The 110,623-nt window shown below is 56.7% G+C and overlaps 5 protein-coding genes across 18 annotated transcripts; 4 read left to right on the top strand and 1 right to left on the bottom strand.

Annotated features, from left to right (window-relative positions):
- Nucleotides 1–13,262: 13,262 nt before the first annotated feature.
- Nucleotides 13,263–67,345, top strand: DCHS1 (dachsous cadherin-related 1). Of its 4 annotated transcripts, none has more exons than XM_054813862.1 (21): nucleotides 13,263–13,557; nucleotides 17,930–19,740; nucleotides 39,591–39,779; nucleotides 39,893–40,007; nucleotides 41,150–41,386; nucleotides 41,763–42,782; nucleotides 42,990–43,177; nucleotides 48,060–48,156; nucleotides 48,335–48,492; nucleotides 50,573–51,407; nucleotides 51,716–51,955; nucleotides 52,424–52,549; nucleotides 52,846–53,055; nucleotides 53,621–54,484; nucleotides 54,975–55,088; nucleotides 58,124–58,335; nucleotides 58,517–58,671; nucleotides 59,967–60,097; nucleotides 60,600–60,886; nucleotides 61,755–61,893; nucleotides 62,161–67,345. In XM_054813862.1, the coding sequence occupies exons 2-21, from the start codon at nucleotides 17,989–17,991 to the stop codon at nucleotides 64,773–64,775; spliced, it is 9,684 nt and encodes a 3,227-aa protein (XP_054669837.1). In that variant the 5' UTR covers nucleotides 13,263–13,557; nucleotides 17,930–17,988; the 3' UTR covers nucleotides 64,776–67,345. The 4 variants fall into 4 exon arrangements, with proteins under 4 accessions (XP_054669837.1, XP_054669835.1, XP_054669838.1 ...); XM_054813860.1 differs by having other exon boundaries at nucleotides 39,893–40,124; XM_054813863.1 differs by lacking the exon at nucleotides 17,930–19,740 and having other exon boundaries at nucleotides 39,893–40,124.
- A 5,488-nt stretch (nucleotides 67,346–72,833) lies between these two features.
- TPP1 (tripeptidyl peptidase 1) lies at nucleotides 72,834–79,199 on the top strand. Its single transcript, XM_054813890.1, has 13 exons — nucleotides 72,834–72,903; nucleotides 73,049–73,138; nucleotides 73,208–73,347; nucleotides 73,431–73,581; nucleotides 74,184–74,305; nucleotides 75,092–75,291; nucleotides 75,526–75,724; nucleotides 76,977–77,165; nucleotides 77,401–77,473; nucleotides 77,787–77,907; nucleotides 78,108–78,266; nucleotides 78,337–78,474; nucleotides 79,006–79,199. Exons 1-13 carry the CDS (start codon nucleotides 72,893–72,895, stop codon nucleotides 79,144–79,146), a joined length of 1,734 nt encoding a protein of 577 aa, XP_054669865.1. The 5' UTR covers nucleotides 72,834–72,892; the 3' UTR covers nucleotides 79,147–79,199.
- A 60-nt stretch (nucleotides 79,200–79,259) lies between these two features.
- On the top strand, nucleotides 79,260–81,207 carry TAF10 (TATA-box binding protein associated factor 10). Its single transcript, XM_054813939.1, has 5 exons — nucleotides 79,260–79,506; nucleotides 79,828–79,985; nucleotides 80,073–80,137; nucleotides 80,266–80,380; nucleotides 81,035–81,207. The coding sequence occupies exons 1-5, from the start codon at nucleotides 79,308–79,310 to the stop codon at nucleotides 81,122–81,124; spliced, it is 627 nt and encodes a 208-aa protein (XP_054669914.1). The 5' UTR covers nucleotides 79,260–79,307; the 3' UTR covers nucleotides 81,125–81,207.
- Nucleotides 81,208–81,717: 510 nt separating this feature from the next.
- Nucleotides 81,718–89,078, bottom strand: ILK (integrin linked kinase). Of its 3 annotated transcripts, none has more exons than XM_054813900.1 (13): nucleotides 88,827–89,078; nucleotides 86,894–86,993; nucleotides 85,418–85,583; nucleotides 84,973–85,068; nucleotides 84,714–84,810; nucleotides 84,517–84,600; nucleotides 84,189–84,274; nucleotides 83,743–83,852; nucleotides 83,383–83,510; nucleotides 83,002–83,123; nucleotides 82,810–82,909; nucleotides 82,590–82,720; nucleotides 81,718–82,397 (listed from the first exon to the last, which is right to left on the bottom strand). In XM_054813900.1, exons 2-13 carry the CDS (start codon nucleotides 86,980–86,982, stop codon nucleotides 82,248–82,250), a joined length of 1,359 nt encoding a protein of 452 aa, XP_054669875.1. In that variant the 5' UTR covers nucleotides 86,983–86,993; nucleotides 88,827–89,078; the 3' UTR covers nucleotides 81,718–82,247. The 3 variants fall into 3 exon arrangements, with proteins under 3 accessions (XP_054669875.1, XP_054669877.1, XP_054669876.1); XM_054813902.1 differs by lacking the exon at nucleotides 88,827–89,078 and adding an exon at nucleotides 88,688–88,709; XM_054813901.1 differs by lacking the exon at nucleotides 88,827–89,078 and adding an exon at nucleotides 87,214–87,717.
- Nucleotides 89,079–89,228: 150 nt separating this feature from the next.
- Nucleotides 89,229–106,459, top strand: RRP8 (ribosomal RNA processing 8). Of its 9 annotated transcripts, XM_054813868.1 has the most exons (18): nucleotides 89,229–89,474; nucleotides 89,558–89,774; nucleotides 89,895–90,315; nucleotides 90,424–90,553; nucleotides 90,907–91,037; nucleotides 91,200–91,296; nucleotides 94,224–94,394; nucleotides 98,249–98,554; nucleotides 99,864–99,946; nucleotides 100,616–100,754; nucleotides 101,247–101,381; nucleotides 101,477–101,600; nucleotides 101,756–101,892; nucleotides 103,497–103,610; nucleotides 104,126–104,307; nucleotides 104,602–104,827; nucleotides 105,179–105,389; nucleotides 105,559–106,440. In XM_054813868.1, the coding sequence occupies exons 1-18, from the start codon at nucleotides 89,382–89,384 to the stop codon at nucleotides 105,825–105,827; spliced, it is 3,186 nt and encodes a 1,061-aa protein (XP_054669843.1). In that variant the 5' UTR covers nucleotides 89,229–89,381; the 3' UTR covers nucleotides 105,828–106,440. The 9 variants fall into 9 exon arrangements, with proteins under 9 accessions (XP_054669843.1, XP_054669841.1, XP_054669839.1 ...); XM_054813866.1 differs by having other exon boundaries at nucleotides 89,558–90,315; nucleotides 94,224–94,349; nucleotides 105,559–106,446; XM_054813864.1 differs by having other exon boundaries at nucleotides 89,558–90,315; nucleotides 105,559–106,444.
- Nucleotides 106,460–110,623: the final 4,164 nt, after the last annotated feature.

Genomic DNA, 110,623 nt, shown 5'->3' with positions numbered 1-110,623 from the left:
TTCCTTGGCGGGGGGGCTGAGAGAGAGAGTCGGGATATATGTGCGTTTGTGTGTCATCCTCTCTAGTTTAAGAACCACAGCTTCCTGTGTCTATTTGTGGCAGGTATATTTAGTGCAGTTCAGCTCTTATGTATGCATGCAATGTATTTAGCATGGACTGTTTGGTCAGTGTGCACATTGTTGCCGATTTCCCTGCTGGCATGTACAGGAGTATAGTATATTTGTAGGATATCTTCTTGTATCCCAGTGTGCATTAGTTATGGATGATAAACTTAATTTTTCAAAGGCAAAAAGAAGCCCAGAGCATCTGCATTTTTCGTTTTCCTGGAGGAATCGTCAGATCTTACTTCAGAATCTGCCCCTCTGTGACAGACCAGAGCTTGAACCCAAGCTCTTGAGTGAAGAGAACTCAGGTATAGATGGGTGATTCCTGGACAGTCACATCACCCCTGCAGACTCCTCCCAGTTCCTCTCTTCTGCTGCTAGGCAGAAGAGTCCAATGGAGTCAACAGCATGTGGGTGAGACTTGACTCTGCTGATCTCAGAGCCTTTCCTTCCTGAACAAACATTTTCCATTCTGAAATAATCACCTCACTATATATAGAAAGCTCCTCCAAAGCAAAAGCCATGTTTTTTGGGAAGGGTTATTCCTCAGATTGTTTTCTTACTTTTACAAAACGCCAGCAGGACCTTTGCCATCAGGCTTGTATCTGTTTGTGAACACTGTTGATCAAAGGCACGTGTTCACCTCACATGAAAATAATCTGGATTCCCCATGCAGCTCCGGTGCTACCCACCCCCACCCCATGGATTCTGAGACTATGTCTGTAATCACAATCCACAGCATTTCGGAAACCACCTCCCCATCTCACTTCCTCCCAGCTGATTTTCAGGGGAACAGAAGGAGACTTGTTTGCTACCAGGGAGGAAGTCCAGGCCTTAGTGAGCAGCTTTCTAAGAGGCACCTATGAGAATGGTGTGCTTTAGTCAGCGTATGCTTGCAGAGGCTCCTGCCAAATGAGGTCACCCTGCTGCAGAAACGTGGATGAAGAGATTCCAGAAGAGGAGGATGGAAGAAGCCAGGACAGGAAGTAGAGCAGTCAGTAGCACAGGGCTCAGCACAGTCAACTCCCCTCTCTGGAAATGTTGATTTCAGTTTTGTCTTGGCTCACAGACTAAAATGTATTAGACGGTTTCCTTCTCTCATTCCCTTTTCTCATCATAAAAATTATTCCTTGGTTTGACACAGTTCAGCCATCTCTTTGAGAATTGTTTAATGGGGCAAGCTGCACACAGTTCAGATACGAGGACTAGGTGACACTGTTCATGACTTTTGGGAATCACAAAGCTCACAGAACCTCAGGGAGAGCCTCCTCTTTCAAACCCTGAAACTTTTGATGAGCTAGCACATCTCTTGAGAAAATTCATAGAATCATAGCATACCAGGTTGGAAGGGACCACAAGGATCACCTGGTCCAACCTTTCTTGGCAAAAAGCACGGTCTAGACAAAATGGCCCAACCGAAGATGGACAACCTTGACTGCTAGGAATTTGTTATGTCTTTTTCTTAGTTATTCTAGTGATTAATTCCTCCTTCCATTTGACTGTTGCTCTTTACTTTTAGTTTTTATAACTACAGTTCCACCCCACTGCTCCTGTTCTGCCTTCATTTGCTAGATTGAAACATTATCCACAATTACAAAATTTCTTTCTTACAGATCTTTAGAAGTCACCCATTTTTTTAATCTCTCTGAAGCTCTCCATGTGGAAACATTCTACAGATCTTGACTCACTCTTACGATTCCGATCGCTTTGAGTTTGCTAGTCTTTATTAAAAATTGAACATTAAATTTACATCACTAAAGCTGCAGTAATATAATTTCCCTATCATTCTGTGTGCTTCTGTTTAGTCAGTCTATACCTCCTTGCAGATTATTAAGATACTAAACAACATTGATAGAAATATTAAATTTATTATTATTCCTTGGTTGGAACATTATCTGCTTGGTAGGAGTAATAAACTGTATAGAGACTGAGAAAAAACAGTCTATATAGGTGCTCTCTGTGTTTAGTTTATAGTGGCCTGTAGGTTGAATACAAATCAGTTGAGGGCATGTTGTTGCAAAACCAAAATAACATCATATGAGATGGTATAAACAGGAATATCACTTGCAGGATGCATGAAGTAACATTTCTAGCTCTGCTTTGCTGTGATAAGGCCCTTAGCCACAGTACTGTGCCCAATCTTAGTGCACTTCAGCAAATGTAGACAAATCTCAGAAAGCCCAGAGGAGCTGATTAGAGATTGAGAAAATGCAATATGGAAAGATTAAATGCTCTGGGGCAGTTTAGCGTAAAGAAGAGTGAGAAGATACGATAACTGCCTTGATTTGTAAAAGACGGTTCCAAAGAGAACAATCTGTTTCCAGTGTTCATGACAGCTAGTACGAGAAGTAATGGGTTTAAATAATAGCAAAGAAAATTTAGCATTGAATAGATTGACTGGCAGGTTTATGAAGTCTTCATTATGGCACAACTTTAAGAACTAGTTAGGTACACATCTGCTGAGCATGACAGGGGCTTCTGGGTTCAATAGAACCCTCTTTGAGGTATGGGAATGAAGCAGCTGACAGCCCTAGATTTTTTTTCTACTATTTAAAATCTGCCTATGCTATGCTGTTTAGAAAGCACCTGCAAAGAATATCACTGCTATCTCACTTGTAGCCTTATCCTTCCATGCTCTTTGTTTTATCTACCTACTTCTCTTCACTTTTGACTATTTCGTCTTCTGGGCATGAATTGTCTTATTGCTGCACTCGAAGTCTTAACCTTTAGATGCTGCTACAACTTTAATTAAAAAATTAGCTGTTTGAGAAGTCCCAAGCTGAACTACAAGGGAGCTGCTAGTTGGGAATGCAAGGAACTAGCAAAATTAAGAACAAGTCCAGGGCTGGGACAGATGAAATGATGAGCAGTTGGACTCCCAGCCTGCAAGATGCATGGTATAATGCAGGGTCAAGACAAGGAGATAGCAAGGAGCAACATTTTAAGCCCAACTATTTCACAGGTTTTGCTGTGCTAAAGAATTTCTCTAAAAAAGGAGGCAAGGTTGAAAATCAAGTGTTCAGAGCATTTAGGACTGTGCTAGATTTCCAGACCCCTGGAAAATAGACTATGGGATTCCTTACCCAGGCTACCATGAGAGTGATGGGAAGCAAGGGGATGTGATTGCTGGGCATCCTTACTTCAAGCATGATGTAGCATGTGTGTGATGTTAAGACCACTGCTCAGTTCATCTGCTTCCAACACTGACAGAGCTTCACCAAATTTCCAAGATTGTCAACATTCTCATAAACAAATTAACAGAAGCCATGAACTCTACCTGCTCTACCCTAAAACCATCCATCACATGCAGCCTAGGGAGAGGACCTTACATTCAGGGCTCCAGGCTGCTCATGAACAAACCCTATGGCACAGAAATATGCCTGTTATAAGAACTTTATGTGACAGGAGCTTTGTGTCCATCTAGACAAGCAGGAGAGGCGGAAGAACTCTTCCACTGTATAGCTCAAAGCTACCTAGTCAGGTTACATCCAACAGCAGTGCACTAGCAGCATTTCCTTTGGACCAGGCTGTGAGTATAGAGCTGCAAAGCTGAGGTACCAGCTCTGCTATGTGAAATGATCTTGCAATTTCAAGAGCATTCCAAATGGCAGAGGCAAACTTGGGATCTCACCTGAGAAAACTTACTCTTGTCTTAGGGAGAGCTGGCCCCTCACTTCTTCTCCCCCTCCAGCCCCAGCCATGTATACTTTTAGCAGGTGCCTGCCTTCTTTTATTTTTAACCTCCATTCTGAATGCAGGAAACCTTTGCTTGCTGTGAACATCCGGGAATCAGTGCCTAAGCACATCCTAGAAGGATTTCCTGTTTGGGACTTTTGAGCCAGACTCCAACTTGCAAGAGTGGGAGACTCTGAGCAACTTAGTCTTGCTGGGCTACCTGCCAGATTGCTCCTATCCATTTCAGGAGCAAGATGCCATCTAGCAGGAAGGTGCTAAACTGCCAGACCACTTCCCACCTGCTATGGATGGGGATGTGTGGTGGGTTGACCCTGGCTGAAGGCCAGGTGCCCACCAGAGCTGCTCTCTCACTCCCTTCATTCACCAAACAGGGGAGAAAAAGGCATAACGAAATGCTTGTAGGTCGAGATAAGGACAGGGAGAGATCACTCACCAATTGTTGTCACGAGCAAAACAGACCGAACTTAGAGAGGGAATTCATCTAATTTATTACTAGGCAAAACAGAGTAGAGGAATGAGAAAATAAAATCAACTCTTAAAACACTTCCCCCCACCCCTCCCATCTTCCCGGGCTCAACTTCACTCCCGGCTACAACCTTCCCCCCCCTCAGCGGCACAGGGGGACGGGGAATGGGGGTTACGGTCAGTTCATCTCACGGTGTTTCTGCCGCTTCTTCATCCTCAGGGGGGGGACTCCTCTCATCGTTCCCCTGCTCCAGCATGGAGTCCCTCTCACGGGGTGCAGACCTTCAGGAGCAAACTGCTCCAGCGTGGGTCCCCCACGGGGTCACAAGTCCTGCCAGCAAACCTGCCCTGGCGTGGGCTCCCCCCTTCACGGGTCCACCGGTCCTGCCAGGAGCTTGCTCCAGCATGGGCTTCCCATGGGATCATAGTCTCCTTCAGGTGCCTCCACCTGCTCCGGCGTGGGGTCCTCCACGGGCTGCAGGTGGGATCTCTACACCCCCTCATCCTTCCTCCATGGGCTGCAGGAGGACAGCCTGCTTCACCATGGTCTTCACCACGGGCTGCAGGGGGATCTCTGCTCCGGCGCCTGGAGCTCCTCCTCCCCCTCCATCTGCACTGACCTTGGTGTCTGCAGAGTTTCTTACATCTTCTCACTCCTCTCTCCGGCTGCAAAAGCTCTCTCTCTCTAAGTGTTTTTCTTCTTCTTAAATATGTTATCACAGAGGCGCTGATTGGCTTGGCCTTGGCCAGCGGTGGGCCCGTCTTAGAGCCGGCTGGCATTGGCTCTGTCAGACACAGGGGAAGCTTCTAGCAGCTTCTCACAGAAGTCACCCCTGTAGCCCCCCCCCGCTACCAAAACCCTGCCACGCAAACCCAACACAGGATGGGAACATGGAAAGTCCAGTCTGGGTGGGGATGTGCACGACTCCAGGACCAGGGTCACTGTGGTGGCAGAATAGCAATGAGATAGCACGACATCCCATTCCATTGCAGTATTTGTCTGTAGATCTAAGGAAACACAAAGCACACAAAGAACATGTTTTCTGTGCTGCCTTCCAGCTATGCTTTGGTCACTACTGACTCCAGTTTGCCATTTTTCACCAGCTCCTACGTTATTTCAATTTCTGAAGTTCACCAAAGCACTGATTAATCCAAAGAACTGAGTCATCTTCAAATTTTGCTCCCTTCTCCATACTCTGGTCTCTATATCATTAATAATTCTCTCAAAAGGCACAACACAGTGGAAGCCTTGAAGTCCTGTCCCAACTTTTACTACTACCAGTAACCTTCTGCCCTGAATATTTGAATAGCATATTTCTGCTCTTGTTTCTGTGTCTTAGTTGCTCTTTCAAGGCATAGCTCGACTTACATTTGTCTAGCAGTCCAATACAGCTCCAAAGATACTTGCATGTCAGAAAGACTGTCCAAGATCTCTCTGAATGTCCAAGCACATTATATGGATCTGTTCTCCCCTCTCTTGCCAAGAATATATAGTAAATTAGAATTTACTAGGACACCAAAAGGAATCCACTAATTTCCATCTCCAAGTAGAGGAAGCACTTGTGTACAAATTGCAAGTCTGAGAGGAGAGTTGTTTAATGATCTGGGGCAATGCCATGGGGCTGAAGAATAACATACAACACAGATACTGAAGAAAGGAGGACTGAAGTGAATGACCTAGGAAAATGCAGATTGCTTGCAGTAATATAAAGGATTCAAAGCAGATTTTAAAGGGAAATGATAACTTGAAAACATGACAATAAATGGCAAATGTGATCAAATGCAGTGTTTGTCAAATCATGCCAGACTAGCACATTAGAAAACTTTCTTTGTAAGTGAATTTTTTGGGGCCAGGAAAAAAGATTGTTCAGACTATCTGAACTGCAGTGCTACAGTAACACATGAGAAATTATTTATTCAAATGCAGAATACAGTAACTAATATGAAAACTGTAAGATGTGGAAGACTGGCAAAAAAAAGGATTACCAGTAAATCAGAAGTTTTATGCTTGAGAAACCGCACAATCTTTTCAAGGATCAGTTTTGGAGCTCATCAATTTAATTTTTTTCAGTAAAGATCTCAGGGGGAAAAAAATATACTGATAAGGTAGATCAGTTACACAAAGAGACATTGTGAGTATAGAGGGTGTCGTGGTTTAATCTGGCTGGCAGCTAAAACAGCTACACAGCCCTTTGCTCACTCCCCCCTCCCAGTGGGATGGGTTAGGGTTGAATTGAAAATGGAAACAAAAAGTAAAACTTGTGTGTTGAGATAAAGACAGTTTAATAGGACAGAAAAGGAAGATGATGATGATGATGATGATGATGATAATAATAATAATAATATACAAAACAAGTGATGAAAAGCACAATTTCTCACCATCTGAAGTCAATGCTCAGCAAGACCCCGAGCTGCCCCGCCTCCCAGACAACGCCCCACTTAGATACAAAACATGACATCATATGGTATGGAATATCCCTTTGGTCAGTTTGGGTCAGCTGTCCTGCCTGTGTCCCCTCCCAGCTTCTTGGGTGCCCCCTGCCTTCTCATTCGCAGGGCAGTGTGAGAGGCTTGACTGCTTGGCAACAGCTAAAAACATCAGTGTGTTATCAACATTATTCTCATCTTAAATCCAAAACACAGCACTGTACTAGCTGCTAGGAAGAAAATTAACTCTATCCCTGCCAAAACCAGGACAGAGGATGACCAGAACATCATAAAAGGAAAAAGCTATTATTAAGGACTAGCATAACAGAAATGGAATTAAATTCATAGTTTCATAGTAGACAGCCCTTCACAGTTAAAAGGGGTGTCCAGAGATGCATAGTGCAACCTCTCATGTGAAGACAGTCAACAATACTAGGTCAGATCAGCCTTGAAAACTTGCAAGGGCCTGAGATTCACAATCTCTGCGAGTAGTTTCTTCCAGTGCTACGCTACTCTCTTCATGAAAAAAACTTTCCCTAATGTTCACTCTGAATCTCCCAAACTGTAATTGTGGCCATTGTTATTGTTCTGTTGCCTGCTACTACAAAGCAGCGTTTGGTTCCATCATCTTTTCAACTTGTCCTTCAAGTAGCAGTAGGATGCCATTAAAAAGGCCCTTAGCCTACTCATTATCAGACTGAGCAAGCCCAACTTCTTCAGTCTCTATAAATTGATCGTGTGTGCCAGGCTCCTACCTGTCTCCTATAGTTTTTCCATATCCTTCATGCACAGGGGGAGCCAAAAATGTACATAGGATTCCAGGTGTGGCTTCACCACCTCCCAAGTCAAGTGGGATAATTATTTCCCTTGATCTGCTGCTTACCCTTCTCCTAATGCAGTGCAGTAAGTTGTTTGCCTTATTTGCAATGAGAGCATACTATTGACTCTTAATTCAGTGCCCACCTCTGCCTCCATGTTCTTTTCAGCAGGATTGCAACTCAGCCAGTTGATTCCCAACGTGTACCAATTATGGGGTTATTCTGCCTCAGGTGCAGACCTTTGTACTTCTCCTTATTGAACTTCATGAAGTTTCTGCTGATCCAGTTTCTAGACATCTCTCTGGACCAAAGTTCTGCCATGCAACATATCAGCCACCCCTCCTAGTATCATCTGCAAACTTGCTCTCTGTGTCATCATAGAACATTAATGAAGATACTGAACAATATTGGCTCCCAAATCAATGCTTGGTGTACTTTGTTGGCTGCCAGGCACCAACCCCATATTGAGTCATTGATCACTGCCCTTTAAGCCCAGAGGTGCAGACAGTTTTCAGCCCACCTAATGCTCCATTCATTCAGCCCATACTTCCTCAGGTTATAAATGGAAATTCCGTGGGAGACGCTGTCCAGATTGTCAAGGCACTTTGCATCCACTGCTTTCCATTCATCCATGTAGCCTGTCATTTTGTCAAAAAGGTAATTAGGCTGGTCAAGCATGATTTGTGCTTGCTAAATCTATGCTGACTGTTCCTGATTGCATCCTTATTCTCCATATGTTGGGAGACTGATTCTGAGAGAATGTGGTCCATGAGTTTTCTGGGCACAGAGATGACCCTGACAAACTGGTGGTTCTCTGAGTTCCTCCTTGCCCTTCTTAAAGGTGAGTGTAATGTTAGAATCATAGAATCATGGAATGGTTTGGATTGGAAGGGACCTTTAAAGGTCACCTAGTCTGCCCTCCCTGCAATGAGCAGCAACATCTTCAACTAGATCAGGTTGCTCAGAGCCCCGTCCAACCTGACCTTGAATGTATCCAGGGATGGGGCATCTACAACCCCTCCCGGCAACCTGTGCCAGCATTTCACCACCCTCATTGTAAAAAATTTCTTCCTTATATCTAGTCTGAATCTACTCCCCTTTAGTTTAAAGCCATAACCCCTTGTCCTATTACTACAAGCCCTACTAAAAAGTCTGTCCCCATCTTTCTTATAAGCCCCCTTTAAGTACTGAAAGGCTGCAATAAGGTCTCCCCGGAGCCTTTTCTTCTCCAGGCTAAACAACTGCAATTCTCTCTCAGCCTGTCCTCATAGGAGAGGTGTTCCAAAACTCTGATCATTTTTGTGGCCCTCCTCTGGACCCACTCCAACAGGTCCATGTCTTTCTCATACTGGGGACACCAGAGCTGGATGCAGTGCTCCATATGGGGTCTCACCAGAGCAGAGTAGAGGGATAGAATCACCCACCTCGATCTGGTGACCACGCTTCTTTTTATGCAGCCTAGAATACAGTTGGCTTTCTGGGCTGTGAGTGCACATTGCCAGCCCATGTCCAGTTTTTCATCCACCAGCACCCCCAAGTCCTTCTCCACAGGACTGCTGCTCTCAATCCCTGCCTCCCGCAACCAGAGCTTGCCCTAGCCCAGGTGCAGGACCTTGCACTTGGCCTTGTTGAACTTCATGAAGTTCAAATGGGCCCAGTTCTTGAGCTTGTCCAGGTCCCTCTGAATGGCATTCTGTCACTCAGGTGTGTGAACTGTAAATTTTCTGAGGGTGCACTCAACACTATGTCATTGATCATAGAATCTTACAATCATAGAACCATAGATGGAATAGTTTTGGTTGGAAAAGACCCTTAAGATCATCAAGTCCAACCGTTAGCTTAGCACTGCCAAGTCAAACCACTAAACCACGTCCCTAAGCACCACATCTACATGTCTTTTAAATACCTCCAGCGATGGTGACTCCACCACTTCCCTGGGCAGACTGTTCCAGTACTTGACAACCCCTTTGCTGAAGAAGTTTTTCCTGGCACAACTTGAGGCTATTTCCTCTTGTCCTATCACTTGTTACTTGGGAGAAGAGACCCACGCCCACCTGGCTACAACCTCCTTTCAGGGAGTTGTAGAGAGCAATCAGCCTCCTTTTCTCCAGGCTAAACAACCCCAGTTCCCTCAGCCGCTCCTCATAAGACCTGCTCTCTAGACCCTTCACCAGCTTTGTTGCCCTTCTCTGGACAAGCTCCAGCACCTCAATGTCCTTCTTGTAGTGAGGGGCCCGAAACTGAACACAGCACTCGAGGTGCAGCCTCACCACTGCCAAGCACAGGAGGACGATCACATCCCTGGTCCTGTTGGCCATGCTGTTTACGATACAAGCTGGGGTGCTGTTGGCCTTCTTGGCCACCTGGGCACACTGCTGGCTCATATTCAGCCAGCTGTTGACCAACACCCCCAGGTCCTTTTCTGCCAGGCAGCTTTCCAGCCACTTTTCCCCAAGCCTGTAGCATTGCCTGGGGTTGTTGTGAACCAAGTGCAGGACTCAGCATTTAGCCTTGTTGAACCTCATACTGTTGGCCTCGGCCCATCGTTCCAGCCTGTTCAGATCCCTCTGTAGAGTCTTCCTGCCCTCAAGCAGATCAACTCTCCCACCCAGCTTGGTATTGTCTGCAACAGACTGAGTACCTCAGCCTTCTCCTTGTCCATTGTTACCAGTTTGCCAGTTGTGTTCATCAGGGGGGGTACACTTTCTTTGACCTTCCTTTTCTGGCTGACTTACCTATTGAAGCCTTTCTTATTATTCTTTGCATTCCTTTCCAAGTTCAGCTCCAGCTGCGCCTTGGCCTTCCTGACCCTATCCCTACATAACTGGGCAAGGTCCCTATACTCTTCCCAGGATACGTCTCCCTGCTTCCACTGCCTTCTTGCCCTTTAGTTTGACCAGCATGTCTTTACTCAGCGAAGCTGGTCTCTTGCCTTCCTTTCCTGATTTCTTACACCTAGGGATCAAGAGCTCTTGTGCTCTATGGAAAGTGTCATTAAAGATCTGCCAGCTCTATTACCTTATTTCCAGTCATCAAAGACCTCTCCAAAGGCACATTTTTTTAATATATGATGGACATCAGCCTTGTTATCACATCAACGTCTTTCCGCACCATCAGCCCCATATATTTGATTAATCTATCAAAAAGTAAAAGTTAATGCATTTGAACCCATATGAATAAAGGCGGTGCCACAAATACCAAGGTATTAGAAAACGTGGAGAGTATATGCTTAAATCACATTGTGGATCTTGGTCTTAGCAATGTGTTAGAAAATATTTGGTGAGAAGCTGGAAATGACCCTAGTTATAAACCACAGAACAGGAAGAATACCTGTGTGTGAGTTCAATGTAAGACAGTAAGATGATGCAACTATGAAAAAGCAAATGTCATCCCTAAGTACAGCAAGCAAGACGTTTCCAGTACAGAAAGGACGCCTTCCCTTAAATGCTTTTCTATAAGGTGCAGATGACATTTCTTCAGAACACAGTGGGAATTTTGATCTGCTATATTAAAGAGACATTCATTTAAACTAGAAGACATACATATGGAAGAGCAACTAGGATAACAGTAATGGATAGCTGATCATAAGATAAAAGCATGCGGTTTTTTTCTCATTTAGAAGAAGCTGAATGATAAGCTTACTGCTGTTTCTGAAAATATCTAGGAGACAATAAGGTAATGTAAGAAAAAACAATTGTAGATAAAATTAAAGAATTAAAGAGAAATAAAGACATGATAGCTAAATCAAGGCTGAAATGTCGTTGTTAAAACTGGAACAAACACAAGATTGTAAGGACCATCTCACTGGGAGTCAGCTCAAGATTCCCTCTAGCCCAGGCTCAGGCTCCAGCAGTGGCTATGAGTGGATGCACAGGAAGGTGTGGAAGAACAGGAGAAGCATATGCAATATTTCACCTAAGTACACCTCCAGACCCAACTCTTGTGACTCACAGAATCACAGAACAGTAAGGGTTGGTAGGAACCTCTGGAGATCATCTAGTCCATCTAGTTAGCCTCATTTCATGCCTCTTGATGAAATGGGGAAGAGGACAATGAAATCATAAGTGGTGTATGGAGGATGATTTTGTTCAACTCTGTAGAGCTGATTTTGTTCACTGTGTCTTTCAATATAAAAGAGGCATGAAATGAGGCTAACAGAAGCCAAGATCAAAACAAACAAAAGAAGATGGTAATTCATGTTGAGAGGCTGCAGACCTGGGAAACTTCTTGCCATGCAATGCTGTGGATGCTCAAAATTTACATTGGCCCAAGAGGTGCCTGGGTTAGTTCACAGAAGAGAAATCCTTTGAGGGTTCCTGAATAGAGGAAACCACCTCCAGCTCATGAAGTCATGTGAGTCCCCAGTACAAGAAAGACAAGGAACTACAGGAAAGAGTCCAGCGGAGGGCTGCAAGGATGATTAGGGGACAGGAGCATCTCTCTTAGGAGAAAAGGCTGAGAGAGCTGGGGCTGTTTAGTCTGGAGAAGACTGAGGGGGGATCTCATCAACGCTTACCGATATCTAAAGGGCGGGTGGCAAGAGGATCGGGCCAGACTCTTTTCAGTGGTGCCCAGCAACAGGACAAGGGGCAACAGGCACAAAGTGGAACACAGGAAGTTCCGTTTGAACATGAGGAAAAACTTCTTCCCTCTGCGGGTGACCGAGCACTGGGACAGGCTGCCCAGAGAGGTTGTGGAGTCTCCTTCTCTGGAGAGATTCAAAACCCGCCTGGATGCCATCCTGTGCAACCTGCTCTAGGTGAACCTGCTTTAGCAGGTGGGATGGACTGGATGATCTCCAGAGGTCCCTTCCAACCCCTACCATTCTGTGATTCTGTGAAGGGTTCCGTCTCTATGAAATTAGTCTGGTGGTCCATATTTTCTATTTGAATTGATTGTCACTGATGAAAGAACCTAGGCATTTTCCTGATGAAGCAGACTGACCTGTGGCCTTTATAGCACATGATCTTAGCAATGGACTGTCACAGCCAGTAGTCAATGGCAGTTTCTCTACTAAGAAATAAAAGAAGGCCCAGTAGTTATTATTGGCCTGGAGGCTGAGTGGCCCCCAACAGACACACGAATACCGCTGTGTCTCGGCCTGTGTGAAGCAGAGAAAAACAGCCTGAGTGGCCAAGCTGAGCCAGGGAGCCAGCCACTGATGGAGAAGCCTAGACAGTCACTTGCTGGAGTCTTGGTTTGTCTCTTAGTATAGACTGGTGGGGCCCCAAACACTTGCAATGCAGGCACTACAGATGACTATCTTCCAGCATGGACATTAGAAGCCCTGATGTGAGTCAAGGTGTTGGCAGGTTACTGGACTCTGGGCTCAGTGCTTAGGAAGGAACTGCGGTAGATAGCAGAGAATGGGCTGTGCCTCTGCAATCACGTCCCCACATGTCCCCAGTGTCACCCACAGCCTCCTTCCATCTCCTGCCCAGCCCTTTCCTTGCCCTGTCCCGTCCCACCGCTGCCCTGCCTCTTGCTCCTGCCTACCCCTTCCCATTTCCCCGGGCTCCCAGCGCCCGTTGCTTCCTCCTCATCCCTCTTTACCCCTGCTGCAGCCCTTCCTCCGCCTCCGTGCCGGCCTTCTCCCCGACGTTGCTCCCTGGTCCCTTCGCGCCCCGTACCCCGCCACGCCGCTCCATCGCCCCGGACCCCTGTCCGGGGCCGCTCCGGGGCCGCGCTCTGCCGGCGCGCTCCGGTGGCGGGGCGGGGATGGGGGCGGTGGGGGGAGCGGGGGGCTGAGGGCGGCGCTGGGTCGGGTTTCAGCAGGAGCCTCCGCGCCGAGCCAGCGCCGACCCGCCGCCTGCCGCCGAGCACTCCGCGGGGCGACCGCGGCACCGGGGTGGCCGCGGCACCGGGAGGCCGACACACCGAAGTACCGAGGCGGCCGCGGCACAGGAGGGCACCGGAGCGCTGGGGGTACCGGAGCGGCCAGCGGTACCGAAGCGACCGCGGCACCGGGGTACCGGAGCGGCTGCGGGACGTCTTGGCGGGGCCGGATCCTGCGGGATGTGATCGCCGCCAGCGCGGGACGCACGGTGTAAGTGCCAGCGCTGGGGACCGACCCGCTCCTGCTGCCCCTCCGCCCTCGCCCGGTGCTCCGCACGTCGGCATCGCCGCACGGAGGGCAAGGCAGGGCAGGGCAGGGCCGGGCCGGGCCGAGCGGGACCGGAACCCGGACCCGGACCCGCACCCGCACCGGGACCGGGATCGGGACCGGGACCGGGACCGGGCGCTTTGTTCTGCCTCCGCTAGGCAGACAATGGGGCTGGGGGGGGGAGGGGGGGCGCTGGGGAGGGGGGGCGCGCCCGCGGCGGCGCAGCACCACGGATCCGCGGCCGGACCGGCCTCGCCCGCGTCGCGACGGCAGTGGGGCCGGCGCTGGCAGCGGACGAGCGGGACGGTGCGGGCGCGGAACCGCTGCCGCGGGTGTCCCGGCAGGGGCAGACCCGCCGCGGGGCGGGCGCTCAGCGGTCGCGGCAGAGAAGCTGCGGAGACGCCGGGCGGGGGCTACGGGCCCGAGTGGAGCGGGGACCGGGACTGGCAGAGCTCCGGCACAGGGACTGCGCTGTGCCGGACGCCCGGGAGCGCCCGGGGACGGGGCTGTGTGCACGGGGACACGGAGCACCAGCAGGCGGTGGGCCCGACGGAAGCCCCAGGACGGGCGGGGAGCCCAAAGAGCCGGGGGCTCGGGCTGCCCAGGAGCTCTGAGGGAGAGAGAACCCTGGCAGCCTGGGGGCACCAGTGGACAGGAAGCAAACAAGGCCCTGCAGCACCTCTGTGATGGGCATGCAGTATGGCAGGGGCCAGTCGTTTCTGAGATGCATGGGCAGGGATTGTGGGAACTGGCTAATGCATGAGGAAATTTTATTAGAGCTTCCTTTGTGGGAGAAGTGTTTTCAGAGACAGGAGAGCCTGCAGGAAGCTCTGGTGTGGCACAGAAATGGGATGCACAAGGATGCATTGGAGCTTGACTGCATCCTCATGAGAGGATGGTCATCACCGCTGGCCACTGCTCAGAGCTGCTGTCAAAGGGAAATGAGGCCGTGTGGTTGGGCTGGGAGTAAGCAATAGGGTGCTGATCCTGAAGGGCCAGGTGGGAGGTGGTAGGAGGTCCAGGAGGCATGGAGATGACTAGGTAGTGGCAGACTAAGTAGAGGTTGAAAGTGAGTTGCTAGCCTGAGGCTGAACTGTGGGCAAGCCGGGGCTGTGTCTGGTTCTGAGGGCAGATAATCTGAAACTCTTGAGAGAGAGATCTGTGTGAATGTGGAAGAGAAAAGCATATTCCAGGTCAGTGACTGGTGCTCAGCAAAGATTAAATGGGCTTCTGAATCCTTTCTCATCTGGACTGGAGTCTCAAAAACATCATGACATGAGTCACGGCCTCTCATGTGAGACTTTGGGTATGGCATCAGCAGCATCTGCAGCTTTGATGGAGCTTTTGCACAGCAAGCACTCTGACATCTGTTTGTGGCATGCACAGTGGGTGCCGTCTTTCCAGCTTCTCTGCTGGGGCCGCTGTGGGTCTGCTTCCCCTTCCTCATGGCTGACATGAGATGCGAGGTGCCACTGGCAGGCAGACAGGGATGCATGCAGTGGTCCCTCTGTAATTCTGTATCTGTTTTGTTGTTTTTTTTTTCTAAATGTGACTTATGTACTAAGTGTAGGCTGGGCTTTCCTGGTGCCCTGGCCTATCAGCCCTAGGCTTGGAGATGCTTATGTGTATTGCAGCTCACTCCATTTTAGCTGCCCTTCCTGTCAACCTCCTTACTATGGCTCTGGACCCCAAATACCTCTCTGGACAGATTCTCAGTTTTCTTCAGAGGCTTCTGCTGCCGTTTTTTTACTAAGGAACTCAGTGCCCGATGGTGGGAGGGACGGAGAAGGAGCAGGGCAGTCTGTCTCACATTACACAGGCTGGGCCTGGACCAGTCAAGCCAGCCCCTAGCGCTCAGCTATCTGTTAATTGGAAGCAGCTGTTCAGATTTGGTGACTCTGCATCCACTGAGGTCACTGCTGTCTTCCTCTATGACCCAAGCCTGCAAACTTCATAGGAACAGAGTGGTGCTAGTACCATGGATGGCCTTCTGCCCATCCTGGATTGCTGCAATCTGGCAACCTGGCAGTTGCATCTCTTACTCAAAAAGTATCTAGACTCTCAGACTACCCACTTGTGTCCAGGGATGATGGAAAAGAAGAATTTTACACAGACTTTCATCACCGGTTCCCCACCCCACGCACCCTCATTTCTGTTCCCTGGTTGCCCCAGTGCTCTCAGCTGTTCTTCACACTCCCTGGATTCGTTTTTCAAGTTTCTTTCCTCCTCGCCAGCAGCACTCCCTTCTGCTTCTCAAGAGACATATCACTAATCAAACCAGGTGGGTTTTTTTCCCCCCATATCTGTGCCCTGATCTGTTCCAGGCACGGCCCAAAACCTTTCAGCCTCATCCTGTCCTCAGCCACTGAGGTTCCCCCCTCTCTATCTTTTTTTTCTACTGTCCTTTTAATTTAGTTTTTGTCTAACCTCCTGCCAAGGCTTTAAACCCTCTGCTCTGTACCTTCCCATGACCTGAGCAGCTGGGTCACAGTTAGGATGGTGCTGTTTTGTCACAGAACCACACTTGGACCCCATTCCCCAGCACTGCATGTTCTAGATGTGTGCAGTTAACCCCTCCAGCTGGGGAAATTTAACTAGCTCCAACAGAGAGAGAGAGATTGACCTGTCTAGGACCACTGAGTTAGTGCAGATCCCCAGTAGCAGCCCACAGGGATAAAAGTAACTTCTTTTGACTTCTGCTGCTGAGAGATAATGAGGATTCATACTTGCTAGGTGCAGGAAGAGTGTGTGGATTTACTTGCCGTAGACCTCAGACACTGGATGCCCACTGAAGTAAACAAACACTTCCTTGTGTGTAGAAAACACTTTTTAATATTTTCCTTTCTGTCGCTAACCCAGAATTTCCACAGGGAAAACCAATCTAAACAGCCAACCCGATGTGGAAAGAGGACTCAGGAATAATCATCCTATGTCCCCTGGAAAGGGTTAACACTGCTATAGGGTTCTTTAGATCAAGGGCTGACATTCTTAGTCCCCAAACTAGGCAAAGTCAGCCACCTCCATCCCCCAAGACAGGGAGGTTCCTGCCGTCCTACGTCTGACATGAGTGGCTCCTGAGTGTGGTTATGGGACCAGCAGCAAATGCTTTCAAGAGAGTCCAAGTGTGAGCTCATGCTGCCGCCATCCCTGCAGACCACTAAGCCTCGTTTACCGGGGGCTGAAAGCAGCACTGGGGCTGGTGTTCTTCACAAGCTCCTTGACTGCTGAGTTTCTCTGGCTATTTGCAGGGAGGGTGGGCAGAGCCCTGGGGGGCTGACAGCCTTTGGGCACTGGGAGCATGTCCAGCATGTCCAGTAGTGGTGTTGCTGCAGGGAGCTGCTCCTCCCTGCTAGTCCCTCCCCCACTGCTGCAGTGAAATGAAGCTACGGCAGGGGGAAATGGAGTGAAGGAGCCAGAACGAGCAAGGAGCAGTGAGAAGGAGACAAAGGAGGAGAGTGAGCAGTGGAGGGTGTGGGACCGGGAAGGAGCCAGAGCAGCTGGCAGTTCAGAGGGAGTTGCTGCGTTCCTACTCTACTGCCACCACCCTCCATGGTACCAGCTTGGGGCATCCACAGATCTCTGTGCCAGGCCAAACAATGGGCCCTCTCTGATTTTATCCTAGGCATTCCCAGTTGTGGGTACATCCTTTGCAATACAGACATTCTGATTTATTGTTCACTGGATGTAAGCCCGCTCCAGTTCTGCTGCTCCCTCCCAGGGACACCAGATTTGCACTTCATGGTTTTTTTGGCACCTATATGCCTGTGGTCCTGAAAGGCATGCTACTGGGGGGGGGTCGGGGGGGGGGGGGGGTGTCTCAACACAGTCACTTGTTGAGCTCTCTCTCCCAATTTGAGACCAGCTTTTTTCAGGATGGAGAGGTGCTGGGCTGCTGTTTGTCCAAAAAATCTCTGTTGTCTTGCAGTCTCTCTCAGCCTCACAGGGAGCATTCAGCTGTTAAAGGCACAGGAACACTTTGCTCTAGGGCAGCTGGCTCCAGTGTTGCCAGGAGGGCAGGTGGTTGGGACGAATGCTTGACTATGTAGGAAATAGCTTATGTGATAGAGTACTAGCTGCTAACCTCAGTGCACTGTCAGGTGTGACCTGCTTGGCTGACTTTAGGTGCTGTCCCAGGCCTTCATTCTGGGCACCCTCTGCTCTGACACATTTTCACCTTCACTCCTTGTGAGGGAGAGGTGATACAGAACAAACGGGCAGCAGGTACGTGGCAGGCCTTCCCTCTCCATGTTTTTTTTTCTGTCCTTCCTTTGCTGCTCCCTCTTAACCAGCATCCTCTGGTCTGCATTCCATGCAGGATTAAAGCGCACACTGCAAAGGAGATCGAGCCACCCTCTGCTCTGCAAGTCACTAGCAATGGAGCAGATGAAGGGGTCAGCCATGCTTCTGCTGGAGCTGCTAATTCTTGGGGGCCTGAGAGCAGGGAAGGGCTCTGCCGTCCTGGGCACCCTGGATCTACAAATAGATGAGGAGCAGCCAGCTGGCACCATCATTGGGGACATCAGTGCTGGCCTGCCCCCTGGAACTAGTGCCTACATGTATTTCATCTCAGCACAGGAGGGCAGCGGTGTTACCACTGACTTGGGGATAGATGAGAACACAGGTATCATCAAAACAGCTCGTGTCCTGGACCGAGAGACTCGGGATCGCTACAGCTTCATTGCTGTTACCCCAGAGGGCATCACAGTAGAAGTGAACATCCAAGTGAATGATATCAATGACCATGCTCCAGCTTTTCCCAAACAACATAGCACCTTCCAGATCCCAGAACACACACCCATTGGCAGTAGATTTCCCTTGGATCCAGCCTTTGATGCTGACAGTGGCCTACTCAATACCCAAGGCTATGTGATTAAGGGAGAGAATGTGGGGCAGGCCTTCCGCCTGGAAACACGTCGAGGACCCAATGGGGTCCTGTATTTGGACCTGGTGGTCAGCAACGTCTTGGATCGGGAGAACCGTTCATCATACTCGCTGCTGTTGGAAGCCTATGATGGTGGCTCTCCTCCCCGCAGTACCCAGATGACATTGGATGTGTCCATCCAGGACATCAATGACAATGCTCCTAGCTTCAACCAGAGCCGCTATCATACTCTCATCTCAGAGAATTTGAAACCTGGCAGCAGCATCCTGCAGGTCTTTGCCTCTGATGCAGATGAAGGTGACAATGGCGATGTGATTTATGAGATCAACCGGCGGCAGAGTGATCCTGACCAGTACTTCACCATTGACTCCCGGACTGGAGTCATCAAGCTCAACAAGGGTCTGGACTATGAAGTAAGGAAGGTGCATGAGCTGGTGGTGCAGGCAAGGGATAAGGCTGTCCATCCTGAGGTCACCACAGCCTTTGTCACTATTCATGTGCATGACTACAATGACAACCAGCCCACCATGACTATCATCTTCCTGAGTGAAGATGGCTCCCCTCAGATCTCTGAGGGAGCCCAGCCCGGCCAGTATGTGGCACGCATCTCTGTTTCCGACCCAGACTACGGTGAGTACTCCAATGTCAATGTCACACTGGAAGGAGGGGATGGCAAGTTTGCCCTCACTACCAAGGACAACATCATCTACCTGATATGTGTGGACCAGCTTCTGGATCGGGAAGAAAGAGACTCCTATGATTTGCGGGTGACAGCTACTGACTCAGGAACACCCCCACTGCGGGCAGAATCAGCCTTTGTGCTGCAAGTGATGGATATCAATGACAACCCTCCACTCTTTGACCAGCAGGAGTACAAACAAAGCATCCCTGAGGTTGTGTACCCAGGCAGCTTTGTCCTGCAGGTGACAGCTCGTGACAAGGACCAGGGTCCCAACGGGGAGGTGCAGTACAGTATTGTGCATGGCCATGACACCCACTCCAGCTGGTTTGCCATTGACCCCGCCACAGGTATCATCACCACCGCTGCCCCACTGGATTATGAGAAGGATCCTCAGCCTCAGCTGACTGTGCTGGCCACGGACAGAGGAACCCCTGCCCTCTCTTCTTCAGCTGTGGTGCATGTGGCCCTGCAGGATGTCAATGACAATGAACCAGTATTCAGGAGTAATTTCTACAATGTGTCCCTGAAGGAGAACACCCCTGTTGGGACCTGCTTCTTACAGGTAAGTACAACTGTCAGGAGCTGAGCTTGAGGAGGGCATGGCCAGGGCTGTGAGAGGGTTGGGATGGGAGACCTGCCACTGAAGGCTGTTTGGTGCAGTTCTCATGGCTTAATGGGCAACGGTTGCAGCAGGAATGCTAGAACAGAGATCCCCACAATCAGTGTGAGATGGAAATGGGGCAGAGCACTGTTACACCCTTTTTGCATGTGAGTACTGGGTGATATCACTGATACGGTGGGCACACCTTGAGGATGTCCTTTGTGCAAAGCACAGTGGTGACCTCAGTTAAGGTTGGGGCCAACCATGCCAGGCTTTCCTTGCGCAAGTGTGGAGCTGCCTTGCAGGCCAGGCCATTGAAAATGATGCTCAGGAGCATGGGTAAGACCTCTAGGAAGCTCCTTGTAGCCAAGCTGCTAACTTCTCTCTCCCCATGTGAGGTCATTAGCCTAAGTTCATCAGTGTTTGTAAGGCTGGTTGTGAACATTAGCATTAATAATGCACAACTGGTATTGTTATATTACCTTGGAAACAGCACCTGTGGGATTTGAGCTGAGACACATGTGCTGCATCAGCCTTCATGTAGTGAGAGGTCACAGGTGAGGCCTGGAGAGGTGCTGCCCCTCTGACAGGTTCTGTGGACCCCAAGATGTGCCAGTGATGCCATTCATTTTTTTTATATATTTTGTGTTCCCTGCACTTGCTGCTTCGATCACAGCTCAGGCTCTGGAGCCCTGGTTGCTGGAGACAGGTGATACAGCCCATCTGAGCCAGGATGGGGAGATGTGGGGCTTGGAGATGACAGCGGGAAATGGCGTGGTAGTGCAGCAAGGCACTGCCAACCAAGGCAACGTCCAGACTGTCCCTCAGGACAAGCATCTGTGAAGTTTGGGGCACTTCTTTGCTGGAGTCGTAGGGCGTGAGGGGAGCAGTGCCCATGGGGCCAGGAGGAGGGTGTGAGGAGAGCAGGAATTCTGGGGCCCATGAGACAAGGCAGGAGGAGGTCCTGCAACCTGGCCAGGGAAAAAGGCTTCCAAATGGGCCCGGAGGAGGACGTGGAGCTGGCAAGAAACACTGGTCTATGGGTGTGCTGGGGTGCACTGCTGGGGCATGGCGGGGTATGGGTGTGTGGGCCATGTAGGGTGTGTGAATGCAGAGGACTGACGGTATGGGATGGGAGTGCTGGAGAGGGGCTTGTGGGGTGGGGGAGTGCAGGGCACGTGGGGTAGGAGTGGGGGGAGGGGGGGGGAGGAGGAATTGGGTGGGAGCAAGGGCCAGGTGCAGAATAGAGAAGGGACATGGGGCAGGGGTAAGTTTAGGATGGGGCAGATCTGGGGGGGGTAGGAGATGGGTCACGGTGGGATTGGGGGGTAAGTCTGGGCAGAAGAAGTGGATGGGAGATGAGGAGGAAGATTTTGGAGGGAGAAGATTTGGGTTTGGTCTGTGCAGGGCAATGCTCCACACTCTCCCAGGTGGGTGACAGGGGCAGGACCAGGGCTGGGGACATAGATGGGAAAGGGGTTAAGGGTGGGGGTGGGTTCAGGGACAGGGTGGGAGTGGAGGAGCCATGTGTCCCTGGGTGAGGATGGAGGCCCCAGGCGTGTGCAGGGATGTCTCGGCTGCGGCAGCCCCCGAAGGGAGGGCCCCTCTCTCTCCTTCTCCGTGCCTTCCTGCTCAGTGCCGCTTGCCGTGTGGGAAGGCGTTCTGGAAATGCAATTGGAGATGGCGGCTGGGTTCGTCACTGTAAGTGCAGGGACAGGCAGGAGGGAGAGCAGGACCTGTGGAGGAGCTGGGGCAGTGCGGGACCATGGGGATGCCACAGAGAAGCTGGTCCAGCTGCCTGGCCATGGTGAGGCCGGTGTAGCGCAGGGGCCAGCCCAGCTCCACACTGCGCAGGGGAAGGTGCTGGCCCAGCGGCCGGCAGCGACTGAGGATTTGGCCAGATTTTGATGGTCTTGGCTCAGCCCTCATGTTTCGTTTGGAAACGGCGCGTCTGGGCTGAGCACAGGTAACTCCCGCGTGGCCTCGGCACAAAGCAAACAGCTCACACATCTGCTGCTGCTTCCTCTGAGCCGGGAAACGTGAGAGGATGGGAAAGGAGGCTGGCCAGGCTGCCGGCTCGGCACTGGGCCGCAGCAGGAGCGAGCCAGGTCGGGGAGCCGGGTAGAGCCGGGGCAGGGAGCCCAGGTCTCAGAGCACAGCTGCCCGGTGTGCACCCCTCAGCCACGGCAACCCTATTGCTCCGAACAGGAGGGCTTCAGAAGTGCTGTCAGAGTCTTCGATGGCCAACAGCCGGCACTGTGTCCCACAGGGTTGCCCATATCAGGTGTGCTGCCCCACAGCCCCTGTGTGCAATTGCTCCCGCTTGACTCCATCTGTCTGTGGCTTCTAGGCATCAGGGCTCATTCTATCTCAGGAGGTTAAAGGGTCTCTGTCAAGGTCTGGATCTGGCCTAGATCCACATAATGGTCACGAGTGCTTAGGCCACGAGCAGGCCCTGCCACCATGATGTGCAGGACACAGGACAGCCTCCAAGGTCAGCACAGAACTGAGTGGGTTCGATTCTCCATCAGACTGCTATGTTTCTAAGCAAAAAACCCTGGGAGGACCAGGTCTATTTTCAGACAGTGACGTCTGCTCTCCATAGGCAGACAGAACGATGGGGAAGTGGGGAGTCCATGTGAGTGACCAGAAGAGAGTCGAAGAACGGCTGCAGGTCTCCTGCTCCCTTGCACACCCCATCCTCTCTGCCAGGTCGGTCTTTGTGTTTGGTGTACAAACAGAGATGAGCAGAGCAGGTTGCTGGCCTGAGCTCCTGAGAAAGAAAAAGGATCTCATAACATCTTCTTTATTTATTACTTGTGTTTATCATGGGCCAGGTCCCACAGTAGCAGACTTTGGATGAGCACTAAGCAAAGGAAATAGCAAACTCGCAGTTCAAGTCTGAGATGAGAGAGAGAAACGCCAGGGAATCAGTGAACACAACACCAGCAGAAAGCAGAGCAAGGGATCACTGACTGGTTGTCTCTGTTTCTCTCTGTGGCCATGAGTTGATAATATAGAAGCTTTAGGGCTCATCGGACTACATTCAAATGCTATGGTTACATGATGTGAAGCACTGTTCTGGTATAAATTCACCCTGCTCGCTTAAATTTGTTTTAAACATTTGACTTTGTACCAGCAAGCTGCATGCATGGTCAGATATTGTCTTTCTGGGCCTTTCTAACTTTTCATGCTAAATCAAGTATTGTCTGTCCTCTGGCAGCCAGCATAAAGCACAGAGAGCTGTTGTAAGCACAGACTGATTTGACAGAAATGTGAATGAGATCAGATGAGATGGTGCATATCATTGATTCTTGCATAGATCCAATATTAATGATTTTGGAACCAGGGTTTACATATTTCCTTTGCGTTCGTACACACAATTGTTAGGGAACAAGAACATCAGAAATCAAAAGCTGACCAGTAACACACCTAACATAGTCTTATCTTGCCATTTTGAGGACAAGTCTGATGAGTTCTGAAGTTTGAGTACTGATTTGTGATTCTGTGGGACTGGCTGTACTGCATGCACAGCACCGGGACAGCCTCTTGGGCTTTGCCCCAGATAGGAAGACCTGCATGAAGTGCTGTACGCTACACCAGGCCACATATACGATATTACTAAAAGAGAGTCTTGAAGGATAATCCTAATGCATCAGTCATGCTATTGAAGGGGGCAGCTGTGAGAGGACACGGGGAGTAGCCATGCATGGGGACTGGAACAGCAAGAGCACTAATGCTCACTGACTTTGCTGCCAAAGAGAGTGGCAGGAGGTGGGGAGGACATTACTACATGCATTCGTTTTCTTGGGACAAGAGATTTAGCATTAACCTATTTTCAGACCTTTGCACGACATAAACCAGGCCTCCCACTCCTCAGAAACAAGAAGGCAAGGTTCCTGAGGCAAGATGAGGAGATGCCTGTGAGCTTGCTGGGGAGCAGTGGGAGGGGAGGGAGTGCATCATGCATACAGGAGAGCAGGCTGTACTGTGGGAGTCTGGGGGTGCACAAGGAGTGGGGACATGGGGGAGATGCTGGTACATGGGGAGGTTGTGGGGGAGGTGAGTGCTGTTGTTACCGCCAGAAGAGCTGCATTTGTTCCAAATTCCTGTGAAAGTTATTTCCTTGCACTGCCAGCAGCCTCCTCCTGGGCTTGGCACAGCAGCCAGCGCCATGATTAATTCAAGTAGCATTTCCCCTGGAGCTGCAGCAGCTTTTCCACTGCAGCCGAGAGGCCCCAGCCCCTCGCGCTGCTCTCCCCCCATGCTCTGCTCCTCCCCCAGCCCCTCACACAGCTCCCTCCTTCCTCTAGGCCGATCCCCAGCCCCCTCACAGCTGCCCCTTTTCCCTCACCTCTGCTTCAGCCCCAGGTCCCTTATAACTCCTCTTCCTCCCACAGTCCTTGCTCGCACCCTCCCTCCTCCATGCCCCCCCCCCCACAGCCCCACACCTGTGTATGCTGCCCTCCAAAGTGCCAGTCCCTGTGGCCCCCCTCCTGGAGCCCCAGCCTGCCAGCATGGTCCCCTCAGTCTCTGCTCCCTCTTGTTCTTTCCACACCCTTTGGTTGCTGCCAGCTGCCGTTGCCTGCTCCCCCCAGGTATCCTTGCTGTTTTGCCCCCAGGGCAGCTCTCGCTGTCAATGCTCTCCCTCACCTGCATGGCCCTTGGGACACTCCAGCCTCTTCCTGCTCCCCATCCCTGCCTTGTTCTCCAGGGTCACCCTGCTCGGCGTACACCGTCTCGTGCTGCCCTGAGCCCCAATCTCACCCGCATGTCTTGCCCAGCCGTGCCCCATCTCACTGTGTAGACCTGTTCTGTGAACACTCCCTGCCTGAGCACAGCTAAATTCCAGCCCAGCACCCTGGTGTGGAGTCCTTCTTGACATCAGTGCTCCCAAGGAGGCCATGACCAGACCCTGTTACTTCCCACCCTGCCCTGTTGCTGCCCCACTTGAGCCCCCAACCTTGAGTACTCTTCTTTTGCAGAGGCCCAGCTTACCTGCCCTGCTCAGCTCCTGAACTCCTGCATGCTCTGCTGGGGCTCCCAGTGCCTTGTAGCTCCCTGCTGCAGCTCCCGTTTCACCTCCCTTCTGCTCCACCAGAGAGGACACCTGGGTGCCCATGTGCGAGCCTTGCTCCTTGTCTTTCTGTGCCTTACTCTGCCCCTGCGCTCAGAGGCATCCGGACTCCCAGAAGGGCAGTGTTCACCCCCAGGCTCCTGCAGCCTGTTGCCCAGCCTCACCCTCCACCTACCTCCCTGCCAATGTCTGTGATTAAACTGTTTCCCCTCCTCCTCAAAACTGAGGGCTTTACCCCATCCCAGAGCAGTGCTGGAGGCCACAGGCTGCCCCTGTTCTCCATACCTTGCTGTGTATGGCTGTGGCAGCCCTGCACCTGTCTACGCCTAAGGCTGTGGGACCACCAGCCGGAGCCCTTGCCCATGTCCTGTAGCTGCTGGCCTGCAGAGAGCCAGCAGTGCAGGCAGTGCCTGCAGCTGTGCAGAGGGCTCCCCCCGGACGTGGTACTCCCTGCAGCCTCAGGGTCTGACCCTCGCCTCGGCCACGTGTGCTGGACAATCGCTGGGGCCGAACCCTGACCCCGCTTACTCCCCCGAGGCCTGAGCATGCTGGAGGCTGAGACGCAGCCCGGGAGCCAGAGACGGCTCCTGAAATAGCAGCCGTGGCCGCTCCCTGGCTGCTTTTAACTGGTCAGCTGCTGTGCCAGGGCTGGGGAGGGCAGGACGCCTGGCACACACTCAGGCAAAGGGAGCCGTGCGTGGGATCGTTGACCACACTGGCGCCAGCCTCCCCTCCTCTCCCACCAAGAGCCGTCACTCTGAGGGGCGGGAGCCCAGAGCCAGATGTTTGCCAAAGCCACAGCGTAACATGTGCGTAGCAGAGATCCAGCCAGGGCAGTGCTCCAGATGAGCTCCCTGCCTGCTGACTGTGCTCGCTGGAGATGAGGAGGACAGCCAGAGAATGGAGGCCGAAGCTGCTGAAAAGCACTTCGTCCTCTCCAGCACTGTGGACTGTGTAGGGGGGTACATGGGCCTGCAGTAAGGCTGGGAGGGCAAGGGATGGCTGTATTTGAGGGGCTCTGATGTTGCCCTCTAGATGGGTCTGTGGGAAGGAGACACCTTGACTCCTACAGGTGATGCAGCTGAGGACCCCAGTGTAGGGCTGTGCTTCTCCATCCATCCTTGACTCTGGGGAGCATAAGAACTTTGTGGTGCCTTGGCTCCACTCTTCCCTCCTGTCTTGCTAGGGAACTAGGAGGAGGGTGTGAAGTAACAAGGCCTCAATGCCAATCTTTGTCCTCCCAATTCTCCATGCAGAGAGACACACCTGCCCAGCACCTGCCCTCCTTCCCTCACAGCAGTCATAGCTCCCTAAGAGTGGTGCTCCAGTTTCTTTCTGCCTAACATTAAGCCATCTTGCTGTTCTTTGTCATCCACTTCTGCTCTACTTTGGACACAGCACTCCCATGAGGTATTCTTCTGCCCAGCTGCAGTAGCCGCAGGGCGCACAAGCAAAGTCTTCTCACCAAACCTGCAGGGAAGAAGAGGCAGGTAGCAGATGCTGCTGCACAATGCTGTCAGGGCTGTGGTGCAGGGCTGGTGGAGCAGATCAGTGCTCTCAGAAGGACTGGAGCTGAATGGGGAACTGGGAGGTTCAGGAGGGCCTTTGGCTGGAAATCACAGAACGGTTGAGTTTGGAAGAGACCTCTTGAGATAATCTAGTACAACTTCCCCTGCTCAAGCAGGGCCATCCAGAGTTGGTTCCCCAGGACCATGTCCGGATGGCTTTTCAATACATCCAAGTATGGAGACTCCACCACCTCCCTGGGCAACCTGTGCCAGAGCTTGGTCACCCTCACAGTGAAAAAGTGCTTCCTTTTCAGGAAGGAACCTCCTGTGTTTCAGTTGGTGCCCATTGCCTCTGGTCCTGGCACTGGGCACCACTGGGAAGAGCCTGGCTCTGTCCTCCTTGTGTCCTCTTTCATGTATGGATGATATCCTCTCAGAGCCTCCTCCAGGCTGAACAGTCCCAGCTCTCTCAGCCTTTCCTCACAGGACAGATGCTTCAGTCCCTTCACCATCTTCGTGGCCCTTCATTGGACTCTCTCCAGTATGTCCATCTCTCTTCTGTACTGGGGAGCCCAGCACTGGACCCAGCACTCCAGCTGTGGCCTCACTGGTGCTGAGCAGGGGGGCAGGGTCACCTCCGTCAACCTGTTGGCAACGCTCCCCCTGATGCAGCCCAGGATACCATTTGCCTTCTTTGCAGCAAGGGCACATTGCTCTCTCATCTTCAACTTGGTGTCCACCAGGACCCTCAGGTCCTTTTCTGCCAGGCTGCTTTCCAGCTGGGTGGCCCCTAGCATATAGTCTTGCGCGGGGTTGTTCCTCCCAGGTGTAGGACTTTGCACTTCCCCTTGTTGAACTTTATGAAGTTCCTGTTGGCGCAATTCTCCGGCCTGTCAAGGTCCCTCTGGATGGCAGCACAACTCTCTGAAGTATCATCCACTCCTTCCAATTTGGTGTGGTCGGCAAACATGCTGAGGGTACACTCTGCCTCATCATCCAGATCATTAATGAAGATGTTAAACAGGACTGGACTAAGTATTGACTCCTGGGGTACACCGCTAGTTACCATCTTCCAGGTAGACTTTGGGCCACTGATCACCACTCTCTGTGCGGAGCTATACAGCCAGTTTTCAGTCCTCCTCACTGTCTGCTCATCCAGCCTGTTCATCAACAGCTTGTCTATGAGGATTTTGTGGGAGACAGTGTCAAAGGCCTTACTGAAGTCCAGGTAGACAATGTCCACTGCTTTTCCTACATCTATCAGGCCAGTCATTTATCAAGTTGGTCAAGCATGATTTCCTCTTGGGTGAAGCCATGCTGACTACTACTAATGGTTTTCTTGTCTTTCATGTGCATAGAAATGGTTTCCAGGATTAGCTGCTCCATCACCTTCCCAGGGATGAAGGTGAAGCTGACTGGTCTGTAGTTACCTGGGTCCTCGTGCTTACCCTTCTTGAAGACAGGAGTGACATTTACTTTCCTGCAGTCTTTAGACACTTCTCCGAAACACTATGATTGAGTAAAGATTCCTGAGAGTGGCCTCACAATGACTGCCAGCTCCCTTAGCATTCATGGGTGCATCCCAGCAGGACCTATATGTCCAGTTTCCTTAAGAATTCACTGACCTGATCCTCTTCAGCCAAGGGTATATCTTCCTGCTCCAGCCTTCACCCCAGTCTCTGGGACTTGGGATTCCTGAAGATCAGTCTTACTAGTAAAGACTAAGCCAAAGAAGACATTAAGTACCCCGGTACATGTCCTGTGTCACCAGGGCCCCTCTCTCCAGGCCTACATTTAGCTCCAGGCCTACATTTTCCCTAGCCTGCCTTTTGTTACCTGTGCACTTATAGAAGCCCTTCTTCTTGACTTTGACATCCCTTGCCAGATTCAAATCCACTTGGGAATTGAATGCAAACAGCTACATTTTCATGTAATTACAATGATTAGTTAGTGATTTCAGCAGAAGATGCCCCAGATGTATTCCCTGAGCCCTTCTGTGGTAGGGGGCTCTTCTATACCTATCCAAGAAAAGTCTTCAAAACACAGCATCAGGTTCATCCCCTGGGTTCCCTAACACATTCTTGGCTCACAAGGGGCACATGCCATGTCATTTGCATCCATTATGTCAAAGGAATAATATATTTTGATGGTCACTTTCAACCAGTTTCTTTTCCTGACTTGACATCAGCAACCTGATCTAGTTGAAGATGTCCCTGCTCATTGCAGAATGGTTGGACCTTTAAAGGTCCTCTCCAACCCAAATTATTCTATGATTTTTAATGCAAAACCAACAGTACCATTTCCCAGTCTTATGCTACCACTATGCTGTGCAGTTCCTTTTGCATTTACTGTCCTATCCCTTTTCCCCCTGCCTCTCACCCTTTAGGCCTTTCCCAGTTCTCCCTGGCACACAGGTGGTGATTGTGCCAAACTGTAGCTATTTTATTTTAACATCTTGCGGTTTTGTGTGTTTTTCAGTTAGCACACTTCTCATGCCTTTTACATACTAGCATTCACGTGACTGTCGTGATATTCCCAAGTGTGAGTTTACAGCATTCAGCTAATCACTTCTCTAAATATTCACTGTTTGTCATGCACATAGACTTGAGAACATCCTCAGCCTTTTTATAGTGGTCACAAACAACTTCTGTAGACATGAAGAGGCTGCCCAATGTACAAAACATCACTGCCCACTCAGCAGCTGTCAGCGTTTGAGTGCCTTTGTCCCCTCTCTCCCATCCCGCTCTGGGGCATGGCTGCAGCACTGATTAACAACTGCCTGTACGAAACATATTGTCTCAAAATCTGCAGTGAAATGCAGCTTTTCCCCTAAGGATGCTATTGGTTTCTGGTCCTGGGCTCAGTCTCTAGCCCCTGATCTCCAGCTGGATCTCCAGGTTGTCTGCTTCCTCCAGCAGCACCAGGATGCTGGGCTCCAGTTCAGGCTGTCCCCTCATATTGAAGTGGCATATCCTCCCCAGCTTCCCCCTGCCTCTCCCTCCCCTTCTTCACTTGTTTAGTAAGCAAGATCTTAATTCCCCTCCATCAGGTTTTCCTTTGCAGTCCAGCTCTTGGTCTGTGCTGCTGCACACTGTGTCACTGTTCTCTCTCATGTTCTCTTCTTATTTCCCTTGTCTGATGTAAGGAGGAAACAAAATCCAAGCATACAACCTATTTCCAAATAACCTTAAAATTGCCAGCCTATCTTGTTAGGACTCAAGTATGAACTAGGACTGAAACATTAACGAACAGCACAGCATCCTGCTGACCACTGCTGTGTTTTGCTTTAGTATAAACTTGTTCCAAGCCAAATACAGTGGGTGTCTCATGACCCTTGGGAAGGGGGTTGGTTCATGCTTCTTTCTCCCTTCCCCAGTGAGTATTTTCTCTCTTTGGCTACATATCACCTGGGAACTCTCAGCCTGTGCCAGCATGAGGAGCCTTTGCCCTACTTAGGACCCAGGAGTGGAAAGAGTTGCATGAAAGATGGACCCTGGACATGCTGGACCTGTGAAAACACACAAGACAGAAGTTCAGGAGGTGCTAGAGATGGGCCCAGGGTTAGAGCAGGGGGTCAGTGAAGCCAAGGCAGTGCTGCAGGAGAGAAGCAGCCTGCAGGTGAGGTTAAGGCAATAGAGATTGAGCGCATGAACATGTGTACATTCTGCTATGTGACACTGGTGAGTGGAGGCTTTGTAGGTCGTGATATATTGTATCTCTGCTGTTTGCAGTGTCTGGGAGTGTCACTGCATGTTTATGTTTCTGGGACATGTAGATTATGTTGGAAAGACCTCCTGGGAATCTGTACCTGTTGTTGTTCTGCACTGGACCTCAGTATGCTGTGACCTCTGCTGTGGGTTATGAACAGAAGTGGGGGCAGCTGCAGAGCCACGTGGTGGTATATGCACGTGGAGGGATACTAGGGTGCTGTATGCCTTTGGCTTGGTGCAAGGCTCCTGCCCTCTTGTAGGGATACGGATATCTGAGAAAAACCCAACTAATCCTGTAGGCCTCTGCCTATAAGATTAACAGGCATGTAGGGACTGTGTTGCTGGAGCCCTCCCAAATGCCTTGCATTTGCCCAGCCCCGTGGGCACAGGAAAGGAGTGCATGGATTCAGAGGAAGAATTGTGAGCTAGCCTGTGCGTGACTGGGAAAAGAGGAGGGGGAGCATCTATTGCTGGAACTGCAGCTGCTACTGAGTGTGCAACAGTTGTGAGTCAGGGCGGTATGGCACAGGGCTACCCTGAGTGCTGGACAAGGAGCCAAAGAGCAGCACTAGGACAGTAGAGCAAAGTTCTATATAGCAGAGTAAGCTGCTTTGCTAGTGTAAAATGGTACAACAGCTGGATCACTGAGTCACAGAGTAGTTCAGATTGGAAAGACTTTGGGAGGTCTCTGGTCCACCCTCTACTCGAAGTGTGGGCAGCTGTGGGGTCAGACCAGGCTGCTCACAGCCTCGTCCAGTAGCATCTCGAAAACCTCCAAGGATGGAGGCTGCACAACCTCTCTCGGCAACCTACTCCAATACTAGACAGTCCTCACGGGGAAAAAGCTTTCCCCAGTATCCAGCCTGAAGTTCTCATTTCAACTGATGCCTGCGGTCTCTTGTTCTCCTGTGGTGCACCACTGTGAAGAGCCTGGCTCCATTTCCTTGATAAGCTGCCTTCGACTTCCTGGCTGTGTCCCTGTTCACACAGGCCAGGGTGCTGCTGGGCTCTCCTTGCTGCCAGATGCACTGTGGCTCACGTCCTGCTCGCTGCCCACCCAGACCCCCAGGACATTTTCCCCGGAGCTGCTTCCCCAGCCTGGCAGTCCTGGCCTGTGCTGTTGCAAAGGTGCTTGCTTCCCAGAGCAGGACTTGGCATTTGTCCTTGCTGAGTGTCATGCGATTCCTGTTGACCCATTCATCCCGAGGCCCTCAGGGTGCAACTCTGCCCTCGAGCATGTCAGCTGCTTCCCCCTCCCCAGGCTGGTGTCATTCGTAACCTTGACAAGTGTGCACTCTGTGCCTGCACTGGGTCCTTGCTGAAGATGTCAAGCAGGAGAGGTCCCCGGGATGGTCCCTGTGGTACTCCACTTGTCACCTGCCTCCAGGCAGAGCACAGCTCATAAACTACCACCCTCTGAGCCCAACCCAAACTGTTTTTTACCTACCAAGTTGTCCAGCCCTCCAAATTATAACATCCTGTCTTGGATATGAGAAACATGGGAGAAGGTGTCAAAATCCTTCTTAAAGTCAAGGCAATTGTCATCCACAGCTGTCATCCCTTCAACCACAGATCCCATCATTGCATCACAGAAAGCGAACAGGACAGTCAATCCATGCTGGCTGTTCCCCTCCCAGGCTCCTCCATGTGGCGAAAAACATGCTCCAAGAGGACTCGCTCCATGATTCTCCCAGGGACCAAAGTGTGGCTGACAAGAGTGCAGATCCTCAGATCTATTTTGAAGGTGAGGTGCAATATTTGCTTTCCTCCAGTGGTAAGAGTTCCCTCCTGATGTCCACCGCATTTGAAGGAGCAGCCCTGCAAGTCCATTTCTGTCAGCATCCATTGATGCAGCCAGTTGGGTCCCATGGATTTGTATGGATCAAGTTCACTGAAGAAATACTGACTCAGTCTGGTCACTCTCTGAACATTTTCAAAAAGCATGGAGGCCTGGGAGACCTTGTTGGTGAAGACTGAGGTAAAGGAGTCATTAAGTGTCTCAGTCTTACCTGTGTCTGCTATCACTAAATTACCCACCACAATCAAAAATGGGCCCTTATTCAGCCTTTTATTACCAATGTAGTGGTAGAGGCTCTTCTTAGCACCCTCTGTTTTCCTTGCAAATCTGAAGCCCACTTGAACTTTCCTGACACCATCCCTACATGCCTGGGCAACGTCTATAAATTCTTCCTTTGTATCTTGCCTCTGTGTCCACCTCCCATATGCTGCCTTTTTTGCATTGCAGCTTAGTCCTAAGGTCCTTGCTTAGCAAAAGCCATCAGCTGATACATCTCCTTGTTTTCCTGAGTACTGGGATGAACTGTTCTTGTGCCTGGAGTATGCTGTCCTGAAGGCCTGCCAGCTTTCCTGAGCTACCTTGGCCTTCAGAGCTGTCTCCCATGGGATCCCTCCCACCTGCCAGTTCCCTGTATAAGCTGAAGTCTTGCTTGAAGTCCAGGGTCTGTACTCTGCTACTCTCCCTCCTTATTCCCTTTAGGATCCTGAACACTACTACTTCATGGTCATTACAGCCAAGGCTACTGCTGATTACCACATCCTCAGTTCTCCCTCGCTAGTGAACAGTAGATCCAGCTGTGTCATCCCTGGTTGGCTCGGGAAATTGAAATTCTTTGTGAGACCCAGGGTCTCTGACCCAGAGGCTTCCCTCAGGTACTGCTGCCTCCTTGGCACACTGTCCCAGCTTCAGCTCAGGGATTTCCTGGCCCAGCATTGTTGTCCTTGTATTTAAAGCCTTTAGTGGATGTTGCTCTGTGAATGCGGGTAGTTGCTTTCTGAATCTATACAATTAGATATCACCGTGCCCTGAAGTGAGGAATTCCACGTTTTTGCATTTTTGTTGAACCTTGCACTGCTGGAGAGCAACCAGCTCCAGCTGGCACTGAACCAGGGCATTGCCAGCACACCCTTCCAGGCTGAGACCGTGCTGTGCTGCCTTGCTTGCTGCCCTGCAAGGGCAAAGGCAGACATGAAGAGAGATCAAGTGCCCCAAGCCCAGGCCGTGCTCTCCAGCCCATGGTCAGGTGCTGGCTCTGCACAGCCACAGCAGAACTGTGGGTCACCAAGACGGCCAGGGAATATCCTGGATAGGGGCGGTGGAGGAAGCTGGCAATACAGGGAGGTGATGGAGGTGTCACTGGGGGTGACAAGAGAAAGATGCCAGTCCTAGTGCCCATGGGAGCATCTGTATGTGGCCTGGGACATGATGGAGCTGTGTGGGGCACAAGAGGCAGGTAGGGATGGGGTGTGTGAACATAGGAGAGGTGTAGTAGCCTGTTGCAGGCCGGTCCTGGCTATGGCTAGCATGGTGTGCAGTGCTGGGGGACACCAGTGGTGCCCTGGTCCGAGTGGGGTCTACGTGAGGCTGTGTGAAGGCTGGCCTATTCCAGGAGCATGCTGTAGACATTGGAATGAGAGGACAAGGCATGGAGGGAGAGTAATGCTCCATGTGTTGTGCGCAGCTGCAGCAGGTTCCAGAGAAATACCATGCTTGCAGCCAAGCACATCTTAACAAGGCCAAAAGACACGCAGGAGCACTGGCCCTGTGCTGCTCAGAAACCCTGGCCTCAACTCGAGCAGGATGCTCTGCAGGACCCTGAGTCTCAGCCTCCCTCTCTCTTCAAGACCAAGGAGCTGATTGCTGTCAGAAACACATCCCATATGCAATAGCAGGATGCATTCATGCAGCCATTATCTCCTGATGGCAAAGGATTTCCCTTTGGAGAATGGAGTCCTACAGGAAAGCTACAGGCCAGAAAACACTCTGACCGTGCAGCTGGTTTATCCAGGAAGGGGATGGGTTTCCTGGTCCACCCACCAATACCAATACAGAGAGGGTTTCTGAGAACATCCACCCCTTAGTCTTACAAGGGCAGAATCAGACTCGGGGTAGTAGCAGTGATTAGAAGTAGGTCTTCAACAGAGAACGTAATGAACCATAGAAACAATTGACCATGGCTTCCTCCTCACTGCTGATCTGTCTGGGTCTGTGAATGGGAACATCTAGACTCTTTATGTCAGAACTCCATGGTCACGACACTCTCAGCCTCATGGACCACCCTCTAGAGCAAGCCCAACTTAAATGCCTCTATGCAAATGCACGTAGCACGGGGAATAAACAAGAGGAATTAGAGACATGCATGCCTGCAGGGCTGTGATCTCATTGGCATCACAGAGATGTGATGGGATGGCTCCTGTGACTGGAGTGTTGAGATGGAAGGATACAGGCTCTTTAGGAAGGGCAGGCAGGGTAGACAGGGAGGGGGTGTGGCTCTCTATGTCAATGACCAGCTGGAGTGCATGGACCTCCACTTGGGGATGGATGAGGAGCCCACTGAGAGCTTATGGGTCAGGATTAAAGGGAGGGCAGAGACAGGGGACACTATACTGGGGGTCTGCTACAGGCCACCTGACCAGGAAGACTGAGCAGATGAGGCCCTCTGTAGACAGACAGGAGCAGCCTCACGTTCACAAGCCCTGTTCCTAATGGGGGACTTCAACCACCCTGATATCTGTTGGAGGGACAACACAGCAGGGCATAAGCAATCTGGGAGGTTCCTGGAATGCACTGATGAAAACTTCCTTCTCCAAGTGATAGAGGAGGCAACAAGGAGAGGTGCCATGCTGGACCTTGATCTTACCAACAAAAAGGGGCTCTAGCCATGCCGCCCACGCCTCAGAAGGCAAAGGCAAGGACTGGGAGAATGAAGAACCACCCACTGTAGGAGAAGATCAGGTTTGAGACCATCTAAGGAACCTGAAGGTGCACAAGTCCATGGGACCTGATGAGACGCATCTGCGGGTCCTGAGGGAACTGACAGACGAAGTGGCTAAGCCAGTGACAAGAGGTGTTCCTCAGGGGTCGGTATTGGGACCGGCACTGTTTAACATCTTTGTCAGCAACGTGGATAGTGGGATCGAGTGCTCAGCAAGTTTGCCAAAGACACCAAGCTGTGTGGTGCAGTTGACACTCTGGAGGGAAGGGATGCTGTCCAGAGGGACTTGGATAGGCTTGAGAGGTGGGCCCATGAGAACCACCTGAAGCTCAACAAGGCCAAGTGCAAGGTCATGCACATGGGTTGGGGCAATCCAAGGCACAAGTACAGGCTGGGCAGAAAATGGATTGAGAGTGGCCCTGTGGAGAAGGACTTGGGGGTGTTGGTGGACAAGAAGCTCAACATGAGCCGGCAATGTGTGCTCACAGCCCAGAAAGCCGACTGCGTCCTGGGCTGCATCAAAGGCAGCGTGACCAGCAGGTCAAGGGATGTGATTCTCCCTTTCTACTCTACTCTCATGAGACACCCCCTCCCAGCTCTGGGGTCCCCAGTACGACCTTATTACAGCCTTCCAGTACCTGAAGGGGCCTACAAGAAAGCTGGAGAGGGGCTGGTGACAAGGGCAGGGAGTGACAGGCCAAGGGGAATGGCCTGAAGCTGCAGGAGGGGAGATGGAGATGAGATCTGAGGCAGAAATTCTTCCCTGTGAGGGTGCTGAGGCCCTGGCACAGGTTGCCCCGAGAAGCTGTGGCTGCCCCTGGCTCCCTGGCAGTGTTGAAGGCCAGGTTGGATGGGGCTTTGGGCAACCGGGGCTAGTGGAGGGTGTCCCTGCCCATGGCAGGGGGGTGGAACTGGATGGGCTTTGAGGTCCCCTCCCACACAAACCAGTCTGAGATTCTATGAGTCTCAACATGGGGAGAGGATGCTGGGCTCTGGCATCACTGCTGTCTGACAACACAGCACAGAACATATTCACCCAATGTGGGGAGTCTCCCTGTACTTCAGCTTTGTCAGCACTTCTGTTCTTGGCACATGGGGTTGCAGCTGCACATACCATAGTCTTGGGCAGAAACACAGCATGCACTTCACCTCTGCACATTGTGCCTGGTGTATCTGTGCCAATCCTCCGAGCTTGTGCAGATGTCCTGTGCAGATGAGGTGACCCCACAACTTCATCCACATCTCGTATCTGCGTGCTGACCCTGCAAGCTCATGTCTTGTTCCCAGCTGCAGCCTTCTCCTTCTCTCCTTTCTCCTCTCACATAGCTCCTCCTGGGAACAGCCATTCTTGGCCCTGCAGGACATTCAAAGAAGTCAGAGGTCAGGGTGCTGTAGGGGCTCCATTCAGGCTCAGAAGCTCTGACTCCTGCTCCCACATATTCAAGCAGCAGGCCTTGCACAACCCCAAATTAAGTGTTTCCTGGGCTGTCCCCCCATTTCCCTCTTATTTCTCAGGCAAACATTAGCAGCCTCATAAGTAAGCTACAGTAAAACCAGCTGTCGATCCAAGTTTTGGGGTGGGTGCTAAATACAGATCCTGGGGCTGTCCTGCATTAGCTTCTAGCAAAGTTCCTAGAAAAATATCCAGACTCAGTTTAAAAATTTCCAGGAGTGGTGAATTCACTACAGGCCTTGATGAGCCCTTTTGGTGGTTAATTATCCTCACAGCTAAAAACGTGCACCACATCCCAGACTGCGTGTGCTCTGCAGCCTGCAGCTGTGGATCCCAGCTACTCATGTCAGCTAGACTGAGGTGTCTGCCATACCTAGTGGCTGATCAACCTCTGTGCTGCCTCTCAGAGAAGTCCCCAGGAGGCATCACCCCAGCTGCAGCGGGGATCTGCGCTGCTTTCGGGGCTTGTGTCAGGCCCTGCTGAGCTGCAGGCAGGTGGCCAGCCCCATCCCACGAAACGCACACAGGGTATTAGCGGTTTGCAGGCACTGCCTGCCTGTGGGCAGGAAAGCTCGGGCTGGGGTTGCACCAGCCAGAGCCCCACTCCCTCTCCACACAGTGGAAGAGATGCTAAGCAAACTTTCCAGCCACCCCACACTTTGCTGACAGTTAGCTGCTCCTTCAGGTGTTTTGTTGTTCCTGTGGCTTTTCTCTGGGCACTAGTTTAGCACCACCCCTCCAAGTGAGACTAGGACCAGACACAAGTCTCCAGTAGTGGTTGCACCAGTGCTGGTGTAGCAGTGACATGACCTCTCTTGGACACTGTGTGAGCTTGTACAGACAGGGTTTGTGTTAAGACTGTTGGTCCACAGACAGTCCCACAGCAGGATGGGGAGGTGGGGTGCCAGATACATGTGAATGGGGAACTGTTCTGAGGGTGCCTGGCCCTGACTCTGCAGCTAGGTTTGCCTCTGATGCCAGACTGCCAGCTCCATGAGGCAATCTTGCAGGGAGATGGCTCTGGGTACCTGGGAGCAGCCAGGGAGATGGTGCTGTACTGCGTAATAGTGAGAGCTCGTCTGTTTCTCCCTGTTCCCAAAATCTGACCCAGCTCCTGTGGCAGAAAAATGGATTTCCAGATAGCTTCCCCTGTGGGTATCTTTCTTAGGATGGTGACCATCACAGAATAGATAAGGTGGGGAAGTGAGGATGTTCTGGAAACATCAGAGCCCTTGGCCTGAGAAGCCTCAGGAAAACATCTTACTCTGCTGCAGAGCTTGTTGCTGTACAGTGTATTAAAGCAGCTGACATGCATTTTAGAGCACTTTCAGAGTGATAAGCAGTTCATTTTGAAGGAAAGAAGTTATTAATTTGCCATATAGTGCCTACTGCAATCACTGCGGCAGCTTGTCAGTTCCAGGTGTTTCCATCTGCAGTGGTACCAGCTAAAGCGCAGGCATGGTGCACAACTCAAGTGTATTGGTACAGGGCTATTACCCCAGCAATAATATCCAACATGGAGCCTGAATACAGGTTTCAGCAATATCAGTGAGATCAGATTTATGCTCTCACATGAACAGCTCCACGGCAAAGGGAGCTGGGGCAGAAGGGAGGGAGGATGTTGAATTCTGGGGCGGGGGGGGGGGGGGAAGGCAGGTGGGTCCAGTTTCCCAAATTACCTTCTAGCTGGGCTGCTGTCATGGCACCTGTGGCTCTGAGTGCTCTGCAGCTGGAGCAGGGAAGGGGGATCCTGTTTCATGGCGCTTCTCCTGGCAGCTGCTGCAAGGCTGGGGAGCAAATACTCTGTACAGGGAGCATGGTGCTCCTCGTAGGTGTGCTCTCAGCTTCTCCCCTCAGGCATCCCTTTAGACCACAGGCAGCAGGGCAGGAGCTGGTGAGGGTGAGTTGCAGGTGCTGCCTCTCCTCCCTGGAGGCTGTGGATCACTGCTGGCTCCCCTCCCTGGGGTGCAGAGTATATGGTCTGGGGGAAGGGAGGTCCCACCTCTACCTGACCTATTTTTTTCTTCCCTTGCCCAGCCATTCTCTGTATTCTCTCTTCTTGTTCCTTCATCTCTGATGATCGAGTGAGTGGTTCAGGTTAGGGGCCCTGCCCGAAGGAAAGAGCTGTTTGCAGCCCCCAGCTGGGCCCTTTCCTTGGCGCGTGTGCAACGTTCCTGTGCTTCTCGCTCACGGGAGCCGAGGCCCCAACGCTGCTGCTGGGAGGAGCTGTGGCTGACGAGGCCTGAACTCCACTTCACCCGGGCCTGGCCCAGCTGCCTTCCTCCTGGCTCCATCCTCTAGCTTTGTTCTCTGTGCAGAGCTCCCAGCTGGTGGATGAGCCATGGGCAGTGATGCTGGGGGTCAGGAGGAAGGAGCTGTTTTCTGCTGACCTGAGCTCTGCAGGGAGCCCAAGGAGGAACTGGGGCTTCGGAAGCAGGGAGCAGTTTTAATCCTCCTGCTGTGTCTGTAACTGCTAATGCAATTCATGTGCCCTGAGACTCCAGTGGGCCCTGGCTGTCACAGGGCAATGCCACCCTCAGTCATCATCCTCAGAGCCCAGGGCTGCTGGGCACAGAGCTCTGAGAGCAGGACGGAGCCTGCATGGTGAAAAGGGGGCTGTTTTTCTTCCCGTCTTGTCTTAAGTGCCTTTGCAGAAAAGAAGGAGCAGAGGGCCAGGGGCAGCTGCTGCAAAAGCGCAGGTTGTCCCTGGCTGGCTGATCAAGCTGGGTGCAATGCAGATGCTTGGCTGCTAGATCCTCGGCATCTGTGTGAGGCTTGGCCTTTCTGCACTCCCTGTCCATATGGCCTTTTCCTTTGCTGAGGCAAGTCTGTTGACCTGGGTCATGGATGTTGCCCCAGGGGTGCAAGAAGGGAGGCATCACCTGAAACAAGGCACTTCTGGTGGTGCAGGGACCCATGGCAGCACTGTAGATAGAAAGCGTGGTGCAGCTCTTGTGAGTCTGCAAGGCTGTGCTCCTCCACCTCTGTGTCCCCTCACGGGATCAGCATAGGCTGATCCTGGGGTGCCCCACAGCTGCCTGCAGCACTGCCCAGGGCACTGTCTGCAGCCAGTGAACCCCTGGGAGGCCACGTCCTCTTGCAGGAAAGGCTGCAGAAAAAGTGGTGGCTTGTCTGGGACAAGAATCGCAGGATTGAGGCGGTAACTGTCAGTCTGCTTTACTATGGCCACCTTTGAGGACTGTGCAGTGGTTGTGGGCCATGGAGCGGAGGGCAGCACTGGGTTGTGGAGGTGGTGGCGGTGATGGGCTGGGTCTGGCTGGTGGTCTTTGTGATTCTGGCCCTGCTCATATAGTGCCTTCCCTCATCCAGGTGACAGCCACAGATGCAGACAGCGGCACTTTTGGCTCCCTTTCCTACTCCATTGGTTCTGGCATTGGCAGTGTTGTCCCCACGCAGTTCAGCATCGACAAGCACACAGGGCAGCTGTGCACTGTACAGCCGCTGGATCGTGATGAGGGCATGTCTGCCTATGATTTCACCATCACTGCTGTTGATGGGGTGAGTGCTGGAGAGGCCACTGGGATGCGATGCTGCTGACTGAGCACCGTGCAGGGGATGCTGTTGTCCTTGCCCCTGTTCTTTGCACCATCTCTGATCTGGTCCTTCCACAGGGTGGCCTGAACTCCATGGTGTACGTGAAGGTTTTCCTAGAGGACATAAATGACAACCGGCCAGTGTTTTACCCACTGGACTATGCTGCCAGCATCAGCACACAGAGCATGCCAGGTACAGCTGTGCTGCGTGTTACTGCCCACGACAAGGATGAGGGGCTGCACGGGAAGGTGACCTACCGCATTGTCCTAGGAAACTCACCCCCTCTCTTCTCCCTCAACAAGGACACAGGTGAGAGAGAGCTCAGGGGGCAGCCAGAGTAGGCAGCAACCAGAGCAGTGGGATGCAGGCAGGTGTAAAAGCCAGCCTGAGGGTCACTGCTTGGCCATCTCAGCAGTACAATCTGCCACCAGAATATGTCTGTTCCTGTCCCGGCCACGTATTACCTGCCTCGGCTTCTTGAGCCTCTGGCAACTCCTTCCCAGACTCAGTCTCTGACCTCTTGTTTCTGCTCCCTGCTCTGTTCCTCATTTGTCCTGTCTTCCTTCTTCTCCCTCATTCCTCATCCCTGACTCACTGTGCCTTTCCTCCTGCATGCTGCTTGCTTTGCCCCATCAAGCTGTATCCTGCTTAGTTTCTTGTCCCTGCCCAGTTCCCTCCTCTCCCCTGCTCAGTTTACGCTCCTTCCCTATAACTCTCTGTTGCACCCAGTCCCTCCTTTCTCATTGCTGCATCTGCTCTGCCAAAACCAGAGCAATTCCTGCTGGGGAGTGAGTGCATGGGCATGTGGTGCCAGGGGCTTGCAGCAGGACAGGAAGGTGTCCTGTGCTCAGCATAGGCATCAGGGTCTCTCCACACTGGTCCCCAAGTTCCCAGAATGTGACTGGAATGAGACAGGCCTACCAGCCGTCCTAATGCAGGGCCTGTCAAGGATGATCCTTCAGTTCTACAGTTCCTCCAAGAGCCTCCCCACAGCCCAGATCCCACCTCCTGTGTCGTGACCCTCATCCTGCACCCCACACTGGAAGCCCTATTGCCTCCTTTACCTTTCCCAAGACCTGTTTTCTGGCTCACTTCCCCCAGCCCTTACCACTGCTTAGCTCAGGGCTGGGCTTAAGGTTGAGAAAGGAGGATTTGAGGTGGCTTTCCCAGGAGGGTTCCTCTTCTTTACTCCAGTTCTTCCATGGTGAGCTCCTCCCTGTGACGCACATTGTTTGCTTCCCCCTTAGGTCTTTCTTTTCAAGCTTATAGTTTGGCCTGACAGGTGACAGGCAGGGGTGCAGGCATAGTGCCCTCTGAACTGCTTTCTTCCCTAGGTGTCATCTCCCTCTCATGGTCCCTGAGTGGTAAAGCCAACACCCTGGTGCAGCTGGTGATCTCTGCACAAGATGGTGGGGGCCTACAGGCACAGCCAAATGCCCGGGTGAACATCAGCATCGTGGAGGGCACGGTCTCACCTCCTGTCTTTGAGCAAGCTCAGTACTTCTTCACGGTGCCTGAGGACATGCTGCAGGGTGCCAGTGTGGGGACTGTCCGGGCCCAGAATCCTCCAGGTACGGGCTTGAGCCTTATGTATGCAGTCACTCTCCCTGTCCCTGCATCATCTTGAAGGTCCAGTACCACACTTCCTCACAGAGCAACCCTGTTCTGGGAGCTCCACACACACACAGAGGCAGGCACATCTGAATGTGCACCTGTGCAATTGTTACTCAGTGCATGCTCTCACACATGTGCTTACACACATGTGTACACACACACTTGTGCACATGCATCTGTGCATGCATGCACATGTACACAGTGCTACTGTACACCTCCTGACCAGAGTCTGCCACAGACAGCACTGCCCAACCCTGCTTCTGTCTGTAGGGGGCTGAGGAGGTGAGCCGGGTACACAGATCATTCTTCTTGTCTTCATTTCCTTGTCCACAGGTCATGCTGATGACATCTTTTATTCCATCTCCTCGGGGGATCCTCATGGCTACTTCTCCATCGACTCTGCCTCCGGGCAGCTCTGCACCAGCCTGCCTCTTGATCATGAGTCCCAGGCAGTCCTCATTCTGGATGTCCAGGCCAGAAGTGGTTCACCTCCTGCCTATAGCAGCACACGCGTGAAAATCTCTGTGTCAGATGTGAATGACAATGTGCCAGTGTTCCCAGCCCCCTCCGACTCCATTCTGTTGCCAGAGGCCACAGAACCTGGGACTACAGTGTACACCTTGCAGGCCGAGGACCGTGACAGTGGCACCAACGGTCAGGTGAATTTTGAGCTGTTGTCAGGAGGTGATGGCACCTTCAGTGTGGAGCGCTCATCGGGGGCAGTGCGACTGATCGGGGCCCTGCAATATGAAGCCAGCGCAGCCTACAGGCTGGCCATTGTGGCCCGAGACAGTGGTGTTCCCCAGCTCAGCTCCACATTCACACTGCTGGTGCATGTGCAAGCCGAGCACGACAACGGGCCCATCTTTGACACACTCACCTACCGCGTGGAGGTGCGGGAAGGTGTACCTGTCTCCACCCGCTTCCTGCAAGTGCGGGCCCTGGCACACGACGCGGAATCCATGACCCTTACCTACCACTTGCGTGCAGATGGGGATGCTGCCAGCTTTGGCATCATGCCCGAGAGCGGTTGGCTGTATGTCAAAAGCGCACTGGACCGGGAGACGCGGGACCTGTATGTGCTCACAGTGCTGGCCTCGGCAGGAGGCAGTGGTGCAGGGGGAGAACCCCGAAAAACAGGCACCAGCACTGTTCGGATCAGCATCACTGATGAGAATGACAACAGCCCCCGGCTGAGTGAGGAGCGTTACTTCTTCACTGTTCCTGAGAATCAGGCTCCTGGTAGCAGTGTGGGGAGGGTGATGGCAAGTGACCGGGATGCTGGGCAGAACAGCCGGCTCACCTACCGCCTGCTCCAGCACGATCCCAACTTTCTTATCTACACACAGACAGGTGAGAGACTTCCTGGCTTCCTGGGCAGGGGCTGGCTGGGGAGAAAGCCCAGGGCAGGTCAAAAGTGATGTGGGCCAGGCCAGTGCCACAACAGAATATTCATCTTCCTACCCCTGTGGTGCTGGGCTCCCCAGCAACATACTTGAGCATAGGCTCTTTTCTAAAGAGGTTTCTGGGCTGAACTGTGTCCCCACTTCTCCCTCACAGGGGAGCTCAGCACCAAGCATAGCCTGGACCGGGAGCAGCAGTCCAGCTACCAGCTCTTGGTGATTGTGCAGGATGGGGGAGCACCACCCCGCAGTGCCACAGGAACCGTCTACGTCACTGTGCTGGATGAGAATGACAACGCTCCTGCTTTCCTTCATGTGGCCAATGGTCAGGAGCTGCCTGTGCAGGTAGGGGCAGCAGGCGGGAGCCCTGGTGTGATTGCCTCTGGGTTTGGGAGCCGGTAATTCTACAGGGGGAAAGGGAGTGGGCAGGGGCACCTAGGAGAGTTTTAGGGAGGGAAATAAGCAGGCACAAGCTGCATCCATGCAGCAGCCAGGGGAGTCTGGTAAATCTGATTGAGGCGTGGTAAGATGGGCATGTGCTTGGGAAATACAGACATCCCTGTGCACAGAGCAGGTGAGGACTGCAGAGGGCTCTGAGACCTATAGGACTGACCAGCAGGCAGAAGCTCACATGCCTACACACATGCCTGCATGGAGGGAAGGCAAAAGGGAGCCCTAAACCTGACCCAGCAGAGCCAGGGGTAAAACACATGCAAACAGGGAGGCGTGGGGTGCCGTTAACTTCTAGGTCTGAGGACTTGTGGTATAGCCACTCAGCTTTCTGGGAGGTCAAGAAAGCCACTGCCCAGCTGGACTTTGCACTCACAAGGGTTTTCTGAGAATCTGCAATGGGTCCCAGCCCAGCTTTCCCTCTCAGCACTGTGTGGTGGCAGCAGTCACCCGGGCACTGAGTGTGCTGCAGACCGAGTTACATCTGTGCTGCTCAACAGAAGTGGGTGAGGACCGACCCTCCACCCGCACCCCCAGCTGGCTGCGTCTGCTCTGCTGCGGCCCCTGTGGAGTGGCATGTGTGGGGAGGGCTCGCTGGAGCCGGCTGAGTGGTGCTGGCAGCAACAGAGCAGAGTGGGCAATGGAGGCCCTGTCCTCATCTCCTCTGCACAGAGTGGGGTGAACCTGCATCTGAAAGGATGTGCTTGCTCTGCGTGTTGCTGCGTTTCAGGCAGTGTGCTCAAAGCCACGTGCACTGTGCTGAGTTTAAAACATCATGGTGATGGCAACCTTTCTCTGTCACAGGTCCTGCCTGAGCCACACGCCAGAGGCAGGTCAGAGCAGGCAGGACTGTATTGGCAGGCCACTGCCGCACCTGGGTGGCCATCACCACAGGACCCTGGGGACACTCTGCAACTCCAGTCAGGCCTTCCCTGTTCATTACTTTTTCCCGTCCTGTTCCAGGTTGCAGGCATCCCTTGCCCAGCCGCCTTCTTGCACGTCCAGCTGGCACTCTGCTTGCAAAACTGTCTGGCAAGGTTTGGCCTGGATGAAGGGATCTCTCAGGGCCTGGTGGAGGCAGAGGAAGGCAAAATTAGTCTTGTCCTCTCTCTGAGCAAGGCTCTGGTCTTTGATTCACTCCTGCAGGCTAGGGGCCAGCCAGCCGTGGCATTGCTGAGGCTGTGGCTGAACGGGCTCTGCAAAATGGCTTTGCTCATACTCTCTCTGCAGTCTGCTGAGCGGCCTGTGCTGTGCGGGGACACCCACAACACGCTCGCACAGCAGGCTCTGCAGTCGATTCCAGTGTTTGGGAGCATGAAATGCTGGGAGTGTCCTGCTAGAGCTTGGGAGGTCTCTTCTCATACAAAGGTACCACAAAAGCATATGCATCCTACAGAAGACAGAGCAAGGCTGAGACAGACTTAGAGTCCTAAAGGCAGGTAAATGCTATGACAGTTTTGAACTAAACAAGTATTTGGGCACTTTGGTTTGAAGCTCTCCTGCTAGAAACACTGGTAGAGAAGGGTGAAGCACAGGAAGAAGCCACTGTTAATCATGATTTAGGTGTAGAAGAAAGGCTTGGAGGGAAAAGTAAAAACTGAAATGATAAATGCAAAGCTCAGTGATTTATTGCAGACTTGTTCAGTGAAGTATTCATATCATGTTCATTAGGCAAAGCAGAGGGAGGTTTCTGTATCAGCACCTTGCTTTAAGCATCAGCTAGAGGGGTATCTCCCAGCATAGGATTGCGAGATGAGCTTGCTGAGCACATTGGTAACATACTGGCAGGACCAGGTAGTGTTCACATAGGAACTGCAGTGGTAACTCCCCGGGCATGGTCATTAGGAAAAGGGAGAGGAGCAAAGGGAAGGAAGAAGTGATCTGTTTTCACAGAAGGGAGATGTCACTGGTGGGTGCCTAGGACTGGTGCTGATGTCCTTGCTATTCAGTATTTTCATATATCCTCCAGAAGGGGTGATTGTTTGTTGATGTTACTGGTCTATTCATAGTAATAAAAGTGAGGGCTCCCTGTGAAGAACTGTATGTAGAAGGATCTTGTTTTACTGTTCAATTAAGAAGGAAGGTGGGAGATGAAATTCACTGTTGCTGACTGGAAAGTGATACACATGGCAAAAAGCAATATGAATTTCACTTACACAGTGGTGGGCTCTGAATTGGCTGCTTAACTTTAGGGAGAAGATCGGGGCATTGCCATGAATGCTTTGTGAAAATGTCAGCTCAGGGCTCAGCCACAGTCAAAAAGGCAAATCAGATGCTGAATTTTATTAGAAAAGGAACAGAGTGTGAAAGAAAACATCGTCACCCTACATCTCAAATTCTGCACACGCTCTCTGCCCTGCCTCCATTCCACTAAATAAGCAATAGTGCTAGAAAAGGTTCAGAAAAGGATGTTAATGTGATCTCTAGTAGATAATGGTTTCCATGCAGAAAGAAAATACTTGAACATTCTTTGGCATGGAAGAAACTGCAGGAATATAACAGAGGTGTGCAGCGAATGGCACAAAGAAAGTCATGGGGAAATTAGAAGTTGCTTTTTTCACAAGACAAGACCTAGATAGCTTCATAAGAAATGACCAGGCAGCAGGTTTAAAATAAACAAAGGCAGGATTTTTTCATGCAGAACATAATTAAATTGTGAAATCATTGCCAAAAGTTGCATGGGTTCAAAATTAGATGAATTCATGGAAAGAAAAAAAAAATCCATCAAAGGCTGTTGAACAAAAATATGATCTGTGGCTCAGGAAGTGACTTAGCCACAGACTTCTGGAAGCTGGGAAGGTTTCACAGGAGGATTATTCCATACGTACCCTGTTTCTTGCATCTTCTCTTTATATCCACTGCCAGCCACTGTCAGAGCTATGCCAGTGGTTGAGATGGGTCTCTGATCTTCGGACTAAGGTGGCATTTGCAACAACCTTCTTGGAGGGTGGACATCAGACCTGGACAAGCCTGCCTGGTGGCAATTTTACTAAGACTGAGGTTTTTGCAGAGGCAAGACCACTTCTATTGCTGTTTATTCCTCTGTGCATCTGGAATGGCATTTGTACATGGAGCCTGTGTGGACACTGCTCATTTAACTCCTCTGCTGAGTCACTGCTTTTCTTGGGTGGAGTTTGATTCCTTGTGGAAAAGGAGCATGACCATGCACACGAAGCAGGAGCCCCTTGTATCCTGGTTGAGGGCGATTAGGGACAACATGGGGGGCAGGCCCCAGTCTGTTACAGAGGAGAGGTTGGAAGGGGCATCCTGAGCATGACCCCACTCAGAGGTGTCCACGCAGACACTCCTTTTCGTAAACAGCCAAGCTATATTTAGAAGGTCTTCTGCCTCCATCATGGCTGTGAAATGCTGTTCCAGATTCCTTGATCTGGTAGTTAGAAACCATCTCTTAATTTCCAGCCTAAACTAATTTCTGACCACTTTATACTCATTTGTTCTTGTGCCAATATTGTGTTTTTGCTTAAATAGCTCTTCTCTCTCTTTGGAATTTCCCTCCCCTCTCCCCAGTGTTTACAGAGTGCAGTCACATCACTGCTTGGCCTGGCTAAACAAGTCCAGCTCCTCTGGTCTCTCCTCCCGAGCGCCACCAACGTGGTGCCAGCAGCTTGTGCAACAGCATTAACACTTGCCTTCTCTCAGGAGCTTGCACCCTCTTTCCTTGGATTCTTGCTCAGATTCCACTTATCTTTTTTATACATGCATTAAAGTGGTACCACACAGAGATCATCTAGGACAGATGGATCTGTGAGGATGATTTGTGCTGTGCAATGTGCTGATAGGATGTGAATTTGAGGTCTTCTGGTGTGGATGGGACCACAGAGTCTGTGCCAAGTAGGGAACCTGCTCTACCAGTGAGGTGAGGGTAGGTGCAAGGAGCCTGTGCTGGAGGAGAGACAGGTCTGCCAGCAAGCATGGCTTGTTTGCTGAGAGTACTCCCGAAAACTGACAGGTGGTGAGGGGCAGTAATGGGGCTGTGTCCATTTCCATAACTATCCAGAAAAGGGGCTTGCACGCAATGCTCTTATATGTGGTCTCTGTCAGGAAGCTGGTAACTCACCTCAGAATGTGAGGTTAGCTGAGCATGTGTGTAATTAATGACTTGATAGTACTGTGTTGCACTGGCACAAAATGGTGGTCTTAAGTGCCTACAAACAGGCAGTCAGCAGTGCTAACTAGGAACAGAGGAGAGAAGGGAAAAGCCCTAAGAGTCCAGATGTCCAGGCTGAGGAAGGACTGCCAGCTGCATTTCCAGAGATTGCAAACCTCCCTGGGCTGGCTGGTGGGAACTGAGGAAATCGCCTTCCATTGCCAGGTTGACTGGCCTCTGAGCCGGTCAGTGCTCACACCTTTGCATTTGCAGCTGAAGGGATCTGTTGGGGCAGAGAGAACCAGGACTTTCATGGAGCCCTGGATTTTCCTAGCTGTAGAGGTTTTGGATGTAACACAGGTGAGATAGTGTCCTCCCATCACCCTGCAGCTCACTGTTGCAGCATGCCCCAATGCTGCTAAGCTGGTTGTTAAACAGGGCAGAACGGGAGGAGGGCTGGCAGAAACTCCCTTTGCCAGCTTTGCTGCAGACTTCTCCATGTTGTCCAGCCTCAGGCACAGCCTGTGGGTCTTGCTGAGGGGTCTGTATCTTGGGTAAGGTGCAGGGCTGGTGTAGGAAGGTGCAGATGCTGTGCCGTGCGCAAGGGTTTGTGGGGGTAGTCTGAAGGGTATCCTGTGCCACTAAGCTGCTCCCTGTGCTGTGCTGCAGGTGCTGGAAGAGAAACCATCGGGACTTCTAGTCGCCTCCCTGCAGGCCAAGGACCCTGACGAGGGTGAGAATGGGACCATCATCTACTCACTGATAGGTATGAGCTGCAGAACTGACTAATTGATGCTGCTGTCTGCCTTGAAGCCATCACCCTTGTGGTCAGATGGGTGCCCACTGTCCAAGCCTTGCCACACAGCACTCCCTCCTCCATCCCAACCTGCCCCTGCCCTCCCTCCTCTCTGCCTCTCCCTGCAGCATTTCACCTTCTTTTGCAGGAGCCTGGGCAGAGCGTTTCACACTGCACATGGCTACTGGAGAGTTGCGGACTGCCACAGTTCTACGACGGTCTGATCGTGCTGAGTACATCTTCACTGTGACAGCCAGTGACCGGGGCACAGTACCTCGCAGTACGTCAGCCATCATTCGCATTCAGGTATCCAGCACCCCAACTCCTCTTGTCCCTGCACCATCTACCCCTCACTTGCCTCTTGGAGGACACCATCCAGCTACTTGGCAGCCCTCCTCCCCACCTTCTCACCCTCCACCGCTTTCATCCCAGGACACCCTCTGCCCGTGCTCAGCTGTTCATCCAGCCTTAAAATCTATGTGGAGAACCTGGGATGGGAAGGAATGGGTCTATCTGCCACTGTCCATGTTCTCATTTGTAAAGAGGTCAACAGCATTAGTAGTAACCAGTTCCATCTTTTCCAGACTTGGACAGCCAACCCTGTCCTAGATATGCCGTTGCAGAGAGGACCTTAGAGGTCCCCTGTGCAGAGACATTAATTCTTCCCAGCATCTACTGAAAGCAATGTTCCTGACATGCAAGGTGTTCTTCATGTCTGTATAACTTTGGCACTCACTGTCTGGTGTATTGGGCCAGACAGCCAAGTCCTTTCTCTGTTGTTAGTAATGAGCTTCCTTTTCCAGCAGAGACTCTGGTTTACCCCCAGTCACGGCACTTTCACAGTACACCATTTCACATCTTCCTGTCCCTGTTCTTGCAGTTCCCAAGGCCATTTGACTCTCCTTGTTTGATGTTCTGCTGCTTCTCTGTGCTAGCAGTGCCCTCTAATATCGTCAGCAAGTTCATAATGTACTCAGCTTTCTTTTGCCCCTGCACCTACCAAAAGTAGATGTCGGCACCAAGAGCCATCTCTGCAAGGGCCTGCTTATCACTCTCCCTGAGCCAGTCGATCTTTTAGTCCTTTCTGTCACACAGTCATAGTCATACTGTGCCTTTCCTCAGTTTAATGAGTGATGTCCCATGTGCTATTGCATCAGAGCCCAGCTAAACCCCAGGCAAATTAGATACACTGCGTTTCCTTTGCCTGTGAGAAGAGAAGCACTGTGTTAGCCTGGCACATCTGCCTTTGGCCATTCCACAATACATTTTATACCATTTCCTTTTTATGCCCTATCTGTCACTGTTCTTGTCATTAAAGTTGTTCTACAGCTCTCAAAGTGTCAAGGCCAGGCTGTCAGGCTGGTTGTCCCTGAAGTGGTTGTTGGCATCCCTATAATGTAGCTATTTGCTTGACAGTCGCTAGTTTTGATACCCCTCTGGGCTGACAGTTTTACTGTATTCTCTTTTTCCTCAGCTCCTTGACATGAATGCCCTGAGTTCTTCAATACGTTTTCCCTTTAGATAACACAGATTGCTTTTCATGCATCCTCTCTCCCATCCAGAGATGCACCTCATCCCCAAATTAACTTCAGTATCTTTAATAAAAGTAGTGATAGTATTTATCTATCTTTGGGTCATACTGGGTTATCTTTCTTTTCTACACCTCTCATCTGGATGAGTGTTACCTCTCTTCTTGCCTACTCTTGCTTATGGTTTGCAGAATTGTTTCTGCTGGCGTCTGTTGCTGTTGCAGCATCTAACACAATCACAGACTCACAGAATGGTTGAGGTGGGAAGGCACCTCTAGAGGTGTCTTGTCCAGCCACCCTGCTTAAGCAGAGCCACCCAGAGTCAGTTGCCCAGGACCATGGCCAGGTGGCTTTTGACTGCCTCCAAGGATGGACACTCCACCACCTCTCTGGGCAACCTGTGCCAGTGGTCAGTCAGCCTCACAGTGAAAAGTGTTTCCTGATGTTCAGAGAGAACCTCCTGTGTTTCAGCTTGTGCCCATAGCCTCTGGCCCTGGCACTGGCACCACTGGGTGCCACTGGGCACCTGGCTCCATTCTCTTTGCACCCTCCCTTCAGGTATTGATATACTTTGGTAATATCGCCCCTGAGCCTTCTCTGCCCAGTCAGCAGCTCCGTCTGTCCTTACCTACCCTAGCTCCCCAGGTGAAGCTCGTCTTTCACCCTGTCAAACCCGTGCTTATTCTCAGTATGTTTTTCAGGTTGCTATTCATCTGTTAGGCCACAAGAGCTGAGACCTTGCCTCCTGACACCTGCTTTCTGCAGGCCCCATGTCCCCCTCTGCACTGGCTCCCCAAAAGGACCTCCTGGCACACAGCACCCTGGTGCGTGCCCCTCACTGCTGCCTCTCCTCGCAGGTGCTGCCATCCTCCCGGGTGCTGCCACGGCCTGATGCCACTGTGCTGACCCTGCACCCTCTCGAGGGGGTCAAGCCAGGGTCTGTGATCGGCTCAGTGGCACCCCCAGATGCCCCTGCACGAGGACAACTGACCTACACAGTGGTAGGAGGTGGTGGGGATGGCACCTTTGTGGTTGACAGTGTGACAGGGGAGATTTACGCTGCCCGGGAGCTGGACTATGAAGCTGGGGCACGGCACGTTCTCCAGGTGAGTGCTGAGGACACGCAGCATGGCTATCCCTCCAGCCGACTGGTGCTGGTACAGATCCATGTGCAAGACTGCAATGACCAGGCGCCCACCTTCCCTGAAGACCCCATCACCATCGTGGTGCCCGAGAATGCCCAGGCTGGCTCATCCATCTTCACCTTCCAGGCGCTGGATGGGGATGGTGTGGGTCCCAATAGCCAGGTGCGCTACGCCCTGCTGCACCAGGAGCCCCCTGGGGCTCCCTTCCAGCTTGACAGCCGCTCAGGGCTGCTGACCCTTCGCCAGGGCCTTGACCGGGAGGCTGCTGCCTCCTTCCTCTTGGTGGTGGAGGCCACGGACCAGGCCCGCAACATCAGCCAGCGCCGCTCGGCAGCTGTCACAGCCCGTGTATTTGTGACCGATGAAAATGACAACGCGCCCATGTTCCTCTCACCTGCTGCTGTCAGCGTCATGGAGGACCAGCCAACGGGGTTCGTGGCGCTGCATGTGGTGGCCCAGGATGATGATTTGGGAGAGAATGGGCGTGTGAGCTACTTGTTGCGAGCAGGCAACAGTGATGGCCGCTTCCACCTTAACCCCACCACTGGTGAGTACCCAGGATGGTGCAGGGTGGGCGGCAGGGACACTGGGAATGCGGGGGCTGAGGATGGTGCAGGGATACACGGGGATGCAGCATGCTGCACAGGAGGAGGGTGTGGGCTGGGGAACTTGCAGGAGGGAGACTTGTGGGGTGTTGGAGAGCCCCAGGCTTAGCACCTGGTTGGCATGATCTCTCTTGAGACCTGGCTGTCCCTGGCTCACCCCAGTGTCTGCAGCCCTGCGATAGCTCTGTCCTGGGAACAGTCAGCCCTGGTGCCGTGCGGTCCCAGCTCGCCCCTCTCCCTATGTCTGCAGGCGCACTCTCCATTGTGCGGGCCCTGAACCGGGAGGAGGTGGTGCAGCACAACCTGACCGTGGTGGCCATGGATCACGGTTTCCCACGCCGCTCTGCCACACAGCTACTGTCTGTGCTGGTGCTGGATGTCAATGATGAGGCTCCCACTTTTGAGAAACCTGAGTATGAAGCACACATCATGGAGAACTTACCAGCTGGCAGCCCTGTGCTGCAGGTGCTGGCCACAGACCGGGACCTGGGTGAGGATGCAGGGCGAGGGTGAGCTGCCTAATTTGGTCAGGGGCTCTTGGGGAGATGCACCACCCAGGGACTGGGTGCACTCTGCTCCCTCACACCTGGTTTGGAGAGCCTGGTTGACCATGGAGGGAAGGATCATCACCTGACCTGGGGATGAGAGATGGGCTGAATTCTGGGAGAAGCTGAGAATGAGAACAGGGACTGTGATTCCCTCTGCTCCCCAAGACTATAGCCTTTGTTCCTTGGAGGTTCTTTGACCCATCTTCCACAAGCTGAGCTGGTCTGGGACCTTCCTCCACCACATGTCTCTGCCCTAGCTTTACTTGCTAGAGAGTGAGATCATCCTCTCCCACAGCCTGTGTAACCCCTGGGTGGGAAGCCTGCGAGGAGGGATGTGCAGGGCTGTGAGCCAAATGAGAGGCTCCCAGGGTTGCTGTTGGGCTGCCCTCAAACTGTGTTCCTCCCTGCAGGTGCCAATGGGCAGGTGTCCTATGGGGGTCTCTCTGGAGGGCCATTCTCCATCCACCCACAGACGGGGCTTATTGTCACCACACATGCCCTGGACCGTGAGGAGCAGGAGCAACACGTGCTGATGGGTAGGGCTGTACTGGTGCATGACAGGGATGCAGCTGGCGGGGGGGTACAGAGCACAGGGGAGACAGATGGGTGCTCCCCACTGCTGGGGTAGGGCAGTATTGCAGGGAGGGGAGGCCATGGGAAGTGTTGGGGGTTTGGGGGGGGGCAGGGTTGTTCGGTGGTTTGAGCATGCAGGAATGCCAGTGATCCCATGTCTGGCTGCCCCTGTGATTGTCTGGGCATTGGCATATGACAGCCTTGATAGTAGCTCCCAGTCAGCAGGGTAGCCTGCAGTGCTCTTGCTGTGTTCCTGCAGTCTATGCACAGGATGGTGGCCTGCCCCCCAACCTCTCCAAGGCAACTGTGCGGATAACAGTCGGGGATGAGAATGACCACGCACCGCACCTAGAGAGTGAGTCCTGCTCTGTGGAGGTCCCTGAGAACCAAAGCAGCGTGGCACTCTACACCCTGCGGGCCACTGATCCTGATGGAGGCGAGAACGGGCGCTTGGAGTACCATGTGGCAGGTGGGGCACACAGGGAGCTCTGTATCTTCTTTCTTGGCGGTCAGTAAGGGCTGTTCACCCTGAGTTGCCTGTGACTCTGGGAAGCATCACCTGTGGCCCTCCTGCTCCAAACCACATGAGCTGCTGCCACCTCTCTAGCTTCTCTTCCCCCAGTAAAGAGCACCCCAAGATGTGGACAGGTCACACTTCCACATTCCTCGGGCTCTTGTCTGGTTCCCCAGAGGCTTGTACTAGTTCCATACTTCTCTTGGCTGCTCTGACCTGTTGAATTTACAGGCTTCTAAGTGAGATCTCTTTGCTGTTATCATGCCATGCATTATCTGGGGGCTCCCTGTGGCAGCAGCACTGGCTTCTAAGCTGTTGGAGCCAGTTCTTACACACAGACAGAGCTGGACCGAGGAGGTTCAATCCCACTCAGGCCTTACAGAGAACAGCTCGGTCTACCTTCCCTGCCAGACCACACTGGGATAGACTTCATGCCGTCCTCTCTGGGCAGCATAGGGCAGGTCCTTCATTGTACCAGTTATAGTCATCCTGTCTTGTTATTCCCTCTCTTCTTTTCCAGATGGAGACCCTGGGCAGGATTTCAGCCTAGACCCAGTCTCCGGTGTCCTCTCCACTGCACGTGCCCTTGACCGGGAACAAGTTGCTTCCTACAGCCTCACAGTGGTGGTGCAAGACCATGGCACCCCCCCACGCAGTGCCACTATGTCAGTGAACGTGCGGGTGTTGGACCTAAATGACAACGCACCTGGTTTTGCTGAGGCCAGCTATGTGGTGGAGGTGCCAGAGGACCTGCCTGTTGGTGCCCTGGTGCTGCAGCTGGTGGCTGAGGACCCTGATGAGGGCACCAACGGGCAGGTCTCTTACTACCTGGGCAACGAGTCCCTTGGCATGTTCCAGGTTGAGCCACAGAGTGGGCGCATCAGAAGTGCCCAGGCGCTGGACCGGGAACGCCACCCCAGTTACAGCTTCCTGGCCAAGGCTGTGGACTCAGCACCGTGGGAGCCGAAGAGCGCAGCTGTGCGAGTCACGGTCACGGTGCGAGATGTCAATGACCATGCCCCTGCCTTCCTGCACAGCCCACTCACTGTCAACTTGTCCCGCCACACACCGCTCAAGCAGGTTGTGGCCACCATGCGGGCAGAGGACAGGGACGCAGGTGCCAATGCCTCCATCCTGTATCGCCTTGCCACCCCCAACTCTGCCTTCGCAATCAACTCCTACACAGGGGATATCCAGCTGCTGCAGCCTCTGGGCTCACTCAGCCAGCGCCAGCGGACACTCTTCATCCTGGCCACAGACCTGGGGCAACCAGCACTCTCCTCCACTGGTGTGGTGGTGATCCATTTGCAGGAAGAGCCCTACCGGGGGCTGCGCTTTCCCCGGAGCACCAGTGATGTGGCCCTGCCAGAAAATGCTGCCCCAGGTATCGGCTGGGCAGAGTGACCAGCAAGTGCTGGGATGAAATGAGACAGGACAGGAGGGGAAGTGGGTGCTGGGCTGGCAAAACTGTGGGAAACTCAAGCCAGGGAGCACTGCAGGGTCGCCATTATGCTTTTGCTAGACCCAAGGGGCTGCAGGGTCTGACTGGTGCCCAGGCTGTTCAGGGTGGTAATCCTTGTGGGTTTGCCACAGGGTGTTCAGATCACTGTAGGGCGTCACAGGTGCCTCAGTTGCTCCTGGGAGATCTCCAGGAGCCACAGTGAGACCATAGCGAAGCCATGGGCAGGCCCCACGAGTCCTAGTTCCTCGCCCAAAGTTATCATTAGAGCTTACTTCCTCTACTAGCAGTGTCCTCAGGTGGAGCTGTGTTCCTGTGGTACAGGAACAGCATGTGCTGCCCACACAGCACCCTGACCCTCTCTGCCACCTGTCCCGAGGCTCTGTTGCCCATTCACAGTTTCACTCTCTTCCAGGCACTGCCGTGGCAAGCATCCAAGCTATGCACACGGGGGGCTCTTCTGGGCGCATCACATACAGCATCGTCAGTGGCAATGAGAAGAATGCGTTCCTTATCCAGCCCAGTTCAGGTACAGCACCAAGACCACCTGGGGAAGCAGCAAGTGGGAGGCCACCTGTGCTCTGCCAATGCCTGCTATCACAAGGCTCAGCACCCCCCGCAAAGGAACAGGAACACAGTCCACACCTCTATACCAGTATATTAAATAGTGTTAGTGTTTGGACATGGACACTAACCTGTCATTGTCCAGAGGCTGTTAGCATAGCTCCCAGCACAATTTTGGTCCCTCATAACTGGACCTTTCCCCAAAATCTCCTAGGCCCAGTTCAGGAGTCAGCAGAGGTCAGGACCATTACTAAGATGGAATCTGCGTGCAGCCCCTGCCTTAGATGGCAAATTCAGCCAAATGACACATCCTATGTTGGGACCTCAGAGCCAGGCACCTAGACTGCCGAGCTTTTTTCTCTGGTGTGCATGAGGCTGCTGTGACTGCAGCACTGCTGTGGTTTCATGGCTGACTCTGTGCAGTCCCGAAGAAGACAATAAATGGGGAACCACTCACTGTCCATTGGGAATTCTAAGGGAGCCCTCCCTCTGCACCAGACTGTTCCCTGAGCAGTCAGCAGGTGCTGAACATATCAGTGGTGCTTGTGGGTGACTGATAACCCAGGCATAGCAGTGAGGCAGGTTGCAGGGTGCTGCTCAGTGGCACTGGGCAAGCTGGCATTGTTTGCACCACATGCCTCAAAGGGCAGCCTTTGAAGGGCCACACATCCCTTGGCATCAGGGAAAGCCTGGCTGAGGGTAGAGTGAGGGGTGCCTTGCTGTGAGGTTGATGCTTGCCCTGTAGTTTGGAAGAGACTGGGATATCACAACTCCCAGTATCAATCAAGCACCTCTCCTATGAAGACAGGCCAAGAGAGTTGGGGTTGCTCAGCCTGGAGAAGAGAAGGCTCCAGGGAGACCTTATAGCACCTTCCAGTACCTAAGGAGACCTACAAGAAAGCTGGAGAGGGACTCTTTATCAGGGAGTGTAGTGATAGGACAAGGGGTAACAGCTTTAAACTAAAAGAGAGTAGATTTAGATTAGATAAAAGGAAAAAATTCTTCCCTGTGAGGGTGGTGAGGCACTGGAACCGATTGCCCAGAGAAGCTGTGGATGTCTCCTCCCTGGAAGTGTTCAAGGCCAGGTTGGATGGGGCTTTGGGCAACCTGGTCTAGTGGAGGGTGTCCCTGTCCATGGCAGGGGGTTGGAACTAGATGATTCTTGAAGTCCCTTCCAACCCAAACCATTCTGTGATTCTGTGACAACACAGCTGGAACAGACCTCACAGAGCCCTTCTCCCCCTTGCTTTTCCACCCAGGTCTTCAGCCAGACCTTGCACACAGGGACCATGCTCCCCAGTATGGGAGGCTGCAGCAAGGCCTGATGGTGTCACAGAATCACATTTCCCACTGTCATCCCTGTCCCTTTGCATCCCTTCATCTTGTCTTTGCTTGAGCCGTGTGTACCAGTGGTTTTCAGAACACCCTGGACATGTCCTGGCTGCGCTGTAGGTTGCACCTTGGTTGCTGTAGCAATACCACTTCGTTTCAATGAGGAAACATTTCCCTCAGGCACAGTGCCCAAAACACAGGATTTTTCCCTTAAAACATGTCCTTCCTTGAGTCCTGTTTGTTGGTCTGTGAGATGCTGCGCTGCTTTCTCCCAGAGCAAGGGGCTGCATGCTGGAACCAGATATGGAGTGCTGGAGCACCACAGTGAGGGACACCAAGGAGGACTGTCACAGTGCTGCTCTCCTGCCCTGTGCCAGCTACTGAGCAGTGTTACACTGGGCCCCTGTCCTTCAGCTCTGCTGTGACAATGGGCCAGTGCATGGGCACCATTTCCCCAGGGAGGACCAGAGGTGATGTCCACAGGAGCTGTATGAGAGTTTTGCATTGGAGAGCATACTAAAGTGCCTGCTGTGGACAAGACCAAAGCAGAGAATGCCATAGGACCATCCTCAGCCCCATACTGTGGCACTTCAGGCTCTGCTGCTTCTGTCCCAGGCAGGAACAACCCTTCAGAAAGTGGACTGCTGCTGACTGCTTTCCTTGTATTTTCTCTGGCTCAAGCCAGCCCCGGTGGCAGGGCCTGCTCTGGCAACCAAATGGTGCAAGAGGGCCAAGGGAGCACAGCCTGCTCCCTGCCCTCGGGTTGCAGGAGGTGAGGACACAGCCATTCAAACCAGGGCGCCATGCTGGTAGCTGTAATCTGTGTGCATTGGAACTTGTGTTATCATGCAAAGCTAGCAGCAGAGCTCTTAGGCAGACGCTGAGCTTGTCCAAGGCCACATAGCTGTTCTAGATGCCTCATACTGCATCCCTATTGCCTGACCAATTCACATGGAGGTTGCATGTAGCTGCTGAAACAGGCTGCAGAGAGTGTGAGGCTCTGCAGGACTCCCCAAGGCAGGAATTCAGCCACAGGAGCACGGTTCCTCCTCATTACATTTCAATGCATGCCTGTAGGAATGCTGCCAGTCATTTTAGTATATCTTTTTGGATGCCCTCCACCTTCTTGGGTGAGAGAGCAATACCTTGTCATTATGAAAACCCAGGTGCACGGTGGCTCAGGAGGATAAGAATGGATGTCTGTCCTCAGACCCCTAGCAGGACAACTGGCAGCTGCCACAGTGTCTTCGTAAGGATTTGACCTAGACTAATAGCTGCAGTTAAGTGACTTTGGCTTGGAGCTTGATGAGCTTGTGTAGCAGTATGGATCTTGACACAGAGCAGTTTGTTTTTAAACTGGCCATACCTCAGATGGTGTCTCCATAGTGGAGGACTATTGCATGCTTTAATGTAAGCAGAAGCTGTCTGTCCTGAGCAGGGTGCAGGATTTATCACCCAGGGCAGCTGACTGGGACTGATGAGAAGGCTGTCAGTTTGGAGAGGACTCAGAAGAGCTCAGTGTGTTTGTTCTGTCTCTTTGAGAATGGATGGACGAGCAGAAGGCTGGACTGAGTGCAAGGGAACAAAAGAGAAGATGAGGGATGGATGTGCAGGTGCATCACTCACCCCCTCTTCACCCACCCCATCCTGCTGTTTCTCTCCTCCCAGGTGCCATCTCAGTTCAGGACTCCAGCAGCCTGGATTTTGAGGCCAGCCCCCGCCTGCGCCTTGTGGTCCAGGCAGAGACAGCAGCTTCCTTTGGCTTTATGGCCATAAACCTTAACCTGCAAGATGTGAATGACAACTTGCCACGCTTCCAGCTGCAGAACTACGTGGCATTCATCTGGGAGTCACAGAGCTATGACTCACCAGTCATCCAGGTATCAGTGGGGGCACAGGCAGGGACATCTGGGCCCCTGGCCTGCCTCTCTGCCAGGGTGAGGGCGTGGGGGGCTGTGCCATGGGCCTGGGGCTGGCACCTATGGATAGGTCTAGCTTTGGAGGGCTGTGGTTTGCAGCACTCCACAACTGCACTACTGAATCTCTCATGTGGCTTTGCAGGTCCTGGCAGATGATCTCGATCAGGGAGCGAATGGGCAGGTGATTTATGCCATCAACCAGTCCCTGCCAATGACAGGCTTGTACCACATCGATCCTCAGACTGGCACTATCACTACTGCTGCCATCCTGGACAGGGAGATCTGGTCCCAGACCCGGTGAGTGGAGCGAGACTAGCTTGTGCCGCAGATATGAAGAGGACATAGCTGTGGAGCAGCATCCCCAAGGCTGCGGAGGATACTCTGCTACTTGGTGCTACCCAAAGCTGTCTCAGCTCTGTCTGTAAAATGTTTTTGCTAAACAGCAGGAACTTAGGCTTAGTGTTAACAGGGGGAGCAAATGGTGTCAAAGGCACAACAGATGGCCATGAGATGAGCCAGTGCTCTGTTCAGCCTGGTCTCCGCAAATGTGAGAAGATTGTGAGGGGGCCAGTGGACTCTTTTCAGTGGCTGCATCCATTCCCTTTCCTATTTGCTTAATCCAGCCTACATATGCTCAATCTCTTCCCACGCCCATGCATTGCACCCTTTTGCCCTGCCACACACGCTCCAGGCATTACACACTGCCCTGAACCCTCTTGCAAGTCCTCCTGCATTCAGCTCAGGTCCTCTGGGCCCCTCACTGTGTGCACGCACTCTAGACATCGTCCAGCCAGTCTAGCCACGTGTATAATAATGGCAAACACTACACAGAATGAATTTAAGTCTTCCCCTGCCCTTTTACACATGCATGGTTCAGATGCAAGGAACAACTTCTGCCACCCCACCCAGGCTATGTTCTCTCCTCTGTATGCGTGCTCCAATGGCTACATGTCTCTCTCTCATCTTCCCAGGCAGGGGGAGGCCTAGGGCATTCATTCCATTCACATACCCACCACCATTCCACAAAGAGGCTCCACGCATTCCCCAACACCCAGATATGCTCCAGATGCCTGTCTCCCTGCACCCCACAACACACTCTGCCTGCATCATCTCCCACACACGTTCCAGACACCTGCCCCTTGCACACAGACTGAAAATGCTGTGGGTGCATCCGCTACGTCCCCTTGCAAAAGCTGCCAACCAGGCATGCATCTTTTGTCCCAGTGCATGAGTCCACTGCCCACCACATGCTCCAAGCATTTGTACCACTTTCACTGCCTGATCATATGCTGGACACAAACCCACTGCCCTCCAAACACGCACTTCAGATGTGCATCCATCTGCTGCCCTGCCCCACCATACTCTCGATGTACACACATCCACTGCCCCACACATGCATTCCAGATGCTCTGCATATATCCATTGCCCCAGACACTCCAGATGCTGCACACAGTTCCACTATCGCATGAACACACTCCAACCTGGTGCACACATGCAGTAGCCCCCCAACATGCTGTGCATGCATGCATTGCTACCTCACACATATGGCCACATCTTTGAACCTTGTGCTGTGCCCTTGTGCTTGCCCACAGTTTGGTGGTAACGGCAATGGACAGAGGGACGCCGCCTCTTGTGGGCTCTGCCACGCTGACCGTTGTGGTGATGGACATCAATGACAATAGCCCCACCATCCCGTTTCCCTGGGAGGTGCGGGTCCCAGAGAGTAAGTGCAACTCAGCTCCATGAGGTAATGCGTCACCGATGGCAACAGCTGAGGCGCAATGGACACCTGTGGGTCGGGAAGAAGCCCCCAGAGAGGCCTGTCCATCCCCTTGCCAAGGGTTAGCTTGTGCTGACCCACGGGCTGAGCTCCCCCTGAGCTCTTCAGCACTGCCCCATCTGTGACAGGCTGAGGGTTGTACAGCCACTACGTTGCAGCTGTGTCCTGAGGGAACCAGCTGAATTCCCAACCGATCCCTGGCCCCTGCTTGCACTGCAGGGGCTCTGGCTGCACACACCTGCCCTGCCTGCTCTCTGTCCTCAGCCTGTGTGCCCTGCGCCAGCCTTGACCCGCCCTGCCTAGCTCCCAAGACCTTCCCCTTCACCTCTAGCATCTCCCCTTTGTCCCTGATGCTCAGGCTCTGGTCTGAGCTGGTTTCCCACCACGTGAGCCAGGTCTTCTCCAAGGAGATGGGGCTGCTTGCTCATGCCTCGCCTTTCCACAGACACGCTGCTGGGCACCCAGATAGCCCAGCTGACCGGGAATGATGTGGACTCAGGTCCCACGCTCTCCTACACCCTCATGCTGGATGGTGATGCCATGGGCACGTTCAGTGTGCTGCGGTATGGGGGACGCATTGCCCTGACAGGGCCACTGGACTATGAGCAGCGCAGCCACTACACCGTCACCCTGCGTGCCTCTGACACACGCCATGAAACCGAGGCCAACCTCACGGTCATCGTGGAGGATGTGAATGACAACGCACCGACTTTCAGCCAGGGCTTCTATCAGGTACTGTGCACACAGGTGTGACAGGCAGTGTGGGTCTCCTGCATGAGCCCCTCTGCTGCTGCTGCCACTGTCTGGCTCACCTGGCCTTACAAGGCACAGAGACCCCCTTGAGGATGGGTCTGAGCCTGTCTTGGCCCCTCTCTTCCTGGACTCCCATCCACATCCTGACACCCCTTGTGCTGTCTGGTGTGGACAGGAGGCTGAAACCAGGCAGGTAGCACTGGGATCAGCAGCTGCGGGCCTGCACAGCTGCATGCAGATGGTACTTGATTGAACGAGTGGGAACAGTGGGAAGGCCAGAAGTGGTGGGAGATGGGTCACAAGCAGGACAAGTGTTTCTGGCGAGACCTGGCCTGGAGCCCCATAGGCAGATCACTGGATGAAAGCTGACTCGTGCAATGTGCTGCATCTCTGGAGCAGAGGTGCAAGTAGCTGGGAAGTCGCAGAAATGCTTGAAGGTTGTGAGAGCACAGACCAATCTAAGTGTCTGTATGTGCTGTTTGGCACAAGACGAGCTGTTCTGATTTGTGTAAAATACCTTTTGTGGAGAAAATATCAGTTATTAAATAGTTCTTCAGAACAGCAGAGGAAAGTAGAGAAAAGGATCCGGAATCGGATGCTGAAGCTGGTTGGGAGTCACACTAGCAAGGCTAGGTGCTGTGCACATGGGACAGGCCCCCTCAGTGTGCCAGCCACGGCCCTGGTGCGGAGGTGGGGAAGGCCCCGGCCAGCAATGAGCCGGGCCACATTGGCTATTGCTGCCCTGGCCAGCCCCAGACCTCCCAGCTCTGCTGAGTGGCTCCAGGCAAGGGGGAACAGGCACCCGCATGGGGGACCTGGTGCTGACTGGAGCTTCCTCCTCTTCCAGGTGACGTTGCCGGAGCACACACCTGCAGGCAGCATCATTCTCACTGTGAGCGCAACCGACGCAGACTCGGGGAGCAACGGGGATGTCACGTTCCACCTGGCCGTGCCCAGCCCTGACATCGCCATCGACCCCAGCAATGGTGTGTGGGGCTGATGGCTGTGCGGGGCCCATATTGTGGGTTGCTCTGACAGTGCCTGCAGAGGGAGGTGTCCCCATGCTGGCCCAGGCTCAGCCCCTCACCAGGTCGCTGTCTGGGGTGGCTAGTGAGGCACACACGGTGGTGTGGCCATCAAGCGCTCCCACTGCAGCATCCCAGATGCCTGTTCCTCCAGCCAATAAATAACCCTAAGACCCTTCCCAGCTCCCTGTTGGCCCCCATGCTGACTCTGGCTTTGTGTCCTCACAGGGACCCTCTTCACCATCCGTCAGGTGGAATTCGATGCCAGCCAGCCCACCCTGGACCTGGTGGTGGAGGCCCGCGACCATGGCTCACCCAGTCTCTCATCCTGGGCCACAGTGCAGCTCCAGGTGCTGGATGTGAATGACCACAGCCCCAGCTTCCAGGTGCCACGCTACAATGCCAGTGTCCCCGAGGACCTGCGCCCAGGAACCACCGTGCTGACCCTAGAGGCAGGTGATGCTGACCTCTCCCGGGAGAATGCTGGCTTCGACTACACCATTGTCAGTGGCAATGGAGGCAATGCCTTCCAAGTGGAGAGCCGGGTGGCCTGGGCAGGGGGACATCTCCGCACGCAAGGTGCCTTGGTGCTTGTGGAGCCCTTGGACTTTGAGGCCATCCCAGTCTACAACCTCACTGTGGCAGCTTCAGACCGAGGCCTGCCGCAGCGCAGCGCCACAGTGCCTGTGCTCATCACCGTGCGCGATGTCAACGACAACCCACCTGTGTTCACCCGAGCTGAGTACCGCACAGCGGTGAGTGAGAGCGCACCCCCCGGCACAGAGCTGCTGCGCGTGGTGGCCCATGATGCTGACTCAGGGCCCCATGGCCATGTTCACTACACCATCAGCTCAGGTGACCAGCATGGGCTCTTCCAGCTTCATGAGAGCACGGGGGCCCTGTGCCTCGCACGGCCCCTGGACCGGGAAGCCCAGGCACTGCATGCACTCGTAGTGCAGGCCATGGACATGCCGGGTGGGCACTTTGCACTGGTACCTGTAGCCATTGAGGTGAAGGATGTCAACGATAACAAGCCGTACTTCCCAGTGGAGGTGCTGAGTGCCAGCATGCGGGAGAACCTGCCTCCTGGCACACTGGTCACCACATTGCATGCCGTTGATGCAGACACTGGTGTCTTTGGGGAACTGCGGTACACAGTGCTAGAGCAGCCGGTGGGGGAGCCCGGCATGGTGGAAGGCAGAGATGCCTTTGCCGTCAACAGCAGCTCTGGGGAGCTGCGCTCCCGACTTACCTTTGACTATGAACGAGCCAAAGCCTTCCAGCTCCTTGTCAGGGCCACTGATGCTGGCAATGCCTCTGCCACAGTGACCGTGCGGGTGCTGGTGACGGGGGAGGATGAATATGATCCCATCTTCCTCAGCCCCTCCTTCAACTTTGAGGTCCCTGAGGGCGCCCGCAAAGGGCAGAGCATTGGGCGGGTGCTGGCAACAGATGAGGATGAGGGGGCTGACGGCGTTGTACTGTACTCCCTGGCAAAGCCCTCACCATACTTTGCCATCAACCAAACCACCGGCACTATCTACCTGCGTGTGGACAGCCAGCCCCAGGCTGGGGCCGGGCATGCCAAGAGGGAGCCACGCGAGTTGAGCCTGGAGGTGCAGGCACGCAGCCCCCTGCCCGCCTCCCGCTCGGCCTCTGCACAGGTCACCATCGACGTCACACACACCTCCTTTGGCCTGGCTCCGGACCTCAACCTGCTGCTGGTGGCCGTGGCTGCCTCGCTGGGGGTTGTGGTGGTGCTGGCCGCAGTGGCCATTGTGCTGGCACTGATCCGCTCTCATCACCGCCGGGGCCGCAAGAAGCCAGAGGGGGATGGGCCGCTGGGCCGCGTGCAGAGCGGTTCCCTGCAGAAGCTTGGCCGCGAGGAGCCGGCGCTTCCTGGGGGTGAGCACATTTACCACCAGGCCCTGCCGGGGTATGGGGGCGAGCCGGCAGGGCCCTACACACGCGGTGGCTCGCTGGACCCCTCACACTCCAGCGGCCGAGGCTCTGCTGAAGCCGCTGAGGATGATGAGATCCGGATGATAAACGAGTACCCGCGCGTGGCCAGCATCACAGCCTCCATGCAGGAGCACATCTCTGCCCGTGGCCCTGACTCTGGCATCCAGCAAGACGCTGACCAGCTCTCCGACATCTCCTGCGAGCCAGCCGCCCTGGAGAGCGCCCAGTGGTTCAAGAGCAAGAAGGGCTCTGGGCTGCTGCTGCCAGGGCCGCCCCCACAGCTGTACCGCGAGGATGGGGGAGGCAGCGCCTTCCTTGGTGTGCGCTGCGGCCTCAGCGTCTCCTCCCAGCCCCAGGACTATGCCTTCCCAGAGGATGGCAAGCCCTCTGTGGAGGGCTCGCTCACTGCCATCGTGGCCAGTGATGAGGAGCTCCGTGGCAGCTACAACTGGGATTACCTGCTGAACTGGTGCCCCCAGTTCCAGCCGCTGGCCAGCGTCTTCACAGAGATTGCTCGCCTCAAGGATGAGAGCTCCCTGCGCAAGCCCTTCCCGACCAAGCCCAAGGCAGAGCCCAAGCCCCGCATTGACCCCCCACCCCTCATCACCTCAGTGGCCCACCCAGGTGCCAAGTCTGTGCCTCCCAAGCCGCCGGCAAGCAGGACCTTCCCGCACCCATCCTCCTTGCGCCGCTCACCCATCAGCCATGAGGGCTCCATCTCGTCCTCTGCCATGTCGCCCAGCTTCTCCCCTTCGCTGTCCCCTCTGGCCGCCCGCTCCCCCGTGGTCTCGCCCTTTGGCATCTCACAGGGGCCTTCTGCCTCTGCCATCAGTGCCGAGCACTCGCTGGAGCCCCCCGAGGAGGCCGAGCTCAGGATTTAGACCTGGGCCCGTGGACTCCTCCACCCCACCCTGCAGCCATGGGGTCAGGAGCGGGGCCAAGCCCAGAGCTGCTCTGCATGGGTGCTAATCCTGCTCTCCCAGCACCTTGCCTGGCTCGGGACCTCCATGGGCTGTGGGTTCCTGTGTCCTTTGGGGCTGCTGGCTCCTGTCACTCCCTGTGGTCTGGCAGATTCAGTGCTGGTTTTGATGCCCTATGGACTGCTGATCCTAGTGCCAGCACCCCAGGGTGATGGTTCCTTGTACTGCTCATGGTGTCTCGGATCAGCGCCTGGCAGAATGGTGCTTCATGGTACTCTGTGCTCTGAGAGATGCTGGGAGCAGATGGGTGCTGCCTGCCCTGCTGGGCCGGGATACTGCAGACTGCAGACCCTGCCCATCCCCAGCCACTTACCCAAGACATGCAGCAGCCTGGGGGCAGCAGGATGCTGAGCCATCCCTGATGGCCTCTTCCCTGCAGGAGCTGGGGAGGAATGCTCCCAGGGCATGGGTGCACTGCTCAGCAGGCACAGCCACAGCAGCCTGACAGTCTGTCCATGCTGCCTGCGGGGTTGGGGATGGCTGAACTTACTTCCTGATAGTGAGGGGACACCCGTCCCAGGCCAAGCTGGAGTGGGAAGAGCAGGCAGTGCTCACTTTCTGCTTATCAGTCCATGGCTGCTGGGGGGAAAGGGAATCCTTTGGGGTCTCTCAAGCCCCACCACTGCATGTGACCCTTTTAAGGGCTCTCCTTCCCAGAGCTCCTGGAGAGCCCTGTTCCTCGGGGCCTGGGCTGGGAAGCGAGTGCCCTGCTCAGCATGGGATCCCCATTCCTGGAGGAGCTGCTCCCAGGACCAGGTACCTCTGGGCTGCAGGCTGGCTGGGGCACTGGACACAGGCACTGCCCAGGCACCAGGCAGGCTGTGCAGAGGGGGGCTGGCAGGAGCAGCAGTGTGAGAGCTGCAGCAGAGCTGACCCCGAGACAGCCTGGCCCCAGGAAAGGCAGCGATGTGGCCACTCAGCAACACAAGCCAGTGACCTCCTCCCACTCCATCTGCCCCAGGCCTGGTGTCCAGCCTGCAGCTGCAGGGGAGCAGGTGGGAGGGGGTACCCCAAGAAGCTAGCATGGTGGCAACCAGCATGTTACAGCCACAGGGTGCGACACCGGGCAGCTGGCCTCCCCCATGGCCCTGCAATGTGACATGCTCACCAGGGCAGTGGGGGCCACCAGGAACACCTCCAAAATCTGTGCAGGGGCTGCTCTGCACCACTTCTTCATGCCATATTGTGAGCATGGGATAGGGCCACGCTTCAATGGGGCTGGTCCCCATCCTCACTCCAGTACCACTCACACAGCCAGCCTTGCAGCTGGTGTCACACTCACACTGGGGTCCAGCCCCCACCCAGTGCTCACCCTGCAGCCCATGGCTGCTCATGGTGGAGCAGGCATGCATCGCATGGCCCTGTGCCCTGGGAGTGCAGTCCTAAGGTCTGCTTCTGTGGCCCTGGGCCCTGGATGCTCACAGTCACTGTGACCCACACACAGATAGGGGTGCAGGGCAGGGGCTGGGACCAGAGCATGTGGAGCACCATGGCAGCCCCAAAATGCATAGTCACCCTGGGCACGAGCACGTTTGTGGTGTCAGGGCGGACACCCAGCCATCTGAGAAGGGGGTCAGGGGAAATTTCTTGCCTGTCACACTTTTCCTAGATCCACTCTGTAGCCTCAGCCCGAAGCATGTCAGCACCATGGCTGCGATCCCAGCCCCAAATGTTTTATCACAGTAGCCAAAACCCATCACTTTTGCCCACTCCCTCCCCATTTCCAAGAACCATCTGTGACTGCAGCCTGATCTCTGTCATTGTCTCAGCCCTAAACCTCCCCCTTTGTGCCACAGGTCCCAGCCCAGCCTGCACTGTGGGTGTCCCCACGCTGCAGGTGCAGTGCTGCACCCTAGTCCCCACGATGCACGTGTGAGTGGGTCCCTGGTGCCAGCAGCCCTGGGAGTTGTCCTGGGCACAGAGCAGTGACATAGGACAGGGATCTGCAGCAGTGATGGCAGGGGAGAATGGGTTCTGCCTCACTTAGCACAGGGACAGCCCATGGGGGCTCTTGGGGCGGGCACCCATCGTCCCTTCTCTCCTGGCCGGGCTGTCCTGCTCATGGGCACCATGGGGAGCACGCTGAGGGTGCCATGTGCTCCCTGAGCCCTGCGAGGCCAGGGTGGCCAAGCAGCCCTGCTTCCCCCTGCGTATTTGGGACAGGGGACATGGACAGGTCACCCTCCTGCACACCACTTAGAAGGGTCAGACACATGGCAGCCCCACTTTGGTCTGGGGGGGCACAGCCATGGGCTGCTGAGCCCAGCCAGGAGCCGAGCCTCCAGTTATTTATTTTTACACATTGTACTATGATTCCTGTTTTCTACTTGTTTGTACCTTTTGTATCGTGTCTCGCTGAGCTGCATGTATTGGGCGCTGCTCATCGGCCTGCACACTGGGCCATTCCAGCACAGCCTGGACCCAAGTGCCAACTTCTCAAAGAAATGCCTTAATAAACCACACTTGTTTGTACAGAGATGGATATCGTCACTGCTGCTCTGGGCTTGCATTGTGCTGGCACCATGGCCCTGCCAGGTGCTGGGGAGAAGGACCAGCAGGGCTGGCAGGCGGGAGACAGACCTGAGGCACGGTGGGGCTCAGCATGTGGCTTGGCTGCCAGCAACGTGCCGTGGGCCACAGGCACGGGGTGGGACCTGTACCCTGCGCTTCGCTCCGGGCAGCTCCTTGGGTTGGTGAGCTGGGAGTAGCTGGGGCATGTGGGCCGTGCTGTGGCTGCTTCTGGCCCCTGGGGCCAGCTCCTGCAGCCCTGCTGCCTGGCCACAGCTGCGTGCCTCCTAGCCTTAGCAATAGGTCAGGCCAGTTTATGAGGTGCAGGTCTTTTACCTGAGCACAGTACTGTGGGCTTGGCCTGGGTGCCCCTGACTCCTCCGGTGGTGCATGGCGTGGCTGCGCGCGTCCCGGCATCGCTGCACACACAGCCTTGGCTTGGCTGTTGCCCTGGCCAGGCCACCGACACCCGCATGCATGACTACATCGTACAAGTCCCCTCTATGAGAGGCTGCCAAATCCGGCAGGTGAGGCTGCCACAGTGCAATGGCCCCAGGTCTAACCAGTAGTGAGGTTGAGCGTGTCTTCCCAACAGGCATACACACAAAACACAGGTGTACAAGAGACATCTACATGTGTGCACACAGCTGGCCATACAGAGCAACACAGACAGGCACAAACAGCACCAACAGCCTCATCCCGCTCCCCTCACTGGCTGATGAAGGTCTGTTGGTGGGAATATACATGTACAATGTGGAGCTCTCCAGTAGCTGGGCTTAGACACAGAGTCCCTGGATTCCCAGTCTCCCCAGTTGCTGACACCTAGACGTATGAGTCCCTGAAGCCACAGCCCCATTCCAGCTGCTAGAGACCCCTCATTACAGACACCAGCACACGCAGACACACACACACACTGTGTATCCCTGTGGTAAGTGGGCTTAGAAAATCAGTCTACCCAGTAGCTTGCCTTTGGATCTCCTCATCGCCTGTTGCCTACCAGACACTGACACGCAGAGACACGCAAGTCGTTCTCAGTTGATCTCCAGACCTTACGGTCTCTCTGGGAGTTGGCCAGGACTCGCCTGATCCCTGTGGCAGCTTTCTCCCCTGTGGTCCTGCCACAGCCCCCGCACCCCCCACCCCGATCCCCCCCACACACACACCCTCACGTCCCCACCCCACACACACCGCCACCCCCTCCACACACCCCCACCCCCCCCTACAACCCCCCCACCCCACACCCCCCCACATACACACTTCCCTATGCACACACACCCCCACACACACACCCCCTCCCACACCCCCCCACCCCCCCACCCACACACCCACACTCTCTCTCTCTGGCCCTCTGTCCTGTCATCTTGCTCCACACACATCTGACACACATGCACACAGAATAGAGTCCCTCTGACCCAAGAAAACAGTTAGAAATTGAGTTTAAGATGACAGGACAGGCTGTGCAGTCATCGGACACAGGACATGGCCAGACAGATGTACTGACCATCAATCTATTTACATATGACCAGCCACTTTTATCCCTTTTTCCCGTTTTCCCATTTTTTGTTCTTCCCCAAACTACACTGATCCCTCTTTCCTCACCTTTTAGTTCCTCTGCTAAACATCCCATAGTAAGTCTTGCACAATCCTAAAATGCTCTGCATTTTGCCTCTTGTTACAAGTCCCATACTCCTAGGCAGTGCCCCATCAGTCTGTGGCAGGACTGAGAGAGCAGCTCCCATCCACTCATTCTGATGGGTGCCACCCACAGACCATGGGGCTGATCACGAGCCAGTGACAGCCTGGGCAGAGCTGGGGAAGGGTGTCCCCTTCCCTGACCGGGTTATTGGGGTTCCTCTGCCCTCCACTGTTTCTCAGTGCTACTTTATCACATAACGTAACACCTTCCAGCTACCTGACCGGTAGCAACAGCAATGCCTGTGCATGCTGGGCATGCTCGCTGCTCTGTTGCTGAGACTAAGGGGTCTTCGGCCAGCAGGAAGGACCTTGATGTTATTGTTCTCCCCTGGCATTGCTGACCTGGGGTAATCCCGACTGTCAGAGGAGGGGGCACACTTGCCTCCATCTGCAGGAACAGCACACAAGCATCCCTGGGGCGAGCAGAGCTCCACCTAGGATACCTTGGCAGCTTCACTGGGTGTTCAGGCTTTCTTGTCCCCTGCCTGCTGCAGGCCAGCTAGTCAGACTAGCAGCAGATGCTTGTTAGAGTAATTAGCTCTGTCAGGGCAACCTAATCTTTGCTGGCCAGATGGATCCAGGAAATAATCTCCTGCAAATCTCATCCCACTTAAAGTCCTGCCCAAAGCTGTAACCAGCTGGACAGCTGGGTGGGCTGCAGCTCTCTGGCAGCGCACACTGCCCAGCACCCTAGGCCCCCAGCCAATGTGCGTCAAGGCCGAGCAGCGGCGAGTCCCTCCAGGCTGCAGCTGTAGCTGCTGGGCGGGTGCCATGCAGACTGGGGGGGCTGGCTGGGTCTGGGGCGCCAGGGAACCGGGAGTGGCAAGGTGGGCCACCCCATATGTCGTGAGACAGGGTGAGGGTTGGGACACGGGAAGGGCTGCATGCCTGGGTGCAGGACGAGGAAGCGGCAAGGGCTGCACGGCTGGGAGTACAACGCAGCAGACTAGGAACATCCAGATGTGGTCTTGGTGCAGGGACTGCACTCTGCCCTGCAGCTGCTCGTTCTGGTCCCGTCAGGGCCCCACATGCCTCCCTGCACGTCCCGAGTCTTTGTTTCCTCACTGGGAAGGGACAGCACCCTGGGCCACCTCCAGCTGGGCAGACCCAGGCTTCGGCACCTCCCTCACACGTGGGACAGCTGACACCCAGCCCTGACAGGCAGCCGCTACCTCCGCATGGTTCAGGAGCCTTCCTGTGGTACAGCAGAAAGCTCTTCCCACCAATGAGGCTGGGGGGACAGGGCTTGGCTGGGTGCAAGGGAATGCTGGGCTGTTCCCTCTAAACCTTCTCTGCTGCACTGGGCCCCGCATCCCCTGGCCCCCAACCTCTAATGGCTGCCTTGCACCCACCATGCCCAGCCCTTTCCCCTCTGTTCCTGGGCACGGTCTCTGCACACACAGCTCCCCTGCTCACCCCCCTGGCCCCGCAGGGTGCAACTGCACAGCTTCGGGCAGGCAACCAGCTCCAGCTGCTGCAAACCACACAGCACCGCATGCATGGAAACTTTACATGTGCTTCCAATTGCAGGGACCAGAAGTGCCCTAGGGCTTCGCACAGACACTCACGCTATGGGCAGCACCCACAGAAGAGTGCTGGTGTCCCGCAAGGAATGGGGATGGAGCAGTGGGTTCCTAGAAGACACAAGAACTAGCCTCAAGGTGGCAGGAGAAGTACCTTGGAGGCCAGAGAGGGGCCTGGGTGAGCCTGAAGAACATGGGCTGAGGTGCCAGCATCAATGAGATGCTGAGGGGCGTTCTGTGAACAGGAAAGATGCTGGTTAAGGCCCACTGGTCTCCTGGGTGCCTCCCTTCACCCAAAGGGAGCAGGGCCAAAGGTCTGCAGCAGGCACTGCCCGCCTGGGCACGTGGCATCTCCACCTCTCAGCGGCACGTAGCTGGAAAAGCACTGCCTGCACAGCAAGGCTAAAAGCAGGAAGGAGAACAGTGGGACTGCTACAGCCCCAGCCTTTCCTAGGAAAGGACCTTCACTGACCCTGCAACAATCTGAGCATCACCCCACTTTTTTAATGATGCCTTGTGCTGCTGCTGAGGCAAGAGAGACCCTCCGGGCCTTTCTCCCCCTGGCAGCTGCTGCTCTGGATGGCCACAGTGTGGCTCTGGCGTGGGAGACATGGCAGCCTGGGCTGGTTTTCCCATTGTCCGTCTCTTCCTGGCTTGGAAGAAGCAGGAAAGCAACTGGGAACTGCTGGAGCCATGGTATGCAGCATGTCTTTGCATGTGACCAGGGCTGGGACAAGGACTAGGCTAGCTGAGCCAAACTGGCCTGGGGCAGATGGGGTCACAGCACCCTCTGCTGCACCAGCCACCTCCAAAACACCCCCTCCAGTACTGCCCTTGGGCTTGCAGGCAAGGGGACAAGCTCCATGGTGTCTGAGGCACCATTTCCAGAGCTCCCTTCAGCAATGGCAAAAATTGCTTGAACCTTCCACAACCCCAAGATCTGCAAATATCATAATACCACTTTTGTGATCTCAATTAGGAGAGCTCCTAGTGTGGGAACAAATATCTCAGAGAACAAGCACAGGAAGCCGAGAGCTGCAGCTCAGCAGCTGTGAGAGCCAAGTGGCTGCCTGTGACAGTGCCAGCTGGACAGCAAGCTGCACTAGTTGCTGGGTGGCGCGGTGTGGACGCAACTCCTACCACACGGCTCATCACCACCTCGCAGCCTGCTCCCACGACAAGTGAGAACATGTGCTCATAGTCCCAAGCCTCCCCCGCACCTCTGTCCCCCCATGCTCCTGACTGACCAAGACACCCAGTGCCCACAGCTTCCCCACGTCCCTGCACGCGGCCCCAGATGGCTGCAGCGTGAACGCCACAGGGCCAGGCAATGGCAGCTCTGGACACGCAGGGCACGCAGACGTGCTCTGCCACTGACGCCATGCCTCCTGGCTCTTGCTGCGCTCACTGGTGATGGCCAGTCTCTGCGCACAGAGGACAGCCTGGGCGCTTGCACCCTCGGCTGCAGCCTGCTCATATGGCTTGCTGCCCCAAGCCCTGGGGTAGGCACAGAGGATCAGGCCCCAAGGGGAGCTCAGACCTCCCAGTCACCCCTCAGAGCAAGGTTCCAGCAAGGCGCCAGCCTCATGGAACAGGGACCTCCAGCCCTACCCTCTCTGTGCAGGCCCTGCTGCTCCAGAGCACCCCTCCCTTGCCAGGGCCTGCTTCCCCCGACAAACGTTCCATCCCTAGTGGGGGTGCTGGGCAGGACCCCTGCCCCTCCCCAGCTCTCCCCCAGCCTGGGCTCCTCAGCCCAGTGCCATATGGGACCCCTGCCCCCCAGCCTGGGACCACCGGCCCTCCTCCGTACTCCTGCCCCCCCCAGCCCCCTACATGGACCCCCGGCCCAGGGCAGCAGCTGCAGCTGCACTTCCTGTCCGGGCCATCCCCCCCCCCGGGCTGCCGCGGTAACGGCTCCGCAACACTGTGGGAGGTGGCCGGAGAGGGCCAGGGAAGATCGGGGCGGGGAAGCACGGACCGGAGCGGACCGCGCCGGGAGGCGGCCGGCGCCGTGCCCGGGCAGACTCTCCGGGCCTCCGGCAAGCGGCCCTCCCCGCCGGGCCCGTGGCCGGAGCGCGCCCGGGCCCGGCGGCGCGGCGCGCTGGCGGAGTCGCCGGGAGGATGCGCTGGCACCGGCCCCGGTGCTCCCGGGCACGGCCTGCGGCCCCGAGGGACCCGGGCGTCCTGGGCGCCGTGACTGGCCACCACGTGACCGTGGCTTCGGCATCCTCACGTGACCGGGAATCATGCGCCCCCACACGTGATCGGGGCGCTGCGGCGGGAGGCGGCGGGATGGCGCGGGGGTAAGGGGGCTCGGGGGGCTCCCCGGCGCGGTGTGACGGGGGCTGGGGGGCAGGCGGGCACCTGGCGGTCCCTGGGTTTCCCCTGGTGTGGCCGGTGGCCGCGGGACCCTGCCGGTGCCCGCTCTCCCCTGACCGCCTGTCGCAGGTGCCGGGGGGTCCCCGCCGTGCTGGCGCTGTGTGCAGCCGCCTGGAGCTGTGCCGCGGGCCTGGCCCTCGAGCGGGATCAGCCGTTCCGGTAGGTGCCGGGGTCGGTGGGACAGGATGGGACGCCGGCGCCCACCTGCCACTCACAGCCTGCCCGCAGCGTGCCCCCCGGCTGGACCCATACCGGCCGCGTGAACCCCGGCCACGAAGTGCAGCTGACCTTCGCCCTCCGGCAGCGAGGCACGGGGCGCCTTGCCCGGCTCGTCGATGCTGTCTCAGACCCCCACTCGCCACGATACGGTAATGACTGTGCGCCTGAGCCCTGCCAGGCCCCATCAGGCCCTGCAAGCAGGGTGCTCTGTGACCCTGTCTCTGCCTCACAGGCCAGTACCTGTCCCTGGAGCAGGTGCGGGACCTTGTCCAGCCGTCCCCAGCCACACTCATGTCAGTGCTGAAGTGGCTGCAAGGCCATGGCGTTGAGAACTGCAGGAGCGTTGCCACCCTCGATTTCCTGGAGTGCCGCATGCCAGCAAGGTGAGCCCTGGGTGGGGCCAGGCCCCACTGTGGTGGCCGTGCCATTCCCACAAAGACAGGAGAAGCCAGACCCTGCCCCTGCTTGCTGCAGCTTCCCCTTCCCAGGGCTCTGCAGTGCAGGCCGGGTGGCGGAGGGCTGAGCGCATTTCTGCCTGGGCTGTGATGGCTCCGCAGAGAAGAGCTGGCTGCCTGTGTGCCCGGTCCTGGTGCTGGGGGGAGGCACAGCCATTGGATCTGGAGTACTGGAAACAAGGCGTGTATATCCGTTAGGTGCTTGGGCCAGCCCTGCACCTCCTCTTGCCTTCTGTGGGGCCACAGAGTCCCCACTGGAGGACTGGGGATAGACTTGCAGGGGACTCTGCAGCATCAGAGTTCTGGTTCAGTGTGGTGATGGGAATTGGTCAGGTATGGAAGGTCCTCTTTGCTTTACGAGGTCAGCTGTGCTGGTGGGAAGTGGAGCTCATCCCTGACTCGTCACAGCAGCAAGCAGGGTGGAAAGGGTGCAGGAGGCAGGGCAGAGAATGGGCGTGCTGCTAGACAGGCACACTGACGGCTGTTCTGGTGGTGCAAATCCTCGCACGGTGGCTGTCCCTGTGTTGCAGCACGGCCGAGCGCCTCCTGCCAGGGGCTGAGTTCCACTGCTTCGTGAAGGGCCAGCGCAGCGTTGTGCGCTCCCCGCTCCCCTACGCTGTCCCCGAGGAGCTGGCTGAGCACGTTGACTTTGGTACGTCCTACATGGGGGGAGCTGAGGCTGCCCAGAGCTCTCACTGCCTGGGGTGCGGGTGGGAGGTTAAGCATTGAGCAGCCAGGACTGGCCATCTCGGTGTCCCAGAGGACAGTGTGGCAGGCCTTCCAGCTGTTGTCCTGGCTGATCCTAGGCCCCCCTGAGGAGCTTTGTGCTTAGGTTGTAGATGCCCCATCCCTGGAAATGTTCAAGGTCAGGCTGGACGGGGCTCTGAGCAACCTGATCTGGTTAAAGATGTCCCTGCCTGTGGCGGGGGGGGGGGGGGGTGTGGGGGGTTGGACTAGATGACTTTTAAAGGTCTTTTCCAGCTCAAACCGTTCTGTGATGTGGACAGGCAGCATCCAAAGTGTTTCTTACTGGTGCTCTGGGGCCTGGATGCTCAGTGCGAAGGGTTCAGGTGCAGCCTCTGTGGACGTGCAGCTGCTTCTGAGGTGGAAAAGCTGCCTCCTGTGAGTCCCTTTTGTGTGGGCTCCCATGGCCCTTCCACGAGGAGAGCAGAGGGGTGCCAAGCTGCAGTAGTGGCCTGGCAGTGGGGAGCCTGAGCTGTGCAACCTGGGAATACCTGTGAGGACTGGCGAGGAAGCCGAGGGAGTACTTCCCCACCTCCTGTGCAGCTCAGCTCCCCTGAGCCCTGCTGCAGGCCAGCCCTCTCGGACATGAAGCCTGAGCGAGGATGGTGAAGGGGGAGCCGAGGGGCTGTCATGCTGTGCTCCTGGAGCTCTGGGCCCTAACAGCTGCTTCTTTTCCTGCTTGCTTGTGCACCAGTGGGTGGTCTGCACCGGTTCCCCGCGGAGAGAAAGGTGGTCAGCAGAGCCTGGGCCAAGAAGGAAGTGGAGTCAAGGCAGCACTATGGAGGGAGAGCAGCTTTCCACCTGGGCGTGACACCTTCCATCATTCGTAAGAGATACAACATGACGGGAGGAGACATCGGGCTACTGCCAAACAACAGCCAGGCCTGTGCCCAGGTAACTGGTAGAGCCGGTCCAGGTCAGAGGCCCGTAGGCTGTGTGAATCCCACACACTGGTGCTCTGGTGGTCCCAGGACAGCTGTGGGCATTCCTCGGCAGCTGGTGGGAGCACCCGGTGGGCTAGCATTTCACAGATCCGTGCTGGGCCAACTTTCTAAGTCAGGAGAAAAAACTTACCTTGTTTTTTCAAGAGAAAATGAGAAAAAACTTGTCCACTCCTTGTCCCCCCAGTTCTTGGAACAGTATTTCCACCAGGCTGACCTGGCTGAGTTTATGCAGCTCTTTGGCAGCAGCTTTGGCCACCGCTCTCAGGTTGACCAAGTGGTTGGGCACCAGGGCAAGGGCAAGGCTGGGCTGGAGGCCAGTCTGGACGTGGAATACATCATGAGCACGGGTGCCAACATCTCCACGTGGGTCTTCAGCAATGCAGGTAACCAATCCCCCTCCAGACTTGTCCTATGACTGCTTCCATGCATCCCACTTGCTGCAGCAACACACACCTGCCTGCTGTTTAGGGAAACGCTTGCTCTCTGCATAAAAATGGCTGTAGCGAGTCTGGTATCTGTCAAAGGGCAATGCCCAGAGGGGCATACGCAAACAGCACGCTGGCTGTGGTACATCCCCAGAAAGCTTTCCCCAGCTGCTACCGGCACATACCTTGTGGACTTCCAAAGTTGGAGCTGAAGCTGGTTTCTAATAGCTCATGGGGAAATCATCTTCCATTGATTTGTGTAGTTGCTTTTGGACCCGTGTGAACTTTCAGCATGCAGAGTGCCCTGTAACAGGGACTCCCAGGCTTCGACTACTCCATGTAAAGCAGTCACCCCGCTCTGCTGCCTTCCTATGGAGAGAGAGTGTCTTACTATTTTTTTCCTGCTTCTTTGGGGTTGAAGCTGATCTCTCACCCATGAATCTACCGGTAGAGTGGATAAAGGAGAGTAAGGTAATTTGAGAAAACAAGGTTGCAAAACAGCCTGCATAAACATGGCTGTGGTGCTGTAGGACAAGGTGTCATCTGTCCCAGATCAGAAACTGGCTGGACGGGAGATGGAGTGCCCTTAAGGACTACTAGTTCCCTCTTCCTAATGGTGAAGGCAGGCACAGCTCTGCATTAACTTCCACCTCCTCTGTGCAGTTAGTGGTACGGAAAGGGTGCAGAGACAGGCAGTTATGTGAGCAACTGAGAGTGAGAAGGGGTGGCTGGGGCTCTGCTCTCCTCACCTCGTGGAGAGGGATGAGGGGCAGGACATCGAAGTGCTCTGGGACCCCCTGTTACGGGTAGAGGGGCCAAGGCTTGGCCGAGTCTCTGAAGGGCTGCATGGCTGCCTGGATGCCAGGGGTGGCTACAGCCCTGCGACAGATGCTTGGAGAAGAAATGGATGAGTGTAGACCCCCTGCTCTGGGGTTAGGGGCCCACCTTTTACCAGAGCCGCTGGCAGAGCTGCAGCCTGGTGCCATCCACCATGACAATCCCCGAGGTCAGCTGTGCTGCCAGGAGGAGCTCATGGGAGAGCTGTGCTGTGGATCTGCTCTCTGTAGGCAGGGCAGGAGCTGGAGGACCTCCAAGCTCCTGGTGCTGGTGGTGCTGTTGAGGCATAGTCCCCCCTCCATGCTATCCCCCACTTTCCTTCAAGCCTGGTGTCCTAGGAAGACCTGAACCTGCCCCCCCTCTGTCTCTGCAGGGAGGCACGAGAGCCAGGAGCCCTTCCTGGCCTGGCTGCTGCTGCTCAGCAACATGTCATCGCTGCCTTGGGTGCACTCTGTGAGCTACGGGGATGACGAGGACAGCCTGTCGCTAGCCTACATGGAGCGTGTAAACATGGAGTTCATGAAGGCAGCTGCCCGGGGCTTGACCATCCTGTTTGCCTCAGGTGCATGCTGTTGCTGGTACATTGTGGGTGTGTCTGAGGGTCCCAGCATGGTGGGGAACCTCCGTGCTGAACAGCAAACAGGGATGCTCTGTCCCTGGGCGGCCCAGATTCCCTGCCTGGGAATCCCAGCCTGGAAGGTGGAGAGAGCCCTTCCCTCAGGTTGCTCCTGGGAGCGTTTGGTGGACGAGGGGCAGCTCAGATGCTGCCGGATTACCCCGTCCATCTCTGTCGGCAGGTGACGATGGTGCTGGGTGCAGAAGGGTGCCCGGTGGGAACCACACTTTCCGGCCCAGCTTTCCAGCCTCAAGGTAGATGTGGGGAGGGGAACCTGGGTCCTGTGGAGATGCGAGGCTCTGCGCAGAGCTGGCTGCTGCAGCTCGCCTGCAGCCAAGGCCAGCTGAAAGCTGCTGCTGGCACTTTGAGCCCCAGCCCGTGGGCGGCTGTTGTCTCGAGCTGGTTTTGAGCCCATTTGGGGGACTCCTGGGGGTCAGCCCCACCAGCGTGCCTAGGGATGCTGGCAGACCTCAGAGCTGGGGGGACCTGTGCAGCTCCTCAGGAAGGGGCTGGCACGTGGGGTGCCACTGAGGCCCCAGGCAATCGCGTGCCCACCTGTCCCCCCAGTCCCTACGTCACCACCGTGGGCGGAACGTCCTTCAAGAACCCTTTCCTGGTGACCGCAGAGGTGACGGACTACATTAGCGGAGGGGGCTTCAGCAATGTCTTCCCCATGCCTGATTACCAGGTGAGGAGGCACCCGGTCTGCGGGACCCAGGGGCTGCAGCCGGGGCCGGGGGGCTGCGTGGCTCTTGGTGGGGGTGACGATGGCCAGCACAAGCAGCCCCGAGGCTGGGCTGCAGGCCGGGGGAAGGAGGGGCGGAGGTGAGCAGGGGCAGGGTCCGGCTGCCAGGCCTCCTGCTCCTTACCTCGTGCTCCCCCCCCCAGGCCGCCGCAGTCCGGCGTTTCTTGCACTCAGCCTCGAAGCTGCCTCCCAGTTCCTACTACAACAGCAGTGGCCGTGGCTACCCTGACCTGTCCGCCCTCTCTGACAACTACTGGGTGGTGACAAACCGCATCCCGCTGCCCTGGGTGTCGGGGACATCGGTAAGGACAGCCCTGTGCCGGCCCGCGGTGGCTGAGCTGCCGGGTGCTGAGGCGCTGGTGTCTCCCGCAGGCATCCACCCCCGTGGTGGGGGGCATGGTGGCACTCATCAACGACCGGCGCCTGCAGCAGGGGCTCGCACCCCTGGGCTTCCTCAACCCCGCGCTCTACCAGCTGCAGGAGCAGGGGCACGATGCCGCGCTCTACGACGTGAGCTGGGCCGGGGGCCGGGGCTGCCGGGGGGGCCGGGGCGCCCGTCCTGGGGTGGCGCCGATGGGTGCTGGCGGGGTCTCCTGCTCCCGCGGCCGTGCTTGGGGCGGGGCGGGGCCGGGCCAACAGCGTCCTGCCGGGGGGCGGGCGGGGGGCGATGCTGCTTTCCCGCGGGAGGTGCGTGCGGTGGGGTCCCCGCGGCCTTCCCGCAGGCTGCGTGGGGCGGGGTCCCCTTGCTTTGCTGCTGGGGGTGGGGGGTCCTTGCGCTGCGCTGGGGCGCGTGCCCGAACCCGGCCCCGTTCCCGCCCGGGCAGGGGGCGGCCTTCGCCCCGGGGGCGTCCCGGGCGTTCCCACGCCCTCCGACGAGGCGTGTTCCCGGGGGTTCCTGCCCCGCCGCGGGCTGCGGGGGGGTGGGGGTGGGGGGAGTTCCCGTGCCCCCGACGGGCGTTGGGGGAGGGGGAGCGTCCCTGTGCCCTGCAGGAGCTGCGGGCAGGGGGCGCCTCTTCCCCGCGCTGAAGCCTGTCCCCGCAGGTCACGCAGGGCTGCCACCTCTCCTGCCTGGACAGCACCGTGCAGGGACGGGGCTTCTGCGCCGGCCCCGCCTGGGACCCGGTCACCGGCTGGGGCACCCCCAACTTCCCGCGCCTCCTGCGGGCGCTGCTCGCGCCGTGACGCGCTCGCGCCGTCCCGGGAGGCGCCGGCGCCAATAAAACCGCGCGGCCCCACCCCTCACGTCTCTGTCTGTGCCGCGCGGCGCCGGGCCAATGGGGCGGGGCGTCGTGCCGTGCGCAGGCGCGGGGGAGGCGGGGCGCGGTGTCGCGCGGCGGCGGGCGATGAGCGGCAGCGCCGAGGCCGACCCCGCGCCCGCGGCCCCGGCCGCCCCGGCGCCGCCCGCCCCCGCGCCTGCGCCCGCCGCCGACAACAAGCCCAGCCCGGCCGCGGGCGGCAGCGGCGTTCCCGGGGCGCCCCCGGGCGCGGTGGGCGGCGCGGCGCGGGGAGCCGAGGGCGGCGCGGCTGGCGGGAGGGGGCCCGGTGAGCGGGGGCGGGGCGGGCCGGCGTACGGTGCGGGCGGGGGGCGGCGGAGCGAGGCCGCGGGCGCCTGAGGTCGCCGGCGGTGGGGACCCGGGAACGCGGGGGCGGCGGGGGAGAGGGCCGCGGGCGGAGGGGCCTGGAGGAGAAGACCCAGGCACGGAGGGGTTCCTGCGGGGTGCGCGGCCCGTGAGCACGCCCCGAGCTCGGGCGCCGAGCCCGTCCGTTCGCATCGTCGGTGGGTGCGGGGGCCCGAGGTCCCGGCCGGTGGGGGCCGGGGCTGCACCTGGGGCCAGCTGCCCACTGAGCGCCCTGTGCCCGCAGTGCCCGTCTCTGCAGCGGTGGCTGCAGCTCCCCCTGAAGGGGCTATGTCCAATGGGGTCTACGTGCCACCCAGTGCGGCCAACGGGGACGTGAAGCCGGTGGTCTCCACGACGCCGCTGGTGGACTTCCTCATGCAGCTGGAGGATTACACGCCTACGGTACTCGGGACGCGCTGGGGGCAGGCTGCACGCTGGTGACAGGCTGCCGCAGGGAAGCAGAGTTCCTCCAACTCTTCTCTTGTGCAGATCCCAGATGCTGTCACGGGATATTACCTCAACAGAGCAGGATTCGAGGCCTCCGATCCACGCATGTAAGTGGCAGCGGGTAAAGACCCTATACAGGGTCTGGTAGCTGGGGGCCCTGACAGAAGTTCCTTGATCCTGGTGGTGCTCTGTGCTGCCTGTCTGAAATTATCCCTTCTCTTTCTCTGCTGGGTAGCATTCGTTTGATCTCTCTGGCCGCACAGAAGTTTATTTCTGACATTGCCAATGATGCGCTGCAGCACTGCAAGATGAAGGGAACAGCTTCAGGCAGCTCCCGCAATAAGAGCAAGGTGAGAGAAGGACGGAATGGCTGCTTGGATGAGGGGAAACGTCCCCTCCTGGGGCTGCAGCCAGCTAAACTTGCTGCCACTGAATGTGGGGATGTGGGTTGTAGAAAGTCTTAGACCTGTTGTGCTCCTTACTAGTAAGCTCAGGCTCTGCCAGTGGGGAAAATGAGGTGGGCAGTGAAATTCGTGGAATAGGCTTTGATGGCTTCACAGGAACGTGTGAGTAGCTGCACCTCATCAGACCGAGGGCCATCTAGCCTTGTGTCCTCCCTCTGACAGCAACCAAAACTCTGGTGCTCGGGGAAGAACATAAATGGGGAGCAAGCGTGTGGCGGTAGTTTCTGGGAATTCTCCCAGTCATCATCTGTTTGTGGTTCGGGGGCCTCATGAGGGTGATGTCATTTGCCTTCACAGTGTTGAGTAATGCTCAGTGCGTTTCTGTCCGTTCAGCAGCTGGGGGCACAGAGCAAACGAAACATGCAGTACTGAAGAGCTGGTTAATGCCCCAAACGCTGGTCTGCAGCTGCTGACGGGAATTGTGCACGTACAGGTCACCACAGCTTGTAGGGGAGAAACCCTAAACCCACAAGGTTTTGAGGAATGCCTGGCAGCTTAGATTGTTCTTGCTGTGACTGATGCTACTCCTTGTCCCTTCAGGATAAGAAGTACACATTGACCATGGAAGACCTGACGCCAGCACTTGCAGAATATGGCATCAATGTGAAAAAGCCACATTACTTCACATAAAGAGTGAGGGATTGTCACTGGGGACTTTTTTAGGGTCGCTTCTGTGCCATTAAACAGCTGGTTAGTTCTTTTGTGGAAAGGCATCTCGTCTCCTGCCTGTGCGTGAATGCCCTGCCTACCAGTAATGCGGCACGTGAGCTGGCCTGTGGGGGCCTCTCTTCTCGCTGCACGGAGAGGTCGGTCCCATGCCTTTGAAAGGCCAGCACAGAGAGGGGTGGGCCATAGGGCTTGCAACTGATGGATTCTGGTTGCACCTTCTGCCAGTCCCAGGAAGGCTGAGCCCTGCTCCAGGAAGCTGAAGGAAAGCAGGTGTAGTGGGAACACAACTGCCCGATCCTCCTCCTCTTCCCTCCCACGCATGCCCATTGTCCCTCAGGAAGCGCACCCAAGGGCCTGTGCAGATGGCCTGGCCCTGCTTTCAGGAGGGTGCTGTGAGCCTACCTGTTTTCCTCGCTCCAGTCACTGGAGGAGGGTTGGTACAGTGGAGATCCAGAGCCCTGGGCTCCGAGGGCTGTTGGGCAGCCCCCGCGTCAGTCGTTCCCCCTTTCCTCTGGACAACACCCCGTGTATGTACGCATCCCTCCACCAGCAGCCAGTTTTCATAACAAATGTTTATTTTAGATGCTGGCGGCTTTTCCACATGGCCTGGATGGAAACGATAAAGAGTGAAGCGCGAAGCTGGGGTAGTGCTGGGCGCAACAGGCAAGCTTCACCCCACTGTCCTTAGTGGGGAAGAGCACCAGGACTGGGCATTGCCTAATGTGAGACTTAAGTGGGTAAGCTGGCCTCGGGACGAGGAGGACAGGGTGGCTCCGCAGCCCTGTCCCAGCCTCACAGGTAGCAGGAGCCCAGCCGTGTTCAGTGTCGCGGGCCAGGCCTCCTGCTCAGTCTCTGCCTGTAGCTGCCAGGGAGGATGGAGGTGCTGCCGTAGATTTGGTGCTAGAGTGTCTGAAGCCTGCAGAGCAGCTCCAGAGAAGGCAGCATGGTCTGTACCGTGTGTCCGTGGCTGGCTCAGGGTGAGGGGGCTTTCCCTGCTCCCCCTTGGCTCTGGGGTTAAAGAAGGCACTTGGGGGTGGTGGGGAGGGAAGCATGGCAGCATCAGGTGGCTGGGAGGCACCTCCCTCTACTTCTCCTGCATCTTCTCCAGGATGGGCACAATCATGTCAAACTTGGGGCGCTTGGCTGGGTCCTCGTTCATGCAGATCTTCATCAGCTTGCAGATGTGTGGGGATATGCCAGGTGGGATGGTTGGACGCAGCCCCTCCAGTGCCACCTAGGAGCACGGGAGAGCAGAGCAGGATCAGAAATCTGGACCCAGCCCTATTTGGCTGGGAGGAGTGTCAGCGGGCTCTCCTGCCGCTCGCCTGGCCTCCCTCCCCTTCCCTCCCCGCTGGCTGCTTTGGCCCCATCATGCCCCGGCCGGTCTGGTCTGGACCCACGTGTTTGCCCCCGGCCCTCTCCTCACCTTCATGCCTATCTCCATGTTGGACAAGTCTGCGAACGGCACCTCACGGGTCACCAGCTCCCACAGCAGCACTGCAAAGCTCCACATGTCAGCCGAGCGCCTGTTAATTTCCTCTGGCTTCTTCTGCAGGGCTGTAGGGAACCCAGCATGGGGGGCTGAATGAGGCTGGGGGCGAGGAAGGGGCCAAGCAGCAGGAGGGGCCTGGCTACCAGGCACTCACCTTCTGGTGCCACCCAGGCTGGTGCGTACATCCTCCCCGGGCACTGGAAGGAGAACTTCACATCGGCCATGCTGATCCGTGCTGTCATGTCCTCGTCAATCTGGGAGGAGAGGGGTGGTCAGAGGGGACCTGCCCTGCCCCATTCGGCAGGGGGAGGGACAGGCGGGCGGGCGGTGCGACACTGACACTCACCATGATGCTGCGGCTGTTGAGGTGGTGGCGTGGAATGAGAGGCTCCAGTGTGTGGAGGAAGGCCATGCCCCGTGCGATGTCAAAGGCAAATTTCACTGCCTGCATCTGGTCCACCACAAAGTCTGCAGGGAGGGAGGTGGCATGAGGGTGGGGGGGGGGTGGCCAGGTCACTTGCTCTGTGTATGTGCGGGGGTGTTGGCACACACCCCACGCGGGTGTGAGGAAGGCATGCGGACAGGAGACCGCCACGCTCACCCCAGGCCCACCCTGGTCTTGCAGCTGGAGGGGCTCCCTGCCACCCCCGAACACAGGGAGAAACAACTTCTCAAGGATGGGGAGACTGGCCTCTGCCCCGGCTCCGTCACCCCCATCAGCACTCACTTGTCCCCTCATGTAACACGTTGTAGAGGGAGCCATAGGGCATCCAGTGGCTGATGACAATGGGGTGGGGTGCTGGGGGCGACTGGCAGGCACCCAGCACCGGTAGCACGTTGGGGTGAGAAAAGATCCTGCAAGAGAAGTGAGAGCCCTGAGAACAGTGGGTGCTGCCCACGTCCCCTCCTTGCCTCCCTCCTGGCGTGCTGTCCTCCTGGGGCTGCCCTGCGTCCCCTGGGCACCGCTCTGGAGCGCTACCACCCGACCCTGCAGAGCCGCTTGGCTCCTGCCCACCTCATACTCCTCTCGAGGTAACGCCTGCCCTCAAGAGCCACAGCTGCTGTGGGGAAGGATGTTGGCACTCACCGCAGCTTTGGGTATTCCTCGTTGAAGTCTCGGCTCTTCCGAGTTGTCCAGTCCCGAATTTTCAGCATTTTGATGACAATGTCATTGCCTTGCCAGCGCCCTTTCCACAACTGCAGGGGGACAGGTGGAGACAGTCGCTGTGAGAGAGACGCACGGTCCCCGAGCACCTCCCAGCACCTTGCATAGGGCTGTGGGGCCCACAGAGCCCACGGGACCAATGGGTCCGTGGCATCATGGAGTGACTGACGGCGCGTGAGAGCGAACCCTGGCCTTTCAGTCCTTTCAGGTGCCTTCTCTCTGCATGGGCTGGCCCCGTGCCTGGACACGCAAACCCACCAAGCAGTTGTGCCCCAGTTCTGCACTCCGCAGCCAGCCAGGGGCTGGGGAGAGAGCGGTGGTCTGCACGGGTGCAGCTACACTGTGCCGGGGGGAACAGGCCTACGTACCTCTCCTGACTGGTTCTCATTGAGTTTTTGGCTCAAGCTCAGCTGTTTGAAGTCTATTCCAGCAAGTTTGTTGAGAGTCCCATTTCCTGTAAGAAAAGGAGGAGACATGGACGTTCCTCCTGACGTCCACCTGGGACCGCAGAGGGAGGCAGCACCAGCGGGACGCCTTGCTCCCATGAGGAGCCACCTTCAGTGAGGGGATTTCCATGCCAAAACGAGCCGTTTGCAGCACAGACTGCCGCCCCCTCCCTGGAAGCTTGCCCTACCGAGCAGGAGAGCTGTGCTCTCCCCTGCAGCGGCATCCCCACGAGGGAAGGGATGTCCTTACTGGGACGCGTGCGGGTTGTGCCCTTCCAGAAGGTATCCTTGTAGGGGATCTTGGTGAGGGTCTGGCCCAGCTTCTCAGCACGCTCTGGAGAGGGACAAGGAGTCTGGCAGCACAAGCAGAGACCTTGCTGGTGCTGAGCACAGGGGCTGCAGCAGGAGCCAGAGGCAGGTTGTGGGGTCAGGACGAGGACCTCCTACCTTTCAAGACCTCTCGCAGTGGTGTCTTGGCTTTGTCAATGGGCGTCTCACCATATTTGTTAGCAATGCTGACCAAGGCCCCGTTGCCCACCAGGTCCTGAGGGAGGAGAAAGCCAGCACCTGCAGAGTTTGCTGTCCTCTTCTCAGCCTCTTCACACACCCCCAGCATCCCGCCTCGTCCCTCCTCCCCCTCCCCGTGCCTCCCTCGGCCACCTCCCTTGCCCTGGACTCCTGCCTTTGTCCAAGTGCTTCCGCTCACCTCTGCCACCTGGTCATGGCCCCAGAAGCAGGCATAGTGCAGAGGCGTGTTCCCATGCTCGTTCACAGCATTGATGTCTGCTTTGAACTGGATCAGCTGGGGGCAGCAGGACAATCCCCGTAAATCGGGAGCAGGTCCCCTTCCCCACAGCACCTTGCCCTGGTGCTGGCGAGGTGCTGGCAAGGTCTGCTGTCAGGAGGGGGGCTGAGGCTGGATGCACGGCTTTCATGGGGAGGGTGGAGGTGCTCAGAGGCACCGAGATGGGGAAGCCATGAGCTCACAGCAAGGAAGCCGGCAGGTGACAGTGGGGAGCGAGTCCTGGGTGGACAGGGTGGAGGGCTGCACAGGGTCCTGCTCAGTGTGCCGCAGGGCTGCGCAAGGCACGAGGTGGGTGCCTGGAAGGCGGTGGGGACGGGGCAGGGTGCTGGCTGCGGGAGGCAGATACCTTCTGCACGATGTCACGGTGGCCATGGCTGGCAGCCAGGTGCAGCGGGGTATCGTCACCGCGGTTCATGACGTTGATGCGTGCTCCCCGCATTATGAGCATGTCGACCACGTTGGAGCGGCCCTCGCGGCAGGCCCAGTGCAAGGGGCTGAAGCCGTGGTCATCCCTGCGGAGACGGCGGGGACAGCTCTGCTGAGCGGCTGCAGCCTGCCCGCCGCCTCCTCCCCTGGCCCCGGGCAGGGAGAGAAGGGCCGAGCGCGGGCAGGGCGCTGCTGACAGCACCACGGCCAGGCAGGTACTGCCCTGCATGCCCGCACACGGGCCGTGGAGGTGAAGGGGACAGGCTGAGCGGCTCTCCTGCTCTCTCCCATCCCCACGAGGGCCCCGGAGGCCCTGGCCAGATCCCATCTTCTCCGGGGCTGAATCACAGAGACGCTGGCAAGAGCCGTATCCCCTCCCCCGTCTCCCCTCAGCTCCGGCTGCCCGGCCAAGTAAGGGAGGAGGAGACCAGCCAGGCCTTAAAAGGAGATTAGGGCCTGGCAGGAGGGGGCCGCTGCAGCCCCAGCTCCCCTCCGGCAGACCCCACCTGCCCCCACCCCTCCCGCACCGCCCCTGCGGGTGGGCAGGCAGGCAGGACAGCCAACCCCACAGGTGGGGGGGGGGACCCTGGCACGGGCACGCAAAACCAAAATGCCCCAGCGAAGTGCCAGCCGGCCCCCAGTCCCTCAGGCACAACTCGTGGGACTGGGACAGCTCTGTGGGACTGGGACCCCCGGGGGGGCTGGAAGACACGAGTGAAGATGCGCTCAGCAAAGGCGCTGCCACAGCCTGATCTTTGGTGTGCGGGCAGGGGGCTGTGCCTGCCCACAGGCAATGGAGACATCTGCTCTAAACCTTGCGCCTGGCCTGAACGCCGCTCCTGAAAGGCGAGCGGGCAGCGCTTCGGACCGCACGGACCCGCAGGAGCTCCTGGAGCAGGGGACGTGCTGTGGGGAGGAGAGATCTGGGGCAGGGCACGCAGGGGCAGGGCGCAGGCCGGTCCTGTGCAGCTCCTGGCCCCGGGGGGGTTGGCAGCCCTCCTGTGAGACCCCGGCCGTGCTTCCACACGTCAGCCACAGTGCTCCCAGGAGAGGGGACGGGGTAAGTGGTCACCCAGACACACCAGCCATCCCGGGGACGGGGAGATTCTCCCCTGCACCGCCAGCCCAACCCCTCGCCGAGAGGCATCCCATCCCATGGCCCATGGCCGGGAGCAGCGGTGGCAGAGGAAGCGGCTGGAGGATGTGCAGCCCTCATGCCTCAGCGATGCGGTAACTTCCTCCCGGCGGGGAGGAGCTGAATCCCACCCCCTCCCCAGGACATGGAGCAGAGCGGAAATGAGCCCCGGCCCTGGTTCAGCACCCTCAGCCTGTGGCGCAGCTGAGCCGGGCTCAGCACCCCGGTGGGTCCAGCCTGGGCTGGCTCCCTCCTGCTCACCCCTGGTTGAGGTCGTTCTCGGTGTTGTCCAGCCAGAGGCGCACAGCCACCGCGTTGCCCTCTCGGCACTGCGTGAAGATATCGTCCATCGTGGCTCTTGCTGTGGGGACGGCTGTGTAAGGACACGGGGCCCCGCTGTGGAGCAGGTCTCCCTGCCCCCCTTTCCCACACGCAGCCCTGGGACATGGACATCGCCCACCCCCAGCCCCTCTGCTCCTGGCAGCCCCTCAACTGGGGCATCTCCCTGGGGGAGCAAGGACGGGAGCCTCGCGTCCCCCTCCTCGGCAGCCCTGCAGCTGATGGGGAAGTTCACGACTCACTCCAGGGTCACGGGTGCCTGCAGCAGCTCGCAGGAAGCAGATTCGGCATCCCGGGGCTTATCTGCAGGCCCAGCCAGACGCGGGTGCCCACATCTCCTGGGAGGGGAGCGGGTTGGGGAGCAGAGCTGGAGGAGGCCCAGCACCACCCTGCACAGGATCCTGTAGCTCCGCAGACCCTCCCGATCCCCAACTCTGACCCAGGCTTGGCTGAGCTTGGCACAGCATCATGCTCAAGAAACTGGGACCCCAAAGGTCCACAAGCTCCCCCTCTCTACGGTCTAATTAACAGACACCCCAGCCCAGGGCCTGGCAAAGAGCACACATCCTGGTTCCGTTTTTAACCTCTTGACAGCAGCTTCACTGAGACCCAGGGCTGCGCCATCCTGAGCTCCCCAGCGGCACGGGGCCGTGCCTGGCAGGTACTTTCCTGCCTGGGAGCCTGCAGCATCAAGCAGTGACGTGGGGCTGCCCTCGGTAAGTCCCACAGTGCAGGTGCAGGGACAGACCAAGCACAATGCCCCTGACATACACCTCAGGGCCCCCGCGGGGCCTGGCACTCACCCAGCTGCAGCGAGACCCCCACCCGCTCTGCGCAGGCAGGATGGGACCTGACACAGGGCTCCTTGTGCCTGCGTGGGCAGCTGGCCCCCAGGACAGCCGCTCTGCCTGCATCGCGTGCTCCAGGCAGCTACATGGGGCGAGGGACGCAGGAAACCAGCCTCGCAGCCCAGACCCCCGAAAGGGTCTCAAGGCACCAGAATGGGCTCCAGCACTTCCAGGGCAGTGCCGCCCTGCTCCTGGCTCACCGGCTGTGGATAACGGAGCAGCCCTGCCCGCAAGCTACAAGGAGCCAGCGCCGTGCCTCGACCCGACGTCCTGCAGGTCCCGCCAGCCCCAGGGCTGACGGTGCTGCCCCCAGACTGGATTTTTCACCCACCCATCTGGGTCAGGGCCAGGGAAGGGGCACCCCAGTGACACCCATCCCTGTCTCAGTGCTGTGGGACTTGCATCCCGCCGTCACCGCTGCCTCTCCGCCACCGGCTGCATCCCTTGCTCAGCCCAGGGCTGCCGTGCTCCTGCTTGTCACTGCTGCCAGGCCTCCCCCAGCCCCTGCCCTGCCTGGAACGAGGGGCCCCGTACTCCCCCCATTGCCCTGCCGAGCCCCCTGTGGCCCCTGTCCCCACCCGCCAGGCCGTGGCCCATGGTGTGGAGACCCAGGCCGCCCCGTGCCGCCCCCCGGTTCCTCATCAGCCCTGACCCAAGACCAGCTGCAAGGGTCCCACTCTTCCCTGCAGCCCCCCGGCCTCTCCCAGCGCAGCCCCAGCCCTGCCGACCCCAAACCGGACCCCGCCCCCAGCCTGACCCCAGCCCCAGCCCACTCGAACCCACCCCGACCCCGACCCGTCCCAGCCCAGGCCCAGCCCCAGCCCCGTTCTGCCCGACCCCCGCCTGTCCCAGCCCGGCCCGGCCCTGCCTCAGTTCCGGCTCAGCCCGACCCCGGCCCGGCCCTGTCCGAGCCATCCCGCAGCCCCGGCCCCGCTTCTTCCCGGGCCGGGCCCGACACGGCGCGGCCCGGCCTCCGGCCGCACGCGGCGCGGCCCGGCCGCCCTTACCGGCTCCGGCGGCGGCGCAGGGCGGCGGCTCGGCGGACGCGGGGCAGCGCGTGGGCTCCGCCCCGAGCCGGCCGCCGCAGGCGCCCCCTGCCGGCCGCCCGCCGCACCGGCTCCGGGCTCCGGACCACGGGCACGGGGCGTCGCGGCGCGGGGGCACCGGGCAAGCGGCAGACCGCAGCGTGGGCGGCACCAGGCGCGGCGAGGCAGGGTACGCACCCTGGGCAGGGGGGCGGCGGGCACCGGCCGGGGCGCGCCGGGACGGGGCGGGGCGCACGGCGCCGGGGGCGCGGCTAACCGGGCGGGGGCGGGGCTAACCGGGCGGGGGCGGGGCTAACCGGGCGGGGGCGGGGCGCCCGAGGTACAGCCCCGCGCAGCCAGGCCGCTCGTCCTCCCGGCCGCAGGGGGGTGTTGTTTCCGCGGGTGCTGCCGGGGCCGCTCTGGGCCCTCCGCGGCGCACGTGGGTAACGGCGGCGGGGACCGTCGTTCCCGTTCCAGGTCGCTGAGCCGGCCGTCGTTCCCGTTCCCGGCCCGGGCAGGCCCCGCGGCCGCCGGGCCATGTTCGCGGAGGCGGAGTGGAACGATGGGGCGGAGGGTCCCGCCCGGGCCCGGTCGGGGCCCCGCGGTGTCCCCGAGGGCCCGGGCCGCCCGGTAAGGGGAGCGCGCACGGGGCCGCGGCGGGCCGGGCCGGTCCCTGGGCGCGGCGGAGGTGACCGGCCTCCCGCCCTCCGCAGGCCCCCGCGGCAGCGGCGGGGAAGCGGCGGCGGCGGCGGCTACCGGGGGACTGCGCGGCCGAGCCCGGCCGGGACGGCGAGCCCGCGCGGAAGCGGCCCGGCGAGCGGAGGCAGGCCGCCAGGCGCCGGGCTGCGGCGGAGGACGGGGGCCCGGCCGGCTCCGGGGAGCCCCGGGCGGAGCGGGAGGCGCAGCAGAGCGGGCAGTGCCCGGACAGAGGTACCACCGCCCGCCCCGCTCGGCGGCAGCGCCAGGGCGCCGGGGCCAGGCCGGGCATGCTGGGGGGCCCTGGTCGGGGGCCGCCCGCCGCCGCCCTGACTTCCCACTTGGTCCCCCCAGACGCGTCGGCTGAGCTGCCCGGGGCGCTGGGGACGGGGGCTGCGGGCGGGGAGCCGGCGGGGAGGCTGAGCCGGCGGCGGCACAGGAACAAGCAGAAGAACCAGCGGCGCCAGCAGGACGAGCCGCGGGCGGGCCCCGGCGGGGAGCAGGGCGCGGGACCGGGCGTCCCGGAGCCGCCCGGCCTGGGAGCGGCTCCTTCGGGACGGTCGGCAGCCCTGCGTGCACGGATGGAGGAACGGCTCCTGGCTGCCCGGTTCCGGTACATCAACCAGCAGCTCTACACGTCTACCAGCCGGGAGGCAGCACAGCTCTTCCAGACCGACCCCGAAGCGTTCGAGATCTACCACCGCGGCTTTGCTCAGCAAGTGGGGCGCTGGCCGGAGAACCCCGTCCATCGCATCATCCGCTACCTGCGGCGGCGGTGAGTGGGCAGAACTGGGGAGTGCCGGAGAGCAGGGCCTGGGGCCGCCTCCGAGCCGAGGTGGTGGGGCGAGGGGGAAGGAGCGTCCTGAGCCCCCGCTCCCCCCAGGCCAGCCTCGCTGGTGGTGGCGGATTTTGGGTGCGGTGACTGCAAGATTGCGAGCAGCGTCAGGAACAAGGTTCACTCCTTCGACCTGGTACCTCTGAGTCCGCTGGTCACCGTCTGCGACATGGCCAAGGTAGGGGGATGGGGTGAGGGACGGCAGCTCCGCAGGCGGATGCAGTGGTGTGTCGGCAATGCGTGCATCGCACTGAGCAGGGTGTTGGTGGGGGCTGGCAGGGTGCGCTGTGCACTGCCTGGCAGGTTGCAGGGGTGGTGGGTTGGGGTGGCGATTGTGGGGGACGGGAGAGGGGGCGTCGGGGATCCTGAGGGCCCCGTGCGCAAGAGGGAGCATGCATCTGTCTGGAAAACCGGGGCGCCTCCATCTGCGGGCGCCCCGGAGAAGATGCTCGGTTGAGTCCAAGAGCCTGGGGAGTGGCAAAGCACGGAAGGGTTGCCCCAGCCCTGTCACCATCCTCCTCCTCCTGGGAGAGTGTCCTGGTTGGTGTCTGGCAGGTGCCTTTGGTAGACGAGTCAGTGGACATCGCGGTGTTCTGCCTGGCGCTGATGGGCACCAACCTGCAGGAGATCCTGGAAGAGGCCAACCGCGTGCTGAAGCAGGGGTAGGCAGAGACGCCGGTGCCGAGTGGTTGGGGGCAGGAGGCATCGGGGTGAGACTGGGAGGCACAGCCTGGCCTTCAGACGGGTGGTGAGGAGCAGAGGTGCTGGGCTGTGCCCTGGGAGCTGCCTGTGCCATGGCTGCTCAGGGCTGGGGTGTTCTGCAGGGGCACCCTGATGGTGGCTGAGGTGGCCAGCCGCTTTGAGGACATCCGAGCCTTTGTGAATGCCATGGCTCAGCTGGGCTTCAAAAGTGTCTCCAAGGTGTGTCCTCGGGTGTGCCCTGCGCTGGGTGCACTGGGCCCTTGGGAACCAGGGAGAAGGAGCCCGTGGTCCCTGGCAGCCAGAGACCACCCTTCTGGCAGCAGGGCAGGGCGGCACAGCCCAGTCTGGTGCCAGCAGGGAATGGGCCTGGGGGCGGTGACAGCGAATTGGGGGGGGGGGGGGCACCCATGGCATGCGGGGGCTATGGTGCTGAGGGTCCGGGCGGGAGGTTTGAGGGACCTGGGGACTGCGGGGATGGGGTCTGGGGGACCCGGGGCCCATGGAGGTTGTGGTGCTGGGGTCTGGGGGATCTGGATGGGGGATCTGGACGTGTGGGGGTTGTACTGATGGGGTCTGGGGTGGTGTTCAGGGGGCCCACGGAGGTTGTGGTGCTGGGGTCTGGGGGTACGGGGGGGACCCGGCACGCATGGGGCATGGCACGGGGCCTGCGGGAGGTGGCATTGGAGTCCGGGAGTGGGTTGGTGGTCCCGGGGCTTGCGGGGGTGTGGTGTGGGGCACGGGGTCCGGGAGGCCGGTCGCTGAGACGCGGCGCCGCAGGACCTGTCCAGCGCCTTCTTCCACCTGCTGGAGTTCGCCAAGACGGGCCCTCCCCGCCGCCACCACCGCCCCGCGCCCGGGCTGCGCCTGCGGCCCTGCCTCTACAAGCGGCGCTAGCCCCGCCCCGCGCGGCGCCCTGCCCAATAAAGCTGCTGGTTCCGCACGGCCGTGCCTTCCGGGGGCGGGGGCGGGGCGCCGCGGCGCCTGCGCAGTGCGCGCGGGGCCTGCGGGGCGGCGGCGGCGGCGGCGTTTCCTGCCGGGGGATGTCGGGGCCGGGCGGCCCGGGCCCCGGCGGGGGGAAGCTGGACATCAACCGCGCCGGCGTGGCCGAGCTCGAGGGCGCGCTCAGCGGCATCGGCCGCCGCCGCGCCCGCGGCATCGTGCGGAAGAGAGAGGTGCGGGCGGGGGCGGCCCGGTGCGGCCGGGCCTGGGCGGGGGCGGCGGGGCCCGGTGGTCTGCGGGGAGCTGTCCCGGGAGGCGGGCGGCGGGGGGACAGCGGAGCGAAGCGCCTGGGCCGCGGGGAAGCGGAGCCGGGCAGGAGGTGCCGGTGCCGGGCGCCAGGCGAAGCCGGTCTGGAGTACGTGGTCCGGGCCTGGGGCAGCCGATCGCCAGCGGGCGGAGGGCAGGCCGCGGGAGCGCCGGAACAGCAGCGCTGCTTTGCCCCGGTTTCCGCAGCCGTGCTCGGGGCGGGCAGGCGGGGCCGTGCCTGGCCCTCGCTTCGCCCCCGGGCCGAGGGCCGCCCCTGGGCGCAGCGGCGGGGCCCTGCTGGGGCTGCCGCCGGGAGACGGGCCGTTCGCACGCCACGTAGGGAGCCGGTCGTGCCGAGGCGGTCGCGGAGCGGGGGCAGGTGCGGCCCGGCGCAGGCGGCGTCGGCTCTTCCCTTCTGCGGGCGGGCCTGCCCAGCTCTGCAGCTTCCTTGTTTCTGGGATTTGGGGCAGAGCCTCGGGGGCTGGTGGCAGATGACGTTGCATGCTAAGAGCAGAAAAAAATGAGTTCCTGGGTGGAACGGGCAGGAGCAGGAAGGCGTAGAAGCCTGTCTGGTGTGGTCACCGTGGGCTGGGAATCCTGCTGCTCCCCCTTGATTGACTGTTTAGCTCTGTCATCTGGAAATGACAGAGCAGGAGAACAGCCTGCCTGATGACTGAGCTACCAGTGTGACACAGCCATGAAAAAGGTAAGCGTGATCTTGGGCTGTATCTGCTGTGATGCTTTTAGCAGAGACAGGAAGATTGATGCCACCTGTTTGCCATTAATGCCATGGAGAACTTGGCGGGATCATGGTTGGAATATAGCATCCGTGTTGAAGCAGGCAGAGGAGCGAGGCAGAAGGAATCGGGGAAAGGGGAGGCTGGCTTGGCAAGGCGAGACTAGAAGAGCTTGACTTTTTTTGGCCTGGAAAAGAGGAGGCTGAGAGGGGCAGGGTGACCAGCTATAAATACAGCTGGAATGTAAACACTGTGGAGGCAGAAGAGCAAGAGAGATTTAAACAAAAGGACTGCTGGTATGAGAACAGGTGAGGGTGGATTGACAGAAATAGGGTTTAACACTAGAGCCGTGCTTTTGGGTAAAACTGTTTACAGGGAAGAAGCAGCAGGAGTGCCTTAAAGTGATGCGTGACAAATTTGAAAGGATGATTGGAACCCTGTTTCTATTAGCCAGGCAGGGTGGATCTTTCCACCCTGGGATCCTGCCCTGTGGTAACAGCCAGGCCTTCCCTGTTGGGTTTAGGCCCTTCAGGCTTGTGGCAGAAGCTGCCTGGAGTCTGTACGATGGGTGGTAACGCGTGGTTTTGAGCGCAGGGCTAGGCAGTACTTGACCTGGTGTTTTGCAGGACGGTGGGTGCCTTGCATTCACACACACATGTGCGTCTGTGTGTGCCTGGGGATGTTCTCGTTCCGTGGCACTGCAGACAAGGGAGATTGGCTGTGTGGGCCAGGGAGTGCTCCCAGTCTTGGTACTAGTGAGCTGGAAGGCACAATTCCCCTTTCTGAGCTTTTGGGCTGCTAGTCCCCTTGTTAGTAGCAGCTCTGGTTGCCTGTTCCTCGCAGGTATATGTCACTAGGCATCGTGGTTGTCACTCAGGGCAGGGAAAGCTTGTGGAAATGAGAGGATTACATGGGAACGGCTGTTTTGGGCAGAGAGCATCCCTTCCCTTGGATGGGAGCAGCAGTGAGGACTTGCAGTACAGAGGTACCGCCCTGCTGTGGCACCCTGACCCCCTTCCCCTGAAGGCCTAAAGGGGGCTGGTGGGTCTGGACCATCTGGGAAAGAGAGCCTTTCTGAGGAGGCTGTGAGAGAGCTTGGTCCTGCTTTGAGGCTGCTCCCTGGGCTGCTCAGCTCCATCTTGAATCTTACTTCTCTTCTCACAGGAACTGAAGGGCTTCAACTCACTTGATGATCTTCTCCATGTCAAGGGCATCACCACCCGCATCTTGGAGCTGAACAGTCAGCGGATGACTTGCAGGAGGAGGCCAAGCAGTGAGGAAGCTGCGAGGGTGAGCCCTGGTCTGCAGGGGGACAGTAAAGCTCCTGTGCCTCAGGTAGGAAAAGAAAGGTAGAGTTCCCCTGCCTACCTGGCATCGGGGTGATCCTGCCTCCAGCAGTGCAGGAATTAGGGGAGGGTATCTCGTGCTGGAGAGGCAGTAGCTGGTAGAGGGATGGGGAGGTTTTCGGGGGAGGAGACACATCTGCTTTGGGCACTGGAACAGGGAGGCCCGAGGAGTGCTGCGCCCTTTTGATCAGCCAAGCGGTCTGTCTGCAGCTTCCCTGCAAGGTGGCAGCTTGCTTTGGAGAGCGTCCTGACGGGGAGGCTGAGACACTCGGGACCCAGCTGGCTCTGTGGTGTCCTGCCAGAGGCTGCAGCAGCCCCTGAGCACAGACCCTTGCTGGGGGCTGCTCTGGTTGCAGTGACGGGTCTGCCCTGACATCCCTGATAGAAACAATGCTCTGACCCCAGCGGACACTCGTGCTTCCTGCTGCCTCCTCTACCCGAGAGCAGCTAGCCATCTGTAGGTCTCCTGCAGACAGTTGTTAAGGTCCACTAATTGTTCATCGCTGGAGGCCAGAACTGGGTGTGGAGAGAGATTCTTCCCCTGGACCGACAGCCGAGGAGGCCAGAGTCCATGTCTCTTGCCAAGCTTTCTACCCGGTCGTCTGCCTTGTCTGTGGAGAGCGGCGGCCAGCACGCTGCCTGCTTGGGCTGGCACGCACCCAGCCCAGCTCTGTGGACTTCTTCAGGAGCACCTCTTCCTGCCATGCTGTCTGTGGGGCTGAGGAAAGTCACTCTCCTAAGAGCGGCTCTGCCCTGCCAAGCCCTTGAGCATGCTGTGCAGTCAGGGGAGGATGGTTATGGGAAGGTGTTTTACTGCCTGGGAGATGCCAGCGGCCGTGCTGCCCCGGGAGCATCGTCCTGGGGTTTGTTACCATCCAAGACCTAGATCTGACCCCCGGCTCTAGATGTCAGAGGAAGTGCTTGAGAACGCCGGGCTTGGTGCTGTTCCTGAACAGCGGTGTCCAGGCTGCTGGCTTGTGCCTTGTTGTCTGGTTGCTGTCTCTTGCCTGAGTCCACCCCTGCTCCAAGCCCACCTGCCAAACAGGGTCCAGTCTAACTGGGTGGTGTGGGGGTGACCGGTCTGCCTCTGGTCTGGGGAACCTCTCCAGGGCTGGGCACTTCAGAACGTCTGCACTGAGGCCTAATTTCTAAATGCAAATAAACTCAGCCCTAACTGCAATAAACATTGCAGTGCTTAGTTGGAGCCCTATAAAGCAGCTGGATTTTTCCTTCCCCAGGTGCATTTTTGTGTTGTGACCAAATAGCCTTTTCTTCTCCTACAAAAGAAAAAGCTGGCAAGGGACTGTTGACAAGGGCGGGAAGTGACAGGACAAGGGTAATGGCCTTAAGCTGAAAGAGGGGAGACTGAGATGAGATCTAAGGAAGAAATTCTTCCCTGTGAGGGTGCTGAGGCCCTGGCACAGGGTGCCCAGAGAAGCTGTGGCTGCCCCTGGCTCCCTGGCAGTGTTCAAGGCCAGGTTGGATGGGGCTTTGGGCAACCTGGGCTGGTGGAGGGTGTCCCTGCCCATGGCAGGGGGTTGGAACTAGATGGGCTTTGAGGTCCCTTCCCACCCAAACCACTCTATGATTCTATGAAAACATTTTCTCTAGATTTGAATCATTTCACAGAATCACAGACTGGTAGGGGTTGGAAGGGACCTCTGGAGATCATCCAGTCCAGCCCCCTGCCAAAGCAGGATCACCCAGAGCAGGTTGCACAGGATGGTGCCCAGGCGGGTTTGGAATCTCTCCAGAGAAGGAGACTCCACAACCTCTCTGGGCAGCCTGTCCCAGGGCTCGGTTACTGCAGAGGGAAGAAGTTTTTCCTCATGCTCAGGTGGAACTTGCTGTGCTCCAGTTTGTGCCTGTTGCCCCTTGTCCTATCACTGGGCACCACTGAAAAATGTCTGGCCCTATCCTCTTGATACCTGCCCTTTAGATATTGATAAGTATTGATGAGATCCCCTCTCAGTCTTCTCTTTTCCAGACTAAACAGACCCAGCTCTCAGCCCTTCCTCGTACGAGAGATGCTCCAGTCCCCTCATCATCTTTGATTTGGGGGAGGAGATTGAGCAATATCTTCAATTGTTAAGTCTTCTGTTTAAAAATGTGGATTGGGCATTGCAGGACCCGAGTGTGTAGGGCAGCACTGGGGGTAGTACTGCTTCCCTGCTTGTGCTTCTTCCCTCTTCAGATTTTTGAGCCTGAAGCTTGTGCTGGATGCAACCCCACAATCCTTTTCAGTTACTGCTTTACAGGATGCGCAGTCCCTGGTGCCTAGCTGGCCCCGCTCTCCCTGTCTTTAGATGGAGAACGTTGCCTCTGGGTGTACTGAAACGCATTTAATGTGGGTGACCCCAGCTTACCAAGTGATGCAGATCACACTGTGTGACTGTCCTGTCCTTGCTACCTATCTGAGTGTGTCTTAAAATGTAATTGGAAAAGTTTTTATCTACTTCCATAGTGTGAATAAACCAAATAGCGACTGCTGTCCACGGGTCTGCACTAGGCCCATCAGCAGAAAATCTGCTGTTTCCCATTGACAGGTACGTTTTGAGACCTGCTCGCTGACTCTTTCTTGGTCTAAGCCATCTCACCGTGGCATGCCAGTCTTTTCATCAGAAGCCTATGCCCTGGTCAAACCTTACAAGTGTATGAGTATGTCTCATCGATGTGATTTATGTAATTGCTTTTTTTAACCAAATGTAACACTTCAAGGAATAAACTCAACTTTATTTGAAAAGACCTATTTTCCTAAAGTCTGATCAGCTGGTACAAAGCATATCACTGTCACTTATCTTGTACTTGTTGAATCCTGTGCTGGCCTCTGTCTTGCCAGACACCAGGCTATGTAAAGACCTGTTTTTCTCCTGCCTTCCTCAGTTTTGGCACAACTTTCACACTCTCCTAGCCTTTGCAGTTTCTCCTGTATTCCAAGATTTACAAAAAATAATTGCTGTGGGCTGGTGATCTCTTGCACTATTCTCTAGGACTCTTAGGTGCAAATTATCCTGGGCTGCTGATGGAGGTGTTTTATTGGTGTATTGGCAGTTCCTCATTCCCGTGTGATAAAGGGGCGTTGTTCTGCTTCCTCCAAGTAATTACTGAATACTTCTGCTTTTTTTTTTTTTTTTTTTTTTGTGGTGTTACTCACAGTGCTGCTTTCTTGGGGGAGGAAGGGTGCAGGTGGCGTTAGGTGGGCACACACTGCTCACGACCTCTTGAGTAATCATTGCTTCTGCTCAGATCGGCTGGAGGGTGAAGGGACTTCGGCACCGCGCTGACGGCTGAAACGCAGCACGTGCTTCCTTTCCGGTGTGGGTCCTGCCCACGCACAGCAGCCCACATGCGTAGCAGCCCTGCTCCCTGCTTTGGCAAACAAAGGGCAGAGGGCTGTTCCCTGCTGCAGGCAGGGACACTGCTCGCTGCGCAGAGGTGGAGCTGGCAGGTTTGGTATTGCTCAGCACCACTGATGCTCCTGCAGCATTTATGTTTTCTGCTCAGCCACAGAGTTGCCAGCTGCCACGTAATTTGGTCACGTTGGAGCTGTGCTTCCTTGTGCGGCTGGGAGGTGACCTGTCTGCAGATTGCGCTTGGCCATAGCTGCCCCGTGACCCCAGGGAGCTCCTTAGCTCAGCTGTCTGCTCCCCTCTTCCCCTCTCTGGCACTGCTTAGCTCATCACCCCCTCTTGTACTGCAGAGGGAAGCCTGAGTGTTCCTTGGGCTGTTGCTCCGACTGGCAGCCCCTCAGCTCCCCAGCATGTCTCCCAGCCCAGGGCCCCCTGTGAGCTGGGGTGCAGAGCTGCAGCAGACAAACTGACCCTGCCTCTCCCTGTATTGTAGGTGGTGGCAGAGGAGGAGGAGGATGTTTCAGGCCCCTGGGAACCGGAGCACTCTGGGAAAGGGAGCCCGGGGTCGGGACCAGAGGCTGATGGCTCCAGCGGGCAAGGGAGGCAGGAGCCAGTCAGCTCCACAGTCTGCGGGGAGCAGGAGGAGGAGGAGGAGGAAGAAGAGGAAGAGGGGAGCTGCTACAGTGAGGAAGGGGAGGATGGCAGCAACATCTACTTCTATTACACCATTGGAGAGCGCTGGATAGACTACCTGCAGCGGACAGAGGACGGTGGCCTCCTCCGTCACATGCGGCCCAAGGTAACCCTGCTGGGAGCACGGCCCCAGGTGAGGGCTTTGCCCCAAAGAGTGGGGCTGCCCATGCGGTTGGTGGCTCTCTGCAGGAGCCCATGCTGGCACGTTGCCTGTGGTCCCGTCCTGGTAGCTGATGGCCTCAGAGCCGACAGGCATCTGCTACTCGCAGTGGTAGTGGTGCCAGAAGGGCCGTGGGCTGCCATAGCACTTGAAGCTCTTTGCATGGGGAGGTGTCCAGCTGTAATTTCTGCTGCAGAGCCTGGGATGCGCTGGGGTGTTGCGGGCCAGCCGGGGAGCTCGGGACTGTCAGCTGGGTGCTGGCTGGGCTGGGAGCTCCGCCGTGCAGATCATGCTTGGCAGTGATCGTTGGCCCGCCTGGCTGTTAGGGCTGGGGGAAGGAGGCACCGTCCCAGCCTGTCCGAGTGCTGCTGGCAGTCCCCAGCCATGCCCGTCCCTGGTGGAGCCACCCTGCTCTGCCTGAGGTCCCTGCATCACAGCACGGAGCCTTATCGGGGCAGCAGGAGTCTGCTGGGGGGGGGTGTCAGGCAGAGGCCTCGGGGGGGTTCTGCGGGATGAGGGCGTAGTGGTGAGAAGTCCCGGCCAGCCCTGAGTGCAGGGCTGCAGCTGGTGCCCAGATCAGTTACGAGAGGGAAGGAGCCCCCAGCTTCCAACCCGGGTTGGGGGAGCCCCACGCGCACCTTCAGGTGGCTGCCAGTGCTGTCTGGTAGCCACGCTGCTCTCCCCACAGTTCCTGTTAGCCCTGCACCACTTGCACAGAGCCAGAAGGATGCAGGTTCCCCCTGATGCGACCATGTCGGGGTGCGGTCTGCCGTGCATCCCAGTGCAGCTCTCCCTGAAGCTGTGGGGTGCCAGTGCAGCAGCTGAGCAGCTCCAGGGCCCAGCTGCAGGGCAGGTCTGCCAGGAGGCTTCAGCCTGCTAAGTTCCCTGCTCAGGCTCGGGGCTGCCTGCTCCATGTTGAACTGTGCCTGGAGAAGGGCCAAGCAGATGTACCAGTAGGTTTTCTCAGCCACTGTTTTTGTCCCTGTGTAGCTGTTTTGCTGACTCTTCCCCATCAGGTCTGATACTCCCCTTGGAAGGACCAAGTTCCATTTTTCCCACAGAAGTTAACTCTTCTGCCAGCGCTAGAGCTGAGGTGACCTTCAGCTTCCCTCTGTGGGTCCCCAACGTGAGCGTGGGCTCGGAAGACTTGCTAGGCTGGGTCTCCTACTCTGTCACTTTTAGCAGAAAGTCTGTGACCCACAATGTGTGCAGAGGGCTCTGCTCCAGCCTGCTTTAACTTGCCTTCTCCTTGCAGATGAAGCGGAAATCGGAGAACGGCCTGGATGGCAGGGCGCTTTCCCCTGGTAAAAAGCTGTGCAAGGGCTCTGAGTACAGCAGGTAAGATCATAGAATCATAGAATCACAGACCGACCCCCTGCCATGGGCAGGGACACCCTCCACTAGCCCAGGTTGCCCAAAGCCCCATCCAACCTGGCCTTCAACACTGCCAGGGAGCCAGGGGCAGCCACAGCTTCTCTGGGCAACCTGGGCCAGGGCCTCAGCACCCATGTATGAACTGGGTGATGATTGAACATCTGGTGAGAGAGAGCAGAGAAGATGGGGCCAAGCTTTTCGCTTGCAAAGATGAGTGCTCTGCATGCTGAGCCACGAGTCGACCTGGGGGGGTGGGAAGATCTCCTTCCACCAGTCCTGTCCCTCAGTCATCTAGGTGTCCTGCTGAGGTTGTGGAGTCTCCATCTTTGGAGGGGTGCAAAAGCCATCTGGGTGGTCCTGCTTGAGCAGGGGTTGGACCCGACGACCTCCAGAGGTGCCTCCAGCCTCGACCAGTCTGTGGCTCCATCATTCTGTAGAGCAGGCTGGGCTAAGGGCACCGCATGAGAAGCTGTGGTCCCGGTGGAAGTCATGGGGAAGGGGGTTAGCTTGGTGGGAGGGTCATACCTTGTGGCTTACGGGGACCTCCGTTGTGAGAATGGTTCACACAGCGTGGCCCAGAGTAGCATTGGCATGTCTCACCTTTGCTTTGGTCTCTCCCTGTCTGTGGCCCAGGACACTGGGACCCTGCATGCCCAGTCCCACCACCACCTTTGGGGACCTGCGCAACGCCAAGGCAGGCCAGGCTCGGCGCCGCCGCATCCCCTCGGTCGCCCCTCCACCAGAGCTGCAGGACTGGCTCCGCACCTTCCAGGTGGGCTCGGGAGCCTTGCCAAAGGGCTCGCCCTGGAGGGACCAAGAAGCTTTGGGTTTGATGGGTGGGTGGGAGGGGAGCCAAGCCCTGGGGAGTCTGTCTGTGTGAAACCCACCACAGCAGGTGTCTGGGTCCCACGGGGGACTTTTAGTGAGTTTTTGCCCCAGGTGAAGGAGCAGAGAAGTGGTGTTAGTCCCCTCTTGCTCCCCTTCATCCTGGAGTGGTGTTGCTTTGTCTGCCATCACACAGCACCTGTGTTCCATCTTATGTGGCTCACAGAGCTCCCAGCCCCATCTCCGTGGCTCCTCTCTGTCTTGAGATCTAGGCAGCAGAGCCCTGGCCTGCTCCAGTGGCCCGGCTAGCCTGTTGTGCCTGTGCTGGTTGGCATCTGCTAGGGTTGGGGTGGGGGCACAGGCACTGCACAGAGCCACAGGGGAGCCTGTGAGGGCCTGCTGTGTGTGCAGGCATCATGACTGCTGTCCCTCTCCTCAGCGGTGGAGTGGCCCAGAGAAGCTGCTTGCTCTGGATGAGCTCATTGACCGCTGCGAGCCCTCCCAAATCAAGTACATGATGCAGGTCATTGAACCCCAGTTCCAGAGAGACTTCATTTCCCTGCTGCCCAAGGAGGTGAGTTGTGGCAAGGGAGAGGCTGGCCTCGGTGCTGTGCACCAGTTCCCATGGGAGCCCCCTGTGCCCTTGTGACTTGGCTTCCCCTCCTGCAGCTGGCACTCTACGTCCTCTCGTTCCTGGAGCCTCGGGACCTGCTCCGTGCTGCCCAGACCTGTCGCTACTGGAGGGTCTTGGCTGAAGATAACCTGCTTTGGAGAGAGAAATGCCGCGAAGAAGGTAAAGACCCCTCCTCCATATGGCATGTGGCCCATTGTGGCTGGGATCTGTGGTGGGGTAGCCCACGGCTCCCACAGATGTGCATCATCTTAGCATGGTGCGGGCATGGACCTCCTGTGTACTGTGAGGCATCCCCCTGTGTTTTCCTCCTGTAGGCATTGAGGAGCCCTTGAACCTGCGGAAGCGGCGCCTGCTGAGTCCTGGGTTCATGTACAGCCCCTGGAAATTTGCCTTCATGCGGCAGCACAAAATTGACATGAACTGGCGCAGCGGGGAGCTTAAAGCCCCCAAGGTGGGTGCATTCAGGAGTCCTTGCTGAGAATGAGAGTCTAGAGCTTTGACATGTAGGAAGCTGGTACAGGAAGGAAGTAGCAGAGAAATATCCATGACCAATAGGATGAGAACAACACTAACAATTTTAAAAGTGCCTCAGGAAAAGATTCACAAATCCAACCTGTCTTCAGGAGGCACAGGCCAGAGGCATTCACCTGGAAATACTTGAATGTAAAGGTCCTTGAAGCTATAGGTCTTGCCAGCTTCCTGCACCTCCTCTCCTTGCCTGCAGAGACCAGATCCACAGCACAGCTTACTTGGAGCTTCCCGTGTGCTCTGGCTGGCAGCACAGCTGATCTCGGGGATTGCTGCAGTGGCTGGTACAGGGCTGCAGTTCTGCAGCAGAGAAAGGGTCACCCTGGACCCAAGAGAAGGGGGTTTCCATCCCTTTGCCCCTTCTCTGAGCACCTGTGGCCGGGCTGCAGCCAACCTTGGCACCCGGGGAGTGGTACAGCCCTTCTGGGGCTCAGCCCAGCCTTGTCCCTGGTACGAGGTTCCGGAACACTCAGCTGTTGGGTTTGTCTCTCCCTGCCAAGGTCCCTGCCTGCCCCTCGTCCCTGTCCAGGAGGCTGGGAGAGCAGAGCCCCTGCCGCCCCTTCTCCCAGTCTCTCGGGTAACAGTCCCCATCCTGCTGCTCCCCACCTCCGGAGACTTGTCTGGGCCCCCGGAGTTCCCAGCCCCTTCTCCAAGCCCCTGCCTTGGTGGCACCCGAGGTGAGCAGCGGTGCTCCACACGCTGCCGTCCCTGCGAGGACTGCACCCCCAGCAGCAGACTGGCACCAGGCAGCGCTTTCCTGAGACCCCCAACACCTGGGTGTCTGCCCCCCGTGAGCTGAGCTCTGGGGCGCTGCCCACAGGGATGTCAGCCCACAGGGACATCCGCCCTGTACCTTCCCCTGGCTGAGGGGAAGTTCAACACATTCCCTGCAAAGGGCGGCTCTGGGCTTGTTTTCACACTGAGCTGCCGCTTGCCCTCACGCTGCCCTCCCCGTGGCTTGGCCACATCTGTCTGACGTGCCTCCTCGTTCCCTGGGGTCCTGCCCAACCTGCCTGATCTCTGCCTGCCTGCAGATGTTGCTCGGTCATCACCCACCTTTGCTCACCTCTTCGCACATCGCTCACCACGCTGGGGAGGTGGCAGCTGGTGCACAGCTCTTTTTGCGCTGCCTGCCTTCCACCATCTGGAAATGGAGCTGGTGGTCCTAAATGTGCTCTGGCTGGGGGCCACCAGTTTTTGATGTAAGGCAGAACATCAGCTCTGAGCTCAATAGCTTGTGTGGCCGCCTTAGCCACAGCGGTCCACCCATGTTTCGGTGTCCCCGAGTAGCCCACCATCCCCCAGCTGTAGCCACCAAATGCCCCCCGGCCCCTGCTGTAGCTGCTGCTCTGCAGAGGAGCAGCAGGGAGGTCGCAGGTATCACAGGGACCTGTCTCTTCTTCCTCCTCTCAGCACTTACGGCTTCCCCACCATTCTCAAAGGCTGCTTTTGAGGCCCGAGGTTCTGCAGGCCCCGGGGCTCTGAGCTGCCCTCACCTCCCTCCAACTCATGTTGTTCTCCATGCAGGTGTTGAAGGGACACGATGACCACGTCATTACCTGCCTGCAGTTCTGTGGCAACCGGATAGTCAGTGGCTCAGATGACAACACGCTCAAAGTGTGGTCCGCTGTCACTGGAGAGGTGAGCTGTTGTCCGTAGTCATGTCCTAGGCCGCTCCAGGGGCACACCGAGTCACGCCGGTCCTCTGCATGGCTGCAGGAGTGGGTGGAGGCGTGGGAGGCACGGTGGCCTTTTAGGTGCGTTTATCTTCTTTCTGCAAAACGTAGCTGGGGAGAGGATTTGACAGATCCTGCGGCTGCAGGAGCAGTGGGAAGAGCTGTCTGAAGCTACGAGTCCGTGGTGCAGTAACAAATAAGTGAGAGGTGGCCACACACACAGTGTGTTTTCACTGGCAGTCAGTAAGCATGGATCACCCTCCTGGAAATCCAGGAAGGGCGAGAGGCTTGGTTGGGTTTAGGAAAGCAAGTGATCATTATCATGGAGAGGACTTGGGGCGGGGGAGCCCAAGGGAGGGGTTGCTGACCTGAAGATCCTTACCGGTCTCTTGCCCGGAGGAAGTCCTATGCTTTGCTTTTCCTTCTTGCTGTGTTGTTCAGCCCTTCCCAACCCGGTGTCTCGCATTGTGTTCTTTGCAGTGTGTGCAGACGCTGGTTGGCCACACAGGGGGTGTGTGGTCTTCCCAGATGAGGGACAGCATTGTCATCAGCGGCTCCACAGACCGGACACTCAAAGTGTGGAATGCAGACACGGGTGAATGCGTGCACACGCTGTACGGGCACACGTCCACAGTGCGCTGCATGCACTTGCATGGGAACAGGTATGGGTGTGACGGCATCCGGGGCCCAGTCTGGTCTCTGGAACAGGGCAGGTGGAGGTGTAGAAACGTTCGGGGCCTGGGCCAGCCTGTGGCGTGGGATGCAGGGCAGGTGAAAAGGCAGAGGTGCCCGGGGCTTGGGCTGATCTGTAGTTGAAAGAGATGCTGTGTGGAAGAGGTCTCCCTGGGGAGGATGAGCTGGGGCTGCTCCTCAGGGAGCTCATGTGTCAGGGTTATCTCAGTTAGGTGAGGTCCAGAGCCGACACAATCAGGCTCCAAGCATGCCCTTGCCCGCAGGGTTGTGAGTGGCTCGCGGGACGCCACTCTGCGCCTCTGGGACATCGAGACGGGGCAGTGTCTGCATGTGCTGATGGGGCACGTGGCTGCCGTGCGCTGCGTGCAGTACGATGGGCACAAAGTGGTGAGCGGTGCCTATGACTACACGGTGAAAGTGTGGGACCCTGAGAGCGAGAGCTGCACCCACACACTGCAGGGACACACGAACCGCGTCTACTCCTTGCAGGTGAGACCCTTCCTTCCCGCCCACTCATGTGCTACAGGGACACAAGCCATGCCTGTGCCGGCATGTCTCCCCACCCCAGGCCTGCACGGCAGGGACACACAGGCCATGTCTGTTCCCTGCCGGTGAGACACTCTGCCCCTCCACCCTGACCCCCCCACACGCATGCACTGCAGGAACACACACCCCATGTCTGCTACGTGGGGGGAGACGCTGCCAAGCACACGTGCACCCTGATTAGCCAAAGGGCACGTGGGACTTCACCTGCCGTGCCCCAAGTCTCTGACACCAGGCTGCGAAGAACACTTCTCCCCTTTCTGGGCAGGCCGTGCTGATCTGTGTCTCTCTGGGCAGTTTGATGGGACACACATCGTGAGTGGCTCTCTGGACACATCGATTCGAGTGTGGGACGTAGAAAGTGGAAACTGCCTACACACCCTCATGGGGCACCAGTCGCTCACGAGTGGCATGGAGTTACGTGACAACATCCTTGTGTCTGGGAATGCTGACTCCACGGTCAAGATCTGGGACATCAAGACGGGCCAGTGCCTGCAGACACTGCAGGGTGAGTGCAGGAGGATGGAACAGCTCCCCTCACTCAGGCGTCAGAGGGGGTCGTGTTGCTCCTGGCTGCCAGACATGGCCGGGGCAGACATGTCCCAGCAGTGGGTGCTCCTGAAGGGGTTGGGGCTGGGGGTGGGAGCACAGGACTAACAGACACGCTCTGCTTCCAGGGCCCAGCAAGCACCAGAGTGCTGTGACCTGCCTACAGTTCAGCTCCAAGTTTGTGGTGACCAGCTCAGACGATGGTACCGTCAAGCTCTGGGACCTCAAGACGGGCGAGTTTGTGCGCAACCTGGTTGCACTGGAGAGTGGGGGCAGTGGGGGCGTAGTGTGGCGCATCCGTGCCTCCAACACCAAGCTCGTGTGTGCGGTGGGCAGCCGCAATGGCACGGAGGAGACCAAGCTGCTGGTGCTGGACTTCGATGTGGACCTGAAATGAACCTGGCCAGTCCAGGCTGGGATGGAGGATCCCGCGGGCTGGGCGTAGCAGCTAGTCTTGGTGGGGCTGGCCCCAGAGCAGGCGCTAGCCCCCCGCGGGCTGTAAATACCGTTGCAGCTGTCTGGGCCTTATTTATATATGTGTGAACTCCCTGTGGGGAGCCTGTGCCCAGCTGGGGCACTGTACAGAGGAAGCAGCATGTTTTGTACACACTAATATATCGATTTATTTCTGTACCTGGGGCCGCCTTCTCCACTGCTGCTGTTCCCTGAGCCCTTCCTCCCTGGAGCTTGTCTTTTCTGGGGGAGCGGTCGGTGGCTGCAGCCCATCCTGTTTGACTCCAGGCGGAAGTAGGGAGGGCACAGGCTTTCCTCAAGTCACTCACCTCGGGGACCAGCTCTCTTCCTGCAGAGACATGCCCTTGTCTGCTGGAGTGCCCTCTGCCTGGAGTCCCACAGTCTGTGGGCTCCAGCTTCTTTACTCTGGGCACGGTAGCGGGCTGGCAGCGTGCATGAGGTGCTGAGCACACAGCGCTGGGGAGACCTGGCAGGGCAGCACCACAGGTAGCACAGCCTGACGGCCAGCCAGGCGTGTGGGCTCGCAAAGCTGTCCTAGGGAGATGTAACCCCGATGTTGTGCCTGGGAGGGAGCAGTGCTGTGAGCAGATGTGTTTTTCTTTTCTGCACTGCTCTGATCCAGCCAGGGGGAAGCAGACGGGGCTGGGCAGAGCGAGAGATGGTGCAAGCAGGCAGCAACTGGCTGAGCAGCACCGGGAAGTGGACCGCAGGGAGGTGAGACAGCAGGAGGTATGTCGGTGGTGGGGAGGGTAGCACTACCTGCTGGCCCAGCTCTTGTGACCTGCCAAGGCACCCCGAAGCAGTGCTGGCGGGAGGCGGCATGGGTGCTGGAAGGCAGAGGTGGGAAGGCAGCACAGGCTGCCCTGCCATTGCACCCAGGCAGGTGCCTCCAGCTGGCAGCAGCTGCAGCTTTCCAGCTGCTTCCCTGGGACCCGTGGCCCCACAGGGTGCGGTGCAGCCATGGCTGTGGCAGGCATCCTTGCTCCTTGCTGCAGCGCTCACAGGACAGCAGAGCAGCAGGGTGACTGGCGGGCCCCCCTCCTTCAGGCCACCCAGCAGAGAGCTGAGGACCTTTTCCACTTGGAGCAGCGGAGCCAGGAAGCTTCCATGCCAAGGTTGTCCATGTGGGAGATGGCTTCTGCCTCCCATCCTTGCGTCTGCAGGTCCTGCTGCAACTCCATAGCGGCACAAAGCCCCATTCGGCTCGAAGCCTCGTGGCTGCTTGCTGGCTGACCAGGGCCTGGCGGGGTTGCTGGGCCTGCTGGGGCTGGACGTGGGAGAGCATGGCGCAGCTCCGCCAGCCCTGGACCACTCTGCAGCAGGGTGGCTCTGCTGGGCCACGGAGCTGCTGGAGGCACGTCGCATCCCTGAAGTCCCCTTGTCCTCGGACGGAGCTGGAGGCAGGCGGGTGCAGGCTGTGGTGCGGCATCTTCCCTCCAGCCTGTGCAGGATGGCTCGCTGTCACTGCTGCTGGTGCTGGCAGAGCGTGTGTTTTCCCAGCCTTCCCCTTCCCCACATGCGCGTGCTGCCCAGCTCCCCTAGGTAAGCGCTGGTTCTTACCCATGCTGAGGCAACCCAAGAGGGATGAGGAGGCTCCGGGGTTGTCGTGGTTTAACCTGGCCAGCAGCTAAGACAACCACACTCCTCCCTCTCCCAGTGGGATGGGGAGAGAATTGGAAAAGGGAAAAAAAACCTCGTGGGTTGAGATAAAGACAATAGGACAAAAAAGAAGATAATAATAGAATAAGAATGTACGAAACAAGTGATGCACAGCACAATTTCTCACCACCCAAAGTTGATGCTCAGCAAGACCCTGAGCTGCCCTGCCTCTCGGCCCACCCCCCCCAGTTATATACTGAGCATGACGTCATATGGTATGGAATATCCCTGTGGTCACTTTAGGTCATTGGTCCTGGCTGTGTCCCCTCCCAGCTTCTTGGGTGCCCCCCACCTTCTCATTCGCAGGGCAGTGTGAGAAGCTGAAAAGTCCTTGACTGCTTGGCAACAACTAAAACCGTCAGTGTGTTATCAACATTATTCTCATCCTAAATCCAAAATACAGCACTACACCAGCTGCCAGAAAGAAATTAACTCTATCCCTGCTGAAACCAGGACAGGGATTCGGAGAGGAGCTGGGCTGCAGAGTCCAGGTGCTGCTCGGCCGGGTTCTGTGCAGCTGCTGCATCCCCACCTGGAATTCGGCCTCTGTAAAGGACTGACCCCGAGAGAAGAGCGGCCAGTTGTCAGCCCAGCTGGTTGGTAGCATCCCGGGCCCTGTGTTCCCAGCCCCGCAGGCACAGCTGGTGCTGCTGCACGATGGCGAAAGTGGGAGAGCATGGGGGCAGCCTGCAGCAGGGTGGGCTCCGGCCAGGGGAGCAGCGCCGCTGCCGATGCTCAGGCCCACCGCTGGTAGGGTGCAACGGTGCCGTGCCCTGCAGCGAGTGTGGGTGTGCGACAGGAGCGCCGTCGGGTCCAGGGCGTCTCGCAGAAGACGGTGATGGTGCTTGGGTGCTGCAGGGTGCTGTCCGTCAGTCCTGCCTTGCCCCCAGGCAGGGACGGTGTGCGAGGCTGCGCTGTGCCATGGCCCCGGGACTGTACCACCAGAGGTCCATGGTGGTCCTGTCCTCCCGCAGCAATCATGGAGCAGAGTGAAAGCCCCCTCAAACATTGCTGTGCCACCCCACAGCTTATCACCTGATTTTAGCCCTTTGAACCTAGTTTGAAGCTCCCCAAAGTTGTGAGCAAAAATACTTCTACCCTCAGGCCCCAGCAGTCCTGGTGTCACCTAGAGCACCCCATGAGACCACCCCCTGAGCAATTTGGTGGTAGCCTACGGGTGCCTGCGCTGGGTCACCCTCTGTGCAAACCGTGAGGGTAGGCTGGTTTCACCCGTCATTTCTCCATGCCTCTGCAACAGCAGCTGCTGGTGAGGTGTGAACCAAGCCATGTGCAGCCACCTGGCACAGGCAGCAAGCCTACCTGGACCTGCTGTTGTTCCAGATGTGTCTGCACAGCCAGACATCCGTACCTTTATGCAAAGCACTACTGCCCAGAGAATTTACCCATCAGACCATTTCATGTATACACTATGCGCCACCCATAAAAAGCCAGAGTTTGCCCTTTCTGCTTGGTTCCTTCCAGCCAACAACCTCTATAGGGACAGGAGAGAAGTTTTACCTCACCAGCACACCCCCAAAACTTTCCAGCGTTTCGCTCAAACACTGTCCTATTGCCTGTGGAATGCAGAAAGCCCCAGGAGCTCTTGGCTAGCAGGGACCGGGTGGCCCCCAGAGGTCCCCACCAACCACAGCTGTTCTGGGATTTCATGCTCATGCTTCAGCAGCAAGCTGGCAGGTTGGAGAGCAGACTGGACGACAAAGATGATGCCTGTCTCTTGGAAAATGCAGAGCTGTCTATAAAAACAGAGCGAAGCCTGTAAACGTATGTGTCCATGTCTGTGTGTGCGCATTATATACAGCTTTCAATAATATAAATAGAGGCCCTTCATGGGGCTTGGGGGGTGAGAGAAGAAGGTGGCTATAAAAAGCATCTAGTACAGGAACAAGCGCTTTGGCAGAAAGGGCATGCCCCACTTTTTTTAAGACAATGTAAATGCAAAAGGAGAAGACAGTTTAGAGCATGACGATAGATGTTGGTTCAGTAAAATACTGCAGTCAGTGGTGTTTGTCTGCAAGCATGCAGTGAAGGTGCACGCACAGACAGTGAAAACTCCACCCAGGGAAGGTCCAGACCTTTCGTCCGGTACCAAGGGGAGGACAGCGGCGCCGCAGACCAGCACTACGGGCATGCAGCCTTGGACACGGGCAGTGCTGCAGGCAGCAAGACCAGGTAGGGCTGTGGCAAGGGAAGGCTGGAGTGAGCCGGGTGCTTCAGCAGGTAGGATTTACCTCAGCCTCATCTTTCACAGATTTACACGTTTGAAATACAGTGGTTTGCTCTCAGAGATGCAAACTGCACTGCTCGGGTGGTGGTTAGCATCTCACCACCTGAAGTATGCTCTCTCTGTTTCCAGGTTTGAGAGCTGGATAAGCCGTATGATGGGGAACTTTGCAGTCTGGTGTGGGGGAAGTAGCTTCCAGTGAAATCCAGTGCAAAAGGGGTGACCAGATACCATAAGATATGCTGAGCCAAAAACTTGGGGAGATGAGACATGGTGTGATCTGGAGGGCAGGAAAGAAATGGAGCAGAAAGCCTTGGCAAGAAACGCACCAGTCTATGCAGTAGGATGAGATATGGCATCTCTGGGTAGGTCATAAGTTCAGAATCATAGAATGGTTTGGGTTGGAAGGGACCTCAAAGATCATCTAGTTCCAACCCCTCTGCTGCAGGCAGGGAAATTGCCATAAGCCATCACCAGCTGTGCTGTGAGGGTCCGCTTGTGCTTGTGAGCTCCTGTTGCACTGATCAGCGGCACAAAACCTCAAGCAGTTGTGCAAGCTGCAGCGCACAAAGATGTGTTGTCAGCTGCTGTACACTGCCCTCGCCCTGCTCATTAGAGTAAGCAATTTGGCAGTGATTGTCCAAACAAATCTGCCCACTTGCCTTTAGGATAAATTATTTCCCCAAAATAATATAAATCATCAATCCCCTATTTTAAACTGTTCTGGATCATTTCGCCTTTTCAAAGACAGCTGCAAAACGTCAGTGACGAAGGAATAGAGTTCAGGAAAAGAATCTTAGTTCTCCTTCCACACATAC

The sequence above is a fragment of the Grus americana genome, chromosome 1, assembly GCF_028858705.1.
Source record: "Grus americana isolate bGruAme1 chromosome 1, bGruAme1.mat, whole genome shotgun sequence".
Lineage (NCBI taxonomy): Eukaryota > Metazoa > Chordata > Aves > Gruiformes > Gruidae > Grus > Grus americana.
This window is presented reverse-complemented; position numbering and strand designations above follow the sequence as displayed.

What these genes read in the sequence shown, in the direction of transcription:
- TPP1 (XM_054813890.1), top strand. An exon ending in GTGGGTCTTCAGCAATGCAG is followed by an intron (nt 75,725 to 76,976) that starts GTAACCAATCCC and finishes CTGTCTCTGCAG; the next exon opens with GGAGGCACGAGAGCCAGGAG. An exon ending in CCTGGGTGTCGGGGACATCG is followed by an intron (nt 78,267 to 78,336) that starts GTAAGGACAGCC and finishes TGTCTCCCGCAG; the next exon opens with GCATCCACCCCCGTGGTGGG.
- TAF10 (XM_054813939.1), top strand. Translation starts at nt 79,308, where the DNA reads ATGAGCGGCAGCGCCGAGGCCGACCCCGCGCCCGCGGCCCCGGCCGCC. An exon ending in GGCTGGCGGGAGGGGGCCCG is followed by an intron (nt 79,507 to 79,827) that starts GTGAGCGGGGGC and finishes CTGTGCCCGCAG; the next exon opens with TGCCCGTCTCTGCAGCGGTG. An exon ending in GCTCCCGCAATAAGAGCAAG is followed by an intron (nt 80,381 to 81,034) that starts GTGAGAGAAGGA and finishes TTGTCCCTTCAG; the next exon opens with GATAAGAAGTACACATTGAC.
- RRP8 (XM_054813864.1), top strand. Translation starts at nt 89,382, where the DNA reads ATGTTCGCGGAGGCGGAGTGGAACGATGGGGCGGAGGGTCCCGCCCGG. An exon ending in CCGAGGGCCCGGGCCGCCCG is followed by an intron (nt 89,475 to 89,557) that starts GTAAGGGGAGCG and finishes CGCCCTCCGCAG; the next exon opens with GCCCCCGCGGCAGCGGCGGG. An exon ending in CCGTCTGCGACATGGCCAAG is followed by an intron (nt 90,554 to 90,906) that starts GTAGGGGGATGG and finishes TCCTCCTGGGAG; the next exon opens with AGTGTCCTGGTTGGTGTCTG.
- DCHS1 (XM_054813860.1), top strand. Translation starts at nt 17,989, where the DNA reads ATGGAGCAGATGAAGGGGTCAGCCATGCTTCTGCTGGAGCTGCTAATT. An exon ending in GTCAGGAGCTGCCTGTGCAG is followed by an intron (nt 43,178 to 48,059) that starts GTAGGGGCAGCA and finishes GCTGTGCTGCAG; the next exon opens with GTGCTGGAAGAGAAACCATC. An exon ending in CAGCCATCATTCGCATTCAG is followed by an intron (nt 48,493 to 50,572) that starts GTATCCAGCACC and finishes CTCTCCTCGCAG; the next exon opens with GTGCTGCCATCCTCCCGGGT.
- ILK (XM_054813900.1), bottom strand. Translation starts at nt 86,982, where the DNA reads ATGGACGATATCTTCACGCAGTGCCGAGAGGGCAACGCGGTGGCTGTG. An exon ending in ACTGCGAGAGGTCTTGAAAG is followed by an intron (nt 84,601 to 84,713) that starts GTAGGAGGTCCT and finishes GTCCCTCTCCAG; the next exon opens with AGCGTGCTGAGAAGCTGGGC. An exon ending in GAGGAATACCCAAAGCTGCG is followed by an intron (nt 83,511 to 83,742) that starts GTGAGTGCCAAC and finishes CTTCTCTTGCAG; the next exon opens with GATCTTTTCTCACCCCAACG.